We start from the raw sequence: 103,702 nt of genomic DNA on the forward strand, positions 1-103,702 counted from the left end.
GTTTGGTGGGTGTGTGAAGTTTGCTGGGTTTATGCTGAAAATGGCTGGGTTTCCACCAAATCCCGACGACGGTGAACTGTGGCTTCCATCTGATTTTTTTTTTTTAAACGAAGCAGCTTCTTTAACCTCCACACTTAGCTTTCACCATCTCTCTAATACCACGAACAACCTCGCTCGGCAGTTGGCTTCTCCCTCTCTCCTCAAACAATACCAAAGTCCAAGCCTTTCAAAACTTCAGAGTTTACACTGGGTCAGGATCGGCGGTCCGATCCACCCAGCTTGATTATTTGACCCAGAGGTACTTTAATCTCGACGATAGCCATGGTTTTGTACAAAAAGGTCCTATTTTTCATGGGTACGGAACTCAACACCTCTATTACCACTATCAGTTTATGAACCCGGCTCAACTTCAGTTCCAGGATAGAAGTTGATGAGCTTCTTCCATATTCACATGGAGATACTGAGCTAAACCTTTTATGAAGGATGAGGGAACAATGATGACCCACATCGGTCCCGTTTTCATCTAATGCCAAAGTGCTTTCCGAATATTTTTATCAATGTGGAATCTTTTATGTATTGGGGAAGAGGGAAAGGAAGTGAGTGCTATTGAAGCGGAGAGATCAAGAAAAGCACAAAGAAATAGAGTGACAAAAGAAGAAAAGAAATGAGATGGGATCGCAGCAGAAAAACGAGGATAGAGAGAAAGCAAAAGGAAAAGGGAAAAGAAAAAGAAAAAGTGGTGCAGTCATGGAGGGGTCATATGCTCACAAAGAAGAAAAGCAAAAGCATTGACAGAAGCAATGATGGCAAATTTAGATCAAAATCCACTGTGCCTACACAGAAAAAGAAAAAGAAAGTGAAAAGAGAAAGCAAAAGGGAAGCACATGGGGATACTGCAAAAGTAAGGAATAAACACCCACCAGAATGATGTAATTTATTTTTATTATCTTTCGGAGACATCCATATAAACCCCATCAGAGGGTAATAATACAAAAAAATAAAAATAAAAAGGCAAAGCCCAAAATAAATGGGCTGGAATGTTGTGTGGAGAGCGAAGGCCCATAAGCCTAAAAAAGCACAAACCAGGTGATTAAAAGTACGCTTAGTACTCCACAATTATTCGTCAACATGCCACTATTACCACCAACCAGGTGATCAAAAGTACGCATAGTACTCCAAAATTATTCAGCAACCTGCCACTATTACCACCAACTAGGTGATGAAATGTACAACCCGTACTCTAATATCATTTGGTAACTAGCCATTCATGCCACCAACCAGGTGATTAAAAGTACGTCAAGTACTCCAAATTATACATGAGCATTACTCATGTCATTCATACATAAACATTCATGAGCATCACTCATGACAATCATACATAAACATTCATGACCATCATTCATGTTAACATTCATGAGCATCACTCATGTTAACATTCATGAGCATCACTCATATCAACATCCATAAGCATCACTCATGTCAATCAACATAAACATTCATGAGCATCAATCATGTCAATCAACTTCAAAAGCTTCATTTACAGAGCTCTAGCTTCAAAGCTTCACTTGCAAAGCTTCACCTACCAAGCTTCAGTGCAGGGTATACAAATACCATCTCCGAACAACCGCCACTTCGACCCATACATGGATTCAATTTGAAGTCTCCAGCCAACAGACTCTATTGATCGAAGACTTGGGGGACTACATTATGTACCATATATTGGGCCTCAACTGGGCCTTATGAAAAATACTTGAGGGACTTAGCCCATTATTTATGTAATAAGTGAGGAGCCCTTATTCTATAAAATTGACTCTCTCACCTTCATTAGAGAGCAACACCGCCAGCTGAGCAACCGCCTCGCCGCGAGCATCACTCCTAACCCATCACTTATGTATTGAGGAGCGAGCCCTTATTCTATAAAAGGGACTCCCTCACCACCATTAGAGAACATCGCCGCCTACTGAGCAATCGTCTCGCCGCGAGCACCAACTCTAACCTATCATTTTTGTATTGAGGAGCGAGCCCTTATTCTATAAAATGGACTCCCTCACCTTCAACACCACAAGCTGAGCCAACCAAGGCAACATAAGCCACGAGCCAAGCAGTCTCGCAACATGTGCTACTTCTAGTTGAGCATCATTTCAGATTAAGCACCGCTTCATATCGAACATCAGTTCAAGACAACATCTAGTTACTTCAGCCCACACATGGACTGAATTTCAAGTCTCCAGCCAAAAGACTCTCTTGACTGAAGACTTGGGGGACTACTGTTTATACCAGATTTAGGGTCTCGTATTTAGATTTCGTACAAATACTCGGAGGACTTAAATGTAATTACGTGATAAAGGAAGGGGCAAATATGTAATAAGTGATGAGTCATTATTCTATAAAATGACCCATCACCCTCACAATTAGGGGAGGCCATTTTCCTAGGCCATCAGATACCTCACTCTCCCTCAGAGTCTCTGAATCTCTCTCTATCACTTCTCAGATAAATACATAATTAGTGTGGACGTAGCCCAAACCTTAGGGTGAACCACGATACATCTTGTGTTATTTACATTTCTTGCAGATTCACGGTCGGATTTACGTTGTTCCAAGACCTCCGATTTTGTGCATCAACAATGGATATTTCATACCTTTAACAGGAGTTGGAGTGGAGTCGGACAACGACACTTGGGTAAAAGTTGTGTTTGACATATGGTAATCTTTATGCCATGATGGTGGTTTGTGGGTTCGAGTAGAGTTTCTAGTAGGAGCAGGCAAAAGAGGAGATGATGGACTGGGATTAGTTGAATTGTCATGTGGAAAGGTAGGAATTTTTTATTCATGGAGAGAGGGGTGGAATAGGGGGTGGGGTCTGTATGGGTGGTAGCCACTAAATCATGAGATAGAGGTGTTGGTGTATGAGTGGAAGTTGAGGAAATAATGTGTGGGGTGATGGCCTATGAATCATGAGATGTAGGTGGTGGTGGATGGGTAGAAGGTGAGGAAATAATGGGTGGGGTGGTGGCATCTGACTCATGAGATGTAGGTGGTGGTGGATGGGTGGATGGAGAGGAAATAATAGATGGGGTGTTGGAACCAACATATTGACTAGGAGAATAAGGGTGAACTATGGGTAAAACAATTTGTGAGTTTTGATGGTGGTCTTCTGGAGTTAGAGATGCATAGAGAAAAATATTTTCATGGAATTTCACATCTCTACTAACAAGAAATTCTTTTGTCCTTAGATCATAAAGCTTATATCCCTTTTGACCTATTGGATAGCCAACAAAACTACAATGATGGGCACGTGAATCGAATTTTTGTAGTGGTTGAACAACAATAGCATAACAAAGGCACCCAAATACCCTGAGATGATCGAGCTTGGGGGATCGATTGTATAACCCCTCATAGGTGACTTATTTGATAATAATGGAGTGGGTAGCCTATTGATAAGATAAATTGCAGTGAGAACACACTCCCCCCAAAAACTGAGTGTCAAATTGGCTTGGAAAAGCAATGCACGAGCCACAATGAGGATGTGGCAATGCTTGATTTCAACTACTTCGTTTTGTTATGGAGTGTAAACACATGAAATTCAACCCCATTATCAAGGAAAAAATCTCGTAATGAGAAAAATTTGGCTTCATTATCGGACCTTATTGTTTTGATGGTGGTACTAAATTGACTACGAACAAAGGTGACAAAGGATTTCATGAGGGATTATGTTTTGGACTTATAGGTCATCAAAAATATCCAAGTGCACCTGGTGTAATCATCAACAATGGTAAGAAAGTACCGTGCCCCAGAAGTAGATTTAAATTGTGAGGACCCCAAATATCACAATGTAATAAAGCAAAGGGCACATTAGAAGAGATGGAACTTAATGAAAATGGTAATCTTGTCTGTTTAGCCATGGGACAAACATCACAATTATGTTCAATAGAAACAGACCAGAATGAAACAAATTGGAAAGTTATTTGAGTCGAGCTGGTGAAGGATGACCAAGGCGTCGATGCCATATATTGGATGTGTGGGAAACATGACATGAAAAGGGGGCTGTGAGGGCTGTATTTAGTGGTGACATGTAATAAAGACCTCATCGCTGTTTACCCAAGCCAATTATCCTCTCTTAGCCAAGTCCTGTAAAACACCAAAGTCAGGAAAAAGGAATGACACAACAATTTGAGGATTTGGTGACTTTGCTGGCAGACATCAAATTAAGATGAAATGAGGGAACCCAAAGAACATTGTTCAAAGTGATATTCTTGTCAAAAAGTATTGAGCCAATTGAAGAAATAAGAGTAGATGAACCAGTGGGTAAATTAACTAAAGGCATGGAAGAACTATGTGTTCGAGTGAAAAGAGAAGAGTTGGATGCAATGTGATATGTCGCTCCATTATCCAAAATCCATGTATTAGAAGATACATAATTAATTGATGGAAACTCACAAAAAAACCCGACCTGTCGTATTTGCAAATGCATTGCAATTTTCTGATTTTTGTAATTTTACCATGGATATAGCTGCTATAAGCTATTGAAGTTGTTCTAGTGTGAGCCCAGCAAGCAATTTGAAAAGATGCGTCCGCTGATTTGAGATAGAATTGGAGTTGATGTTTGAATTTTCTCCCATTCCATGATTAAATTGTGATTCAAGGCAAGGGAAAGAAAAAAAATGTCTCGCTCTTAAAAGCTTCAAAAGCACATGAACACAAAAAGGGAAATTAGGAGCCACCACGAAGGGGCTCTGATACCATCATAAGAACCAAAGGTTTGAAATTTTTCGTATGTTATTGATATGAACAGGGAAGTAAAATATATACCGAGATTATACATGATTAATCCCATGAAACGTGTTGGCTTCCTAACTAAGTAAATATACATAAGGTAAATACACAACAATCAATTTGATTCGTGAAGATCGATCAATGCAGACATACAGACAAAGAGTTTTTTTTTTTTTTTTTTTTTCTGTAGGTAGGAGATTATGATCTGTTGCTTCCAATCCAAGAAAGCTAGCTATCACATACAGAGACTTGAGTGTGTGTGTGTATATATATATTTGTACGGGGATTGATATATCCCTCATCATATATGTATATATATGTGTGTGTGGGCGCATGCACACGCGCGCGCGTGCGTGCGTGTTTGGAACTTTCATAAATTGAGAGCATAGATTATATCTCCTTCACACGTACTTACAACCAGAATTTGAAATTAACAATTTAGCCGGCCGGCCAGCCTGAGACTCGTTGGATTATATATAGCTAGATTTGACCATTGTGATTAACATTTGTTTTCTAAAACGACGAAACATTTCCAATTTTGTTTTCTATAATGACTATTTAAGGTAAATTCAGTGACTTCACAATGGTTAATGCTAGAAAAAAACCATTCGACTAATGCATCGATCTTAACTTCAACTGGGATCAAACATTATTTCATTCAATATTCTTTTAATCTAATAGATAGAGAAGTGGCGTTTGAAACATCACTCATCATCTAAAAACATGACTAGTTTGAGTTTAAAAAGGAGAAATGATGTCCACATTAGTGAGAATAGATTAAACAATTAAGGTGTCAAATCATTCCCTAACAAAATGAGGTCGTATTTTTGTGTTGTTTGTTTTCAAATTGAATAGCATATAATTCATTTGGAATCTGTCTACTTCATTTATAAATTTTTATTTTTTTTATTTATTTGATTATTTTTCCCTTTCTTTTTTTTATATTTTAAATGAAATGACACAACACAAATGATAAGTAGATATATAATACCCAGGAGGATCCTCTCCGGATCCTTAAATCGTGTCCGTTCATTGTATATCGTGTCATCAATTTTCGTCATGTACTATTCATATTTAATTTAAAAAATATATTTAAAATAAGTTCTGACTGCACGATATACTACGATGTACGAACACGATTTGAGAATCCCACTATCCCCACAAAGAGGATCCTGAGCTCATCCATATAATACAAGCAAAGTGTTGCGTAAGAAGAATATCCATGTCCATGTGGGAATATCTGCATAAGAAGAAAATTCCAAATCAACTAATGTAAGTGCAATCCCCTCTTCTTTGCCATAAAAAGACCCATCAATATCTTGAGACAAAAAAAAGCCCAAGATTCAAATTATTTAAGCCCAATACCCACAAAATTTCATTCAGAGTTCTAGAGTGTTCGTAAGGAGGACGAACGAAAAGGAATCGGACGGTCCAGATGGAGTTTGGGTCTGGAAGCTTCAAGAGCTCAAGGGTGGGGAGTGGGTAAACCTAACGCTCGCTCAGTCGCCAATATAACATAACATTTCCCTCGAGCTCTCACTCCTTTTCCTTGTGCTCTCTCTTGGGCGTTTCTTATCCAAACCCACCAAAACCCTCAAGACTTCGCTCTCCAGTCTCCCTATCTACCTAAACCCTATCGACTCTTCTTCCACTCTGCTGTTTAGCTCTCAGGTGAGGTGATTCATCTCTTCAACCTCTCTCCCTTTCTCTCTCTTGAAGCTCTGTTACTCAATTGTGCTCGTGTTTCTGGTGCTTTTGAGAGGCGGCTTGCTGTCCTATATTCTGTGTTGTGCGCTATCAGTATCAATTGAAGCCTTTTTGGATTCTGTGCTTCCCTTTTCTTTTTCAGCTTGTTTTGTTTGTTTTTATTTTTTATTTTTTTTGTATTGGGTTTGTTCTTTGCTCCATTTGAATCCAATTCACCGTTATCTTAATCATCCATTTCATTTGAAATGAAATGACATGAAATTGGTTTTTTCAATTAAATGAACACAGATGAATTTGAATTTTTCAATAATTGCATGTGCTACTGAATTTGACAGGGGTAGATGGCATCCACATTTGCAGCCATGACTTCAGTTGGTTCGTTGGCTGCTCCTAGCCGTGTCATTGACAGGAAATTCGACAACTTGTCGTCTCGTGCTTCAATCTCTTCATTCTCTCTCTCTAGGAGGCAACATGTGGCTATGAGGAGGACACGAGCTCCCAGGATCTGCGCCATGGCCAAGGAATTGCACTTCAACAAGGACGGCTCTGCCATCAAGAAATTACAGGCGAGTCTTTTGAAGAGCAGGGCTGCTAATTTGTTTCCATTCTGTGGTGCCTCTTATCTTTACGTGCTCTAACATATTATCTTATTGTTATACAGACTGGTGTCAACAAGCTCGCCGACCTTGTTGGGGTTACACTTGGTCCAAAGGGAAGGAATGTCGTTCTAGAGAGCAAGTATGGCTCCCCCAAAATTGTTAACGATGGTGTAACCGTCGCAAAAGAGGTATATGACCCTTTCTTTGTGTCACATTTTCGGAGGGAACAAGTTTAAAGCTTTCAAGTGCTCCTCTTAGCTTTTATATGTTGTAGTTCTGAGCTTGAGAGCGTCAATGTTTCATTTAGCATTTCAAGATGTAGTGTGAGGTGAGACATGAGAGCAGCACGTTGTGAGTTTGGCAAAGCATATGAGCTAAATGAAGTCCTTATTTGGTCGGATAGAATACTGAAATGAAACGTTTTCACTTTGTCCAAGAGTTTGCAATTTTGAATTTAGGGCAATTTTCATGAGGACTGTAATTTTGAGATTATTAACTTCCTTTGCTGCCTAAAGGTTGAGTTGGAGGACCCTGTTGAGAATATTGGAGCTAAGTTAGTGAGACAGGCAGCTGCCAAGACTAATGACCTGGCTGGTGACGGTACAACCACTTCTGTTGTTCTTGCACAAGGTCTTATTGCTGAAGGTGTCAAGGTTTGTACCGTGGTCTTTCTGATTACATTTGAGAGAGATTGTGTGAAAACTTCTGTTAACTGAATTCAATTGTTCAGGTGGTTGCAGCTGGGGCAAACCCTGTTTTAATCACACGTGGCATTGAAAAGACCACTAGAGCCCTAGTAAATGAGCTTAAGTTGATCTCCAAAGAGGTAGCGTAAATTTATTTCCAATTTTTACAGTCTCAACCATCGACCATGTGGTGTTAGCCTAGCATTATGATTTCCTTTGTTTCTTTGCATTGCTTCATAATCCTTAAATCTCCTCAGAACAAGAAAAGTTTACAACTCATTGCAGGTTGAAGACAGTGAGCTGGCAGATGTTGCAGCTGTTAGTGCAGGAAACAATTACGAAGTAGGAAACATGATTGCTGAAGCTTTGAGCAAGGTGGGTAGGAAGGGTGTGGTGACCCTTGAAGAGGGAAAGAGCGCTGAGAACAGCCTGTATGTTGTTGAGGGAATGCAATTCGATCGTGGTTATATCTCACCTTACTTTGTCACTGACAGTGAGAAAATGGCAGTTGAATATGAGAACTGCAAGGTAACATATCCTTTTTCCCTGGGTGATGGAAGTTTAATTTTCAATGTGTTATTTGTGCCTCCTAATACAAGAGTGGGTTTTGTGCAGTTGCTTCTTGTTGATAAAAAAATTACAAATGCAAGGGACCTTATTAACATTTTGGAGGATGCTATTAGAGGAGGATACCCAGTTGTAATCATTGCAGAAGACATTGAACAAGAAGCTCTTGCAACTCTTGTTGTAAACAAGCTAAGAGGAGCTCTTAAGATTGCTGCCCTTAAAGCTCCCGGGTTTGGTGATCGCAAGAGCCAGTACCTTGATGACATTGCTATTCTAACTGGAGGTACTTTTACGTCTAATTCATTTTTTTGGTCTCAACTCTTGCCTAGGTGTCTTGTATGCTAATAATACATGACTTACCTCCTCCTGTTTGAATGGAGCGTTGGTGTAACGTATGAGTCTCCTTTATTGTTTTCTGTTTGTAATGTGATATTGAGATACTATTAATTTGCTTATAGGAACTGTCATCAGAGAGGAAGTAGGACTCACATTAGAGAATGTTGGAAAGGAGGTCCTAGGCCATGCATCGAAAGTGGTTCTTACAAAGGATACCTCCACAATTGTTGGTGATGGAAGTACTCAGGAAGCAGTTAACAAGCGAGTTGCCCAAATTAAGAACCTCATTGAGGTGAAACCCTCTTTCTCCTTCTCTAAAAAATGCTTACGGACGTTTGTCATTCTTTATAGTCTTATAGCCTTAACAAGTTAAACAATTATTGCAGGCGGCCGAGCAGGACTATGAAAGAGAAAAGCTTAATGAAAGGATTGCAAAACTATCTGGTGGTGTTGCTGTTATACAGGTAAGTTTTGAAATACACGTAGACAATTTGGATTATGATGTATTGGTGTTGCAATGGTAATTCATTTGTATTAACTTTTTCTTGAATTCTCCAAGGTTGGAGCACAAACAGAGACAGAGCTGAAAGAAAAGAAACTGAGAGTTGAAGATGCTCTGAATGCAACAAAGGTACCCCAACTCAAACTACATCTTTTCATATTAAGTCCCTGTTAAGTTTTCTTTCATCTGCGCTTTAAAGCGCCATCAAAATTTAAAATGTTGGTAATTGTCCAGGCAGCTGTTGAGGAAGGTATTGTTGTCGGAGGTGGATGCACACTTCTGAGGTTAGCATCAAAGGTTGACGCAATCAAAGATACTCTTGATAATGATGAAGAAAAGGTAACAAATCTGTTGATTATTGAACTCCCCCAATCTTTTTGGGTTTGATTCAGAAGAAGATTCTGGTTATGACTGAAACTGTATTGAATGTTGGCTCAAATCAATTGGTGATTGCAGGTTGGAGCAGATATCGTTAAAAGAGCTCTTAGTTACCCTCTGAAATTAATCGCCAAGAATGCTGGTGTAAATGGAAGTGTTGTCAGTGAGAAGGTATTCTTTCGTTTGGCTCAATATAGAATATTCTATGCTTACCATGTGAATGCTATGTTTGTTTTAATAAATTGGAGTCTCCTTTTTCAGGTGCTTTCGAGTGACAATCCGAAGTATGGATATAATGCTGCCACTGGAAACTATGAAGATTTAATGGCTGCTGGAATCATTGATCCAACCAAGGTGAGTTTCTGTGCAGAAGCTGTGTTAGACGTTGCCTTTTATTGACTTCCACGAATATAATTGAAATCTCATTTACATAATTTACTGAATTTTTGATTCCTTTTATTGTTCAGGTGGTGAGATGTTGCCTAGAGCATGCATCCTCTGTTGCGAAAACTTTCTTAATGTCAGATTGTGTGGTTGTTGAGATTAAAGAGCCAGAACCTGCAGTGCCTGCCGGCAACCCCATGGACAACTCAGGTTTGTAGATAATCTTGTGCTCTCTATTCCGCTTTTGTGTTTGTCTAAATGCAAATTTGCCAACTTGTTCCTTTTGTTGTGACAGGCTACGGTTACTAAAGTTGATCGAGAACGAGTACGATCTGAGGAAGAGGAGCGAACAAGATCAACCTAGAATCCTAGACCCTAGACGATGGCAACAAGTTATTAGAACGATAGTATTTGAATGGAAGAAATTTTTTGTATACATAAAGGATTCCGGTGAGGTTAGCTCACGGGAGTGCGGCGGATGTTGAATTCGTGTTCAGTGTAGCGATCACTGCAAGTATAATTTGAATGGAAGAAATTTTCGTGCCAAGAGTGTTTGTATTCTTGATTTGTTTTGTTTTGTTTGAGTTATTGATAGTCTTTGACATTGAATTGCATGTTCAAAAGAGGAAAACAAGCTCAACGGAGTTAAAAGAGAATGGTTAGGCTTGGGCCAAATAATTTTCAAAGGATAAGTGACTGGTAAGACGCATTTAATGTTGTAGAGTGTGATTAGGTTGGTGTTTTTATCACGCACGTTAAGTTTTGAACCGATTATAGCTGTAGACGGTAATGTAATTTGTGGGCTTGTTGCTCTCATCTTACAAGGTCATAATCTAGTGGGATGTCTGTCTAATCACTAATTAGTCAATGTGTGGTTGCTTCCTCCGACCCTACGTCAGTTGCTTGGAAATGGAAAAGCAATAGATATCGAATGTGGAGAAGAAGACAGATCTTTAGTCCAATCATGTGTTTTTATAAACGACAAAGAAGTAACATTTCTTTATAATTTTTACTTTTTTGGTGACTTGTTTTTGGTCAAGATACTTTTTACTCACTGATCTAAATTTTTTAGATATTTGGTAAGGATTTGATATGGAAATGAAGAGTAATTATATGTGGAAGATGTTATGGAAGGGTGAATATAATAGTGATATGTGAATGAATTACTGCTACAATAACAAACAGTTAATAATGATCCGCTTGTCCCGCCTCTTAGTCATTCCAACTAGCAATTCCAACTAAATTCTAGTGAGTCGACTAGTCATCTCTCACACACTCTATCTCTTTCTCCAGAAAATATAAAGCTCTGGGTCACGTCCACGCATCAAATTGAATTTTTGATATGGCCATTGGCCACCCTTCTCTTCAACTCCAATGCAACTATTAGTAACATTTTAATTTTTACAGCCTTGTTTTTCCCCTTCAAAAAAAAAAGTATTCAAAGATTCACCATTGTACAAAGGAAGCGGTTTTCATACTTTTTTTTAGTTTTAGCTATTATATTGAATAAATAAAAAAGAATTCATGGATATGATTAAACAACGGTGTGTTTGAGGTCAGATCACAAAAAAAAATGTTTATGTCAAAAAAGAAGAAGATGCGTTTATCTTTTCCCTTGTATAATACACCATGGAGCTACTATTAGTAGTGCATTATCTTTCATAAATTATATATCAATTTCAAGCGCATAGCTACATAATTAAGGTGAAATAAGTGCATACACTAAAGTAATGTAAACCCAAAGGTTGCTTGCTAGTTGTGGCGATGGGCCCCCCTTCCCATATAGGCACAAAAAGCTAAGGCAATAAGGCACGTATGGCATTGCCAATTCATAATGTTATATAATTTGGTAAGAGATACTGAATTGGGTAACAAGTTGACGCACCAAGAGAAATATACCGTTTCTATATGTTTTCAATCACACATTATCTCTTATTCTTAGGATGGTGGATGGAATGGTGTGGGATAGCCTCCATACTTCAACAACTACAAGGTTTTTATTTTGCTTTTATGTTTTACTCGAGTTCGAATCTCCCCTTAAGTATACTAAAATGACATTAGAATGCTAGAATTAGAAGACGAACAAGTTTTAATGTCTTATACTGTCTTTTACTACAAGTAAAAGAAAGCCAATATAATAAGCACATTGAAAAGTGAATGCACAAAAACAAAGTGGGTGAGAGAGGGGAGGCATATGAGATGATATATAGAAAATGTAACATGGGACATAGCATACCATAAAACAAACAAGAATAAGAAGCATTCCATCCCGCATTTTCATTTTTCTATTTTTCGTGCAATTCATGCATGAAAATGGCAAAGATGGGCGATTGGAGTTGGTGGTGTTGCCAAATGGCCATCTCTTTCTCCTTTTCTATCCCTTTTGAGAGAGAGCCTTCTCCTTGACGCCGCCTCCTTCTCCCTCACTCCACCTCTCTCTTTCTCTCTCCATTCCTCAATTCCTCTCTCACCTCACCAACAACACTTATTAACACACACACACACTGTCACTCCCTTTGCACTCCCTTTTCTTTTAATTACCCAAAACACCCTCTTTCTCTTCTCCAATTCTCTGCCCAACACTCTCTCTGTATACGCCTCTGTTTTCTCTCTCACTACGATTCTCCACTGCCACCCCTCATTGCCCTTTTTTTCCCTCACTCCTCCCCCGTACGTCTCTCCCTCCTCTTTCTTCTTTTGTTTGGATTTCCTTATTGGCTTCTTTTTCTTCTGCATTGTTCTTTTGCTATGTTCACCCGCACCTCATATTGTTGCCCTTTCTATGTTGATATATTGATTGTGAAGTTTTGATATTCTTTTGATTCTGAATTATAAATTTGGCGTCTTGATGATCAGGATCATCTGGGTTTTCTCACATTTGATCAGCTATCGATTTCGGGTATTCGGGTATGTTTCTTTCTTTTTATTTAATGGGAATAATTCAAAGCAATCGGATTGATCATCCATTTTCTTTGCTTCGCACGTAATAATCGAGATTTTTTTTTTAAATTTTTTTAGTTGAAATTGTGTGATCATCCTGCTGATGATCCTCATCTTTTTCATGCATTGTGTGGACTCTGTTTCTGGACTGAGAGCTGACATAACGGCACTGATTGATTGTTTTTTTTGTTTAATGGAATGTTGTCCTTATTTAAAAAATAATAATTAAAATATAAAATAAATAGTTGTAAAAATGGTGTATTTTGATGACCAATTTCTCTAGTGGGAGGGATTTTATCAGATTGAAGTGTCTTTTCATTTCAAATTGGAATTCTGGCGTGGTTTCTGTCTGTAAAGTGCGGGTTATTTTTAATTTGCATAAATATTGTAGGACCATGTCTTGAAATTGATAGTTTGAGTGCGTTGGTTTTGTATTTACTGATTTTTTAATAATGTCATGTGTGTTTATTTTGAGTTGTAATAATAAATTCTTGCCGGATTGAAGGGTTTATCTTGGGAGTTTGCTTGCCTGCTAGTGCTTGCTCTGTCTGGCAGAGTGCATTGTTAAACGGACTGCGAATACGACATGGAAGAAGGAAGAACTGAACTAGAGTTTGATGAATTTGAGAAGCTTCTTGGTGAGATACCAAATGCTACTTCTGGGAACACACATTCTGATGAATCTGGAACAAAGAACGCGTCATTGTCTCCCATCTGTGTGAACTCCTGCAAGGGGCCATTGAGTGAAAAACTCCATAACAATGGGAGGATAGATGGGGGGAGGAACTCGGCAAATAAAATTCAGAAATCACCTGTGAAAAGGGTTCAACAAGATGTAACAAATCTACCTGATGATCAATCCTTAACGTCTGCACTCACAGGACTGAGCTTCGATGGTGCAGTGAATATGGAAGCTGGGAGTCATGTCGAAAATAGTAAATCCTTGCAGAACTACTCCTTTTCAATGAATGGCCAAATCGCAAACAGCTTAAAGACACAGGTTTCAAATATGGATACGCAGGTCATGGTTGTTCCCTCTTTCCAAGCACCAAATAACATACCTTGTGGATTTTATGAGTTTGATGCGATAAATGCAGGCCAAGAAAGTTCAAATATGTTAAAGTTCAATTTTGAAGAGCTTAAGAAACCGCAGGCTGCCTATTCACAGCCTATTGAAAATTTATCTCCTGGTGTTCCTCTAGCTCCTGCAGTGCAAGGTTTTCATTTCCTTTCTAATGTGCCTGCTCCTGGTCTGCAGTTTCCTCTAACATCTGATCATCAGCAGCAATTCTTTCTTGATGCACAATCTCGTATTCCTTACCTACATTCTCAACAGCTAAACCAGAATCAAATTAGTTGGAGGAACATGGAAGAGGAGCAATACTATAGGATGCAGCAGCGATATGTGTACTTGCAGCAGCTTCATGATCAGCGGTTGGAAGCTCAGCATCTGGTTCAAGGGAATGGGAATATTGCAAGCAGGCTCACGTGTCCAACCCCGAGGTACCCCCATTTTGAGGTACCAATCTCTAATCGGCTTGAACAATCTAATCAAGAACGAATATGGAACAATTATGTGGTTCCCAGGGGTCCACACCAATCAAATCCTGCTCTTTCGTACACAGATTTTAATGGGATTCAAGTTCTTGACAAAGTGGGAAAGCAGAGTTTTCCTGAGAAGATTCTAACAAGATCACATGGGATGAACACACTTAAAGCTGTGAAGTTCGGTGCTATTGGAACAGATGAACCACTTACTCATGTTAGCCAGAATGGCAAAGCTCTCCCAAATGGTCATTTCCGGCATGCCTTATCTACTCAAAATACTGGATGCTTTCAATTGGATAGTTTGAACACATGGGGTATGTTCCCTAGTTTAATGCATCTTAAGAATACAGATATGAAGGTGCTACCTCAGAAATATACTGATCTGAAGACAGTGCCTCAGAAATATAACTCCATGGATGAAATCACAGGAAGAATTTATCTAATGGCTAAGGACCAGCATGGTTGCCGCTTCTTGCAAAGAAAGTTTTCTGAAGGCGCCCAAAAAGATGTCGAAAATATTTTTTCTGAGATCATTGATCACATTGTTGAGCTCATGACAGACCCTTTTGGGAATTACCTCATTCAGAAGCTGCTTGAAGTGTGTGATGAGGATCAGCAAATGCAAATTCTTCATTCAATCACTAAAAAGCCAGGGGAACTTGTTAGGATTTCATGTGACATGCATGGGTTTGCTCTCTCTCTCTCTCTCTCTCCCCCCCCCCCCCCCCCCCCCATGTGTGTGTGTGTGTGTGAGTGTGAGTGTGTGCGTCGTTACTCGCTTGTGCATGCATGTGGGTTATAATTTATCCGCTGCATGTTTTTTTCTATATTGATATGATGAAATTGGGGTTCTTCCAAACCACAGGACTCGGGCTGTTCAAAAGGTTATTGAAACCCTCAAAATTGCAGAGCAGTTTTCCATGGTTGTTTCATCGCTAAAGCCAGGGATAGTGACTTTGATAAAGAACACAAATGGAAATCACGTTGCACAGCGCTGCTTACAGTATTTAACGCCTGAATATCGCGAGGTAAAACATATAGTACTTTGAATTAATTTTGAAGTTTATGAGCGCATGGATGTTGCTGATGTGGAGATTTTTTCTTTCTCTGTGCAATGTTGCAAGCGTGATGACTTATTCGTGTATCTTCTTATTTGTTGTCGGTTGGTTTAACTCAGAGTACCTTACTACATGAATCAGTTTGTAAATTCATTAAATCATGTATCACGGAATGAAAGATGGCAATGGTTTCTTTTGCAGTTTCTTTTTGCAGCTGCAACTACTAACTGTGTAGAGCTTGCAACTGACCGCCATGGTTGTTGTGTGCTACAAAAATGCCTTAACCACTCGGATGCTGAACAAAGAAACCGATTAATCTGCGAGATTACTTCAAATGCACTAATCCTTTCTCAAGATCCATTTGGGTACTCTCTTTTCACCCCTCCATTTTCAATGTCCTTAATTTAATACATCATTAACATGGTTTAACATGGTATGATATCCGCGTCATCTTTTGTTTGCAGGAACTATGTTGTGCAATTTGTCTTTGAACTTCAGCTTCCGTGGGCAACTGTACATATTCTTGACCAGTTGGAGGGTAATTATGGGGATTTGTCGGTGCAGAAGTATAGCAGTAATGTGGTTGAGAAAAGCCTGAAATATGCAGATGAAGAGCGTCGCACACGCATTATTCAGGAGCTGATAGAAAATCCGCGCTTGGATCAAGTCATGCAAGACCCTTATGGAAATTATGTTGTCCAAGCAGCTCTTAGTCAATCAAAGGTAAAGTATTATAGTACATCTTACATTCTTTTTCGTGGTTTAAATGAAATTCCTGTTCTTTTACGAAGAATAATTAAATTAATAGATGTGCATTTAATAACAAAATACAAGTGAAGTGATCATACGGTTCTTGATCATTTTTCTAATCTCTTTTTCTTTGGGGCAGCGATGGGGTTTTTCTATGCTTGTCCTTCTGAAATTCTCTTTGCTGTTTGAGCAGGGAATCCTTCATTCTAAATTGGTGGATGCAATAAAACCTCATGTGTCAGTTCTTCGGACCAGTCCTTATGGGAAGAAAATCCTCTCTAGCAACATTTTGAAGAAATAAACTTTTGGTATATTGAGACAATATCTTCTTCTTTGACATGGCATTCAAGATTTATCCATTTTCATTCCTTTGGCATTGCGTTCGAGCTCATCGATTTTCTTTCTTCCACATTGTAGGTTTTGATTCGTTCAAAGAATCCCTGTAAATCTGTAATAAGCAGGTGAAGAAAAGCTCTAGCGCTAAAAGGTTTCAGTTTTGACCAGATGGAAATTGAATCTTATTCTTTCTGGTTTCTCTCTCAACAGGTTTTGACAATGTCAGAGCAAATCTCGCAGCATCACACGAGATGGATATGTTTGTAGATTAGCGGATTCGTTTTTGTCCCGTTTGGTTTTGCATAGGAATAAAAAGGAATATGTGAAGATGAAGATTTAGAGTTGTTTGAGCTACGGGGAAACTGTACCATGGTTGGAATTGGAGGATGGAGCAATGTGTATCTTGCATCTATAGATTATTACTACCAGAAACATCTATGCTTCATCTATGTTTTTGTTGTGTACTATTAGTATTTATTCAGAAACATCGTGTTGCTGTTTATTAAAACCTTATTATGTTCTAACTTAACCGTTGATTATTCGTTAACGTTAGGTCTTCTACTGCTAATATTTGTCTTCCTTTTGTTGCTAATTTTCTGGTTATTATGGGACTCACGTACAAACAATAAAATGATGCCGTATGGGAATTATAGGACATGGTTCCTTGGGGGATTAAAAGGGGGAAATTTTGTTTTTCAAAAGACATTTGGGTGATAGGTTGTGTTATAATACAAAACAGAGTTGTATGTAACAACCCTAAAAACGGTAATTTTATGCGCGCCTCAAAACTCAAATTTTTATTAAAAGTTTGCAACCGGTTGTATTTAAAGTTACACATACTCTCTTGTGTTGTGCAGGAACACAGAAGACCTACCCATTAAAACGGTCGACTTTGGCAACCACCCATATAAGTGACATGTGGCATCACACCCTTGAACTGAAGACAAGAGACTATTAGAGCCACTAGTCATGGACTCGTTGTAATCCAAAACCTTTTTCTTTGAGACCAAACAAATGGAATTTCCACCCCAAACTTCCCCAGCAACTCCAACATCTTCCTCTTCTTCTCCTCCTTCACCGTAATTTCAGCTAAAACAAGGCCAAACATAATGTCTTTAGCTCCAACAAGTCACCTGTCTCTGTGTTCTGCACCGCCAATGCCAAGAACTTCTTTGACCAAGCAGCAGAACAACCACCCACTTGTGTTTTTTCCGACCAAGAATTTCTCAGTTCTGAGCACTTCAAGCAGTTTCCTCGGCGCCCGTTCGGTTAGACTGTCTATTTTCTTAGTAAAAACATCGGAAACTGAGTCGAAACCAGCAGAGAGTGGAAGTGAAGGAGGAGGAGGAGGAGAAGGAGAAGGAGAAGGAAAACCAGAAGCATATGAAGAGTATGAGGTGGAAGTGGTGCAGCCTTACGGGCTGAAATTCTCCAAGGGCCGAGATGGTGGAACTTACATTGATGCCATTGCGCCCGGTGGATCTGCTGACAAGACTGGCAAGTTCACTGTTGGGGATAAAGTTATTGCCACAAGGTTGTTATCTGATCCTTCTTCCCCTTGTAATTTTTGTGGCTTTATTTGTATGGTTGTTGGACAGCATGACTCTTGCTTTGCATATTTCTGAAAATTTATCCGGAAATATATTAAAATGAAATTGGTTACAAACTGTTAATTAACAATGGAATCCGAGGGACAACAATATGTCGATAAAGGGGCATTAAACTGTGGTATTTATTACTGTTTTTATTCCAGTTCTTTTTGGCACGTGCATATTGTTTGCGCTTTTGATCAGTTATTTATGCCAATGAGTTCCTGTGTTGGCAATGTGATCAAACAGTTCTAAAATGCATGCAGTGCAGTTTTTGGGGATGAAATATGGCCTGCTGCCGAGTATGGGAGGACAATGTACACTATTCGCCAGAGGATCGGTCCACTTCTCATGCGAATGCAGAAGAGATACGGTTAGCTCATTCTCCCTGCCTCGTTTTTACTCGTTATCCAAGTTCAAAGCTCATTCCCCTTATATCACTCTTCTGTAACATTGTCTGAGGTTTTCGGAAATTTTGTTTCTTTCCAGGCAATTTAGATACTTCAGGTGAATTAACGGAAAAGGAGATTATCAGAGCTGAGAGGAATTCTGGTGTAATTAGCGGAAGATTGAGGGATATCCAAGTAAGTGAATCATTGTTCCAGTTGCCAGCACAAACAGTCTGAATTGTTTCTTCATTTTTTAAGAAGATACTTCTAGAAATGGTCTCCAGTGTAGTCTCTAAATGTTTGTAAAATGAATTCAGATGCAAAACTATATGAGGAAAAAGGAACAAAAAGCTCAGAGAGAAAGTGACCTTCGACAAGGCCTCCAGCTTTACAAGTATGCAGCTTGATCTTATATGTACATTCTTTCATACTTCATCTTTCTTTTATTGGAAAAGTTATAAGTTTCAGTTTGCTTCCATTTATTTATGTTCTTTTATTGGTTGAAAAAGGGGTGGCAAATATGAGGAAGCATTGGAGAAATTTGAATCTGTACTAGGATCAAAACCAGAGTTAGATGAAGCTTCCATTGCAAGTTACAATGTTGCTTGTTGTTATTCTAAGCTTAATCAGGTATCTAATAAGAATACTATTATTATGATTAATTTGCATGTTGCTTCAACATTTCTCTTGGTTTTGGCATTCAAAGATTTAACCAAGCGTGAAAAATGTTTCCACCTGAGTTTACCTACATTTTGATTTATCCGTCTACGGCTGATGCTGTTGCGTGCATTGAATAGTATTTTCTGAAGGATTTCCTCACTTTCATATTCATTTTTGCGATCAATTAACTGCTTTGTTTATATTGCAATTCTTTATATAGATACAAGCTGGGATCTCAGCACTTGAGGATGCCTTGAAAGCTGGATTTGAAGACTTCAAGGTAACGGACCCACATTTGAGAATACCATGGTTTATTTCACAGAGATTCTTATGGAATTTATTACTATTACTGTCAACAGAGAATCCGGACTGATCCCGACCTAGAGAATGTAAGAAAATCTGAGGAATTTGATCCTCTATTGAAAAGATTTGACGAATCATTCATCAACGAGAATGCCATCAACGCAATCAAATCTATATTTGGCATTTTCAACAAGAAATAGTGCAATAAGCTACTTCAAAAGTTAAAGGAATTGAGCTGGTATGCATTTGAGCTTAACGCCAAATCAATGAAGGGATTGACCGAGCCATCAGCCATCTGGTGCTTCAGACGGATCAGTTTCACAAGTATCAATTTGTTCATGGTTTTGGTTTTGGATGAGTTTGGAGATATTTTTCTCTCTATTCTTGCTTGCTTCAATCTTTTTCTCTGATGAGAATCTTCTGTTTGTAATTTGCAAGAATTGAAGATAGAAAAAAACTTACGAGGGTAACGAATGGCCTGTTTGGTATTGGATTTGGATCCAATATTTTTAACTTAAAAACAAGTTTTGAGTCTCGATTTAAGATTTTTGTTTGGTATTTGATTTGAAAACAATTCTCAAAATTCCAACCCAAAAATATTTGAAAACAAAGCCTATTTGTTGAAAACACAAAATTTGTGTTTTTAGACTTTTTTTTGGAGATTCAGCCACTCCCGTCTCTCTCTCTAACCTTCTCACAGAGGCCTGCACTGGTGTGCACTGCAGTTTGCTTGATTTCTTAACAAAGCTCCACCCCCGACTCCTCAAATTTCCAATTGTTGCAGATCTCCAAATACCAAGTCTACCGTGTCCCGCCGCCAACCCGCTACAAGAACTACACTCGCCAGAACCCTTCTTCTACTGGGTCTTCGGCCTCATTCCAACCTCATCCTCCTCCCCACCGACATCTTCTACCTCGTGGTTTGCCCTGAGTCCCCCAACAACTCAATCGATAGCATCGTGTTCAGAGGATTCAACTTGACGGTGTTGTCTCCTTCTTCGTCATCTCACTGGAGATCCAGGTCACTATTTGAGCTCAAAACCCCAACAAGAAGATCATAATTTACTGTGAGAAAGCCCCCCATCAAACCCTTCAACTTAACTTTTTTTTCTTTTTTCTTTTTGATTAGTTTAGAGAAGTTGCATACCAAACAAGGTTTTGGATTTAAAATTTTTAAATCAGAACATGTGTTTTTAGAAAAAAATCAAAATTTTAAGTTTTGTTCTCAAGTTAGATATCAAACGGACCCGAAAAGTTTCATATACAAAAATTTCATCAAATGATATTAGTGTAAATTGCTTTTGTGTTTGCATATGTTATTGCATCTTTATCATTTTAGAGGGCAACTCCGCTGAAGCATTAACTATCTAAATGAAAAAAAACTACTTCATTTAGTGTCAGAACTTGTGAGAAGTTTCATAATCAGAAGAATGCAATATTGTCAACATTCTTATAAACGAATATTGACTACCCACTCTATTGAGTTGTCATAAAACAGTCTTGTGAAAGCTGCAGCTCCGTTGTAATTTGGTAACTCGAAAACTAAAGCTGAATTTCAAACACTCGAGTTCTGTTCGATTTTAGACTCGCTGCATAAACGTGAATTTTCCCTTCTTTCTCCTGTAATTGCTGCGATTTCCTTAGGAATTTGCAGAGTGGATGCTGATTTTGAGAAGTTTCATAAAATAACACAAATGCAGCCTCTTCTGTTGTCGTCTTCATTGTCGGTATCTTCTGGTTCACTGTTGAAGAAACACAAATTGCGCAGTGATTAGGTGAGAAACCAAAACCCATTTGAAACATAATAAGATAAAAAAGTGTTACTAAATCAAATCGTGAAAACTATTCAACCCACGATTCATAGAAATTCCGAGAATCTAATTCCGAAAACCAGGATTAAAAAAATGACATTGGAATCCTTTGGTTGAGTGGCCAATAATACTGTCGATCCTTTTCTTCAACAGCAGAAAGCAGAATATCCCTAGAGAAAGGAACTACGAAGATGACCAGCTTTTGGTATTTGTTACATTTTGGAAAAGAAAACAACTTATTTAAGGATACGTTGCAGATATATTCCTACAACAGATATCTTCTAGACATATCTGGTGTGTTCTTGTACTTATGTGATTAACGGTCAGATCTAAGTTGGTATAACATCGGCTCGATTTTGTGCATCAAAAGAAGTAATTTCAACAAATCAAATGGCATGAGAGAAACTTAGATGTACTAGAGATACCACTATGGCAGTATACCAAAAAGTCATGCGTTGCCGTGCGTTTCATATGGTAGTTTGAGATTACCGCAACAATGTGATCTCTCCATTGTAGGGAAGTTGTTGTAAAGAAGAATGTGAAGTTGTATTGTAAATTAAGATAAGTTTGGGTGTGAAGATGGGGAGGAAAAGTTTGAAGACAACATGTATGTGGTTTCCACTTTCAAGTTTCAGCTATTAAGTTATGAAAAAATACACTACTGAATGGTGGTTTCAACTTTCGCATGAATGCTACGCTTGAGACCAATAAGGAGAAAAGATCCAAACTATCCAAACAAAGCTAGTATAAATTTGTTTTTCCCTTTTCAGAAAGTGTAACCATGATGTTATCTGATCGATGTACTGCTTTGTTGAATGAACCTTATATGTGCTTATAAGTAATTGGGTCACTTCTCGTATTGTCAATTGGTTTTATTCCTGCTTAACATTTGGAAAGAAGATTAAGCATGATTTTTGAATTCTGATGTAAGATTTTCTTCACACTAGTTGTAGAAATGGGAAGCTGACATATTCAACAATTAACTAAAGAATTCCACCCAAAGAAAATGGGGGGAGAGAGAGAGAGAGAGAGAGAGAGTAAAGACCACACCTGCACTCAAATTCCCTAACGTCAACAAGCTGCTTCCCTAAAAAGTCTGTCCACTGCACTCTCTTCTTGAGCACCTCCTGTTTTGGAGCACCTGAGTCGGAATTAGGCTTTCGGAGACTACTCTTGAGACAAGGCTGAGCGGTAGCTGGTTGTGGATTCGCATTACCTAATAACCTCTCCTCCTTGATGATCTCAGTGGTTTCTTCATCAGATAAGTGGTCAGATGTCTCAGGAACTGGTTCAAGTCTTGAATTAGGCAAAGGTGGAGATGGAGTTGGGGAATTCTGTAATTTGAGTGGTCCAGGAGTGTATATATGAGGGGAATTAGGCTTGCAAAAGCAGATGAAGGGAGGACAATGAATCTTGCAAAACACAAACCTCATCAATATATATATATGTGTGTGTGTGTGCGCCTGGCTGCCTTCCTTAGGATCACACCACATCAACAACAACTTACCATTACTTCTCCAAATTACCTATTTTGCAGTTCCAGTCTCAATTCTGAAACAATGTGACAAAGTATGAATTTCGCAACGTCCGTACGCGTAAATCTGTTACAACTTCAAAACACAAATGAATTGAAGGCCTATGAAGTCCAACTCCTCAAGAAGAATAACAAACCTAAAAAGTAAAGCATAAAGAAAGAGCCTTGCCTACTGCCTAGCCTATGATTGTGGGAATGGGATTCCCTTTTTTTTATAAATTATTAAGTAGAGGGAGGGAACAGGAAGAAAGCAGCAATTATGTCTATGGAGACTGAAATTACGATTATACCCTGCTCTTTTAGGGTTCCACCTCCTCCATCGTGAACATCATGGACACTTGACAATGTTGAGAAGAAACAGAAAATGTAATGAGAGAGCAAAGTCTACGAGTTTAGAAAGAAAGAAAGAAAGAAAGAAAGAAAGAAAGAAGAAGGAACGAAAAGAAAGGAAAGGGAAAGGGAAAGCTTTTACACATAAAGGCAAGCACTCAACAACAAAAATATTACACATAAAAAACAGAGAGCTTTTACCCTCTCCCAAATCCAAATCCAAAATATTTTTACACACACACACCCAGATATACATATATATATATATATATATATATATATATATATATATATATCAAGATTAAAGAAGAAAATGGTATAATTAAGAGAAGAACAAATCCGAGCCAATATAGATATGATTATATTAATTATGATATTAGAAAGAATAATCTAATAGCAATCATTGGTTTGTTCAGATTCGCAAGGCAGGCATCGAGCAATATATACGTACATAGACATACATGAATAAGTTTTTCTGAATCCGTTATTATATTATATTTATATAGGAAGGTAATCAACGCCAATAACGTCCTATGTATTGTGGTTTGGTTTTGTGTTCTGAACTTGCGAGGGATTAGTATTAAACATCAGATGACTGATGACTGATGACTTATGACAGCACAAACATAATTAAATTAATAATTAGCAGTTATATATATATATATATGTATATGTATATGTTGATGTTCCCTTAATGCATGCATGCATGCAAATTAAGTCTTAGAAGAAGGAATTTGTTTCTTCAGAGGGAAGGGACACCTCAACCCTAATAATATTTAATGGTTTCTACATTCTTTACTTGTGTTACCTAGCCAAAGTTCCCACGTTTCCTTTTATTTTATGCCATCTCTGTCATTATATACATCAAATATTCCTCTTTCATACTTCCCTTCCCTACTATCTCACATTATATATGCTCATTCTCTTATTTTATTCCTTGGTTTTTTATGCCATATATACCTTGTCTTTCCAATTTGCCATTCATACACCAAACTCATTTACGGCTTATTATTATGCATAGACAAAAAAAAAAAAATAGAACATCTCGTCCATTTTGCATCCTAGTTTGAATTCTCCCCCTCAATCTCAGCCTCCTAGTTTTTTATGCCATATATACCTTGTCTTTCCAATTTGCCATTCATACACCAAACTCATTTACGGCTTATTATTATGCATAGACAAAAAAAAAAAAGAGTATATCTCGTCCATTTTGCATCCTAATTTGAATTCTCCCCCTCAATCTCAGCCTCCTAGTTAAGAATAAATTAGAACACCGCTTCAATAAAACAGAAATGGAGAGTTTGAGAGTGAATGAAACAAGCTATAGAGTCAACGTCTTTCCTTTATTTTCTGGTAAAAAGTCAAAAAAAAAAAAAAACCACATAATTATAGAAGCCAAAAGAAGGAAGGCTTTAGGCAGGTGATGATGAGTCCTCAGAGAAAAGTAACACACCCTGCAGCAGCAGGCAGGTAAGGTTATGAAAGAGGAAGGGAATTGTTTACCAAATTACCAGACAGACAGACAGACAAACAGACAAGCGCATGTATTGCCCTTTTTCTTTCTTTGTAATATATATCATTATCATTGCGGGGCGGGCCGGGGGCGGGGACAACACAAAGTCCCATCCCAATCCCATCATCTTTGTTTTCATTATTTCTCTCTTGCTCTTGCATGATATAACTACAACTTCAACTTGCAAAAGTTCCACTTGCAAACAAAACAAAAATAGTTTAGAGAGAGAGAGAGAGATTGAGATGCTATATTTCCATGATTACACGGCACCTTTATAGATGACACCGACACACCCTCATATGGTCGGATCCGTACATAATTTGAACAAAAGAAGACCACCCAAAATATATTTCCAATGTTATAACCATCTTGTTTACATCTTCCAACAACTAATCTCGTTTTGCCAAAGTCCATTATCATATGGTGAAACCACAAAATTTATGCCCCCAAAGTAATAAACCCAGGTATCCGCAGCCCGTTAAACTGGACATCAGTAAAAATAGATGAATAAAACATAAAGCCGTTTGCAGCTTGACCTCAATATAATAACTCGTCGTTGGCCCTCTTGCTGTCTCAGTCTCCTTATTGCTGAACTTTAAGAACTGGGAAGGCAATTACATCTCTAATGCTAGCCGAGTTTGTTAAAAGCATGACTAGCCTGTCAATTCCAAGTCCCTGAAAATATATATAACTTCTACCCATTAGTTTTCCTATCATTTTCTCCCAAATTACAAAGATATGACAGGATAATGACCGTACCATTCCTGAAGCTGGAGGCATCCCATATTCCAAAGCTGTAAGGAAATCATCATCAAGAGTCACCTCATACGAGTCATCATTTTCCTTTCTTTTATCATTTGCACCATCTGTTTCGGAAATAGCTGCTGCTTTCTTCTCATTGTGCTGCCTCACTTGCTCTTCCAAGCGTCCTCTCTGCCCAAATTTATCACCAACGATAAATCCTCTATGCTTTGTAATAGAAATCAACATAGCGAACCGTACAACAATTGGCAGTAAAAATAAACAATCAGCATTCATGATTACCTGATCCATAGGATCGGTCAGTTCAGAGAAAGCATTGGCCAGCTCACGACCACAGATGAAAAGCTCAAATCTCTCAGTCAACCCTGCATTTCTAATTTAGAAGAACAAAGGTGTAAGGTGATATGTAAAACTACCAAAATGAATGTAATACGCAATTTAATCGACATGGTATAATACCTTCGGTGTGGCTTGGCCAGAGGAGATATCTCAATAGGATAGTCTAATACAAATGTGGGTTGCAGAAGCTTTGGTTCTACAGCAATCTCAAAAACCTGGACGAATGAACAATTAGGACCAGAAAAAAAGGAAGACAGCGTAGAACAAAAACAAATTAAAATCCACATTTCAAAAAGTTTCTGATTTTCATCATTGAAATCTGTTCTTTTCATATCAACAGCCTCCCATCAGATGGATAACTCAGCAAACTAATTAGTCAATGCAAACAAAAACCAAGATCAAGAACTATAGATTGTAGATTGAGATCAACCTCATTAAGAAGGTGGCCAATAGATGTGCATGCTTCAATAGAAACTTTGTCTTTGTGATCAAGGTCAGCTCCGAGGGTTTTCAGAGTAACTTCTTTAGCCACTTTAAGATCATTGCTCAACTCACCGAAATCAATCTCAGCGGATTCTTTTACAAGATTGTGCATGGTTTCCCTCCTCCAAGGCCGCTCAAGATGTATCTCCACCCCCTGCATAGAACACGATACCAGTTACAACGTATTAAAAGCAACTTGATATCATATATTACTACTAAGCACACGTACTTTCCAACTTGCTTTTCACAGAAATGTAAACTGCACAGAAATCCCGTCACAAGTTGGGTGAAGTCGCATTTACCTGATAATCAACAGTAAGAGTCCCATGAACTGCAAGCGCACATCGTGTAACAATTTCCTCCGCCATGTTCATCATGCTTTCATAGTCTGAATATGCTTCATACATCTAAGATCAGACTAATACCAATAATGATCAGAGCTTCACTTGATAAAAATAATAAAGTTATATATAATAGCCTACACCTAGTAACGCTAATTTGGTAAAGTATATAAAGATGAGTTAAAATAAACAGTAATAATTAATTTACCTCTATAGTGGTAAATTCAGGATTATGACGAGTTGAAATGCCTTCATTCCTGAATATTCGACCAATCTCATACACTTTTTCAAACCCACCAACCTGTCATCCATAGACAGATCTTATTCAATATCTAATTCAGGTGTAAGATAAGGTTAGAAGTAAAGAGAAATAAAACTTATGCCCAATTATTCATTTGTTACCGTATGAAACTTAAACCAATCTTTTATAGAGTTTCTGTGGAATTAGTAATCATTCACATTCTCAACAAAACTAAAGTCCTCACCAGCATTCTCTTTAAGTGGAGCTCAGTTGCTATTCTCAAGTACAGGTCCCTTCCAAGTGAATTATGGTGTGTAACAAATGGCCTAGCTTCTGCACCACCAGCTGCTCCCTAGTTTATCAAATCAATTAAAAAACCAAGTTCCAGGTATATGACATTAAAATAAATTCATAAAAATAATCAGAAATTATATATTCCAGGAATTAAATAGTATTTCTTTAACTTATAAATTCAGGCCAGGCAACTATTTCTTGCATAAGCATCACCAACTGATATGAATAGATGCAAACATGTTAACAAGAGACCAATTTGGATTTCCACTATTTGTTTATTTCTCTACATGTCATTGGAAAGTCTCTCTTAGCTTTACAAATAAGTCAATGACCTAACAACCAATGATCAATTGTCATCTCAAGGATACTGTTAAACTTCAAATATAAATTTTATGTTCACAAGATGAACTTCATTTTTCAAATTCTCCAGTTCCACTTTACCAGGAAAAAAAACTTCAGCCAGGCTTTTAATTGAATAATTGTAATCTATGAGCATGCACTATCCAAAATAACCACAGAGCCTAGCAAAACAAATAGCTAAAATGCCATGCAAATATGAAACTGGGAGAAATTGCCAAACCTGCAGAACTGGAGTTTCAACCTCAACGAAACCAACAGACTCCACTGCCTTTCGTATCTCCGATATAATCTACTCAGTAAAACAAACAAGTAAAATCATTTTCAAGAATGGAAGTATTAATTCAAAACTTATCAAACATAAAAAGGAATATATCAGAAAGTTAGAAACCTAGTAGGTCCTAATTGTTTTCTGGTAAGGAGAGAACAGGAACGATTTACCTTTGCTCTTTTCCGGAATACATCAGCTACCTCAGGATTAGCAATCATATCTACATACCTAAATATTAATGGGGAAAATAAGATAGAACAGACACAAAAAATTAGAAACTTGTAGGTAAACCAAAATTTTCATCTAGTGTAACAATTTACCCGAGCACAATGGCGTTCTAGGATTCATACAGCCGACCCCACTTAGTGGGAAAAGGCTTTGTTGTTGTTGTTGTTGTAGCGGAAAACTGTATAACATCTAAACATATAAAATGTAATGCTCAAAAAGAAAGTATCAACACACCGCTGACGGTAGCGCTTGTCCACATCTGTTAGACCATGATACTTGTCCGGCAGCGGGAGTAGAGATTTTGTAAGAATTGCAAAAGAATTCACATAAATTGAAAGCTCCCCTGAGGAATTAACCAATAATTTTTGTTAGCTTTCTTTGCAGGACCTTGAGGCTAATATAACCTCTTTTTAGACAAGCATGAAACTTGTTGGTTGGTTTAACATCATTAGCTAATGAAAATTCACAAATAGCAAAAGGCTTTTCCTTTTAGCTAGCAACTGATCCATAACTCGAGTATAGTTGTTGTTCCTTTTACTATAGAGGCTATTAGCCTATCAGCTAAGCTTAGCAACCAAATATAAACAAGAAACGTTAAAGAACTTACCTTTCTCTGTCCGTTTGATGGATCCACTAGCACCAACTATATCACCAATATCAACAAATGCCTTTAACTGATCGAACTGTTCGTCTGCAAGCCGTTCCTTTTCACAGTAAAGCTGTAACCAAATGTTCATAACCTCACTCACTTTGCTCTAATTTTCGTTTCGTTTAACTTAAAGAGTAGATAAAAGAGCTTCTTTTTTTTTAATAAAAAGCCAGGAATGAGATATAAGCATTATAGCAATGCAAGCTTTCCTAACCTGAATTGTGCCGGAATCGTCCCTCAGAGTCAAAAATGCAAGCTTTCCGAACGCTCTGCGAGCCACAATTCTTCCTGCAATAGACACAGCATCCCTCTCGGCTTTTGCCTCTTCACCGTCCGCTAAATCCTTGTATATATCTTGCAGCTGATTAGCAGTGTGAGTCCTTTCCCACCCATAAGCATATGGCTCCAAACCTTTGCTCCTCAGTTCTTCTACCTAAAACCCATTTGGAAACGGAATTCAAGGAAACAAATTTCAAACCCATAAATTGACTTCCTTCATGTCCCAACACTCTGCCATTGAAGTTTCAGAATTTCAGTCAGAGCTTTATTGGAAAGAACTTACCTTCTTCAAACGAATGGCTCGAACAGCGTCTCTATCGGAGGTGGAGGAAGATGTGGATGCCCGCCGGTTGCGGCCGCCGGCTCTGGCGGCGTTGGCGGGAGTGGTGGAGATGGAGGTGGAAGAGCAACAGCGGAGGACAACTCTAGAATACGAAGAAGAATGAGAAAAGGGTCGTCTGAGATTCGTCGTGGTGGTGGATGAAGCAACGCGGAAGAGGTGCTTCAATGGCTGCGAGGATAGGCTCCAAAGCTTCAGCGCATCCATCTGTTTTTTGGTTCCAAAGCTTCAATGGTTGGTTTGTTTTTTGGTGTTTACTTCTCACCCCACTTCTTCCGTGGACAAGGGGGCCAACCTGTAGTGGGCTTTGTGAAATGGGCTAACATCTAGCCCACCATTGAAGATGCGAGCCAGTTTTGTACCCCTGCCTTGAGTTACAGCGGAAGCCAATACATAGTTCAACACTTCTTTACATGCAAACTACGAAATTCACTTGAGATAACGATGTAGTGTCATCTCTGTTGAATTAAAGTTCTTACAAATAGGTTGATACGGAGATACTTTTCATTGTTTCAAAGGAGCAGGGGTCCGTACACAACTTATCATAATATAAGTGGATCAGAGTTTTATTTTAAATTTATCTATTTGTATTACGACTCGTGGTGTATCAGCCCATATTTTGAGCGCATTGAAAATTTTCCGGGATTTCAGAATCCTGCCGATGTTTTAAAGACAGCAACACTTGTTTCCTAAAGTAGTGGTTTGGTAAGAAGGGTTAGGAAACAACAGAGCTATAATTGTTGGGCAAAATGCAGGATGGGTCGTTCTCACTATTTACGAAGTGTCTGCATATCTGCTACCTGTAACGTAAAGATACAAGCAATAAACATCAAGGATGAAGAATGCCATCCACATAATATATCCTTATTTCTTACGTCTTTGTTTATGATACGTTATCCGTCATCTGTTTTGCCGACATAAATTCTTTTGAGTGTTATATCTGTACGACTCCAACAGTCGGAGTGGTGAAAATTGAGATCCATTCAACCAAATAAACCAGACTCTTGAGTCCCAATTGCCCAACCATTCAACCAAAAAATAGCAACAGAACAGAACAGAACAGAGTCCCCTTTCCCATACGCACGCGAAGTCGACAGACGAGGCACAAAAATGGTGTTCAACAGCGTAATGGTGGAGTCGGTGGCGCACCTGTCGGCGGAGATGTGGCAGTACTTGGCATGCTTACCGGAGCGCATGAGCAGCCACCAGCTGTTAGATCTCATCTTCTGCTTCCCTCTGCAGCAGTTGGGTCGCCTGGCTTTCTGCCTCTGGACCTTCCTCTGCGTCCCTCCGCCCGACTCCTACTACTACTACTCTTCCTCCGACTCTGATGACTCGTCCACCACCGTCGATTATGATGACTATTACTACGATCCCCACTCTGATTGATCCCCTTCTGCTTCTTCGATTGTCTTCTCCTTCGCCGGCTCCCCTCTACAGTAATTTTCTACCATCCTTTGTGCAGTTTCTTTGATCTCAATTGCTTTGTTTTCTTTTCTGGAATGGTGGGTTTGTGCTGATTTTCTTGCTTGATCATTGACTTTTAATCTTGTTATAGAATGACGGGTTGACTGAGTGATTTGTTTGAATTCATGAATTGGGTTGTTCAAGATTGCTCTTTTTCATCTGATATTAAAATGTAATGGGCCATCGGCATGAAGCTCGAGAAGCTAGATACTAGTGTGACAAAAGCGCTTCGCTCTCCGAACAAATGTTCAGAATCAAGTGTTCTAAGAGTCGGTTGCCATGAAAAAAAAAAGATGAACTTTGCTAGTGCTTGTGACATTGACTTGTTATGTATATATGTATGTACGTATGGCAATTTGTTCGAAAAGCAAAGCGCTTTTGTCACCTCCTGCGCTCACTTTATAAAAGGACAAGGGAAAATTTGTATAGAGAGGAGTGCAGGATGCCATTTCTAGAGGGCGAATAATAGCTCCCAAAATTTATCGTCAAGAAGTATCCAAAAGCAAGCTGCACCAGTGGTTCATATTAACCATTGTTTATTCTCTTTTGTTTTGGCTGGAATCTTAATAATCTTTGTTAGGAAGGTTGATTAACTTATAAAGCATGGAGTAAGAACTATTCTGTTTCACTCGTGACTTGAGTGATGAAACTTTAAGTCAAACTTGATTGTTTCTCCAAAACACTGATCAAGATCTGAGATTTCCTACGATTTGGGTTGCACAGATTCATTTGTCAAATCTGAGGCAGGAGGGATGAAGGTATGGTGAGTTTAAGATTGAATAAACGAATAGTCACATTTAATAAATTTCATGAGCGCCTTAAATCTTTGGGAAATAGTTGGAATCCATTGTAAATTTAGCATTATGTGGAGTACAGACTATTGCTGTGCTGATCTTCAACAAGGACTTGAGAAGTCCAAGAAATGCCGGGGAGCAAGTTGGCAAGATAGCGTTAGCGGTAGTCTTTCATACTTTAAATTGGAAAGTGGAGGATAGAAACGGGTGTTCACTGAATATTGAGTTATAAGGTCATGCTCTTAGGTTGTCACACGATTGATGGGCTGTAAAGAGCTTCTGAAGAGAAAAGATCTTGGACATCAAACATGACCTTTTCTAGAAAATGACCCTCACCTCTTGGTGGTTGAAACCTACTAATATTTGAGAGATGATATTCTGTGCACATTGGCCTGTTAAAGACTTGCTATGTCAAATTGTCAATGTAACCGAAACCAACCCATCTTCTTCATGCAGTGGTATTCTACATAGTCTGTAATTCATTTTAGAAACCCTTTTCTTTTTCTTTTCTTTTTTTTTTCTAAAACAGAAGTTCCACATTTTCACAAAAGTGATGGGATCCATGCAGCCCCGTTAGAGTTGTGCTTTTTTTCAAAGAACTGTGTGCTTGTTGGATGTTAGGAATAATACACAAATTATTCAGTGTTGGATTTGTTGATCACTTGATGCTGCTGCACAGATTGCTTTTGTGAAATGTAACTGTTAAATTCTTCAAACACTGGCTAATGCATTTCAGCACTTATTGTAGGAAGATGCAGGATGGAAGATAGATTCTTCGATAAACTCTTTCGTTGCATTACATTGTACGGTTTGTGTGGGAGGGGACATGATATAATTGAGGAGCAGGCTTAACTTTGTGGTAGTTAGATTACTGGTTGCTGGTGGATGAAAAGGAAAATTACTTTCTGAATACAATTAAGTTGAGATCCCATTCCTGTGTTTATATGAAAGCTTCAAACAGTCTTAGATCCTTTGGGTTGTTGATTTCTTTGGATCTAATTTTACGTGGAAGCATCGATATGTGATCATATGCTGGTGATGTTGTATTTACAAATTGTATGAAATACTGGATGATATAGTTAATAATTAGAAACACTCAACCTTATACAGCATCTCATTTTTAGCGGTCGTGTATTTGAGGTTTCTTGCTAATTTGTATTGATTATTTGGATTTGATATGATGTACTCAGGTGGAGCAATAACTGATAAGCTAATGAGACCTAAAGTGGGTAGATTCAAACTCAGAATTATTTAGGTAATTACATCGCCATAGCGCCGGCTTTTAGAAAATGAAAATTGGGCACGATGAATTATTCATACAAGGGTTTATGTCTGTGAGATTGTCGGTGGAATTAAGAGTGATTGAGACAAATGAAATGTTCTCACAAGTCTGATGATTTACAATACGATGCTAGGGAGGCAGGGAAAGCCTTACGATGCAAGTCTTGTTGCTCTATTAATTGTGTTCCGTGAGCTGAGATTAATGAATCAAGAACTGAGGACTTCCACACTGGAATTCTGCACGGGAAAATGTGTTATACATTGTATGAACTGAAACCTTGGACCTTTGTGTTTCCACCAGTGGTTGGCATCAATCAGATATTTTTTTTTTTTTAGTACAACGATATATTTTACACTAAAGGGAAGGATAAGTTCGGCTAGCATCAATCAGATTTATGCATGCTATTTTCTTTCACTTGTCTTCCTCTGGTAGTACAAGTAAGAAATATGTGCATTAAAACGATATGTTCAGTGAGTTTCCTGCAAGAAACATGCGACGAGAGAGAGTCCTGGAGACCAACCAATTGAGTATTTGATCTAGCAAACTAGAAGTGAATACTCTCGTTTCCCGTCTTTTTCTGGCTTCTGCCTTCCGCGATGGCTGAAGAGCACACTTGACCGTGTGAGGGTGCCAATTAGGCAGCTTCTAATTCAAGGTCTGGTAGTAATGGTTGTGAATTAGTTGCTACATTGGTCTCTTAATTTTTTGGTAATCTGTTAAGTGTAGGGAATGATAGTCGTTGCAGAGAAAGTATAGCTGCGACATCCTACATGCATGTTGGTTTTTGTGTGAGTTGAAAGCATTAGTAACTCAGCTTATTAGGTTCAAGATTGGTGATTATCATCTTCAAGACTTCAACAACTGAAAAGATTAACTAAGGTGTTCCTCGATTTACTGCCTTATGCAGTTCATGTTTTCTAATCTCCTGGCATGTTGCAGATATGAGCTTAACCAAGTTGGCTAGAACAATGTGTTTCTTCTCGTAGCCAAACATGGCACATGGCATGCATACACAAGTCAAACATGGATATGTTTGCAGCTGTATCTAGCTGTTGATTGCAATGTGTCTTCCAGTTTCTCCTTAGCATTAGCTATACCCTAGAGGAGGCTGTTCATCTTTATCACGTGTGATGCGGTGATGAGAATCCATTTCATTAGAGGACCTGGATCATGATGGTTGTAGATTATTACTATTGTTCTATCAGCATAGGTAAAAACACAGAGCGGCAAGTGAAATAAGAGAGATGTGATTTAGGCCAAAGAAGAATGTTAACAACATTATTCCTACAAAAAATTAATTGCATTTGAAATCTTTTACCGGTTGTTCAATAAGTCTTTTAAACACTAAAATTATAACAACGTTAATCTAACAATTTGATAATTACTTGTTTGGTTCTTTTGTGCAAAGTTGCTCTTTAAAAGGTGACCTAGACAACATACGGTTTCAATCATTAAGTAACGTTACTATATCATAAAAAGAAATGAGAAAGTAGAAAGAAAAGTAGTTCCAAATATAAAGGTTTGCTAGCCCTCTTAGGGTAATTAGCCAAGACAATGTGATTACCCCTTTATCCTAAAATTTGATCCTCGTTCAACAGATTGTAGTAGTTTAGAATGTGAAATTTTTTCGTAAAGGAAATAGTAGAGCTAGCATCATACACCAATCACGGTGTATATGGTGTATATGTTCCAAACATGTGGGGCATTGGCTTTTCATTTTTCTTTGTCGTGTCTAATGATTAAGGTAGGTTTGGTGCCCATTGTTAGCAAGTGCTACATTTTCATAGCACAATCATGACGAGGAAAAAGGGAAGTAAGAGCTAGGTTTTAGTTATTCAGAGACTTATCAAATATGCAATTACATTACCCCATTAGAAAAAGGCAATGCATATACCTTCTTTTTCTTTGTTTCTCTGGACACTTGACTAGTGATGGTGATGGCCTTTCTCCTCCCAACTTTTCAACTATTCCACTTGGTGGGTATCGGGTAGTGCCTTGTGGGGTGCATCAATTTTTGCTGACTGATTATCTAATGGGTAATGGGTGTCGCCACAAAAGGTCAAGCCTAAAATAATGGTTGCTTCTTGTTTGGTTCATACCAAATTACCGATCACCCTTAGAATTGGTAAGATGAAGCTCGCATGTCACAGTGCTTAACTATTATTGGCTCCCTAACCTTGTCTCGGCCTCTTTTAGATATTTGGCCAGATACCTTACCCTATAATCAACAGCCATGCTCAAGGATTGGGAAAATTGCATAAATATCCCTAGTTCTCTTTTGTGTGGATTAGTCGGCCCTCCTTAATTTAATGAAGGAGACATTCATGTTTTGGGAATAATTAAATAAAAACTAATCATTTTGCGGTTGATATCAGCGTTTGAAGTTCGACATTGTTTTCTTTTAGTAATCTTGTCTGTCACACAGCACAATAAAGTCATTCGGAGATTTCTAGATTTGTACCATAATCCATGTTTTCAATTTTCCAAGATGGTGCCTCGTCCCCCTCCTGCAAAGTATATTTTCCCTTTCACTAGCAGCCTTTTTAACTAATATGGCAGGCAGATCGGCACTGTGCTGCAAGCTGAAAGCTTCAGTCTTCCAACATATATAAGAAAATTGCATGCTCGTTAATATATTCTTTCTTATTTGCAAATCCTGGTTTTGACATACGTGTGAAAATAATTTATTGAAATTAACAAGAGAATTCTCTGCAGTAGATGGCAAACTCTGATTTTTTTTGGGGGTCAAAAATGACAGACTGTGATTTTCCACGGAGATGTGAGCTAATATTTGCCCATGAATATTTTCAATATATAGTTTAAATTAAATACACCATAACAAATATTATGCGGATGAAATAAAGGCTGAAGAAGCGTAGTTTTTGTATTGTTTTTCTTATCACTTGGCTGTTTGCTTATGACAATCAATAAGGATGATCATGTTCATATATATGTATATATATATACACACACACACATACATATGTATGTATGTATATATGTGTGTGTATGTGTGTCGGTGCATATTAGCTTGAAGACAAATCCTCCGAAAATATTTTTGTTCCGTCAGAGCATGCAAATTAAGAATTCTTCACATCCTCCTCTTCTCGTTTCACAATTTAACTTACTTGCATGATTGCATGTTCAAAATGTTGTATTATTTGTATCATCAAGTATTTATGGCACCAAAAATAAAAATCCTTGAGGTTTCCAGGGGCACTAAAATTCAATATCAAACTTTATCTAATCTGTATGGATCATCAAAGAATAAAAGATTTAGGACTCAGAATATGGAACTTAATTTCATTAAACTAACCACCAGTTGTACCGATCCCATATGACATATACAACCTATGGTTCACATGTCCATGGACTTTTGCGTCTGATCTAGTACCACATTATTTGCCAGTTTTCCACCAGAACTATATATTTTTCTACAAATTTTTGTTTTATATAGAAGGCCTATAATCTCTGGTCAGCTAATCAAAACAAATTAGCGAAAAAAAATCCAACCGAACAAGAAAAATAAATGTCATTGATTTGTCTATTCTGAATTTCTTATAAATTGGCCCGTAATTTGCCCCACCACATGCGGCCTTAATTGGATAACAGTAACAGCATTGTTGTATTGCTCTTCGTTGCACGTTTGTATTTTTTCCTGTGCAGCCGTGCTTCTTTTGTTTCTTTTCCCAACCCAATAATTTGTCTGTAACTATCCTCTGCAAACAAACGCATTTGAATAAAATATATATATTTATATGTATTTATTGTATTATTAATATATATATATGTGTTCATACTTTGCATTTTCTATGGTTCTCTGAAGGAGCAAAAGCCAGCCATTCATAATGCATGCATTGCTCGTCGACGTTGACAAAGGCACGCGTTAGACTATGCACCTGTTATCCCATATTCTCTTTTCTTTTTGTAGGTGAGAAGAGGTTTGGCTGGCTCCTTGGGATTGAGGAGTTCTTTCTAAATTTACTTAGTGATCCCCTTACAAAACTTTGTATTTATAATCGGAACTATTCATGAATCATATTATAAAGGGTTATTTTAGTTTTTGTATCTAATCAATCTAATTAAAGATTATCTTACAAAAACACAATTAAAACTACGATTATTTAGTCAATCAGTTATAGCAAATAAATAGACGGTTCATAATTCTTTTACTAAATTCATCAATCTATTTTTATATAACTAAACGATCTCATTTTCAATTATATTTTACAGAGATAATTTTTACATAATGATTTATAATATGCACTGTTTCAATCATAAATATAAAATTCTATAAATCGGTCACGTAGTAAATTGAGGAGGAACTTCACTTCATCTACTGAGGAGCCAAGTTTATTCCTTTGTGCAAGTAATTTACAATTTTGTGGGTAATTGATTGGTAAGTGTATGCCGCAATTTGCTACGAATCGTGGCCAAAAGCCAAAGAAAGAAAAAGAAAAAGCTCCTTTCGAGTGAAGCCTTTTTATTTGGTTAGCTGATCATGGGCTTTAATTATTTTCTTATACATAATCACCAACAGATTAGTAACCTTTTCTTAATTTATTTTGAGTTTAGAATATATATACATATCTCAAAAGTAAAGAGTCAGCATGCATTAATATTCTTAAAAAAGAAAAAGATATGCGGGCATTAATAGAAAACTATATTTCCCATAATAATTGATATAAAAAAGATACTTTTGTTTCGAAGGTGCATACAAAAGTTTTGAGTCATGACTCATGCATGCACCACTGATTTGTGCCCAGGTCCAAGATAATGAGCCCTTTCACACTTTAACAATCACAAAGTTAATAGTTAGAGTAGTGACAGGGAGACTAACTTTGTAAACAAAATTTTGAAAATTAAAAGATATGAAAGTTGATGATCGATTTATTACTTACATGCTGATCTTATTTTTATTGGTGACACGTCATTTAGTTTGCAAATTTAGTGTTCATAACATTACCCTAATAGTTGAGGGAATAAAGCATAAAGACTCAACGTTTTAGATCAGAATTAATTACTCGTTTCATATTTTAGTTCACTGATATAAGAAAAGTTAAAGCAGAAGGATTTTAAGAAACAGTAGACTTCCGATACGGATCCTGGAAAGTTGTTGACCTTGAAGCGCTAGCTATAAAAACCAAGTCAATAACATGCTTGGTAAGTTCTTTCGAAAGCCAAGGAAGAAAGAACAAGTTGTCATGCATGCATTTGTTTTCTTCAATTATTGAGACTCAACTCCACCCGGTACTCTAGTATTCGAAACCCAAACCCAAGAATTGACCTACGATATTGGCCCTAAGAATGGATTCGGGATCGGCACTTTGTAATTCCGACCTCGTAGCCAAAACCAGACCTCTAAGATTCCGACGGCCTGAAATCTCACTACCGGGATTCAACCCCATGCTCTGCGCCAAGACTTTTACACCTAAGCTCCGACCTTAAGGCTCCTAGTGCCCCAAATCCATACATCATATACATGATCCCGACGCATTAAAGGTCAAGACTCGAGCACTTGAAACGTGACTATGAAAAACTATCATATTTATTTTAAGAGTAATGTTAGGGAGATTAAATTTGTAAACTAAATGATGTGTCACTAATAGGAATAAGCAAATGAACCAATCATCATCTTCCATGTCCTTTAGTTTTCAAAATTTTGTCTCTAAATTTAATCTTTCTAGGCTCCAACAAACTTAACATTCGTGCCAATGAGTTGTTGCTATGTACAAATAAAAAAATCACAACATTATATCATCGATTTGAATTGCTACGGTAATGTTATATTTGTATCCATATTATAAAGTTGCTCTCTTACAAGAGGTACAAGACAGATAGAAATGTGACATGTGTCGAACCAGGATCCTCTCAAGATCCTTTTTTATGAGGATTTTATCTTGAGATTCATTAATTCATATTCGTTCATCGTATATCATGCAGTAAAAATTCATTTTAAAATTTTGTATTTAAAATTAAATATAAATAATATCTGATGAAAATTAATCGCACGATATACGATGAATATATACGATTTATAAATCCCGAGATGCTCAAAAAGAAAATCCAAAGCGTATCCTCACAAAAAGGATCCAAAATCCTTGTCCACTTGTGCCAATCAAGATGTTAATGGACAATAATGTCCATAATGTTGTGTCAAAGTAGCAAGGAGCCCACCCCCACATTGCAAGTTTGCAAGACACAAAACACATAACAAGGCTATTTTCTCATAATTCACACCCACAACACAATAGGAACCCATGTGCTGTGCTGGTGACACAATCAGAAACAGACACACATGACCACACCCACCCCCCGATAATCCCTATACTACTATCCACTACTCTATACCATACCATACGCCTGCCATATACGTACACATTACCGTGCCATAAAACTGACAGAGATCAGAGTGAGTGGGTCCCAGTGGGTACAAATTTGAATCTCAAATTATGACTTTTTCCCAATTGGCTTTGGATTCTCTTGCCCTACTCACTCATTTTTTTACCCTTTTCTATTGTTTTTGACCGTTGCTCGTGATTCGCGCCAACAGTTTGATGCTCACCGTCACGGGCGGGGACTGGTAAGTGTATGTACACGTGTACGGCGGCTGATGCTACCGCACGGGTGTTAAAAAGTCCCTGGCATCACTTCTTTGTTGTTGCTGCCCGTGGATTCCTATATTTGTATACGGGTGATGATTTTCGACTCGAATGATCAAATCCATCATCCACCTCTCTTTTTGGATTACCATTTGACCATCTTGCACTTCTTGATCCAAATTTGACCGAGTACATAAGTAACACAACCTTTTAAATAATGGTAAATTGGGCTCACTAACCCCTTTATAAATAAGTAATGTTAGGATGATTAATTTTATAAATTAAAATTACAAACTAAATAGTATGTTATTAATATGAAATATAAATGTTTAAGTAATAATTCAATCAACGTTTAAGTAATAATTCAATTATTATCTCTTATGTTATTTAATTTACAAAATTTAGTCTATAAATTAGTTTCTCTAGTATTACCTTTTATAAATACAACAATCAAAATTAGCTATGCTTTCAAAATACAATCTTTATTAGTCTTCTTTAATGAAAATACCTCAAGTTAAAAGCTTCCTACTAAAAAATATTGTATCGACAAGATATCAATATTGTGTTGAGAATGTAATAATATTGTGTAGATAACATATTATCTTGAGAGTATTTTCATCAAAGATGACTAGTAAAGGTTGTATTTTGAGAACATAGGTATTTTAGTTGGTGGGTTTGTAAAAGTGCTACAAAACCCAATTTTCCTAATTGAAATACCAAGCAGTTCATATAGGTAACAAGCACAAACAATAGTGCTCCACTTTGCATGTTTATACATGTGGTTTTCTATTGAAATGTAAATTGTATGTTAGAAAAATGATAAAATGAAATACAATATGTAACTGAGTAATTATATCTGGTAACATCAAGACATTTTTTAACATATTGCGTTAGCATGTGACCAAATACAAGTTGGAGATAAAATTGTTATTAAACTATTTAGTAGTGGTTGTTAGTCTGTCTCTAAGAAAGATTCAATGGTGCCCAAATGCTAGAGGTACCAATCCGTTGTGACTTAGTGAGTTTGTTACCTCATACATCTTTCTCACTATTTTGTTCATGTCATATTGATATCGGGCATTCATGTGTGCCGATGTGAAACTAGTTCATCCGAACCAACTGATTACTTGGTTTAATCTTTTAGCAAAGAATGGTCTAGACCCTAGACCTCCAAAAATCGAGCTGAAGCAGTTAGACTCGTTCCTCTGGTAACTTTTAGCTAATTAAATCAAACTGTACTTAATTAAATCATTGTAAAATACGGAAATTTTCATATAAATTAATTACAGAATCAACAATTATATACTTGTTAAATTACACATGTGATCAATAATGCGATACCATGTGAGACTGAAAAAACACACGAGTCGTTTGTTTTTCATGCTAGGGTATCGTAACGGATACGTGTGTAATTTATTTTCATGCTAAATAGAAGAGCCAAAATGTTTTGGGGAAAAAAAAAAGTCACAAATAAATTGGTCATGAGCATAGTCTGAAATATCGATAATATCGACGAAATATCGAGGATATTTCGATTTTTTCGAATCAAGAATATTTCAGAACATATCCATGTACGTATTGTACAAATATCGACAATATCGACGATAATATCGGAAAATATCGATGTCGATAATTTCGCACACGCTTTAGCAATATTTTATCAAAATATCGGTATAATATCACTAAAATATCGAAAATATCGATGTAAACGAAGGGGAAAAAAAGAAAAAAAAAAGAAAAAAAAGGGAAAAAAAATCACAAATAGACTGGTGATGAGCATAGTCTGAAATATCGATAATATCGACGAAATATCGAGGATATTTCGGTTTTTTCGAATCACGGATATTTCAGAACATATCCATGTACATATCGTACAAATATCGACATATCCATGTACACATCGTACAAATATCGACAATATCGATGATAATATCAGAAAATATCGATGTCGATAATTTCGCTCACACTTCAGCAATTGTCAAAATATCGGTGTAATATCGCTAAAATATCAAAAATATTAATGTAAAGGAAGGGAAAAAAAAAGAAAAAAAAAGGGGAAAAAGGGGAAAAAAGGGAGGAAAAAAAAACACAAAGGGGGTTTGAACCCCTCCCATTTTACTCCTCCAACACCGTAACCACCATATATCACTTATGTTTTAGTGATAATATGCTAAAATATTTATATTTATATGAGTAGCATGTTAACAATTACATGCAAAACTATTTTGGGGATTTATCATTTGATGAATACTCTTCACAATAAACTTACTTTACACATAAAGATGATGAAGATAGTGAAAATTTTGAACCTCATAGGAACTTTATGCGGTACTAAATCACTCATATATCTTATCATGCAATGTATAAAGTGTAAAATATTGTAGTAAATCATTATATATAAATGATTATGGTGTGTTTAATCTTTTTTTCATTAATTACTACATATTTTATACACTCACAGATGTATAAAGTGTAAAATATTGTAGTAAATCATTATATATAAATGATTATGGTGTGTTTAATTTTTTTCATTAATTACTACATATTTTCTACACTCACTATGTTTGCCAGCTCGTTGTATAATCAACTTAAATAAGTTAAATCCATCATGTAATGCATTTCCTTCTAATTTTTTTAATAAACTAATAGATAATTGACTAAATAAACATTCTCAAAAGTTTCAATAAAAATTTCTAAGTTTTTCTTACAATTTCCGTGGTTTTTATTCAATTTTTATCGATATCGATAATATTTTGATATTTTCATGTTTTTTAATTACTGATATTTCCGATATCATCGATATTTTATACCATGATAATAAGAGAATAGTCACTGTGGCAGGCAGGTGAGGGAAGTAACGGCGTTTTGCGAAAATAACAAGCGACGGGTCCCCTCTGCGGCTCTGCGTCAGTCATATCTCCACCTTTGTCATCATCATGGCAGCTGAAGAGACACCTTTCAATTTCATTGGGATTCTGAGAAGACGAATATCGGAAATTACTGAACTACCACCAGTTTAATCTTAAATATAAATTTAACCCATACTATTAACTAACTAATTTAATATTTGGGTGGAAGCAGCACACACACACAAAGAATGGTAATGCAGTAGTGTTGAGGCCCTCGAAACCTTCCGGTGTTGTGTTCCACAGTGGAGGTTCAGACTCCGTTGCCCTAGCTGTTCTCATGCTAATGAAATATTCTGGTGGAGTGTCAGATTATCTCTCTGGCGGGAAGGAAGAATGTATTTGTTATTTCTATAATTTCATTTCTTAATATAATGGCAGAAATAATAGTTACTTTACTTGTCATGAACAAAGCGCAAAGTTTTAAGCTGGTCAAAGTGGACTGAAGAAGGAAGAAGGAAATTGGCAAGCAGAAGTTGCCTCACAAGTTTATGATATTATTGTGTGTATAAGATGGCAATAATTGTCATGTGAAAAGTGCAGAAGTTGCCTCAGACTCAGATTGCACTCACACACTCATCGTTCATCACTCAAACTTAAGATCACTCAACACATGCTACATTGCTATTGCTTGTGATACATTAAATTATTAAACTCATTCGCCGAAATGCATTAACTTGACAAGTGAAATACATAGCAGATATTACTGATTATATTGTTGATTTTTTTTTCTTGTTTTCCAGCGTTATAGTCGTGGATATTGAGTTGAAAATTAATGCAATTAACTTTGACGTGGAAGAAATATTAAGTAGACTAATCGTAATATGATCGAGAATGTGAATTGTTCACTAGACTAATCTCATCTGTTTTTATTTATTTACGAAGGGGTAATATGGCAAGGAATACAATTGTCAATGGGTTTGGGAAATTGTGCATTTCCATGGTTGAAAATAGGATATTTAGTGGGGGAGGAGAGGACCATTGTTCCCAGTATCCCCTCCTAATTAATATATTTATTGTTTAACTATGCATAAATTAAAATGTAAGCCACTACCTGCCATTAAATGTTTAATTAATTATGCATGTTAAAAAGTATAGAATAAAATGGTGGTGGTGGTGATGGTGCCATTAAAATAATATTGAAAAAATAGAATCTTTGTCCAGAATAACAAAAAAAAGACATGATCGTGGATGAGACTCCACGGTGTCAAGGATTCTCTGCTCTACAATATATAGTGCCTGCTTCCTCATTAGTCTTAGGAAGTCATCTCATTTATGCCTTATAAACAAAGGTTTTTTAATTTTTTTAATTTTGTGAAGATTAATATTAAAAGAAGGACTTTGGGTTGGTCATATAGATCACACTAAGCAATTTTCATTGGATTCCCCACTAAATGATGATTAAAATATGCAATTATTTAATACCCCACTACCTAATTATACCAAATTACTCTTTCCATTCCACAAACATGGATGAAATCAACAATTCAATCATGTAAACTTCATTCTTGCTTCTCTCTCTATTTCATAACTTCACAAATGTATAAAGTCCATCTTCATTATAGGAGAGTTATACCCTATGCAACAAGAATGATTAGCTACAAATCGTTATTGAGTTGACTACTTAGACCATCTCCAACCGAGGGCTGACCAGATAACTCATTTTAGCATTTGGTCTTTCAAAATATTAATATTTTAATGAACAGTATATGATCATATTTGCTTCCGTTTCCAACTGAAAGCCAAAGAGTGAGCTACATTTAAACCCTCAAACAAGCTTTTTGTGGAGCTCAAGTGGACTTCCAATCTCCTCTCTAAATACAATAAACTATTAGTATATCGCCTTATAATACTAGAGAGCAGAGATGAAAAATAATACAGTGAAGTAAAAGTTTGAAAGGATAAAACTAGCTAGCCATACTCTTTGCCCTTCACTAGAAATATAAGTATTAACAATATGGACAATTTGGTAAATGTAATGTGGGTCCATTTTTGAATGAGAAGGCAAAAATGAGAAACTGGAAAGATGTTTCATGGACCTCCCAAATCGCAGCCTTCCCAAACGACAAACCAAGCTGCTGTAGCACCATATATATTAATATTATCCGGTCGACCTTCCCTTCCCTTCCCTTCAAAAGGATCTGGTTTATTTCCAACACCCAAAAATATCTTTTTTAATTATATATCTAGCTTTTATTTTATGAAAAATTAATAAAAATAATTTAAATTTTTTGAGTTTTAACGGAAATGATAAAATAAATGGTAAAGTGAATAGTACTAGATTTGAATTTTTAGTGTAAAAATATGATTTTTCGTTAAAATGAACAGTACTGAGGATTTTTCGTTGAAACTCTATTTATTTTAATTACTAACTAAATTTATGATTTACTGATTTTTTTATTTATAAATAAAATATTTTAAATTTGACTCATATAAATAAAATGACATATTATATTAGTGTTAGCTCGATGCCTATCAAGATGTTGTTTTATTAAAAGTTTTATTTTTATTAATTCCATTACTTAAAAGTTCAAAGGCAAGAAATCACCCACAAATCACCATGTTAAAAATGATAAAATAACATAATAAGTTACAATTTATATTGGATGATTTGACTTTGTGATCTTCTCTGATAAAACACACCTATTAGTACATATTGTTAAGTTAAGAACAATAAGTGGATAATTGACCAAACTTTTAAGTGTTTATCACACATTTAACGTAAAAAATAAGAAAAAATTTAATGTCTTTAATTTACTTTTGTATTTGCATTAATGAACCATTATTGACCCTTTGCAAATGTAATTATGCACTGAGGTTGTACAATTAAATTTTAAAACAATTTTCTACATTAATCCCTTTTACTTAATTATTTTTGACCTTTTTTTTCTTTGGTAGTTAGCTCCCATCGTGCTCGTGTAAAAGCTTAAAAATTGAAAGGAAGTAGAGAGAGAAAGAAAGGGGGGGCATTGTCAAGGACAAGAAAGAAAGAAATGTGCATTTTTTTTTTGTTCTAAAATGTGAATGTGGAGAGATAAAACGACAAAGTCCCGAAAGTGGGTTCTACAGAGAGAGAGAGAGAAGTGGGCAGTTTTATTGGGTTTTGGCGTTGAAGGTTGAAAGCAGAACCACCTCACCCAGCAAAGCTGCTTCATTTGGGCTCTCAGAGAGAGAGAGAGAGAGAGAGAGAGAGAGAGACAGGGGTCTTGTGTTGCTGGGTAATGATCAATGTGCTTGCTTGAGCTCTAACCTTGCTGCGTCTGTGTATAGTGTAGCACTGTGAGAGTGAGAGAGAGCTCTGATTTTTGAGCTTTTTGGGTCTTTGTTTTGCTGGGTTTACCAATGGAGTTTGCTGGGTGCAGCAGAGGGAGCTCAGGGAGAGCTCTGGCTCTGGCCCTTTGCCTTTTGGCCTTGATATCTCTGTCTTGTGCTGCCAGATTGAGTGCTTCTTCAAGGCAGAACCTTGATGTCCAGAAGCACCTCAACCGCTTGAACAAACCCGCCGTGAAAAGCATCAAGGTTTCCTCTTTTTCTTTAACTTTACGTTCTTTCTTCATTCAACTTTCTTGGGCTCTGTTTGATTTTTTTGAAAAAATAAAAAAAAGGAAAGAGCTTTCTTGCTTTTTTTTTTTTGTTCTATCCCTTTGTTGGGTTTCTGGAAAAGCGGTGGAAAATGGAAGAAAGTGAAGAAATTTATACATTTTCTGCTGTTTTGAATTAGTTTTATTCATTTCTTTTGGTAAAATGTTTGATTTGTTTGTATTTTCTTATTGTTTTCTCAGTTACCAAATGGGGGTGTAAGCAAATGGGTTTTCCCCTATGATTTTCACTATATTTTTTGTTCTGCAGAAGCTTATTATTATTTTTTAAAATAAAGCAATGATTTAGTTATAGTTTCCTCTTTCCTCTCTCTTTACACAATGATTTCCTTATAAAAAGTAGTAACAGAAGATCAGGAAAATGAAAAAGAAAAAAAATTGTAGCAATATTGTGAAATCAGGCCCCCATTTGTTATCACCAAACATTGTTCAAGTGATTAGGCATGACTTAAATGCTTTAGTTTGTTTACTCGGCCCTCAACTTTTTCTCTTGATTCGTGAGAGTTAGCAAGTTTCTTTGTTGTAGTATTTTGCAGTGCTTCTGTTGCAAGATCTGACTTGAGACTTTCTTTATTTTTTATGATATAGAGTCCAGATGGAGATATTATAGACTGTGTTCGTATATCTCAACAACCGGCTTTCGATCACCCTTACCTCAAAGACCACAAAATCCAGGTCCATTTTCCTCAACAATGCATCCTTAAATTTGACAGTTTTTTGTTCCTTTTGCTTATTGCCTTGTTTCTGAGTTTACTCGGGTCTGTTATGTTTATCAGATGAGGCCTAGCTACCACCCAGAAGGGTTGTTTGCTGAGAACAAAGTGGCTGAAAAAACAAAAGAAAAAGCAAATACCCAGCTGTGGCATGTGAATGGGAGATGCCCGGAAGATACTATTCCGGTAAGGAGAACGAAGGAAGATGATATTCTGAGAGCGAGTTCAGTGAAACATTATGGAAGGAAGAAGCAGAGAACCATACCAAAATCTGCAGATCCTGATCTTGCCAATGAAAGTGGTCATCAGGTAAACTTTCTCTAATGGGCGTTCTTAATTTTGCCTGTGTTCTTTGAACTTTATTTTTTGGATTTCTTAGTTTTGTTTTAATTGACTTCTTTGTTTTATTTGGGGTGATTAGCATGCAATTGCTTATGTCAATGGAGATAAGTATTTTGGAGCTAAGGCAACCATAAATGTCTGGGAGCCCAAGATACAACAGCCTAATGAGTTCAGCTTGTCTCAGCTGTGGGTATTAGGAGGGTCTTTTGGTGAAGATCTGAACAGCATTGAAGCTGGCTGGCAGGTACTCTCTTCTCTTAATCTAGGCCAAAAAGTAATCGAACCCGGATTTACCAAGTTACTTATTTTCTTAATGAAACATGAAGTATTAATCTTGATAATTGTTGCTACAACAGGTCAGCCCGGACCTCTATGGTGACAACAACACAAGACTGTTTACCTACTGGACTGTAAGCTTCTAAAACATAAATTTTCCCATAAATTTTTGGGTTTGCATCTTGGTTTCTCTCTAGTCTTCACTTATCTGATTGTTTTATTTTCACTTTTAATAGCTTTGCTAATGTGTGTTTTCCTTGCTCCTTCCATGATTACATTACAGAGTGATGCATATCAAGCCACTGGTTGCTACAACCTCCTCTGCTCAGGCTTCATTCAAATCAACAGCGAAATAGCAATGGGTGCAAGCATCTCTCCCGTTTCGGGTTTACGAGGATCGCAGTATGATATCAGCATACTCGTCTGGAAGGTGAAAATCAAAGCACAAAATGGATCATCTAGCATGTTGTAAAAGAATACAAAAGAATGGAGTTGATAAACTCCTATAGGATGCATGTCAGCATAGATGAGAATCAAATTCATCATAGGCAATATATGCAGCAAAATATATATGAATATACATATATGTACATCATCACCATTTGCAATTCTTGAGAGTTAGCGGGCGGGGTGGGTGCAGAAATCGATTCTGGTTCAGATTCTAAGAATCTTTTGGCATTTTCTTTTGCTTGCTGGTTCTCCCCTCACAGTAGTTGATAAAGGGACAAGCATTGATTATGCAGGACGGTGACAAGTTCCAAGCTTTCATTCACCTTTCACTGCATGCATGTCACGGGAAAGACTATAGCATTGTCCTCTCACTCTTTTGTTTTGCTTAAGCTGTATAGGAACATAGGAATATAGATACACACTATTTGCTACTCCTTTTTCAATTGGGAATACTGTTGTTTTTGCTTGTAGGATCCAAAGGAGGGGCATTGGTGGATGCAATTCGGGAACGACTATGTGCTGGGTTATTGGCCTTCGTTCCTCTTCTCATACTTGGCTGACAGTGCTTCCATGATTGAGTGGGGAGGTGAGGTTGTGAATTCACAACCGGACGGCCAGCACACATCGACCCAAATGGGCAGCGGACGTTTTCCGGAGGAAGGTTTTGGCAAGGCAAGTTACTTCAGAAACATTCAAGTTGTTGATAGCTCAAATAATCTCAAGGTCCCCAAAGGGTTGGGCACCTTCACCGAGCAATCAAACTGCTATGATGTTCAAACTGGAAGTAATGGGGATTGGGGTCATTACTTTTACTACGGAGGACCCGGTAAAAACCCGAATTGCCAGTAAGGTGAAAAAGACCATTTCACCCCTCTACTTTGCCCTATGTGTATCATTCAATCTAGCGTAATACCTTTTTCTTTTTTCCGCTTTGTATACCCTTCGTATTTTTTTTTCCTTTTAACTGTTTAGGTTGGTTGGGGGGTAGTAGCTTTTTATGTAGTGGGAAGTTTTGACTCTTTGGTTTTTTAGTGAAAAAGAATGTATCTCTCTCCATGTAAGTGGTGGGTGGGTGTGAAGAAGGTTGGCCAAGTTTCTCAAAAGCCTAAAGAAACAAGGGCCTTTTTCTCTTATATAGAACTCCCTCTGTAATCTCCTTGTTTGTATACACTCCATTCTCTCCCTTGGAGTGGCTTGTTTAGTGAAATTAATCAACTTTCTGGGTCCAAAATGTTGAGCAAAAGCAATTCGGAAGTCTCACCTTTTTGTTTTTGTTATATGTTATTTTATGTTCTTGGTGCTATGTGGATTTTGGGGGTGGTGGTGGTGGGATGTGCTGCCCTAGAGAATATGCTGTCGGTTTAAAAAAGTTGCTTGCAATTGGATGGGAATGAGATCTTGCGTGAGTGGATGACAGTTCCTTTTGATAGATTAGATTATAGGATTAGATGCCCCCACCACAGCAGATTCAGAGACGCACTTCGCAAAGTTGCATTGCATGTCCACCAAAACCCACGCTCACAAGAAACTTTTCTGTGCTAGGAACACGATCATATATATTCATATATTATTATACAAGTAGAGGGGCATTTGCTCTTTGGTACTACAATATAGTAGTATTCCTTCTCATTTGTAAGTGAGAGGTGTTGTCGCACGAATTTGAATCACATTATTGTTAGCTTATTGTCATACTACTCCTTGTTTCGGCACATTGAAAAATCTCTCCTCACATCCACCGCCCACAAAACAAATTTTTGGCCAAAGTAAAAAGCATGATAGTGTGTGATAAATTTGAAATAATGTCACAATGTCATTTGGATCTCCATTATGAGGTTTTTCCATTCTAAACCATCTTCCAACTTAGATTCCTTGTCTAAATTTTAAAGTGCGTGTAAAGCTAAATGCATTTTTAACCGACTAGAGAGGGACATGCATGTTGAGGTTGGAGTCGTTTTTGGTAATGGCGGAGTCAGTATAAGATCATTGGTTGTCTATGATCTCAATAACTTAAATTTTTTTATGTATATTTGTATATTTATTGTATTTGACCCTACAAACAACTATGACAAACTAAATTACAACATCTTCCTACTTCTTCTATTTTTTTTTTATCATCCATGTCTTCTTTTTATTTCTTCTTGTGTGCAACTCTATTGTGCACATCAAATTCTCGATGAAATGCCTTTGTTGACAAGTCTTGGTAGTCTTCGATAGTACTATACAGTTTCTTATAGCCACTACATATCATAATAGTTGTTGACATGTTGGCACAAGTTTTTAGCAAATGTTGGCAAGAATAAACATGCTTCTACCAGATGCTCGATGAAATGATCCAATAAAGTTTTTTTTTTTTAAAAAAAAATTATGACCAATTACTTGAAAATTCTGACACCGCCACTGCTTTTTAGGGCAACCTCTAAATGTTGGAAGCAAAATGTTGCCACCTGGTTCGAAACGGTGAGTGAGGGGAGGACGGACTTGTTGCGGTGGGACTTGGCAGAAGCAAGTGTGATTGATTAACAACTAAAAAGTTGTGTTCCAACATCATCGTCTTTGTTTGATTGACCTCTTGATCCTACCAGTTGCTGTAACATTGTTTTAAAATTATATACTTGTAGCTATTATGAGGGGTTAATAGCAATTATCTTTGCAACTAAGGTCATGTGTTTGAATCTTGCGATTAAGGATGGGCAAATACCCATTGATTATGGGTAACCGTGGTTACCTGTTTATTTAAATTAAACGGTTACGGTTACGGGTAACCGTTTAGATAAATAAACGGTTATGGGTATAACCGTTTACCCATGAAATTTAAATGGACGGTTATGGGTATTAACCGCGGTTATAAACGGATTACTGTTTACCCATTTATTTTATATATGTAAAACTAACACAAACCATGTTCTCGATCCAATAATACTTAGCGCCCAATAAATTAACAAGGAATTCATCGATCATTCTCTCAATAACACTGCTACATGAATGATGATTCTCATCATCAAGGAATTCGCTAAATTAATTTAAATTCTTTACGGGTAACCGTAAAATTAAAGAAATGTCTCATAAACAATTTTTGTAACCCAATAATACTTAACAAACATTATATTTACCTTTATTGGTAACAGTTAAAAATATTGTTAGTAAACTATTATTTCAATTATTAGAATGGTATAAGGATTTAAAAAAATTAAAATACGAAAATGTATGATGAATGTACCTATAACGGTGTTTAATTGTCAAAAAAAAAAAGAAAATTATGACAATTTTTTTTTAAAATTTTCAAGTTGTTAAAAAACATGTAGACGGGTGAAAAATGGGTCATGGTAAAAATAAAGAAGATAAACGGGTTAAAAATGGTAAATGGGTAAACGGGTATTAAACGGTTACGGTTAAATAGGTATGCGGTTATGGATATGGTTAACCATTTATAAACGGTTATGGGTATAGGTATAACCGTTTAGGTAATTACTCAACAGGTAAACGGTTATGCGGCTATGAACATAAATGGTTATGGGTAAATAATCTCGGTTACCCGCCGGTCATAACCGTTGCCCATCCCTACTTGCGACAGTACCAAACCAGAAACACTTTTCTGATTCAGATTGTTTGTATTTCCAATTACTATTTTGTGTGAAGATATCATGTTAGAGTGGCGGAAGGAAGGATGCACATGAATATGTGTGCTCATGTTTGCTTTCTTCATTTTCCCTTTTGGTTTTCGAGTTTGGACTCGTAATGTGTTAATCCAAGTTAGGATCAGATTTGGGCCAAAGAACTTCTCAAGCCCGCATTGCTTTACCTTTATATGCCCTACATATTCCTTACTTTTCTTATTTCTAAGTTCATTGTTTCCTTACTTTGTCGTCGTCAAAGAGTTATCACATATCACTGTATTGTTCTTGATTTTTCGCAAAATCTCATATCCTGGTTAAAGTAGACAGTTTTGAAATGACAAATGCTAAAACTTGGCCAACAAAAACAAGGGTTGGGTTACTGACTTTGCTACCATTTTGGTATACAAGAATCAATCATTTTACATAAAAAATAAACACGTAATTATATACATTTGTGAATAGTTCTAATTGTTTTTCCTCCATAGACTTGGACGTATCATTGCAAAAGATGTAGCTAAAGGATTTGCTGGAAGGAAATCGTGCAGCTGACATTTGATTTGACATGGCAAAAGACACCTCATTCCAAATAGCTATAATTGGAAAGGGGTGTGATATCGACATATTCCTTTTTACTTCTCACACATCTTTTTAATTTTCGGCCATTAGATCAGGTGAATTGAAGAAGATCAAAATGTAGAAATTAACAAAGGGTGTGTGGATAGCACACCCCAATTGGGAATTGGATCCTCTCTTAAGCGGGGATTCGATCCTCCAGACCCATTAACACGGGCTATAAATAGAAAGTTCATTTAGAAGTTATAATAATTATAACTGTTGAATCAAAATCTAACTATCCATGTTAGTGGGACAGAAGGATCCCGATTTACTGCTCAGGAGAGGCTACAATTCCCTAGAATTGTGCCAACTGCTATGACAAGTTTGCTGTGGAGAAGACCGCTCTCTGGCTGTTATTCAATTTTATAATTTGCAAAATTAAAATAAACAAAAAAGAATCCACCTTCCCAATTCTTTACCTAATTATTTAATTAATTAACCAAATTCAACACCTACTACTAACCCAAGAAATCACTCCCATGCCAAGTAAACAATCTTTTGACTCTTCAAAATTTTAAAAGCATATCAAATGTGTACCCTTTCTGTTTTTCTGATTATTATTTTCTTGTCTAAATAGTTATAATCCTGAGAAATTCATATACAAGTAAACCTCTCACTCTCACACCCAAGTGGCCCATTCCACCTCCCAATAGACAAGAACTTTCCAATCATGCAATTGGAGCGTGAATTGCACGCGCACCATCTTTGTGTGAGTGTAACCCCCCCCCTTCCCAAGGCACAGAGATTGCTGTTATTTTATAGCCACTCTTCTAACTTTTTTATTTTTCATTTTTCAAAATTTTTATCTTTTGTCTGTTTCTCTCTCTAAAGTAGCTTCCTTTCGTTTTTTTCACTTCACAGTTCACACAAAGATGTCTGTGAGTGAGTGAGTAGGGTTTTTAATCTTTTACTCTTTCTCCCTCCTCCTCTGTGAACATACAATATTGAGAGAGAAACCCAACACAAAACAGAGGTGAAGCCAACTCTTTTAACCTAAAACAAACCCTAATTTCCCATATCATCATCTTGTTCTTCTTCCTTTCTTCTGCTATTTTTTACTCAAAAACCTTGGGCTTTCACTCTTGTTCTTCTCCACCCGCCCAGCTCCAATTTCTGCTCCAAACCCTAGTTTTGGACCCCAAATACCACTTCCAAAATGACCCATTTGCCCTGAATTCCCCACCATGCTACTTCCATTCCATGCCATTGCGGGCTAGTGGGTGAAGGGGGCATTGGGGAAATTTTATTTTTTTGGCTGAATTTTGTTGCTTTCTGGTTCTTATTTGGAATTTGGGAGATGTGCTCGGATGCATGCGTTGCGTAGGTGAGAGAGGGAAGCCATGGAAGGGGATGAGCGTCACCTGCTGCTGGCATGCGTGATTTCGGGGACCCTTTTCTCGGTTTTGGGTTCTGCTTCATTTTCTATACTGTGGCTTGTGAATTGGAGGCCCTGGAGGATCTACAGGTAATCATATTTTATAATTCTTTTGAAACTTTTAGTTGCCATCTTTGCCTAGAGAGAAACTAAATGCATCGATTAAATTTAATTTATGGCTGCATTAATGCATTTGTTAATATTAGGGAATTAAGCTGTAGTTAGATTGAAGTTTCAAGATTGCACTGTTAAAGTAAGGTCATTTGGGGATTTATTGCTGGGTTTAACTCTTCTATAAAACAGAGGCTAAGGGCTGCATTCAGTATGCAATTCTGGGATTTATATTTGTGTAAGAACTTGAGAAAGGCAGCATCTATTTAACTCCAAACTTAATACTATCACTTCTGTATGTTTTTTTCCAGTTGGATCTTTGCCAGGAAATGGCCGAGTATCTTCCATGGACCTCAGCTGGATTTAGTATGTGGCTTTCTGTCTCTTTCCGCATGGCTACTCGTTATTTCTCCAGTTCTAGTACTGATCATATGGGGAAGCTGGTTGGTTGTAATATTGGATCGACATATAGTTGGTCTGGCTGTAATAATGGCTGGCACTGCTCTTCTACTGTCTTTCTATTCAATCATGCTTTGGTGGCGAACACAATGGCAGAGCTCGAGTATGTATTCCTGGACCTTTAATCAATTTTCTTTTTTCCTTGTATGACATAAACTGTACGAATAGATAGTAAAACCTGAAGGTTTTGAAGATGATGAGAATGAACCATCTAAGTTAGCCTTAAAGAAAATATGGTTTCTTATTTAAATGTAAATGAAGCCTTCGGCTTGATATGATTGATGAGTTGGTGATGGGATATAGGAGATCAGCAAAGACGACACACGAACAAAAATGTGTCAAGTTGGTAATGGGATATATGGGTTTAGTATTGATTATACATGAATGAACATCGTTAGCTAAGCTGCTAACATGATATTAGAGCTTGGGCAAGTGCTGTCTCAGCTCCCTTCCAATCCGTTGAAGTACAAAATATAGGGAATGGTTGAAGAAAGTTGAGGTTCCACCATAAAACCAATTGACAATATGGGGAGTAGCCCAACTTACTTATAAGCATATGTAAGGACCCTCCTCCCATTAATGTGGGATTCATTCTCAACACGCCCTCTCACATGTGGCAAATTTTCCAGCCTAACACATGGACAACACAACGGGGTGACGTGGAGCGTGTGTGGCCGTTTGGCTTCACACGTGGGACAACCTGCTCGATACTATGAAGAAGTTGAGGTTTCATCATAAAATCAATTGGCAATATAGGGAGTAGCCGAACTTACTTATAAGCACATGCAAGGTTCCTCCTCCCATTAATGTGAGATTCATTCTCAACAATGGCTAGCAAAATGGCCATTCCTAAATCAATACAAGTTGTGATGGGAATTGATAATGGGTGCTCAATGGGTCTAGTGTACTCATGTGGAAGATGATATTGATGATGTAGCTCCATTCACAATTATGTTTTTGAATATTTATAACACGAGCTTGCACTTTATTGTATTCATATTCTTATAAAAGTTTTGTTTATTGGTTTTGGGGTAAGCATTAAACTTGGTTTTATACTTTTTCTTTAACAGGGGCTGTTGCTATTCTTCTTCTTCTGGCTGTTGCCCTTCTATGTGTGTACGAACTTTGTGCTGTGTATGTTACAGCTGGTTCAAAAGCATCTCAGCAGTATTCGCCGTCTGGTTTCTTTTTTGGCGTCTCAGCCGTTGCCTTGGCAATCAACATGCTCTTTATTTGCAGAATGGTGTTTAATGGTACACCTTGCAATTTTTTATCCTGTTTAGCATGCATGCTTCTCAGTTTGATGATTTTATCTCAATGAAACAATAATTTGTAATTTCTGCCGTCAATTATTCTCTACAATTGGTTTTCCTCCTTTAAAAACGTTCTCTATCAATTTGTGCAGGGAATGGCTTAGATGTCGATGAATATGTGAGGAAGGCATATAAGTTTGCTTATTCTGATTGTATAGAAGTAGGTCCTGTGGCATGTTTACCAGAACCACCAGACCCTAATGAATTATATCCTCGACAATTTAGCAGGTATGTTCAAGTTTTATTTCATCAGTTATTACTGGATCTTCTGGTCCATCTCTGAAATCATTGAAGTTCTCTTTTCCCCTTTCATTATCTTTCGTAATAGATGCTTCTACAGTGAATATTGTTACCACCTTCACAACCTTTTATTGATATTCTGAAAATACTCCAGAGGAAAGAGAGATGTTGAACATTCTGCATCCGAGGCAATAAATGCTCTTGATAATCCTTATGTTAGTTTTACTTGTCTTATTAAACATTGAAGAATTTGTTCTGGTTTTCTCCGTCCTTTTGGAAGATAGGGTGTTGAAGTTTGTAATATATTTATATCTAATAGTTTACATCAGGTTTAAACTTAACCCAGAATTTTGTTTGAGTGTTGTCCTCTTTTTCTGATTTCATTACGTGTATGTAGGGCTTCACATCTTGGGCTTCTTTACCTTGGCTCACTTGTAGTCCTTCTTGTGTACTCAATCCTCTATGGTTTGACTGCTAAGGAGTCACGTTGGCTTGGAGCCATTACATCAGCTGCTGTTATCATTCTTGGTAATCTAACCAACGTATTTTGTTTTTGTGTATTTTGCATCCTTTATATTAAAATTGATGTATTAATTTGCATAACCCACATGCTGTAGATTGGAACATGGGTGCATGCCTGTATGGTTTTGAACTCCTTCAAAGTCGTGTTGCAGCGTTATTTGTTGCTGGAACATCTCGGATCTTTCTCATTTGCTTTGGGGTCCACTACTGGTTTGTGCATTTTCTTTACTATTAATTGTAATGTCACTACCTTTTGTTTCTCTTGGTTGTCACAAATACTGCCATTTTTCAGGTATTTTGGGCATTGCATTAGTTATGCAGTTGTAGCGTCTGTTTTATTGGGTGCTTCTGTTTCTCGCCATTTATCTGCAACAAACCCATTGGTTGCAAGGAGAGATGCCTTACAGAGTACCGTGACACGCCTCAGAGAGGGATTTCGCAAAAAAGAGCAAAACAGTTCATCAAGCTCATCTGAAGGTTGTGGTTCAAGCATGAAGCACAGTAGTAGTGTTGAAGCAGGTTGCCTTGGTAGTGTGGTTGAAGCAAGTAATAGGAGCACAGCACAGTGCACACTAGATGCCAATAACTGGACTAACACTCTCTTACGAACTGCAAGTTCTCGTGAGGGGATTAATAGTGATAAGAGCATAGATAGTGGAAGGCCAAGTTTAGCATTGCGTAGCAGTTCTTGTCGTTCAGTAATCCAGGAGCCTGAAGTGGGAACATCCTATACTGACAAAATTTTTGATCACAATAACACACTGATGATTTGTTCTAGTAGTGGTCTGGAAAGCCAAGGCTGTGAATCTAGTACGTCAAATTCTGCAAACCAACGAACTTTGGATTTGAATTTAGCTTTTGCATTGCAAGAAAGGTTGAGTGACCCGAGGATTACATCTATGTTAAAGAAGAGGGCAAGACAAGGTGATCTTGAATTGGTTAATCTATTGCAGGATAAAGGATTGGATCCTAACTTTGCTATGATGTTAAAGGAGAAGAGCTTGGATCCAACTATTCTGGCATTACTTCAAAGAAGTAGCTTGGATGCTGATAGAGATCACCGTGACAATACAGATATCACCATAGTTGACTCAAATAGTGTTGATAATGGTTTACCCAATCAAATCTCTTTGTCTGAAGAGCTGAGGCTTCATGGGCTTGAGAAGTGGCTTCAGTTATCTAGACTTGTTTTGCATCATGTGGTAGGCACCCCAGAACGGGCATGGGTTCTCTTTAGTTTTGTTTTCATCCTAGAAACTATTGCTGTGGCAATTTTTCGTCCAAGGACAATTAAAATAATAAATGCCACACATCAACAGGTGAGCAAGGGATCTTCTAACTTTACATTATCATCTATTAGTTGGTGACTTTATTGCTGTACTTCTCAGTCCTGATTGATGACGAGTGAAGAAAACTTTAGACATAATCTGTACCTGATCATGCCTAAATTTTATGTTTTGTTTTTTGTAGTTTGAATTTGGCTTTGCAGTGCTGCTGTTATCTCCTGCTGTCTGTTCAATCATGGCTTTCCTTCGATCTCTTCAAGCAGAGGAAATGGCCATGACCTCAAAACCCCGCAAGGTATTATTTTACCTCTTATTCCTTTCTCGCACTGATTTTTTAGATTTGTTGTTTTCTTTTGGATTGAACAAAAAGGTTGATACTCTATTGCTTCAATTAGTCTTGATAGATTTGCATGGTGGAGTTTACTTTTGAGAAACAAACATGTTTAATGTAATTGTACTAGTCTGGATGCTTGTGGACCTCTGGTATGTAGTATGTAAAAATGGGTTGGCCTATATGATTAGTAGGAATAGTCTCTTGGGAGTATGCACATTTGGATCTGTTTGATTGGGCCTGAGCTTTTCCACTATCTTTGTTTTTTCTGTGTACACCTATGCATTTGAAATTTATTGCTGCTTATGTTGTTGCTCGTTCTCATGTTTCTTCAGTATGGCTTTGTTGCTTGGCTGCTCAGTACTTCTGTTGGATTGCTGCTTTCCTTCTTAAGGTATGCTCTTTTTAACATATCACTAAATTAAATTCTTCTTTTGGCAATTATTCCGTAGTTCTGATAATGTTTTGTGGAGCTTTCTAGTGTATCATACATAGAGTTTGAATCTCTTAAAAAAAGTATGTCTTAAGAGAATGAGTCTTTCTCATTTTCAGTTTTTAAGTGTCAATTGAATGATTGAATTGATCAGTTGGCAATGTCTGACTGAAGCTAAGATGTTTTTTTGCATGTATAACTTTTGGTGGTATAAGATAATTTACACAACTTGTTTTATCAATAAGTTCATATCAATTGAGTTTCTGATTCTATTTCATACTGCATTGCACCATTTAGTCTTAAAAGACGGGTCTTTTACTTGCCTGTAAAACTTGTGGCTCATAAGTCTTGAAAGCGGTCTACATCCATCAAACTTATTCTCTCTTTCCCATTTGCAGCAAATCATCGGTTCTTCTTGGATTGTCCTTGACTGTCCCACTCATGGTGGCATGCCTCTCTGTTGCTATTCCTATATGGATACGTAATGGCTACCAGTTTAGGGTTCCTCAATTACAATGTGCAGGTCCTGCAGGGAACCATCAAATTCGAGGAACAAAAGAGGTTTGTACTAAATCAATTCATACCATGTTTAATGTGAGCATTCGAGCACTGTAAACCTAGTATATTTTTTTAATAGGCTCTTAATGGGTTCTAGGCTTCTAGCACAACTGAAGTGTACAATATGATCAGCACAAATATGGATATTGATTGCTGCTTATATCTCACCACTGTCGTTGCATGGTTATGCATGTGGATGGATTCATACATACTGACAATGTTGATGTGCTTCTTTTAATTTATGTATTTATTTCTTGGAGTAGCCACTTCTTTATCTGCGAGAACAAAGTACTGAGTTTAGTTTTTATCTTGTAATTCCTACCTTATTTTTTGTGTGATTTGATTATTATGTGCTTTTATGAATAACGATTTCAAGAGTTTCCCTAAAGGTGTTTCTCTTATTTTCTATTATACAATATTTTCTTCTACTTTTTCACCCTTCACCAGAATTTATCGTTGACCTAATTTTGTAATTCTAATTACATCTTGGTACTTTTCCAGGGTGTTATTCTTGTCTTAAGTACAATATTATTTGCTGGATCTGTGTTAGCCCTTGGTGCGATAGTGTCTGCAAAGCCCTTAGATGACTTAAAATACAAGGGCTGGACTGGTGAACAGAAAAGCTTTACCTCTCCTTATGCGTCATCTGTGTACATTGGCTGGGCTATGGCTTCTGTCATTGCTTTGGTGGTCACTGGTCTACTGCCAATTGTTTCTTGGTTTGCAACATACCGGTTCTCCCTGTCTTCTGCAGTGTGTGTTGGGATATTCACAGGTGATTTATCTAGATTTTTGTTTCTTTAAGACTCTTCTCTTTTACTATTGGAACATCATTGATACCCTATTTTTGCTCCTGAATTTTGTCATATTACCCTTTTTTTCCAGCTGTCCTTGTGGCATTTTGTGGTGCATCCTATATGGAGGTTGTGAAATCTAGAGATGACCAAGTTCCAACAGAGGGTGATTTCCTCGCTGCTTTACTTCCTTTAATTTGCAGTCCTGCATTGCTGTCTCTTTGCTCTGGGTTACATAAATGGTGAGCAAATAATTGCTTTTTAGTGACAGTTGAGGCTGAAATCCATGGCTTGCTTTTCTTTCACAATTGTAACTATGGGAGTAATGGGTGCTTGCCAACTTTCTAAAATTTTTTGGATTTTGTTTTTCCAGGAAGGATGATGATTGGAAACTCTCTCGGGGTGTTTATATCTTTGTCACCATTGGGCTTCTTCTTCTGCTTGGAGCAATATCAGCTGTTATAGTTGTAGTTATACCATGGACAGTAAGTCAGGAATAACTTTGGTATCCTTGATTCTTCCAAGATTTTACAGGCAGTTGACCTCTCTGACAGTCTTCTTTTGGCTTTACAACAGATTGGGGTAGCATTTCTTTTAGTTCTTCTCATGCTTGTACTAGCTATTGGTGCTATCCATCATTGGGCTTCAAACAATTTCTATTTAACAAGGACCCAGACATTCTTTGTTTGTTTTCTTGCTTTTTTGTTGGCATTGGCGGCGTTTCTTGTTGGATGGTTTGAAGGTGAAGGCATTTTCTTGCTGCTTTTATTATTTGCCTCATCGTCAGTTTGCAGTTATATATTATAGATCTTTTATATGCTACCAAGTACTAACCTTGTTTTACTCTCTGTACAGATAAAGCATTTGTAGGTGCTTCTGTTGGTTATTTTCTGTTCTTATTTCTTCTCGCTGGGAGAGCATTGACTGTGAGTTGAATTCAGTATTTTGAATCAAATTTTAAATTCTCACTCTAATATTTGAGTTCTTGTTGTCTCTACTAGTTCTGCATGTTTTAATTTTTTGTTAGTTGACTTTTGGTGCAGGTTCTTCTTTCACCTCCTATTGTTGTTTATTCTCCGAGAGTTCTCCCTGTCTATGTTTATGATGCTCATGCAGATTGTGGAAAGAATGTCAGGTGTGTTAGATATCATGTGATAGTTTGTGTCTTCTTGTTTGTAATATTAACATGGGGTAGTTTCACTTGATCACTGATAATTCTAATTTGTATTCCTTAATAGTGCGACATTTCTATTGCTTTATGGGATTGCATTGGCAACTGAAGGCTGGGGTGTTGTTGCGAGTCTGAAAATTTATCCACCATTTGCCGGTGCCTCTGTGTCAGCACTCACTCTTGTTGTAGCCTTTGGGTTTGCTTTCTCTCGTCCCTGCTTGACTCTTAAGGTTTGTTTATTTTGCTTTCAGTTTTTCATTTGGCATTGTTCATTCTACGTAGTTTCGATATAATTCTATGCTTTGTTTTTATGGAAGATGTATTGACATCTTTACCAGTTGACTTGTTTCTCTATGCCATTGAATTTCTCTCTCTCATGTGCTCTTGTCTGACTAGATGTTCATTTGTATGTCTAGATGATGGAAGATGCAGTACACTTTCTTAGTAAGGAAACCGTTGTTCAAGCTATTGCTAGATCTGCTACCAAGGTATGAATAATACTGTTATGTATGTGTGTGTGTGTGTGTGTGTTAGGGTCTGCTAAGCTGTGGTGAATTAATACTACATATTATTCAACCATGCCTTTAAATTGCGCAAACTTTTAACATGTTGACTCTTATATTTGTATCTCTCAGCTGAATTTTCATTCTTGTTAAGAGGTGAATGTGCTTTTTGTATAACATGGGGAGTTGTTCTTATAATTGTGCAGACCAGAAATGCTTTGTCTGGAACTTATTCTGCTCCACAGAGGTCTGCCAGTTCAGCGGCTCTCTTGGTTGGAGATCCCACCATTACGCGTGATAGGGCAGGAAATTTTGTGCTTCCCAGAGCAGATGTTGTGAAATTGAGAGATCGTTTAAGAAATGAGGAGTTAGTTGCAGGCTCATTCTTCTGCAGAAAGAGATATGGAAGAACTTTCCGCCATGAGCCAACTAATGATGTTAATCATAGAAGAGAGATGTGTGCTCATGCACGAATATTGGCTTTGGAAGAGGCGATTGATACTGAATGGGTGTATATGTGGGATAAATTTGGTGGGTATCTGCTTCTTTTGCTTGGTTTGACTGCTAAGGCGGAGCGAGTACAGGTAAGTTTCAACTGTTTCTGCTTGCCATGGATGATGCATTGTAAACAAAAATAACATTGTTTCTATGCTATGCTAGGATGAGGTACGTTTGAGACTCTTTCTCGATAGCATAGGGTTTGCTGACCTAAGTGCCAAGAAAATAAAAAAGTGGATGCCAGAGGACCGCAGGCAGTTTGAGATTATTCAAGAGAGGTAAGGTTCCACTTCCACATCTGGGTCTTCCTCTATGTGATTGCTGACATTATCCTCTGTTTCTAATTGTTTTCGAGTTTTAATTTTGTAGTTATATAAGAGAAAAAGAGATGGAAGAGGAGCTCTTAGTGCAAAGGCGCGAAGAGGAGGGCAAAGGCAAAGTGAGAAGAAAGGCTCTTCTGGAGAAGGAAGAACGCAAGTGGAAGGAGATAGAAGCTTCTCTGATTTCCTACATTCCTAATGCTGGCAACAGGGAAGCAGCAGCTATGGCAGCTGCAGTGCGTGCAGTAGGAGGTGATTGTGTTCTTGATAATTCTTTTGCTCGAGAGAGAGTTTCAAGCATTGCGCGTCGCATACGCACAGCTCAGTTGGCTCGTCGAGCAGTCCAGGTGTTGTATATTACGTTTATTAACTCAAACTGTTTTAAGCAAATACCACTATAAGTGATAGCATCATGAGTTCGTTTCCCATAAAATGTATACTTTAGGATAGCTTCTCATTATTTACTCTCTCTTAGGCTTTCAATCTTAGATATTTTCTGACATTTATTAAAAGATTCTAGTCTTCTTCATAGCATCCTTTTTGCATGGAGGGGTTGATGAGTCATCTCCATTCTAACTTAAGTATATGAGAAAGTTTTCAATGTTATGGTAACTGGTCTTGTTTTCTGCATTTGAGAACTTTTCCACATGTACCCTTGCAGAATATAGTGCTATACATTGAGTTGGAATCCATGAGTGAGTCTCACTCCTTAATGAGTAAAGAGTGAGTGTTTGGTATACTGTATACATGAAACGGGTCATTTCCTTTTATGAAGTGATCAAACCATGTAATCAGTTCCTCTCAATGATTCAGTAGATCCAATAAGTATTCAATTATCTTGTGCTGTTATCTTTGGTTTTATCATATACCAATATGTTTCTCTTATTATTTGTCCCCGTCGCATCTGTTTAGTTTGATTGCCTTGTCCTCATATACCTATGGAGGGTTCTGTGTTCATGGAAATTGTGCTTCTTTATGTCATTGGCAGACCGGAATTTCTGGGGCTGTATGCGTTCTTGATGATGAGCCAACCACAAGTGGCAGACACTGTGGCCAAATTGATACCACCATTTGTCAAAGTCAAAAGATTAGCTTCTCTGTTACAGTGATGATTCAACCTGTATCTGGGCCTGTTTGCTTATTTGGCACTGAGTTTCAAAAGAAAGATTGCTGGGAAATATTGGTGGCAGGTTCCGAGCAAGGTATTGAAGCTGGACAAGTTGGGCTTAGATTGATAACGAAAGGTGATAGGCAAACTACTGTTGCAAAGGAGTGGAGTATTAGTGCAACTAGTATAGCAGATGGAAGGTTGGGGCCTTATCCTTTAAAACAAAATTATTGGCACTTTTTCTGATTCATGGATTTGTCCTGATGGTTCTCTATTACCATACATTTATTTAGGGCTATTTAGTTTCTTTTATTATTCACATATTCTTGTGTTTGAGTTGGCCTTTTCTTTTTCTTTATTATTATTCTAATATTTTAGTATCGGGTCTGTTTTGATTTCTGTTTTTCTGATGGATCTCTTGTTCATCTTGTCTGGGTCGTCAATAATTTCCCAGTTTTATATATGAAAAAAAAAGGAACTCAACCATGAATGTGTGTTGTTGATAGCTGTTGAATCTCACTGGATGTACTTGCTTTTCAGGTGGCATTTGGTAACAATGACAATTGATGCTGATTTAGGTGAGGCAACTTGCTATCTGGATGGTGGTTTTGATGGCTACCAGACTGGTTTACCATTGCAAGTGGGTAATACCATTTGGGAAGAAGGAACCGAAGTCTGGGTTGGTGTTAGACCACCGACAGATGTGGATGCGTTTGGGAGGTCAGACAGTGAAGGGGCTGAGTCTAAGATGCATATTATGGATGTGTTCCTATGGGGAAGGTGCTTAACTGAAGATGATGTTGCTGCTCTTCATTCAGCTATTGGTACAGCTGATTCCGATATGATAGATTTTCCTGAAGATAATTGGCAGTGGGCAGATTCACCCTCTAGAGTATGTGCTTTGTCGTTAAGATACATTGTTTCATATTGATCCATGCTAGAATTTCTAGGAAAGTAATTTAGTTTCTAATTATGGTGGGTGGTTAAACCTATCAATTGATTAAGCTTCTCATCCTTTTTCCTTTGCTAGGTTGATGAATGGGATAGTGATCCTGCAGATGTAGATCTGTATGATAGGGATGACGTTGATTGGGACGGGCAATATTCTAGTGGGAGGAAACGAAGGTCAGAACGTGATACAGTGCTGGTTGATGTGGATTCAATAGCCAGGAGGTTTCGGAAACCTAGGATGGAAACACAAGACGAAATCAACCAGCGAATGCTTTCAGTTGAATTGGCAGTCAAGGAAGCCCTCTCTGCAAGGGGAGAGATACATTTTACCGATCAGGAGTTTCCTCCAAATGATCAGTCATTATTTGTAGATCCGGAAAATCCCCCATCAAAGTTGCAGGTACTTTTTATTGTTCTATTTACCTTTTAGTTTTTGTTGTTAATGGAATCAGTCGTCTTTGATCAGTTTTGTGGCCTTTTGAATTTAGGTTGTTTCTGAATGGGTGAGGCCTGCTGATATTGTAAAAGAGAGTCGGCTAGATGCTCGTCCGTGCTTATTTTCTGGAACTGTCAATCCTTCTGATGTTTGTCAGGTTTGGCTCTTGGCCAACATGGTAATTGTATTTATGATTATTTTCCTCAGCATTATCCATAAGTGATTTTCCATTTCTAAATAGGGCCGACTTGGTGATTGCTGGTTTTTGAGTGCTGTTGCTGTTCTGACGGAGGTTTCACGAATATCGGAAGTGATCATTACCCCAGAGTATAATGAGGAAGGAGTCTACACTGTTCGCTTCTGTATTCAGGTGACTTGTAATTTTAACATAACATTTCTGAACCATTTAGTTCTAAATATGAACTTCTAGTATAGACTTGCACCCATTCCCATGTGTTATATGAATTAAAAAGAGAAGGTAAGATAAGGAAGAGAGGATAAACATCAGGAGGATATCCAGTGTTTCAATGAAGCAGACGCTAAAGAAATTGAATTTCTTGCTACAAAAGACCTCCGTCTCTCCATCTCCCCATCCAGTTTAAACATAAAGCACTCACTGTCTGCGGATGAGATTTTATTTCTTACACGTAATTTCTGAAGACAATGGTAGCTTGGCCTTGTTTTATAGGAATTTTATTTTCTGTAATGGGAAATTTGCAACTTTATGCAGCTAGATGATCATTAAAATGCTAGAGAATTCTTGGAGACTATTCTAATAGAACGAAATTGAATTCCCACTCTTTAATAGTAGCATGCTAAAGCTTGTTCCTGACCTTTCTTTAGGGTGAGTGGGTTCCTGTTGTTGTTGATGATTGGATTCCATGTGAGTCACCGGGGAAACCAGCGTTTGCTACTAGTAGGAAAGGTAACGAGCTATGGGTTTCTTTAGTGGAAAAGGCGTATGCTAAATTGCATGGCTCCTATGAAGCATTAGAAGGTGGGCTTGTCCAAGATGCTCTTGTCGACCTTACTGGAGGTGCTGGTGAGGAGATTGACATGAGGAGTGCTCAGGCCCAAATTGATCTTGCGAGTGGTCGACTATGGTCTCAATTGCTGCGTTTCAAACAAGAAGGCTTTCTTCTTGGTGCTGGCAGTCCATCAGGTTCAGATGTACATGTTTCCTCCAGTGGCATTGTGCAAGGTCATGCCTACTCGTTATTGCAGGTGAGTTGGAATACTGCTGTGTCTTAGTCATGTCTTATTGTATTTCAGCATATGAAACTTGCGTACGGTGGCCTCATTGATCAATTATTTTTTAATTCAGGTGAGAGAGGTGGATGGCCACAAGCTTATTCAGATTCGGAATCCATGGGCTAATGAAGTTGAGTGGAATGGCCCTTGGTCGGACTCATCACCTCTTTGGACTGATAGGATGAAGCATAAGTTGAAGCATGTTCCGCAGGTTGTTTACTGTTTCATTTTCCCACATCACATATGTGAATCTACCTTGTCATTATTACTTTTCGTGGAGCGGTTATGATCTCAAAACATGTTTCATAACATTTTTCTTTCGTCTCTCCTAACACTTAACAGTCAAAAGACGGCATATTCTGGATGTCCTGGCAAGACTTCCAAATTCATTTTCGATCAATATATGTTTGTCGTATCTACCCCCCTGAGATGCGCTATTCTGTTCATGGTCAATGGCGAGGTTATAGTGCCGGGGGCTGCCAAGATTATGAGACATGGCATCAAAATCCACAGTTCCGATTGAGGGCCACTGGGCCAGATGCTTCCCTTCCAATTCATGTATTCATTACGTTGACACAGGTATCTTTAGAATTGGACCTGCTTGTGTATTTATATGAACAATAGCTATTTTTTTTATAGCTGGATTTATAAACTTTTATCACTTGTTTAATGCTTAGGGTGTGAGCTTCTCAAGAACAGTAGCTGGTTTCAGAAATTATCAATCCAGTCATGATTCAATGATGTTCTACATTGGGATGAGGATACTCAAAACTCGAGGCCGTCGCGCTGCTTACAATATATATCTACATGAATCAGTTGATGGGACAGATTATGTCAATTCTCGAGAAATATCTTGTGAAATTGTTTTGGATCCAGATCCAAAAGGTTACACAATAGTGCCTACAACTATACATCCAGGGGAAGAAGCTCCATTTGTTCTTTCTGTTTTCACAAAAGCATCAATTACCTTGGAAGCCTTGTAGTATGCTGTGCTGCCTCTGCGGTTGTCTTTTCCCCCTTTGGTCTGAGAATACGTTTGAAAAAATGTTGAATTGCTTGGGCTGGACATGGACCGCGTCTACCTGCTGGAAAGTTGCAGGGACCACAAATTAGAAGACATGACGTCAAGGTAATTTTCTGTTTGTGTCTAATTCACTGCAGTAGTCAGTCCTCTTCCGTATGGCTCTCTTGCTTCTTTTGGAGCTTCTTCAAGGACTTATTACTATGGACGTACTTCTGAGCAGGGCAGGCAACTTATGATGCGACTGATTCTCTGATTGCTGAAAATTCAAAGATGGCCAGGTGTGGAATTCATTTGATTAGTGGCACTCAGCTCTCCAAGTTCAATGCACCGAGAATCAGATGGGTCTTTCAGTCGCAAGATTGAGTAAGAGGCAGGCGTATTTCAGACACATGCATGTGATGCGAAATGGTGCTTGTGAACAAAAACTAATCGCACTCCTCGCTGGCCACCTATGCGTATCATTTGCTTCCGCCAGCGTGGAGGAGGGCTTTTCAGGGGTTTTGTAATTGTATCTGTACATACAACTAATTGTTTTGCATCGAATGAACATAGGTAATGATGTTGTAAATGAGAGGGAAAAATAGGAAAGCAATAGGATATTTTAGTTGGAGGGAGATACAAGTTGGCAAATTTAGCTAGAATTCAATGTTTTAGCTGCAGTTTTGAGGTGTCAAGTGTCAACCAGTAGAGCCCAAGTGTACAAAATATTTAGTTATTTCAATGTGATTCTCCCCGTTTGATTAATTCAGTGTAACATGCATTATCGTGTTTCTTTCTACTTTAGCATGCATCTTTTATGTTCATATAATGACCAAAAGAAGGTAAAGATTGAAGTTACCATCGTAAGAATTGGGCTTTCGCTAAGTTGGGTAAAGAAATGTGCTTCTTTCTGCAATCAAGTTTGAACGAATCCCCTTTCCAAGAGTTTTAAGTTAATTAGACTGTTGCTCGAATGAAGTTGTTAGCAATATGCTCGAATCAAGTTGTTAGCAATACATAGACAAACCAAAGGAAGAGAGATCACGCTGTTTCTTTCAATTTTTCTTTTACCATACGCGAGTCCTAACTACTCAAAAATCGTTGCATCTTCTTGCCTTTTGTTCACATGTTTCTCTCATTCTGATTCGCCATCGATACCTCCCATGGCCTTCAATCCTCTGGGTCTCTGCATCGTAATGGAATCCCAAACAGTTACAGATTTGATTAGTTATACCTAACAGAACCGTTCTTAGGAAAATATACTGGAGAGAAAATATCACATGACATTTCGATTTGTTACACGATTTTGAGGTCTCGAACATTTAAAAGCAATCTGAGATTCCAAATCCAAATTTGTTTTCTTCTCATCCCAGCAAGCCAAGCATTTAGGATGGAACAATGTAGTTAAGACGTAACTGAGAATTAACGCAAGAGAGACGAGAATACCTTCTTTGAAGTCTTCTTCTCCCTCACTTCATACCGCTCCTGGCACAAATCCGATAACCATACACCGGGCATAATCAACTGCACAAGGAAGTGAGAATAAAACAAACACCTCACAAACAAAAAAAAACAAAAACAAAAACAAACACTCTCTCTCCCTCTCTCTCTCATGAGCACTCATGAGCAACTTACAAGTAGGCTTTTCTGGAGCAATTTTGCTCTTTTCTTGGGCCTTTGAGGTAGCTTACACCCTTTCATAGCCATGAAATCCTCTTCCTTTTCTTTACTAGACAATGATAGAAATAACCTTGGCCAAGCATGGCTTCCTTTGTCATCCCTTGCAGGACCAGGATAATCTAATCCTAACACCTTCCCATTCTCGTCCAACCCTAATGAACCCCTTGTTGTGTAGTACCGATCTTCCTTCTCCGGTGAAGTAACAAATAGCTTCCTACTATTCATTGGCGAAGCTGAACTCCTGCAATCAAAACACAACCACTTGGTAAAATGTTACCTCTATTCCACTTCCCACGTAGACTTTTTGATTGAGAATTTTGCAAACTTAAAAGTAACGAATCTCAGACCTAACAATGTCATCAAAACACTAACTTTACAAGTGTCATATGATTCTAGGATTGTTCAATTTATTTACCACTAACCAATCAAGGTATTAACCAGAATTTTCTCATTGAAGTTTCGCACAACCATTTTCTGCTGTTGTTCATGTCCCTTGATTCTCGTTTATTCAATCTAAATGTCAGAAAGAGTGTGCATGAGGAGAAAATGGATGAGTAAAAACTCACTTCCATTTTCCCATTTCTTTATTTTTGAGAAGGGATCTTTCAAAATTTTCAGAGAATCCAAAACGGAAGATAAACAAGTAAGCTCTTAGTTCAACAACAGGTGCTTCAAACCACTTTAATAACAAAATATCTAGCATACTTCAATTTTTAAAAGTCGACATTTTTGCACCGTGTTCAAATTAAACCATCAATGTTTCTTACTTGTCCATGCGATTGGGCAGTGGATGAGGAGCCGGAGACTCTTTATCGGTGGCCCGAGAAGTGATTTTCTTCTTCCTCAAACAGTCCGACGATTTGTTGTTGTTGCTCAAGCTTGCGTCCTTATTCAACTTTGAATATCTAGGCCTCTTTCTGTTCCCCCATTGCAGCAAAAAGTCCGACTCTGTGGCTTTAGAGGTTTTCCCTTCCTTTTCCATCTCTGCAACCATAAATTTAGAGATTACCCATCTGGAATTCCACGCAGAAAACAATAGAAACCACGAGAAAGTGGAAGATAATTTTCCCAGCATGTAGAGAACTGAAAACTAACCTCAAGATCTATGGAGATAACCGTAAAAAATGCACTTTTCCTCAGACAGCCCTGCATTTCAGTGGAGTTACGACGACCCCATAAACAAATAAATCGAATAAAAACAACATTATAGTCATCCTTTGCTCTGTTTGGTTGCTGAGAAAGTGTCAGAAGAAATAAAAGGCAAAAAAAACAAAGGAACCCAATTGGAAACCGAACAGACCGAACAGCCATGAAGATTATACAATCAGAAGAAGAGATATTTGAAGAAGAAGACTTAATTACATAGTGTGATGGCAGCCGAGCAGCAGCAGAAACTGGAAAAAAAGTGAACAACTTTGGCCTCACTTTTTCTCCAGAATAATTGGAAAAATAAATAAATAAAATTAACAGGTAGGAGTGATGATGTGATTGATATGTGGGTTGTGGGTTGTGTGTTCGTTTTTGTCTTTGAAACGCTTAGTGATCAAACCTCGCCGCTTTTCTTTGTTATCTTTACTCAAAACTGCTGTGAGTCTCTCTCTCTTCCTCCTCTTCCTCTATCAGAGCCTCTGTTTCTCATTCGCTTTTTCACCCTATTTTCCCTTTGTTTTTGTTGCACTCCTCCAATCACTAATCTCTGTTCTCCTTGTTACACTTGTACATGTCGAAAACGATTTTGACCGTCGGATGTCAAATGGAGGGTCAGATGGGTTTCCCTCCAACCGTCTGACCTTTCAACCCTTTGTCACCCTACGGAAAGAGAAGTACTTCCCTGTAACCGGTTTACACCCGTACCCCTTGATTTTGTCAGGTTCAACGGGCTTTATTTTGTGTCCTCCCATCTAACACGGTTACACCACACCCATGACCCTCACAAAAGAATTTCTCATATTAAAAGAGAATGACTTATATGGAATTGAGGTGAATGATTTACATAGAATGGGTTACCAACATGGCGTTCCTTGTCCAATAATGTATTGCTATGTATAAGTTTTTTTCCACATAATAATATATTATTAAATCAAAACGTCACGTTGCGGTGAGTTTCATGTAGGCTACTCTCACATTATAAGGCATATGATAGTGAGTTGAGGCCATCTCCAACCGAAGGTCCAAAGGGCCGAAAATAGCCCGAAAACTGTCTCAAACCGAGGGCTAGGCCAGAGGGCTGTGGAATCTAAAAGGGCCCCACGAAATCGGAAAGGGCTGGAAGGTTGGAGGGCTGGCCAGAAAACCGCTTATTCCTGTCGGTTATAACCGACAGGAATTCTTAAAAAGAATTTTGAATCCAACGGCTAGTTGACGTCAGCTAGCCATTGCTCGCTGGCACTAGTTACTGTTGGATTCAATTTTTTTATTTTTTATTTTTATGTTTTTGGGGCCTTTTTTTTTTTTTTAAATTCTCAAAAATTCTATTTTTTTTCCTATAAATACCTAAACCATTCATGCACCTTTCCTCATAAAATTTTCACCATTCCCACACCATTTCAATTCTCATATTTTCCTTCCTCTTTCAAAAATCTATCCTTTAATTTTTTCAATAATTTTCAAATGACCTCGTCTGCAATGAAAGGTAGGGCTTGGACACAAAAAGAATATGAAGTTCTTTGCAAGGTTTATAGATGGGTGTCAGAAGATAGTGTAAGGGGGAATTGTCAAACAAATGACAGTGTTTTGACTCGTGTGTCCAAAAAATACTTAGAGTTCTATGAAGACACCACTCCTGTGAATATTCGAAACCACGAGAGTTGTTCTTCAAGATGGAAGAAACATCTTCATCCAAATTTGAACAAATTGCATCAAGCATTGTTAGTAGCGGCAAGTAGACATGAAAACGGCGCTAATTACTACGACAAAGTAAGTGTTTTCACAATTTATTTTAAATATTTAATTATATTACATTTAATTTCATAAATTAATTTTCTTTAATTTTTTTCTAGGTACGCCAAGTAGATGAATTGTATATGGAGAGCAACTCGAAACCCTTTCAATTTCACAATTGTTGGGAAATTTGTAAAGGGTGGGTGTTATTTGAAGATCCACCACAGAGAGCTCCTACGCCGGTGTTTGGAACTACATCCTCAACTGCAAATATGAATGAAGATGGATCTCCAACCATTCAACAAACAAGGGTAAAAAATCTGTCTTCTGGTGAAGGTTCCATACCTAGGGCTATGGGACGAAATAAGGCGCGAAGGTTGAAGGAAAAGGGCAAGGCAAATGATGATTACGCCGCTCAACATGAAGTGGCGGCCTCATTGCGATTATTGGCGGAGCAAAATGCCCTTGAGGCGGAAGAAAGGAAATGTAGGCATGAAGAACGGGTCAAACAAATACAAGAAGAGATGGATGATAAGAATATGGAAAGGAACACTTCGAATTACACTCCAATGAGTAAGGCCTATTTTGATAGGGAAAAAAAAAAGAAATTATGAGCCGACGGCAGTTGTTTACCTCTGACTATACTCCTACAATGGCGGATGGTGAAGATGATGTTGATTATAGATATTAAATTTAAGTTATTGTAGTTTTTAAATTTAAGTTAATGTTGTTTTCAAATTTAATTTGTAGTTTTTAAATTTAATTTGTCATTTTTAAATTGTAGTTATAGTTTTTAAATATAAGTTGTAGTTTTTAAATTTAACTTGTTGTTTTTAAATTTAAGTTGTCATAATTTTTAAATTTAAATAATAAATTATGTTTGGCCCTATGGCCCTCGGTTGAAGATGATTTTTTGTGACAGGGCTAAAACGAGCCTTCTAGCCCTTTGGCTCTTGGTTGGAGACGGAAACAAATATGGCCATGTACTGTTCATTAAAATATTAATATCTTGAAGGATCTTTAAAGGTCAAATGGTTAAAACAAGTTAATGGACCAGTCATCGATTGAAGATAGCCTGATGGCTTTGGGGCACACATGGCCTATCTCATCAGCATATCATTTATCATCATCCAACATCCCAAATCCAATGGGGATCCTACTCCTACTCCTACTCCTATCTATACACGCATGCTTTCCTTCCTACTCCTACTCCTATCTATATAGGCATGCTTTACTTTTAGGACCGGATATCCTACCATACGAACTAGGATCCTCTCCTGAGCAATTCCCTAGGCATCCTAGGGATCCTTCAATCTTGTCCATTCATTTTATATCGTACGGTCAGTTTTCGTTAGGTACTATTTATATTTGAATTTTAAAATTTAAATTTTAAATGATTTCTGACCGCACGATATACGATGAACGGACAAGATTGCGGGATCCCTAAGATCCCTAGGGAATTGCTCAGGAGAGGATCCTGGTTCCTACCATACGACTGGACTTATTTGTCTCGTATTCTTTATTAGAATACAAAGCCCTAGTTCCAATAATAACCCAACAATATCACTCAATACTACGGTTTAAAAGTAAGAGGTTTTAGGTTTGAATTTCTTAAATGATGAATTCAATAGCAAATTAGACTGCTTATTGTGTAGCACAACAACAACCCAACAGTACCCTAGTGCCGCGGCCACCAAAACCCACCTTTCCCACCAAGCATGCCAGCTGCAACGTCTGGCCTCGTCAACCGGGCTTATTAGTAGTCCCAATGTTTATCTTTTAGGAAAACAATAAGAAAAGGAGTTTAGGGGGAAGGGAGAAGGGAGAAGGGAGACGGCAAGGAGGTAATTTGTTGGTAATTTCTTTCAGATTTAGGGTTTTCATTTATCTAAGAAGCCCCCATCACTATATTGCAAAGTTCTCTAAATACTGCCACACTTGTCTACAAAGTACAAAAGCGTAAGTAGGGCATGGCAAAGCGGAAGAGGGAAGACAATTCTACAAGTACAATGGAGTTGAACTTACTGAACAACAACAAAAAACAAGTTCACGATCATCAGCCGAATACGATGAAGTCCCGCCCAATAATATTCATTCTGCGAGACGCTTCTCTCACAAAGGGTTTCGTCCATAAGGTACATACACTTCCAAAAAAGAAAAAAGAAATCTTCATTTGATATGCATACAGCTTAACGTTTCTTATGTTTCAGAGGTGGAAGATTCTGGATTCGGATGACGACCGTGATTTTCTTCTCAAGCAGAACAAGAATCTGGATGATTTTAGGCCTGCAATAGTTTACCAGGTTTGTGATTTGTTGGTGTTTATATATAAGAAATTAATTATATTTTTAGAAATCAAAGCTCCTAGTTTCAACCTAGCTCGAACAATATATTAACATGAATTATTTTCAAAGTTTTTGAGTGGAAAGTTTAATCCCAATTCTAAGTTATAACTTTAACAATAAATTTGGGTATTGGATTGTGATTAACATACAGCTTGCTACCGAATGCAACCAAAATTTTTACGGTTTATTTTTTATTTTTTTATTTTTTTTATTCTCTTGTGGGAAATATTAGTTTTAGCATTTTTTTTTAAATATTAATTTTAGCAATGGATGATCATGTAGTGTTGCTAAGATGTCTGTATTAATTCATGCTTATATTCTTAGGGAACTGTTATCGGCAACTACAGTCTTCATTAGTGAAAAAAATTTACCTAGTGATATCCACATATTAATTTTTACTTCTTACACTCTTTCTTAATTTTCGGTTGTCAGGTCGAACGAATTGAAAAAGATCAATGACAAAATTAACAAGTTTGTGTTGGAAGTAAAAATGGATGTGTAAATAGCACTATCCAAAATTTAAAGGAGGGAGAAAGACCATTTTAGAGTGCACTAATAACAATTCTCTATTCTTATATTATAGTTTATGGCTCTCCATGAATGTAACATATTATTCTGCAGGCTCTCCGTGAGATATTGGATAGCAAACTGAATAAAGCTGGTATGGTACGAGCTGTGTAATTGAAAACTGATGAAGGAGTGTTATTTGAAATTAAATCGCACGTTCGTATACCAAGAACCTGTAAACGCTTTTGTGGAGTTATGTGTAAGTTAACAATTGTTCTATATTCCATTTCTGACATATTCGATCATCCTACATTAACGTCTTTCTAAAATACTTCTTGATCGATCATGAAGAACTTATTGATTGATTTGTCTTTTGAATCTTCAATTTCTGAAGTGGAGTTACTAAACGAGAAATGCATACGGACGGAAGATACAAATGAAGTACTTATGCGTGTCATTGAGGAACCTGTAACTCGACGTTTACCTATCAACTCTCGTGTGGTAGGCGAGTATTTGATCTCTCTCTCTCTCTCTCTCTCTCTCTCTCTCTCTCTCTCTCTCTCTCTCTCTATGTAGCCTAAGTTCTGAGGTTACTGATTGTAATTGGGATATTTGCAGGTCTCTCTTATAGTGCAGAGAAGGTGGTTGACATAGATAAGTACGTTAATTCTGCCGGTGTTGATGATCAGGGTCTTGTTTTTGTGGTATGTTTGAGAATCTGAATTGCTTATGATTTTAGGACTGCACTACTTGCTGCTCTATTTATCTTAAAATTTTGAAATGACCATGACTACTACTTATTTATGCTCTATCAGGTGGGTGCAATGGCCCATGGAAAAATCAATGAGGAGTACGCAGATGATTTCATATCAGGTAATTCACACTTAAATTAGGATGTACCCCAGAGTACATCGTATTTACTTTTTTTTTGTTCCATGTAGTCTTGTTTAACTTGCATCACCAAAAAAAGTGTCTTGTTTAACTTGCTGATGTGCAGTGTCGAATTATCGATTGGAAGCGAAAAACTGCATAGCATTGATTTGCGAGGCGTTGGAGTATAAATGGAAGATCTGAGTCTATATTTTAATAAATGGTTACCTTGCAAGCTAAAGCAATTTGGTAGAGAGGAAAGTGCAAATTGATCCCGATGTCGTCAAACAGTACTAGTCACCCACAGAAGAAAACCAGGCAGATATGCAAGAAACTCAAAAGGATAGGCAACTGGAAATGGTTGGATGGTTTGTACCTCCTAGTCTTATGTTTGAACCACCCTCTCTTAAGTTAAAGTGGTTTAGAATATCACTGTAAATCCTATTTTATGTACGTTTTTATTTTACAACTTTGCATGTCTTTTCAACTCTTCATTCTTGGCAAGTCACATATTAGTATATGGCTTTTTAGATAAAATGGTCCCTGAGATTTGCATAACTCCTTATGTTTTTAATCTCTAGCAGCTACATTCATTATTTGCGAATTCAAGAAAATTTTCTTTTGCTATATTTTTCTTCGTGTATAATCATTTATGAAATTTAAACTCATATTCTCCTTCAACATAGTAAAGACTGAGTATTTTTTTTTTACTTAGACATGATATAGATAATGAAAGACTAGGTAGATGCATAAGAGAGAGTAACAAAAATTGTTTTATTCTCATTCGTTTATTATAGATTGGCCCAGTTGGTTTAATTCTAAAAATCTCCTTTCAGTTTCAAAGCAAATATTAAGCGTAGCTGTATATCATTTGCCATATGCAAAAGAGTTGTAGCTTAGATAGCACTGATGCAATAGACTAGTGCTCGTGATAATATGATGACCATAGCTCAATATCTATTTCTTTTGACCCATTCACATATACAAGAGAATTTTTCGTGATTATATGATCAAAATTTGCCGACTCAGACTTTAATTAATTTACATATTTTACATTAATACATTGTTTTTATAATATAACATGTAATGATTTGTTAAAATTAGGAATGCAGATTTTCCTCCTATATTCAGTCTTAAATAATTAGATCAATTTTCCATGTTTGATTTGATTCACATTTGGTTCAGTTAGACTTTAATTGGTACCATCCCTCATTCAAAACTGTGTAGATACAGAATGAATCTGATATGGACAACACGCCAACCCAGCAGGTAAGTTAGGTGACCCATCTCATTTCAAAGTTTCTAAGCCAGCTTTCCCACTACTATTGTCCATTGCACAGACCACAAGCAGTTCCAGTTTCCCTTTCATCTGGATTTTAAGCTAAAATTTAGGGAGTTGATTTTCGCACTCCTTTTAATTTCTTTCTATGCATTTTTTGAGGGGTTTTTATTTTTTTATTTTTTATTTTTTATTTTTTATCTTTCTAGCTTTTAGATTGAATAAATTGAAAAAGAATTAAGGACAAAAAATAAAATAAAAAGTGCAGAAGAAGAAAAGGAGATTGTGAAAATACAATTAACATTACTTACGATACAGCTACATATCCATAATAGTATGTTATGTAAATAAAGGCAGCACAAGTGCATATAATAATCCACTGTAGTACTCATGTTGTTAAACAAACATAACATTATCATACAACCAGCTCATCATCACCTCTCATTTCCTACCAAATCTCATAATAAACCCCACAAGAAAAGCAAAACATTCACCTAATGAATGGTAAACTCAACCACCATGACTCATTCATTTGTTTGCTTATCAAGTTACAACTTATACTATGTTATATTGAATCCAATTCCTAACTTCTCATTCATTTCTTTGCTGATATTTATATAATAAAAAAGTATGTGATCTCCATGAAGTAAGTTCATTACCAGAAAAAATTAAGAATTAGATTGATTAGAAGAAAGCGAGCTGATCCCATACAAGTTGGCTCTCTCTCTCTCTCTCCAACTTTTAACTTTATCGATTCATGACTTTATTGATTCAAGTAAGTAAATAACTAAACATGCTTTAACGAATTTAATTAGTAAAATGGAAGTGAAAAAAACATATAAAAAAGGCAAAACAATAGTTAAGATTCTTTTAGAAGACAGCAAATGTAGGGGGACCCTGAGGCAAAGTGACAGTTGTGTGGCAACAATGCCAAAGCCACTCTGTCAAGTGTCAACTTCATCAACCCCCCTAACGTTCACTTTGGGGAATTTTGGCAGTTCAGCAGCCTTTGAAAATTGAAAAATTGAATATCTCTCTCTCTCTAGTCTCTCTCTTTCTCTCTCCTCTCTCTGAGGGTGTATATATAGCCTACAACCCACACCATTGTCCTTACACTTCCTCTACTGCAATATAAGCAATCAAGTTTCTTTCTTTCTTTCTCCCTTTCATTTTTCTAAAGTCCAAATTATTTACTTAGAAATCAAGAAATGGAGGCAATGAAGATGAATCTTTTTGTTGCTTTGTTGGTGGTTATGATGGTGGCCTTCTCAGGCATTCAACAAGTAGCTGCAGCTGACGCTCCAGCTCCAAGCCCAACATCTGATGCCTTCACATTTGCCCCCACTTTCTTTGCTTCTCTAGCAGCTTTGGCTTTTGGCTTCTTCTTCTAAGCATGATTTTTAAATTTCAGGTTTTAATTTAATTATTTATTGTTGATGGAATTGTATGGGTGTGGTTGATCTTTTTGTTGGTGGATTTGTATTATATGATGTATAATTATTTTTAGTGAGAATGTGAGGATGGTTCAATTTTAGGCCAATAAAGGGATCATGGGTTGACATTTGATGTCCTTGTATTTTCTCTATGATTGTATCAGTGATTCATTTGTACTAAAAAAATTCATTCTTCTATTTTGTTGTGGTATTTCAGATTAATGTCTCATCATTGGATTTAATCCAGGAATTCGTATGAAACTTTTCTATACTTGGAGAAAAAAACATATGTGAGCTAGGTCCTTTGGTTAGGATACTGTGTTTGATTCTTGCACTTGAATTAGATTTTCCTTCCTGTAGTTTAAAGCATCGCATTTTGAAAGCAAAAAATCTGAAAGAAAAGAAAGAAATAAAGATAATTAGAAAGAGTGGACCTAGTAAATTTGTTGGCAATTTGTGGTGACAAGAGAAGGGTTATGATGAGCTGTAGCTACCTAAGCTTGGCATGTTCTACTCCACTGGAGTTGCGTGATTGTAATGGTGAACTGGGCATGGTTTTGTAGGGCCTCTGCAATAATGCTTAAGGCCATTTGCATAGTCGAGTGTTGAAGATTCCTGAGGCAACTAGGATATCGAGATGACCGTATTACAAACTTATCATATATAATCACATGTGATTCGTTTGAGATATTACCGATAATTTATTATTATGACATTCCAATTGCATAAAGTCCTCGACAAGGAGGCTTACCAAAAAATCAAAACCAAATGTATTATTTAAAAAAAAAAAAGGAATAGATGGTGGCTTTGCCACAATAGTCAATCCTTTTGGAGGCCGGAAAGATTAGGCATTTTAGCCTCCCCTGACCACTATCATACAATTCACCAGCGTCAAAAATCTAACTCAAAACGTGCCATGTGGAATACGAACCTGAAATTCACCCCCAACTATTGAGCCGTCACGTGGTGGTTGTCAAAACCAAGTGCTTTGATCCTTGCAAGTTTGTGGCTTGTGAGTTTCATTGCTCCTCGAGTCTAGGAGGAGGAAGGACTATTCAGAATAACCAAGGATTGTATTAACTTGGCCGTGGTCCAAATGAAATTCTTCATTTTGTGGGTCATATCCATTTAATGCCAGAGAATGAATGAAATGACGTGATACCTAAAAATCTTATATTTTTACATGAATTTTCGTATAAATATAATGCAAAACAGAGGGTATTATGGGTGAGGGAGTCAAAAACATGATCTCGAAAAACGATTTAAGAAATATAGAACAACTTACATACGTCGAGTTGTATATCTCTCTCTTCCTCATCAACTAAAATTTTCTCCACGAATTAACCTAGATCTAGACACACATCATCATTCATCTTCAATCAGTTCACATGGAATGAAAGAAAAAATGGCTTCTTTCTTTACAACAACTTCACATGGAATGGAAGAAATAAAGTAAAGCAGAAAAGGAAATTGCATTTTTAACAACCAAGGAGAAGTGCATAAAAAAAAAAAACCAGAAACAGCAATGATGTGAACCAGTGAACAAACATCACATGCATTATGAGTTCTAAGAAAGAATGGTTGGGCCATATATATCATATGAATAGTTTGTTTTTCTATAGGCAATAATTAAGAACTTAAAACATTAGAACTCTGTCATTGTTAATTTGTAAGATATTTCGAGCTGGTGAGTCTGCTTTATTGTGGCCACGAGCAAGGTGAAATTTTCCATAGCCTCTCCGAGATAGGAATGGATGGATAATTGTGGCTTGCCACTAGTTGTCCTCATTTTTTTGAAAAGAATTTGTTAGTGTTAGATCCTATATTCGCTGTACCATAAGTTTCTTAAATTTTGTTAGAGCCCAAAATATTGTTTTCATAAAGTCTATGTGCTTTTGCCTTTCAACGTACCGCGAGCTCTTAAAATTTCATCTAAAATATTTCGTCAATAATCTTGAGGATGAGTCTCGTTTCAGCAACGTTTTGAGCCCACTACTATTTCATTTATTTTTCAGTTTTCATTTTATTATTGTATTAATATATTTGTGGCTCAATAAATGGTAAAACCTCTTTCAATTGCCTTATAAATTTTTTCTTAATCATGAAATTTTTTTTATTTCAAAGGAAAGTCATACCATAATTTTTCCAAATTTTACGGCGAGGCAAAAGTGAAAATAAATATATTGAACAATGACTTATGTATGAATTTGCAAAACCGACAAAAATCCGTGAGGGTAAACCCACGTTTTTTGTGAAAATTGCAAATTTTTTATTTCCACGAAATATTTTCCGTTAGCAATTAGGCTGAAAAGTAAAAAAAAACAAAAAAAGGAAATCTTAAGGAAATCTTTATAATGTATTTGGAAGCGGATTTACGATTTATAGAGCAACAAGTGTATATTTAGTTGAATATTTAAGCTGAAAAGCAAAAAAAAAAAAAAAAAAAAAAAAGTGAAAACTATAGATATGCCTAAATGTATATTTTTTTTAAATTAAAGGTGTTAAAATCACCTGTAATTGAGGCTTAAACAAAAAAATGTAAGGTACAAATATCTTTAAGTCGTTGATTACAAGTGTTGAAATACAAATTATAATAGATTTTTCATGCAAAAATAAATTTTGAAGAACATGAATATGATAGTTTGTTGTAGTGGTAAGAGAAATAAAAGAAAATTAACAAAAATTTGCAAATATGGCACGTTCAAGAATTTCAATCATTTTTGCACGTTTTTGTTAATGTTTCTTTTTATTTATCTTGCCACTACAACAAACTACCATATTTAAGTTTGTTTGTACCATATTTAGGGTCTCCGTATTTAGATCTCGTACAAATACTCGGGAGACTTAAATGTAATTATGTAATAAATGAAGGGACAAATATGTAATAAGTGAGGAGCCCTTATTCTATAAAAGGACTCATCACCCTCACAATTAGAGGAGGCCAATTCTTAGGCCTAACCCCTCATCCTCTCAAAGCTCTGACTCTCATTCAGAGCTCCCTCTACTTCACAATACTCTCAGAGAAATACAATATCAGTGTGGACGTAATCCAAACCTTGGGGTGAACCACGATACATCTTGTGTAAGTTACTTTCTTGCAGATTCACGGTCGGATTTACGTTGTTCCAAGACCCCTCCGGTTTTGTGCATCAACAAAGTTCTTCAAAATTTACTTTTCTGTGCGTGGGCCCCGACTCGTTTTCTGAGCATTCGGGAATTCGCCTCTTTCGACATGCATTGAGTTGGCCTCGTCCTGTGTGCCTAGGTTCGTATTATTCTGCATGTGAGGTGTCTGCATCGTTTTGCGTGCCAAAAGCCTTCCATTTTTGCTTCCACGGAGCCTGCGTCATTTTGAAGTGCATAGAGCCAGCCTCGTTTCCATGCGCAAGGCTGGCCTCGATTTGTGTGACCTATCCTTCCTTGTTTTGCATGCCAAAAGCCCGCCCTGTTTTCTGCGAGCGGAGTTGACATCGTTTTGTTTGCCATAGTTGGCCTTGTTCTGCGTAAGCGATATCTGCCTCATTTTGCGTGTGTCGAGCCTGCTGAACACCTATGTTTTTTTGACAAAAATACAAAATTTTCATTTTCGCAAAATATTTTTCCTGAGCATTAAGTTAAACTTTTGAAGGAATTTGGAAGCAGTTTTACGGTTTTTTGAGCAACGAATGTAGATTTAGTAGAAGGGGTGTGCTATCCACACACCCCTTTTTACTTCTCACACACCCTTTGTTAATTTATGTTCCGTTGATCTTCTTCAATTCATCCGATCCGACGGCCAAAAATTAAAAGGGTGTGTGAGAAGTAAAAATGGTGTGTGGATATCACACCCCTTAGTAGAATATTTAAGCCGAAAACTAAAAAAATAAATGAAAAATATAGTGGTGAGGCCCAGAACATTGTCAAATGGGGCTCTACAATCAAGAATCTCAACGGAAAGTCTTCTCTTAATTTTCAAAACTCAATAGTCGGGCAAAGGTTAAAAAATTGATTGAACGGTGATTAATGTATGAATTTGCAAAACCGACCGAAAACCGTGAGTGTTAATCCACATTTTTTTTTGTGAAAAATGCAAATTTTTTATTTTCTTGAAATATTCTTCGTATGCATTAAGGGAATCTTTATAAGGTATTCAGAAGAGGATTTATGATTTAAAGAGCAACAAGTATATATTTAGTTGAATATTTAAGCTAAAAAGTAAAAAAAAAAAAAAAAAAAAGGGAGTGCTCCTGGTACGGTTCACTTCTAACAAAAATGACATTTCTACTCTAAAAAGTCACTCCTGGTACTATTCACTTACAACACCTTTTTGTCATTTTAATTAAAACTCAAAGTTTCAGGCAATTTTCATTAGTTTTCCTAAAAAATAATTGAAAACTATAGAGATGTCAAAATGTATATGTAGTGTATATTTTTAAAATTAGGGATGTTAAAATCACCTGTAGTTGAGACTTAAACAAAAATAGCAAAATTTTGTTTTGTTAAATAGTCTTTCACCCTCTTTTGGCCAACAAAAAATGTTCTATTAATATGTAGTTTAAGTTTAGATAAAAGAAAAATTAACAAAAAAAGGGTACAAATATCTTTAAATTTAGGTTTTAAGTCGTTGATTACAAGTGTTGAAATACGAATTATAATGGATTTTTCACGGAATTTAAATCTTTTTTGCACATTTTTGTTAATGTTTCTTTTTAGTTGTCATGCCACTACAACAAACTATCATATTCATATTCTTCAAAATTTATTTTTTCGTACGTGGACCCTGACTCATTTTCTGAGCACCCAGGAGTTCTCCTTGTTTGCTTCTCCCCCTGGGGTCTGGGGAAAGGAACCTTCAAAACAGCCATAGGGAGGCCATTGAGCCAGCCTCGTCCTGTGTGCCTGGATTCGCCTCGTTCTGCATGTGAGGTGTTCACATCGTTTTGCATGCCAAAAGCTCACCATTTTTGCGTCCACAGAGCCCGTGTTGTTTTAGCGTGCACCGAACCAACCTCGTTTTCTGTGCGCAAGGTTAGCCTCGATTTGTGCGACGTATCCCTCCTCATTTTTTGTGCACAAGGCTTGCCTTGTTTTGCATGCTAGAAGCCTACCCCATTTTCTGTGAGCAAAGCCTACATCGTTTTGCATGCCATGGTTGGCCTCGTTTTGCGTGAGTGGCATCTTCCTTGTTTTGAGTGCGTCGAGCCCGCCGATCACCCATGTTTTTTTTTGACAAAAATATAAAATTTTCATTTTCACTAAATATTTTTCTTGAGCATTAAGTTAAACTTTTGAAGGAATTTGGAAGCAATTTTACGGTTTATTGAGCAATGAATTTATATTTAGTAGAATATTTAAGCCGAAAACAAAAAAAATAAGTGAAAAATATAGTGGTGAGGACCAGAACATTGTCAAATGGGGCTCTACAATCAAGAATCTCAACGGAAAGTCTTCTCTTAATTTCAAAACTCAACAGTCAAGCGAAGGTTAAAAAAAAATTGATTGAACAATGATTAATGTATGAATTTGCAAAACCGATTGAAAACCGTGAGTGTTAATCCACGTTTTTTGTGAAAAATGCAAATTTTTTATTTTCTTGAAATATTTCCCGTGCACATTAAGGAAATCTTTATAATATATTTGGAAGCAAATTTACGACTTATAGAGCAATAACTATATATTTAGTTGAATATTTAAGCTGAAAAGTAAAAATAAAAAAAATTGAAAACTATAGAGATGCCAAAATGTATAGTTAGTGTATATTTTTTAAATTAGAGATGTTAAAATCACTTGTAGTTGAGGCTTAAATAAAAAATAGCAAAATTTTGTTTTGTTAAATAGTCTTTCACCTTCTTTTGGCTGACAAAAAAAGTTATATTAATATGTAGTTTAGGTTTAGATAAAATAAAAACAAAAAAAAGTCGTTGATTACAAGTGTTGAAATATGAATTATAATGAATTTTTCCCGGAAAAATAATCATTTTTGAACATGAATATGATAGTTTGTTGTAGTGGTAAGAGAAATATAAGAAAATTAACAAAAATGTGGAAAAAAAGATTTAAATTCTTGCACCCTCAAGAATTTCACTCATTTTTGCACATTTTTTTGTTAATGTTTCCTTTTATTTCTCTTGCCACTACAACAAACTACTACTCATGTTCTTCAAAATTTAATTTTCCATTCGTGGACCCCGACTCATTTTCTAAGCACCCGGGAATTCGCCTCACTCTGTGTCTGCGAAGTCGGCTTTGTCCTGTGTGCTTTGGTTCACCTCGTTCTGCATGTGAGGTGCCTTCATCATTTTGCATGCCAAAAGCCCACCGTTTTTGCATCCACGGAGCCCGCATCGTTTTGGCGTGCAAGGAACCAGCCTCATTTTTCTTGCGCAGGGCTAGCCTCGATTTGTGCGACGTAACCCTCCTCATTTCTTGTGCATGGAGCTCGTCTTGTTTTACGTGCCAAAAGCCCTCAGTTTTTTGCAAAGGAAGTCCACATCGTTTTGTGTGCCATGGTTGGCCTAGTTATGCGTGAGCAGTATTCGTCTCGTTTTGCATGTGTCAAGCCCGCCGACCACCCATGTTTTTTGACAAAAATGCAAATTTTTTATTTTCATGAAATATTTCTTCAGAGCATTAAGTTAAACTTTTGAAAGAATTTGGAAGCAATTTTACGGTTTATTGAGCAACGAATGTATATTTAGTAGAATATTTAAACCGAAAACTAAAAAAATAAGTGAAAAATATAGTGGTGAGGTGAGGCCCAGAACATTGTCAAATGGGGCTCTACAATCAAGAATCTCAACTGAAAGTTTTCTCTTAATTTTCAAAACTCAACAGTCGGGCGAAGTTGAAAATAAATTAATTGAACGGTAATTAATGCACGAATTTGCAAAACCGACCGAAAATAGTGAGTGTTAAATCCACGTCTTTTTTCTAAAAAATGCAAATCTTTTATTTTCTCTAAATATTTTTGGTGAGCATTAAGGAAATCTTTATAATGTTTTTGGAAGTGTATTTACGATTTATAGAGCAACAAGTATATATTTAGTTGAATATTTAAGCTGAAAAGTAAAAAACATAATAATAATTGAAAACTATAGAAATGCGAAAATGTATATTTAGTGTATATTTTTTAAATTAGAGATGTTAAAATCACCTGTAGTTGAGGCTTAAACAAAAAATAGCAAAATTTTGTTTTGTTAAGTAGTCTTTCACTCTCTTTTGGTTGACAAAAAAAGTTCTATTAATATGTAGTTTTGGTTTAGATAAAAAGAAAAATTAATAGAAAAAGGTACAAATATCTTTAAACTTAGGTTTTAAGTCATTGGTTACAAGTGTTGAAATACGAATTATAATAGATTTTTCACGGAAAAATAGAAGAACATGAATATAATAGTTTGTTGTAGTGGTAAGAGAAACAAAAGAAAATTAATAAAAATGTGCAAAAATGATTTAAATTCTGGGGGGTGCTAGAAAGTTAGGCTAGCCTCGATTTGTGTGACGTATCCCTCTTTGTTTTTCGTGCGCAAAGCTGACCATGATTTTCGCACAATATTTTCTATGAGCATTAAAGAAACATTTACAAGGCATTTGGATGCAGTTTTATGATTTATAGAGCAGCAAATGTATGTTTAGTAGTATATTTAAGCCGAAAAGTAAAAACATAAATGAGTGAGTTCCAAAATATTGTTAAAATGGGGTTCAACCCTCAAGAATATCAACGGAAAGTTTGTCTTTAATTTTCAAAAGACTTCATGGTGAGGCGAAGGTGAAAATAAATAGATTGATCAATGAGTTATGTAAGAATTTGCAAAACTGAGCATTAAAAACATTCATCAATGAGTGTTACCCACGTTTTTTGTTAAAAAAAACATTTTTTTTTAATTTTCGTGAAACATTTTCAATGAACATTAAAGAAAAGTTTATAAGGCATTTAGAAGCGGTTTTATGATTTGTTGAACAACAAATGTATATTTAGTACAATATTTAAGCCGAAAACTAAAAAATTAAGTGAAAATTATACTAGTGAGGCACAAAACATTGTTAAAATGGGGTTACACCCTCTAGAATATCAACGGAAAGCCTTACTTGATTTTCAAAATTTCACGGTGAGGCAAAGGTGAAAATAAATAGATTGAATGATGTTTTATGTACGAAGTGGAAAAACTACTAAAAATCGTGAGTGTTAACCCACATTTTTTCTCAAAAATGCAAAAAAATAAAAAATTTGCGAAATATTTTTCGTGAGCATTAAGGAAAACTTTTTAAGTCATTGGAAGTGGTTTTATGATTTAATGAGAAAAAAAAAATGTATATTTAGTAGAATATTTAAGCTGAAAACTAAAAAAAAATAAGTGAAAAAATAGAATAGTGAGGCCCAAACTATAACATCTCACATCGCCCAGAGGAGTGATCCTTAAATGTATATTCCTATCCCTACCTAGCACGAGGCCTTTTGGGAGCTCACTGGCTTCGGCTTTCATAGGAACTCTGAAGTTAAGCGAGAAGGAAGCCAGAGCACTCTCAGGATGGGTGACCCACTGGGAAGTTGCTCGTGAGTTCCCAAAAATAAAATCGTGAGGGAATGGTAAGCCCAAAGAGGACAATATCGTGTTACGGTGGTGGAATGGACCCGGAATGTGGTGGACCCAGCTGGGATGTGACAAATGGTATCAAAGCCAATCCCTGGTTGGAAGTGTGCCGACGAGGACGTCGGGCCCCTAAGGGGGGTGGATTGTAACATCCCACATCGCCCAGAGAGTGATCCTTAAATATATATTCTCATCTCTACCTAGCAGGAGGTAAGCCCAAAACGGACAATATCGTGCTACGGTGGTGGAACGGGCCTGGAATTTGGTGGACCCGGCTGGGATGTGACAAATGGTATCAGAGCCAATCCCTGGTTGGAAGTGTGCCGACGAGGACGTCGGGCCCCTAAGGGGGGGTAGATTGTAATATCCCACATCGCCCAAAGAGTGATCCTTAAATGTATATTCTCATCTCTACCTAGCACGAGACCTTTTGGGAGCTCACTAGCTTCGAGTTCCGTAGGAACTCTGAAGTAAAGCGCGAAGGAGGCCACTGGCTTCGGGTTTCGTAGGAACTCCGAAGTAAAGCGAGAATGAGGCCAGAGCACTTCCAAGATGGGTGACCCACTGGGAAGTTGCTCATGAGTTCTCAAAAACAAAACCGTGAGAGAATGGTAAGCCCAAAGCGGACAATATCGTGTTACGGTGGTGGAACAGGCCCGGGATGTAACACAAACCATTGTTAAAATAGGGTTCCATCCTCAAGAATATCAATAAAAGGTCTTACATGAATTTTCTAAACCTCACAGTTCAAAGAAGGTGAAAGAAAATAGATTTAATGAGAACTTTTGTACAAATTTGGAAAACAACAACAAATTGGTAATGGTTAGCCCATGTTTTTTTGACAAAAATGAAATTTTTTTATTTTTGCGAAATATTTTTTGTCATGATTAAAAAAATTTATAAGGCAGTTGAGAGAGGTTTTACCCATGGTCCGAAATGCCGATAATATCGGCGATATATCGCCGATATTATCAGTTTTGAGGAGTACCGATTTTTTTTTCTATATCCAACTGGTTTTCGGGATAATATCGCGATGTTATCGATATTATCGATAATATCGCGATATTATCGAATTTATCAATAATATCGGTGGCTGACTTCTCGGAGAAGAACGCCGGAGCTGTAGAAGCTCCGGCCGACTGTAAAACAGGACCCTAGACTCCGATCTAGGTATGAAAATGAAAAACAAGACGAGATGAACATTTGTATATATGAAATTTGCCGTGAAACCATCGGAGGTGTTCGGAAATTGAGTCAACACGCACGGCCTCGCCGGAGTTCGTCAAGTTGCAGAGATGAGAAGGAGAGGGAGAAAGACGATGCTGATGATGATGGGTGTGCATGTGTGTATGTGGGTCTTGGACCATCGGCGTAGAGAGAAAGGAGAGAGACGACGGCGGCGGCGACGAGGGAGAAGCAGAAGTCGATCTGCCGATGTGGGTCTCTGTGCGTGTGTGTGGGAGTGGGAGAAAGACGATGGTGATGATGATGGGTGTGCATGTGTGTATGTGGGTCTTGGACCATCGGCGCACAGAGCTAGAACGAAAGACGACGGCGGCGGCGACGATGTGGGTCTCTGTGCGTGTGTGTGAGAGTGGGAGAAGGATCGAGAGACCTTGGGTCTCTGTGCGTGAGTGTGTGTGTGGGGGAGAAGGATCGAGAGACGTATGTGGGTGGGATTGGGAGATCTGTGTTTGTTGTTGGTTGTGTGGCGGAGAACGGAGAAGGGGGAGAAGGGACTTAGAGAAGAGAAGGGAGAAGGTTCGAGAGAGTATGAGAGAAGACCGTATGCGTGTGAGAGGTGAGTGTGCGTGGGTTGTGTGCGTGTGTGGTGTCATGTCGGTGTGTGTGTGTGGTGTCGTGTGAGGTGACTGTGGACCTGTGTATATAGACATATAAATATTATATAATGCATTCGTAACCTGTAAAGCTGTAACACCAATAATATTCTTACTTTTTGGTTTTAGATTCTAGCAATACTTTCAAAAAATTTATGTGGCCCTTTGATGTGGTTGGGTCATCTCATCTGAGATGCCTGACTAATTTTACAATATGTCCATAACTTTTTGCAGTTTCAGACCATGGACATCAAATAATACTGCTTTTATAATGAAACCGTGTCCGTGTGCGTGAGTCCGTGATATTCTTTCACATGCAGAACAGTGTGTCATTGTCTATTATATTCTTTCACGCGGCACGCCTTATCAGAGGTGGAGTGATAGTATCAGAGGCATTCAGCATTTTCGTTTCTTCTTCTTCCCTTACCATTTTCAAAGCTATTCCAGATCCATTCCAAAGCTTGAAAACAAACGGTTCCATATTTAAGGTAAGTTTACAAACTTAAATTTATATTATTGTAATTTATACAACAACAAATAAATTTGTATGGACTCGTATGTTAATTTTTTTAAGTAATTAATACTTGCATGTTAATTTTTGTAAGTAATTAAGTAATGTTAACAATTACATGTTAATTTTTTTAAGTAATTAAGTAATGTTGTATAATTATTCCCTAGGATAATTTTAATATGTTTAATGTTATTTATTATTTTATTTCCCTTACCATTTTCAAAGCTATTCCAGATCCATTCCAAAGCTTGAACACAAACGGTTCCATATTTAAGGTAAGTTTACAAACTTAAATTTATATTATTGTAATTTATACAACAACAAATAAATTTGTGTGGACTCGTATGTTAATTTTTTTAAGTAATTAATACTTGCATGTTAATTTTTTTAAGTAATTAAGTAATGTTAACAATTACATGTTAATTTTTTTAAGTAATTAAGTAATGTTGTATAATTATTCCCTAGGATAATTTTAATATGTTTAATGTTATTTATTATTTTATTTCCCTTACCATTTTCAAAGCTATTCCAGTTCCATTCCAAAGCTTGAACACAAACGGTTCCATATTTAAGGTAAGTTTACAAACTTAAATTTATATTATTGTAATTTATACAACAACAAATAAATTTGTGTGGACTCGTATGTTAATTTTTTTAAGTAATTAATACTTGCATGTTAATTTTTTTAAGTAATTAAGTAATGTTAACAATTACATGTTAATTTTTTTAAGTAATTAAGTAATGTTGTATAATTATTCCCTAGGATAATTTTAATATGTTTAATGTTATTTATTATTTTATTAATATTAGGTTTTATTATCAAATTGGATTATTATTCATTAATAATAGGTTTTTTTTATTATCAAATTGAATTATTATTCATTAATATTAGGTTTTATTATCAAATTTGATTATTCTTCATTAAATTGGATTATTCATTAAATTGGATTATTATCAAATTGTATTATTATTCATCACCATGTTTTATATTAGGATTATTTTTTTATCAAATTGGATTATTATTCATTAATATTAGGTTTTTTTTAATTATCAAATTGGATTATTATTCATTAATATTAGGTTTTATTATCAAATTTGATTATTCTTCATTAAATTGGATTATTATCAAATTGGATTATTATTCATCACCATGTTTTATATTAGGATTATTTTTTTATCAAATTGGATTATTATTCATTAATATTAGGTTTTTTTAATTATCAAATTGGATTATTATTCATTAATATTGGGTTTTATTATCAAATTGGATTATTCTTCATTAAATTGGATTATTCATTAAATTGGATTATTATCAAATTGGATTATTATTCAATAATATTAGGTTTTATTATTCCATATTATTTGTATAATTACTTAAATTTTTACAATCATTTTCATTACTTCATATTTAATTCTTCTGTAGAATAACTTTATTATTTAGGTTCTCTTATTTTATCAAAAAATAATTGTCTAATTTTCATGAAAAATAAATATAGGTACATTTAAGATGTCAAGTGGAGTTACTAAACGTGATCCAGCTTGGAAACATGGAGACCCAATAGACGGAAACAAACATGGCACAATTTGCAAATATTGTGGTCGGGTAATGAAGAGTGGCGGAGTGACACGACTAAAGTACCATCTTAGTGGATTAGATCCAGCAAAAAATGTCCAACGATGCGATAATGTCCCCCCAGAAGTGAAGGCATTCATCAGCACATTATTAAAAAATAAAAAACAGCAGAAGGAAAAGATAACACATGGAATGGAAAATATTCGAGCTGGGCTACGAGGAGAAGTCATTGGGCAAGCGGTTGACAGTGATGATGATGACGATGAGGACGAATGTGATGATGACATGGGACCTGAAGAACGACGCAGTTTGAAACAAGCATTACGTGCCTCCAAACAGTCAGCATGGGAAAGAGAACACCTTCATAAAATTCCTAATAGGGGACAAGGTTCCGGGACAAGTGGTGGTGCACAAATGAGACGGGGAGGCAGTCTTAGAGAATCACAACCAACACCACCAATAGCCCCAAGTTTATATAAGTCATCCAACGCACGTCAAAAGAGTGTTTGGAGTTATTTCAAGGGAGGTAATGTGAAGGAGGGAATGGGGCGTCTAATTAGCAAGTTCTTTATCTATGAAAATGTCCCTGCTGAGAAAGCATCATCACATCATTTCAAAAATATGGTAGTGGGATGTCAACAGGCCGGTGTTGGAGTACAACCTCCCACTCCTTATGAGATAAGAAACAAATATTTGGATATGGAGTATAAAGACATTGGCGAGTATGTTAACAAGTTGAGGTCAAAGTGGGAAACTAATGGTTGCACAATCATGTGTGACGGATGGACTGGGCCGACCAGATTGTCTATCATAAACTTCATGGTATACTCCAAGGGAAAGACAATTTTTTTGAAGTCTGTTGATGCTTCAGACCATATAAAGAACTACAAGTATATTTACAAATTATTGAAGGATGTAATCATGGAGGTGGGAGAGCATAATGTTGCCCAAGTCGTGACCGACAACGGTTCTGCATTTGTCAAAGCTGGAAAAAAGTTAATGAAGCATCATAATGTGTTTTGGACATCATGTGCAGCACATTGTATTAATCTCATGTTTGAGGCAATGGGGAAGAAAGAGAATGTTGCTACTGTGGTCAAAAGAGCTAGAACAATCACAAATTATATTTACAATCACGGTTGGTTATTGGCAAAGATGCGTGAATTTTGCAAAGGAGAAATCATTCGTCCAGCTACCACTCGATTTGCCACCAACTATATTGCATTAGACAGCCTACTGAAGAAGAAAGCAGGGTTGAAGCAACTATTCACTAGTGACGATTGGGCTAACCACAATTTCAGCCGCTCAAATACAGGTCGTATGGTGGAAAGTATAGTGCTTGATCATGCTTTCTGGACTCAATCAGAACATGTGTGCCAACTGTTTGAACCTCTTTACAAAGTTTTACGGATCGTTGACACAGAAGTGTATCCTACTATGGGGGCAGTATATGAGTTGATGCGTGTAGTGAAGGATGAATTGGAAAGAAAACATGGTGCAAGGTGGGTCATAAAGATAATTGAAGATCGATGGTATAAAACATTATACCACGATTTGAATGCAGCAGGTATAAATTATGTCATAATTTGCAATTCATTTCTTTAGTTGCATAAGTTTTATTTCTCTTATTAGAGTATGTGTTTCTTTGAACAGCATATTATTTGAATCCTCGATACCAATACAGACCCGGTGTTGGAGATGATGGTACCCTTATACGTGCTGTACATAATGTATACTTTAAATTAAAACCTGCATCACCAGCAGTTGGCCAATTTGGAAATGAGGTACACAATTACTTAAATTATAATAATTACTTAAATTATAATATTAATAATTACTTTGTTGGATTAAACTAACACGATTTATTGAATTCAGCTAACATGGTTTAAAGATGCAAGAAGAACTTTTGGAGAACCAAGATCAATTGCTGCTCGAACAACAATGTCTCCTAGTGAGTGTAAACATATTTCACTATAAGTTTATAATAGAATTTGTTCGAGTTATTAGGCTTATCAACATTGTTTTTCATTATAGCTGAATGGTGGATCATGTATGGGACCGATGCACCAACTGTGAGAAAGTTAGCAATCAAAGTATTATCACAAACAGCTTCCTCATCTGCTTGTGAAAGAAATTGGAGCACATTTGCACTGATACACACAAAGCAAAGAAATAGGTTGGCGCATAGTAGGTTGGAAAAATTAGTTTATTGCTACTACAACATGAAGCTTCAAATTCGAGATAAGGAAGCAGAAATAGATCATGTCGACCGTGGTGACCCACTAGATGTGTTTGATATTGTTGGTGAAGATGATGATATGGAGGGTAACCAACTTTTTCAATGGATTAGACCTCTTCATTTAGATGATGATGAAGGCAACCCAGCTCCCAGAGTTGCTGAAGAAGCACGTAATAAAGGGATAAATGTAGAAAGAGTATTAGAGGAGGAGGTGGGATCTAGCAGCGCTGACTCTTTGGATGAACTTTTCCGCCCAAGTCCAAGAAACACTGGAATTCCACCTTCTTCCAATCCTACACAACCACAACATCGTGCTGATACTAATGATAGCTCTAGTACAAGATCAGGAGACTCACCTACCACCGGAGGTGGGAATGATGAAGGACATAGTGGAGCTGGAGGTAGTGAAGCTGGAGGTAGTGGTGGTGGATATGGAAACTATTATGGACCACCACCTCCCGGATATATGAGCCCCTTCACTGGTGAGGCAAACTTCACGCATGCAACACAGGATGATGACCATGGCAGTAGGCGGGCAGGACTAGGAATTGGTGCCATAGGGAAGGACTATACTCGCAGAGAAAGAGGCAAGGGGATTTTGTCAAGTCAAAAAGATGACTCGTTATCTAGAACTTCAGACTCTGTTGGATTGGGAAGTAGTAACTATGGTTATACTCATAACCAACCATTTCCCTACCCTTCATATCCCATTCCTGTTGGGATGGAATCGAGCGACTCATGGAAACAATTACAGCCTCAATCTTCAAATGATTTTTCTTATAGACAACCTCAACCAATCTCGGATCCATATGGGTGGCATGTTAACAATTACATGCAAAACTATTTTGGGGATTTATCATTTGATAACTACTCTTCACAATACACTCATTCTACACATAGAGATGATGAAGATAGTGAAAAATTTGAACCTCATAGGAACTCTATGTGGTACTAAAGTGTAAAATATTGTACTAATTCATTATATATAAATGATTATGGTGTGTTTAGACTTCTTTCATTAATTACTACATATTTTCTACACTCATAATGTTTGTCAGATCGCTATATAATTAACTTGATAATGTTAAATCATCATGCAATGCATTTCCTTCCAATTTTTTGTGATAAACTAATAGATAATTGACTAAATAAACATCCTGCAAAGTTTCAATAAAAATTTCCAAGTTTTTCTTACAATTTCCGTGGTTTCCATGTAATTTTTATCGATATCGATATTATCCCGATATTTCCATCGATATTTCCGTGTTTTCGGATTACCGATATTTCCGATATTACCGATATTTAATACCTTGGTTTTACCATTTATTGAGCGACAAATATGCTTTAAATAGAATATTGAAGCCGAAAACCAAAAAAAAAAACTGAAAAAACGGTGATGGGATTCAAAACATTGCTGAAACGATACATCATCCTCAAGATTATGAACGAAAAGTGCTGAATGAATTTTCAAGACCTCACTGTGCATTGAAGGTGAAAGCTTATATAGACCTTATGATGATTTTTGTATTGTTTTGCAAAACCGCCTAAAAACCGTGATGGTTAGTCCAAGTTTTTTTGACAAAAATTCAAATTTTTGTATTTTGCCAAATATTATCCCTCATAATTAAAAAAACAAAATCTTTATAAGACATTTGGAACCGGTGTTACTATTTATACGAGCCACAAATGAATTTTAAATAGAATATATTTACGCCGAAAACCGAAAAATAAATGGAAAAAGAAGTAGTGGGACCCAAAACATTGCCGCAACAAGACTTCTTCCTTGAGATTATTAACGAAAAGTCTTAGATGAATTTTCAAGACCTCATGGTGCATTGAAAGTGAAAGCATATAGACTTTATGACGATTTATTTTGCAAAACGACCAAAAAACCGTGGTGGTTAGCACTTGTTTTTTTTTTGTTGAGAAAAATGCAATTTGTTTTTGTGAAATTTTTTTGTCATGATTAAGAAAAGCTTTATAAGGAATTTGGAAGCAGTTTTACTATTTATTAAGCTACAAATAAATTTTAAAAGAGTTTTTAAGTTGAAAACTGAAAAATAATGGAAAAAAAATAGTAGTGGGGTGAAAACTTTGCCAAAATAGAATTTCCAAACTCAGGAATATTAACGAAAGGTCCTACATGAATTTTCTAAACCTTACGGTGCAGTGAAGGTGAAAGAAAATAGATTTTATAACAGCTTTTGTAAAAATTTGCAAAATCGCCTAAAAACCACGATGGTTAGACCCCTTTTTGAGAAAAAAAATGCAATTTTTTAATTTTGCGATATATTTGCGTCATGATTAAGAAAAACTTTATTGAGCCACAAATATTTCTAATATAATATTTAAACCGAAAACTGAAAAAATAAATGGAAAAAAAAAACAGTGCGCACTCCAAAACATTGCTGAAACAAGACTTCATCCTTAAGATTATGAATGAAAAGTGTTAGATGATTTTCAAGACCTCACGGTCTATTAAGGTGAAAACATATGGACTTTATGACGATTTTTGTAATATTTTGCAAAAAACCGCCTAAAAATCATGATGGTTAGTACACGGTTTTGGAGACCAATTAAAAAAAAATTTACCAAATTTTTGCCGTCATGATTAAGAAAGACTTAATAAAAACTTTGGAAGCGATTTTTCCATTTATTGAGCTACAAATGAAATTTTAAAAGAATTTTTAAGCCACAAACTGAAAAATAAATGGAAAAAAAAGTTGTGGGGCGAAAACATTGCCGAAATGAAATTCCAAACTCAAAAATATCAAAGAAGGGTCTTACATGAATTTTCTAAACATCACGATGCGGTGAAGGTGAAGGCAAATAGATTTTATGACTACTTTGTACAAATTTGCAAAATCGCCTAAAAACAGTGACAGCCCCATGTTTTTTTTGAAAAAAATGCAAACTTTTATTTTTAAGAAATATTTTTCTCTATTATTAAAAAAAAACTTTATAAGGCAATTGAAAGATGTTTTACCAATTATTGAGCCGCAAATATATTTTAATAAAATATTTAATCCGAAAATGGAAAAATTAATTGAAAAGAATAGTAGTGGGGCATAAACATTGTGAAAACGCAATTCCAAACTCAAATAATATCAATGGAAAGTCTTATATGAATTTTCTAAACCTCACGATGCGGTGAAGGTGAAAGCCAAAAGATTTTATAACTTTTATATAAATTTGCATAATTGCCTTAAAACCGTGTAGGTTAGCAGTGATAGCCCGTCCTGAAATATATTGTCGATGGTGTGAAATGTCCATTTTACCCTTGAGCGTTATGTGGTGTTGTGTGGTTTAAGTTTTGGATGTGGACAAAATATGTTAAGTTCTAATTGTTTGGACCCAATTAGAACTAAGCTTTTCTTTGTTTTTGGTTGGTAGCCCAAGCTGGACCACACACACACACAAACCCGTTGACTTCTCTCTCTCTCGGATTTTTTTTCCATTTCCGTACAATTGTACGGACAAGCTTTCAACCAACTTCATCACTCACGGATCGAAGTTGTGGAAGTCGTATTTGTGCTCCTTTCAACCTCAGGAGTCGAGTAGTGATTTTGGTTGGACGTGAGGCCCTCAAAAACCTAAGAACCAAAAACCCCCGAAGAGGTGCACAGTGACTCGACGTGATCGCGAAGGTTTCAGGTAGATTTGAGACTTAAGAAGGTATTATTCTTGCTTTCCTAGCACGCTGGATCAATTTTGGAGTGGTTTTGACGTTATAACTCTCGGGTTTAGTGAGTTGCAGGGGTGGCCGGATTATCGAGATTTTTTCGGCGAGATTACGTTGGATTTTGGACGTAAAATTGGTAAGGATATGTTCCTCTAGTCCTAAGCTTCAATTTGGTATAAATTTCGTGAATTTTGGTTGAGAAATGAAGAAGATATTGAAGTTTAAAGTTTTTCCCAGTTTCCGACGACGGCGACGGAATCCGATGACTCACCGGAGAAAAAGACGAATATTCTGTCAATTTTGACGGAATATTCCTAACGGCGACTAACGGCGTCAAGTATCTTTAATGGCATATTCTATATTTTTAAACGGCGTTAAGGAATTCGTCAGTGTGCCAGGCACGTGCTTGCGTGTGGGCCTAGCGTCTGGCCATGCCTTGGCCGGCGCGTGAGGGCGCGTGCGTGCTTAGAAAATTTTTCTAAAAATATGGGGATGTTCCCGAGGTTGTGTAGGTCTCAATGGTATATTCAAATACCCCAATTGAGCAATGTATGAGAAGTTATTACCTAGTTTTGTGTATGTGCTTTAAAATAACGTTTATATAGTTGTTTCGCATATAGGTGAGACCTATCCTGAGGACGAGCGCAATCAATTGAGACTCGGGGGCTACGACCCTTCCACATATCAGTGAGTGGCCTTTTAGTTTTCAGTATATACTTATATACTTGGTATTTTTCCCAGAAAATCTATTTAAATGAAATTATGTTTTGAAATGTCATGCCTATTGATTTATGCTTAGACTATGAATTAGTATAGAAATTGCATATATCTATGTTCAACGCTGTGGACGCTCAGGTAAGTACCAAGTGAGTTGTAGATTGTTTATATGAATGGATGATTATGTGAGATGTGTTGAGAGCTCATAAACCTGCACCCCGGCGTTCGTGCTCCCGCCCGTGGTTAGGGCACAGGCCTTCACGTGATGTTCACCTCCCGCACCACACGCTTACCTTAGATCCAAGTTAGGTGCACAGTCCTGTCATACAGACCATTTTAGGTGGTTCTGACTCGTAGGTGACCTGCGATTATTCGAACAATCTTCACATGATCGTAGCACTAGAGCTTATTTATTTACACCTAGTCTTGTCGTACAGACCACTATAGGTGATTCCGACTTGTGTGCTGGCATACTTGTTGAGCTATAGATTCAGCCGTACATGCCACTTTAGGTGGATCCGGCTGATATGTTATTTCTCATGAGTTATTTTACCTAAGTTACTTATTCTGTTATTTTGAGATATTTGGCACGACATATTTATGAATATCATTTTCTGAGCATGGTTTTGAGATATGTATATATATTCTATTTTCTGGGAAATTATAAAGGTTTTACGGCGAGGGGTTAGAACTTTCGAGAAATGAAATGGTTTTGAAAAGCTTTGTTTTTGCCCACTCACACTTTATGTTTTGCGTCCCTCCAGCTTTTAGGTAGGAGTGCTTATTGGTGGCTCTCGAGGAACTCACGGCATATCTGACAGATTATCACCAATGTAGGATCATCTTTGGGGATTGTATAATTAGTATTCGTTATGCTGGACTGCACTTAGGCTACTTATGCTCTGGTTGTGCAATCACACTTAATATCGCACTTGCACCTTATCTTATTTAGTGCTCTAGTTGGTTTTGTTTTTTTTATTTGCATTTCCTTATATTAATATTTCTTCCGCATTGTGCATATGACTACGTTACCCTCATGTGACGACCAGCATGCCTCGATCTAGGTCGGGGTGTGTCATTAGCCCATATTTTTCAAAAAAAAAACATTTTTGCGAAATAATATTCGTCATGATAAGAAAAAAAATTAATAAGGAATTTGGACGGTTTTACTATTTAATGAGCCACAAAAAAAATTTTGATAGAATATTTAAGCCGACAACTGAAAAATAAATTGAAAAGAAAAGTAGTGGGGTGAAAACATTGTCGAAACGCAATTCCAAACTCAAGAAGTTCACCATTCCAAACTCAAGAATATCAACATAAAGTCTTACATTAATTTTTGTAAAACTCACGGCATTGTGAAGGTGAAAGCAAATAGATTTTATGATATTTTTTTTACAAATTTGCTAAACTGTCTAAAAACAGTGATAACGACCACATTTTTTTAGAACAATACAAATTTTTTATTTTTGCGAAATATTTTTTGTCATGATTAAGGAAAACTTTATAAGGCAGTTGAAAGGTGTTTTAATATTTATTGAGCCACAAATATATTTTCAATAGAATATTTAAATTGAAGACTGAAATTCAAAAATGCCAAAACACTGCCAAAAAGAAATTCAAAACTCAAGAATATCAACGGAAGGTCTTACATGATTTTTTTAAACTTCATAGTGCGTGAAGGTGAAAGCAAATAGATTTTATTACAACTTTTGTGCAAATTTGCAAAACCATCTAAAAACCGTGATGGTTAGCCACCATTTTTTAAGAAAAATACAAATTTAGGCCCATTATGCATACTATCCTCAGTTTGTACATATTATTCATTGCTTAATGAATATCGTACTTTTCTTGAAAAAAAAAATGCAAATTCTTGAGGGTGGAACCCCATTTTAACAATATTTTGAGCCTTAATAGTATATTTTTCACTTATTTTTTTAGTTTTCGGTTTCAAATATTGTACTAAATATACATTTGTTACTCAATAAATCATAAAACCGCTTCCAAATGCCTTATAAATTTTTTCTTAATGCACACAAAAAATATTTCTAGAGAACAAAAATTTGCATTTTTCACAAAAAATGTGGACAGTTTTTAGTTGGTTTTGCAAATTCGTACATAAATCATCGTTCAAACTGTTTATTTTCACCTTCACTACACCGTGAAGTTTTGAAAATTAAGATAAGACTTTCCTTGAGATTCTTGAGGGTAAAACTCCATTTGACAATGTTTTGAACCTCACTGGTATATTTTTCACTTATTTTTTTAGTTTTCAACTTAAATATTCTATTAAATATACATTTATTGCTCAATAAATCATACATCCGCTTCGAAATGCCTTATAAAGTTTTCCTGAATGCTTAGGGACAATATTTCCCAAAAAAAAAAATTTGCATTTTTGGCAAAAAAACGTGGGTTAACACTCACGATTTTTAGTCGGTTTTACAAATTCGTATGTAAATCATCATTCAATCTATTTATTTTCTCCATCGCCTCACCTCGAAGTTTTGAAAATTAAGGTAAGACTTTCCATTGATATTCGTGTGGGTGGAACCCCATTTTAACAATGTTTGGGCGTCACTTGTATATTTTTCACTTATTTTTTTAGTTTTCGGCTTAAAATATTGTACTAAATATGCATTTGTTGCTCAATAAATCATAAAACTGCTTCCACATGCCTTATAAAGTTCTCCTTAATGCTCACGGAAAATATTTCGTGAAAATAAAAAATTTGCATTTTGACAAAAACTGTGGGTTAACACTCATGGTTTTTAGTCGAATTTTGCAAATTCTTGCATAAATCATCGTTCGATCTATTTACTTTAACCTTAGCCTCACCGTAAAATTTTGAAAATTAAGGTAAAACTTTCCTTTGAAATTCTTGTGGGTGGAACCCCATTATAACAATTTGGGCCTCACTTGTATATTTTTCACTTTTTTTTTAGTTTTCGGCTTAAATATTCTACTAAATATACATTTGTTGCTCAATAAATCAAAAATTCATTTCCAAATGCCTTATAAGGTTTTCCTTAATGGTCACGGAAATATTTCACGAAAATAAAAATCTGCATATTTGACAAAAAACGTGGGTTAATCTCACGGTTTTTAGTCAGATTTGCAAATTCGTACATAAATCACCGTTCAATCTATTTATTTTCACAATCGCTGCACTGTGAAGTTTTGAAAATTAAGGTAAGACTTTCTATTGATATTCTTGAGGGTGGAACTGCATTTGACAATGTTTTCGGCCATACTGGTATATTTTTCACTTATTTTTTTAGTTTTCGACTTAAATATTCTACTAAAAAAATATTTGTTGCTCATTAGATTGTAATCCGCTTCCAAATACCTTATAAAGTTTTTCTTAATTCTCACGGAAAATATTTCGCGAAAATAAAAAATCTGCATTTCTAACAAAAAAACATAGGTTTACACTAATGGTTTTTAGTTTGTTTTGCAAATTCATACATAAATCATCGTTCAATCTATTTATTTTCACCTTCACCTCACCATGACATTTTGAAAATTAAGGTAGAAACTTTCTAGTTATATTCTTGAGGGTGGAACCCCATTTGACAATGTTTTGGGCCTCACTGGTATATTTTTCACTTATTTTTTTAGTTTTTAGCTTAAATATTTTACTAAATATACATTTGTTGTTCAATAAATCATAAATCCACTTCCTTATAATGTTTTCCTTAATGCTCACGGAATATATTTTACGAATAAAAAATTTGCATTTTTTGACAAAACAACGTATACCTACTGCGTTTAGGCAGTTTTGCAAAATGGTACAAAAATCGTCTAGTCTATATGTTTTCACCTCCAACATGCCGTGACAATTTGAGAGTTAATGTTGGACATTTTGTTTATATTCTTGTGGATGGAGTTCTTTTTCTGTAATGTTTTGGTGCCAACAAACTATTTCTTTTACATTTATTTTTCAACTTTTGGCTTAAATATTATATTAAATTTTATTTGTGGCTCAATAAATGGTAACACCCTTCCAAATGCCTTAGAAAGATTTTTTAAATTATGAGGGAAAATATATGGCAAAAATTAAAAAAATTTGAATTTTTCTCAAAAAATGTGGACTAACCATCACAATTTTTGGGCGGTTTTGCAAAATAGTATAAAAATAATCGGCATGGAGTCTATATGCGTTCACCTTCAATGCATTGTGACGATTTGAGAATCAATGTTAGACTTTTTGTTTCTTGTGGATGGAGTTCTTTTTTGGCAATGTTTTAGGTAGACCGGCAGTTTTTGACACGACACGAAAATAACAGGTTTCGGGTCAACACGATAACTTATTGGATCATTATCAGGTGACCTGTTAAGAACCCGTTAATAACGGGTATACACGCGGGTAACATGAGGATAACCCGTTTCGACCCGTTAAGAAAAAAAAAAATTTTGATAATTTTAAAGTTTAATTACTAAAAGATTTATTATAAAATACAATAGCCATATTAATATATACAATATATTCTATATTAAATATATTTTTTTCTATTATTATTCTATATAAGTTAAAAAAAAAAGTTTTAGTCATTATTTATTTTTATTATGAGAGTTCCTTATTATCATTACTAGGATAAATTTTCCTTAACATGTTGTCCAAAATTAAAATAAACTAATATAGTATTTGTATAGGCAAGAACTAAGAAGACTTCCCTCCCAGTCAGTTTGTACATCAAGGGAGGCTGCAAGGTTGTAAGCAGTTTTAACAGAGAAGGTTCCATTAGTCGAACCCTGCCAGATGTATCTATCATCATCAGAATCAATAAGTCCAGCAGGGATCCCAATAATCTCTTCCACAATATCATTAGGTAGCACCTCTCTCAGCTTGTTACATACAAGTATGAAAAATGTGAAAGAATATATAAACACTCATGATTCATCATTATTCCTCCACGAGTAGATAATGGTTACACTTACATTATCGTTTAGATTTTTAAAATCCTCCAAACCTTCATGAATAATTTTTTTTATTTGAGGGCAAAATAAATAAAATTAATAATAATTATTGTAGAAGTGTAAAAAATGTAAAAAAAATATACAATCACTCATAGTGACAAACTTTACAACTTTCATGAAGGGGTCAGCTTCGAAATCCAACACTATAATTCATAAACCTTAAATTTATATTTAACCGTCGATTGTTATTTACGTTTTATTCTTCTTATTGAATTTCATTTTTAAAATTTTCTTTTTTGAAAACATGATCATCTGGCGGATGTAAGAAGATGAACTGTTCAGATCTTTGATATCACATTTCGATATTTACGGTTAACTGAAATATGAATCGATGTCATATAGTTTGTAGAAACTTTATAAACATCAAGCAATATTTTCACTAACCGTAAAACTCTGAATATAATATAAATGATCCAAACCATTCATCTTCATGCATCCTCTAATAGATCAAGTTTTCAAAAAGGAAAATCTAAAAAAACAAAATTTGATGAGAATAATGAAGCATAAATGTAAACAACAATCAACGGTTAACTTTTGATGTATGATTTATATGATTATAGTGGCGAATTTCGAAGTTAAGCTCTTCATGAAAGTTGTAAAGATTGTCATTATGAGCGTTTATATATATTTTTCTATATTTTTTGACACTTCTTCTACATTAATTAAAAAACTATTAAAGACTTTAGGTAAGTGAAAATATATTTAAAAGAAAAATGCGTTTTTATGTTTTGGATGTGACAATATGGTATGTATATACTTATTTAGTATTATGTTTTTCATTTGATTATTTATTAGTTTAAAATATATTTTCCTTAACGGGTAACGGGTCGGGTCATATTACCTGTTAATATTATCAGGTCGATTTCGGGTCGGGTCATTTTACCCATTTATTTTAACAGGTGTTACACGACACGACCCGTTAAGATATTGGGTATGACACGAATACGGAAAACACGACACGAATGCCATTTCTAGTTTTAGGGCCAATAACTATTTTTTGCATTTATTTTTCAACTTTTGGCATAAATATTTTATTAAAAATTCATCTATGGCCCATAAATGGTAACACGCTTCCAAATATCTTATAAAGATTTTGTTAATTATGAGGGACAATATTTGGCAAAAAAACAAAGAAAAAGATTTTTACTCAAAAAACATGCACTAACCATAACGGTGTTTAGGTGGTTTTTCGAAATAGTACAAAAAAAGGTCATATCTATATGCTTTCACCTTCAACGCACCGTGACGATTTGAGAATTAATGTTAGACTATTTGTTTATATTCTTGTGGATGGTTGTGGATGGAGTTCCATTTCGACAATGTTTCAGGGCCATCAACTATTTTTTTACATTTATTTCTAAACTTTCAGCTTAAATATTATATTAAAAATTCATTTGTGGCTCGATAAATGGTAACACCATTTTCAAATGCCTTATAAAGAATTTTTTAATTATGAGGGATCGGCAAAAACAAAACAAAAAAATTTAATTTTCTCAAAAAACGTGAACTAACCAACATGATTTTTAGGCGGTTTTGCAAAATAGAACCAAAAGTGTTGTAAAGTCTGTATGCTTTCATCTTCAACACACTGTGATGTCTTTAAAAGTCATCTAAGACTTTTCGTTAATAATCTTGAGGGTGAAGTCCCATTTCGGAAATTTTTTGGGCCCTTATTATTATTTTTATTTATATTTTCAGTTTTCGGCTCAAATATTGTATTAAAAATATATTTTTGGCTTAATATATGGTAAAACTTCTTTCAACTGCCTTATAAAGTTTTTCTTAATCATGACAAAAAATCACAGAAAAATAAAAAAATTTGCATTTTTCTATAAGACGTGGGCTAACCATCACTGTTTTTAGGCGGTTTTGTAAATTTGTACAAAAGTTGTTATAAAAAATCTGCTTTCATCTTCACTGCACAATGAGTTCTTGAAAATTCATCTAAGACTTTTCATTAATACCCATTTCAGCAATGTTTTGAGCACTACTATTTTTTTC

General features: G+C 36.4%; 10 protein-coding genes and 1 long non-coding RNA gene across 23 annotated transcripts; 8 read left to right on the forward strand and 3 right to left on the reverse strand.

Moving 5' to 3' along the window:
- The first annotated feature begins 6,165 nt into the window (after positions 1 to 6,165).
- LOC103414744 (chaperonin 60 subunit beta 2, chloroplastic) lies at positions 6,166 to 10,479 on the forward strand. 2 transcript variants are annotated; one of them, XM_008353111.4, is made up of 15 exons: positions 6,166 to 6,444; positions 6,816 to 7,046; positions 7,142 to 7,267; positions 7,595 to 7,732; positions 7,810 to 7,905; positions 8,051 to 8,293; positions 8,381 to 8,615; positions 8,791 to 8,960; positions 9,055 to 9,132; positions 9,228 to 9,299; positions 9,405 to 9,509; positions 9,627 to 9,719; positions 9,810 to 9,902; positions 10,016 to 10,142; positions 10,228 to 10,479. In XM_008353111.4, exons 2-15 carry the CDS (start codon positions 6,822 to 6,824, stop codon positions 10,239 to 10,241), a joined length of 1,815 nt encoding a protein of 604 aa, XP_008351333.2. In that variant the 5' UTR covers positions 6,166 to 6,444; positions 6,816 to 6,821; the 3' UTR covers positions 10,242 to 10,479. The 2 variants fall into 2 exon arrangements, with proteins under 2 accessions (XP_008351333.2, XP_008351340.2); XM_008353118.4 differs by having other exon boundaries at positions 6,253 to 6,449.
- Positions 10,480 to 12,349: 1,870 nt separating this feature from the next.
- LOC103415437 (pumilio homolog 12-like) lies at positions 12,350 to 17,132 on the forward strand. Of its 6 annotated transcripts, XM_070818672.1 has the most exons (10): positions 12,463 to 12,602; positions 12,789 to 12,839; positions 13,378 to 14,734; positions 14,849 to 15,107; positions 15,286 to 15,448; positions 15,680 to 15,843; positions 15,943 to 16,201; positions 16,422 to 16,536; positions 16,646 to 16,689; positions 16,775 to 17,132. In XM_070818672.1, the coding sequence occupies exons 3-8, from the start codon at positions 13,459 to 13,461 to the stop codon at positions 16,527 to 16,529; spliced, it is 2,229 nt and encodes a 742-aa protein (XP_070674773.1). In that variant the 5' UTR covers positions 12,463 to 12,602; positions 12,789 to 12,839; positions 13,378 to 13,458; the 3' UTR covers positions 16,530 to 16,536; positions 16,646 to 16,689; positions 16,775 to 17,132. The 6 variants fall into 6 exon arrangements, with proteins under 6 accessions (XP_028955081.2, XP_028955082.2, XP_070674773.1 ...); XM_029099248.2 differs by having other exon boundaries at positions 12,350 to 12,602; positions 13,378 to 15,107; XM_029099249.2 differs by having other exon boundaries at positions 12,457 to 12,839.
- A 356-nt stretch (positions 17,133 to 17,488) lies between these two features.
- Positions 17,489 to 20,026, forward strand: LOC103414785 (protein MET1, chloroplastic-like). Its single transcript, XM_008353159.4, has 7 exons — positions 17,489 to 18,098; positions 18,420 to 18,526; positions 18,643 to 18,737; positions 18,860 to 18,936; positions 19,052 to 19,172; positions 19,423 to 19,482; positions 19,562 to 20,026. Exons 1-7 carry the CDS (start codon positions 17,674 to 17,676, stop codon positions 19,703 to 19,705), a joined length of 1,029 nt encoding a protein of 342 aa, XP_008351381.3. The 5' UTR covers positions 17,489 to 17,673; the 3' UTR covers positions 19,706 to 20,026.
- A 4,986-nt stretch (positions 20,027 to 25,012) lies between these two features.
- On the reverse strand, positions 25,013 to 30,077 carry LOC103414768 (lysine--tRNA ligase, chloroplastic/mitochondrial-like). Its single transcript, XM_008353139.4, has 15 exons — positions 29,656 to 30,077; positions 29,221 to 29,572; positions 28,873 to 29,091; positions 28,617 to 28,728; positions 28,244 to 28,352; positions 27,952 to 28,009; positions 27,734 to 27,802; positions 27,104 to 27,211; positions 26,827 to 26,919; positions 26,580 to 26,684; positions 26,225 to 26,431; positions 25,915 to 26,009; positions 25,738 to 25,828; positions 25,453 to 25,626; positions 25,013 to 25,368 (listed from the first exon to the last, which is right to left on the reverse strand). Exons 2-15 carry the CDS (start codon positions 29,482 to 29,484, stop codon positions 25,276 to 25,278), a joined length of 1,797 nt encoding a protein of 598 aa, XP_008351361.1. The 5' UTR covers positions 29,485 to 29,572; positions 29,656 to 30,077; the 3' UTR covers positions 25,013 to 25,275.
- Positions 30,078 to 30,172: 95 nt separating this feature from the next.
- On the forward strand, positions 30,173 to 32,650 carry LOC103414759 (uncharacterized). The gene is made up of 2 exons (XM_029099250.2): positions 30,173 to 30,716; positions 32,287 to 32,650. Exon 1 carries the CDS (start codon positions 30,388 to 30,390, stop codon positions 30,664 to 30,666), a length of 279 nt encoding a protein of 92 aa, XP_028955083.1. The 5' UTR covers positions 30,173 to 30,387; the 3' UTR covers positions 30,667 to 30,716; positions 32,287 to 32,650.
- A 3,445-nt stretch (positions 32,651 to 36,095) lies between these two features.
- On the reverse strand, positions 36,096 to 36,794 carry LOC139194151 (uncharacterized). Its single transcript, XR_011578927.1, has 2 exons — positions 36,621 to 36,794; positions 36,096 to 36,539 (listed from the first exon to the last, which is right to left on the reverse strand). It is a non-coding gene; the product is annotated as an uncharacterized lncRNA (long non-coding RNA).
- Positions 36,795 to 45,231: 8,437 nt separating this feature from the next.
- On the forward strand, positions 45,232 to 48,939 carry LOC103414791 (protein neprosin). The gene is made up of 7 exons (XM_008353165.4): positions 45,232 to 45,847; positions 46,516 to 46,602; positions 46,704 to 46,949; positions 47,062 to 47,226; positions 47,339 to 47,392; positions 47,542 to 47,688; positions 48,180 to 48,939. The coding sequence occupies exons 1-7, from the start codon at positions 45,671 to 45,673 to the stop codon at positions 48,555 to 48,557; spliced, it is 1,254 nt and encodes a 417-aa protein (XP_008351387.1). The 5' UTR covers positions 45,232 to 45,670; the 3' UTR covers positions 48,558 to 48,939.
- Positions 48,940 to 52,712: 3,773 nt separating this feature from the next.
- Positions 52,713 to 67,365, forward strand: LOC103414800 (calpain-type cysteine protease DEK1). 2 transcript variants are annotated; one of them, XM_029099251.2, is made up of 31 exons: positions 52,713 to 53,402; positions 53,735 to 53,985; positions 54,953 to 55,135; positions 55,288 to 55,423; positions 55,833 to 55,963; positions 56,053 to 56,167; positions 56,250 to 57,276; positions 57,428 to 57,538; positions 57,910 to 57,968; positions 58,406 to 58,568; positions 59,067 to 59,340; positions 59,451 to 59,601; positions 59,733 to 59,844; positions 59,936 to 60,101; positions 60,215 to 60,285; positions 60,403 to 60,494; positions 60,598 to 60,760; positions 60,947 to 61,018; positions 61,240 to 61,617; positions 61,694 to 61,809; positions 61,901 to 62,198; positions 62,840 to 63,159; positions 63,500 to 63,851; positions 63,990 to 64,310; positions 64,399 to 64,503; positions 64,588 to 64,716; positions 65,190 to 65,570; positions 65,671 to 65,808; positions 65,940 to 66,176; positions 66,275 to 66,726; positions 66,842 to 67,365. In XM_029099251.2, the coding sequence occupies exons 1-30, from the start codon at positions 53,278 to 53,280 to the stop codon at positions 66,578 to 66,580; spliced, it is 6,483 nt and encodes a 2,160-aa protein (XP_028955084.2). In that variant the 5' UTR covers positions 52,713 to 53,277; the 3' UTR covers positions 66,581 to 66,726; positions 66,842 to 67,365. The 2 variants fall into 2 exon arrangements, with proteins under 2 accessions (XP_028955084.2, XP_028955085.2); XM_029099252.2 differs by having other exon boundaries at positions 66,847 to 67,365.
- A 204-nt stretch (positions 67,366 to 67,569) lies between these two features.
- Positions 67,570 to 69,968, reverse strand: LOC103414811 (uncharacterized). Of its 2 annotated transcripts, XM_070817984.1 has the most exons (7): positions 69,830 to 69,963; positions 69,643 to 69,674; positions 69,376 to 69,426; positions 69,048 to 69,264; positions 68,236 to 68,521; positions 68,047 to 68,124; positions 67,570 to 67,786 (listed from the first exon to the last, which is right to left on the reverse strand). In XM_070817984.1, the coding sequence occupies exons 4-7, from the start codon at positions 69,260 to 69,262 to the stop codon at positions 67,736 to 67,738; spliced, it is 630 nt and encodes a 209-aa protein (XP_070674085.1). In that variant the 5' UTR covers positions 69,263 to 69,264; positions 69,376 to 69,426; positions 69,643 to 69,674; positions 69,830 to 69,963; the 3' UTR covers positions 67,570 to 67,735. The 2 variants fall into 2 exon arrangements, with proteins under 2 accessions (XP_070674085.1, XP_008351422.1); XM_008353200.4 differs by lacking the exon at positions 69,643 to 69,674 and having other exon boundaries at positions 69,830 to 69,968.
- Positions 69,969 to 72,949: 2,981 nt separating this feature from the next.
- Positions 72,950 to 75,509, forward strand: LOC103414839 (uncharacterized). Of its 5 annotated transcripts, none has more exons than XR_011578616.1 (7): positions 72,950 to 73,295; positions 73,371 to 73,463; positions 74,127 to 74,271; positions 74,407 to 74,513; positions 74,631 to 74,716; positions 74,828 to 74,885; positions 75,010 to 75,509. XR_011578616.1 is itself a non-coding variant. In XM_070817985.1 (7 exons), the coding sequence occupies exons 3-7, from the start codon at positions 74,268 to 74,270 to the stop codon at positions 75,084 to 75,086; spliced, it is 336 nt and encodes a 111-aa protein (XP_070674086.1). In that variant the 5' UTR covers positions 73,086 to 73,295; positions 73,371 to 73,463; positions 74,127 to 74,267; the 3' UTR covers positions 75,087 to 75,509. The 5 variants fall into 5 exon arrangements, 3 of the variants coding, with proteins under 3 accessions (XP_070674087.1, XP_070674086.1, XP_070674088.1); XM_070817985.1 differs by having other exon boundaries at positions 73,086 to 73,295; positions 74,407 to 74,517; XR_011578617.1 differs by lacking the exon at positions 74,127 to 74,271 and having other exon boundaries at positions 72,982 to 73,295; positions 75,010 to 75,147.
- Positions 75,510 to 77,260: 1,751 nt separating this feature from the next.
- On the forward strand, positions 77,261 to 77,792 carry LOC103414849 (arabinogalactan protein 13). Its single transcript, XM_008353218.4, has one exon. It carries the CDS (start codon positions 77,370 to 77,372, stop codon positions 77,550 to 77,552), a length of 183 nt encoding a protein of 60 aa, XP_008351440.1. The 5' UTR covers positions 77,261 to 77,369; the 3' UTR covers positions 77,553 to 77,792.
- Positions 77,793 to 103,702: the final 25,910 nt, after the last annotated feature.

This window comes from Malus domestica, chromosome 03, assembly GCF_042453785.1.
Source record: "Malus domestica chromosome 03, GDT2T_hap1".
Lineage (NCBI taxonomy): Eukaryota > Viridiplantae > Streptophyta > Magnoliopsida > Rosales > Rosaceae > Malus > Malus domestica.

Excerpts from the sequence above, each read along its gene's own strand:
- LOC103414785 (XM_008353159.4), top strand. The coding sequence starts at position 17,674 with ATGTCTTTAGCTCCAACAAGTCACCTGTCTCTGTGTTCTGCACCGCCA. Across the intron at positions 18,738-18,859 it reads GAAGATTGAGGGATATCCAA|ATGCAAAACTATATGAGGAA; the intron begins GTAAGTGAATCA and ends AAATGAATTCAG. Across the intron at positions 19,483-19,561 it reads CTGGATTTGAAGACTTCAAG|AGAATCCGGACTGATCCCGA; the intron begins GTAACGGACCCA and ends TACTGTCAACAG.
- LOC103414800 (XM_029099251.2), top strand. The coding sequence starts at position 53,278 with ATGGAAGGGGATGAGCGTCACCTGCTGCTGGCATGCGTGATTTCGGGG. Across the intron at positions 55,424-55,832 it reads TATCCTCGACAATTTAGCAG|GGCTTCACATCTTGGGCTTC; the intron begins GTATGTTCAAGT and ends ACGTGTATGTAG. Across the intron at positions 64,717-65,189 it reads CTGTTCGCTTCTGTATTCAG|GGTGAGTGGGTTCCTGTTGT; the intron begins GTGACTTGTAAT and ends ACCTTTCTTTAG.
- LOC103414768 (XM_008353139.4), bottom strand. The coding sequence starts at position 29,484 with ATGGATGCGCTGAAGCTTTGGAGCCTATCCTCGCAGCCATTGAAGCAC. Across the intron at positions 26,010-26,224 it reads TTGGCCACCTTCTTAATGAG|GTTTTTGAGATTGCTGTAGA; the intron begins GTTGATCTCAAT and ends TCATTCGTCCAG. Across the intron at positions 25,369-25,452 it reads TGCCTCCAGCTTCAGGAATG|GGACTTGGAATTGACAGGCT; the intron begins GTACGGTCATTA and ends ATATATTTTCAG.
- LOC103414849 (XM_008353218.4), top strand. The coding sequence starts at position 77,370 with ATGGAGGCAATGAAGATGAATCTTTTTGTTGCTTTGTTGGTGGTTATG.
- LOC103414759 (XM_029099250.2), top strand. The coding sequence starts at position 30,388 with ATGGTGTTCAACAGCGTAATGGTGGAGTCGGTGGCGCACCTGTCGGCG.
- LOC103414811 (XM_008353200.4), bottom strand. The coding sequence starts at position 69,262 with ATGGAAAAGGAAGGGAAAACCTCTAAAGCCACAGAGTCGGACTTTTTG. Across the intron at positions 68,522-69,047 it reads CTGCCCAATCGCATGGACAA|GAGTTCAGCTTCGCCAATGA; the intron begins GTAAGAAACATT and ends TTTTGATTGCAG. Across the intron at positions 68,125-68,235 it reads TGCTCCAGAAAAGCCTACTT|TTGATTATGCCCGGTGTATG; the intron begins GTAAGTTGCTCA and ends TTCCTTGTGCAG.
- LOC103415437 (XM_070818670.1), top strand. The coding sequence starts at position 13,459 with ATGGAAGAAGGAAGAACTGAACTAGAGTTTGATGAATTTGAGAAGCTT. Across the intron at positions 15,108-15,285 it reads ATTTCATGTGACATGCATGG|GACTCGGGCTGTTCAAAAGG; the intron begins GTTTGCTCTCTC and ends TCCAAACCACAG. Across the intron at positions 16,202-16,367 it reads CAGCTCTTAGTCAATCAAAG|CGATGGGGTTTTTCTATGCT; the intron begins GTAAAGTATTAT and ends TCTTTGGGGCAG.
- LOC103414744 (XM_008353111.4), top strand. The coding sequence starts at position 6,822 with ATGGCATCCACATTTGCAGCCATGACTTCAGTTGGTTCGTTGGCTGCT. Across the intron at positions 8,961-9,054 it reads AAATTAAGAACCTCATTGAG|GCGGCCGAGCAGGACTATGA; the intron begins GTGAAACCCTCT and ends CAATTATTGCAG. Across the intron at positions 9,903-10,015 it reads GAATCATTGATCCAACCAAG|GTGGTGAGATGTTGCCTAGA; the intron begins GTGAGTTTCTGT and ends TTTATTGTTCAG.
- LOC103414839 (XM_070817985.1), top strand. Across the intron at positions 74,518-74,630 it reads TATCAACTCTCGTGTGGTAG|GTCTCTCTTATAGTGCAGAG; the intron begins GCGAGTATTTGA and ends GGATATTTGCAG. Across the intron at positions 74,717-74,827 it reads ATCAGGGTCTTGTTTTTGTG|GTGGGTGCAATGGCCCATGG; the intron begins GTATGTTTGAGA and ends ATGCTCTATCAG.
- LOC103414791 (XM_008353165.4), top strand. The coding sequence starts at position 45,671 with ATGGAGTTTGCTGGGTGCAGCAGAGGGAGCTCAGGGAGAGCTCTGGCT. Across the intron at positions 46,950-47,061 it reads CCAATGAAAGTGGTCATCAG|CATGCAATTGCTTATGTCAA; the intron begins GTAAACTTTCTC and ends TGGGGTGATTAG. Across the intron at positions 47,393-47,541 it reads GACTGTTTACCTACTGGACT|AGTGATGCATATCAAGCCAC; the intron begins GTAAGCTTCTAA and ends ATTACATTACAG.